This window comes from Dendropsophus ebraccatus, chromosome 3 (assembly GCF_027789765.1).
Source record: "Dendropsophus ebraccatus isolate aDenEbr1 chromosome 3, aDenEbr1.pat, whole genome shotgun sequence".
NCBI lineage: Eukaryota > Metazoa > Chordata > Amphibia > Anura > Hylidae > Dendropsophus > Dendropsophus ebraccatus.
The window spans coordinates 42,101,208-42,244,164 of record NC_091456.1 but is presented as its reverse complement, the minus strand read 5'-3'; the positions used below and the strand labels follow the sequence as shown (position 1 = coordinate 42,244,164).

Below are 142,957 nucleotides of genomic sequence, written 5' to 3'. Positions count from 1 at the left end.
TCCTTTAACCCTTTTGGCACAGTTGTTTCCAGTCTCTTAATGCAAAAGATCTTGTGCTGAAGCAAGACGCTTAAGATTTTTCTCAACATATGTTTACTCCATTAAAATCAATGAATCTGATGGTCGTACGCTGTGGTACATACCTTTTGGCTGGTTTGCTGAAATATACATAGGCATAGTGCCAAGTTAGATGACCATATACCCTTAATGATGCCCCATTTTCTAGGCAATTTTCAACAATTATAGGTATAAAATTTAGCTTTGGCTCTATAATTCCAAATGCATGCAATGGTGGAAACAGTATACTAATTTATTAGATTACATAGTAGTAAAAACTGTGTTTTGTTATGTGAGTAGACTTACTTTTCTTGGTTCTCTTGTATAGTAGGTATAATGATAAGACAACACCAATAAAAACAACACCTCCTGCTATGTAATAAATCCAAGATGGTGTGGTATCTACGTAAGAAAAATTCCATAGAATGAATAATTATATATATATATATATATATATATATATATATATATATATATATATATATATATATAGAGCTACATGCATTATTGTAGAATACATGTCAAGCACCAATATATTACTGTATTATATAAAATTAGAAGAAATGTATGCTGAAAGAAACACTGAAATACATTAGCTGTATAATTAACAATAAAAAGTCAATTTATAAATCATTTCTTATGTCCATAATTCAGATTTTTTTTTTCCATATTCCTACATGGTTCTGACTTAGTTATGTAATGTTCCAAATCCCCTTTACTTTTTTACACTACAGTTGAGTGTTGGCTCTTGCGACAGAACTGTGAAGCACAAAATTTTGGCAAATTGCAACATTTTATAGAAAAAAACACAAACCCACAAACTGCAGATTGCATTTTGACCCCAATAAAGTTGGTGTGTACACAGGGTTTAGCAAAAGCAACATAAAAGTCATTTCTTTCCACAAGTCTTAAAGTGGTCAGAAAAATTCTACGTAATTGTGTAGGTAGGGAAAATTACTGGGGGTTGTCTTGTATTATTATTTTTCAGGAAGTCCCGGACAGTATAGAGAGTCAAAGCTCAATGTGTTCATAAATCAAATGACTGCCTTCTCTTTTACTGTGAGAGCAGATGACCTGGACTTCCTGTGTTTTGTCTCTTTCTGTGTTTTGTCTCTTGTTGTTTTAGATTTTGAAAATGATAAAGACAGTGCCCATTTAAGCTGAAAAACACCATTGGGGAATTTATTAAAACCAGTCTTTTCCTGCTGGTTGTTGGTAAAATCCCATTGCCATTCAATTCAACAGATACCACCAAGCTCTTAATAAAACTGCCTGTGCAGTGGCTGACCTATACACTTCATACTAAAAACTTTGCCAGATTTGAGCGTTCCATTATGCCAGAGCGCTGCATGCAGTAATGTGTAACTTTTTATGGTTGGAAACTTTGATAGATTCCACATCCATATTTTATTTTTTAGTCACTATGTAGACAATCATTAGGAGGGGGAGAGGTACCTAAGGGCAGCTTTCAAATTTATAACAACCAGTTTATTTTTTTATTTTTTTGGATAGCTTTCTGAAATCAAGAGAGCTTTATAAACAAATTAAGACTATTATTATTTTTATTAATAATACTTTTCATTAGCCAGGAACCATACTGACAGTAGCCAGGAACCACAAAATGAACTATGACGAGGATGAGATGGCTATGAGGCAGCTGTGATTTTGTTTTGTGTGAATCAGGGAGAACTCGCTGAATCTTACGTTTGGAGTAATCTGGGAGGTATAAATAGAAGACACAATGATACTCCTGATGGATACACTGTATGAACATAGCCTGGTTCCCTCAAGTGTATCCTCATTCTAAGTGTTCCTGAATATTAGCCATGTTGGGCCAGTACATCTCAGGTGCAACTACCACAACAGGGAGGTACAACCTATCCACGCTGAGGGGGTTATCCTGATTTCTCTGAGCACTGTATTCCTCAGGACATTCAGTCTCAAGCCAGCGGATTAGTGAAGAGCAATTAAACCAGTGTTTCACACTGTAACTCACCAGGTCCTTAGGATTATACAGACGGTTGGCTCACCCTTAACTGGGGCCTGTACTACCGGACTTATCACTTGGTGCCCTTGCCCAGAAATAGACGGATCATCATAGCTGTGGTTGTGCCTTCAAGTGTATTGCAACTGACTTCAAAGTGGTTAGCACCCCTATAGTTATTGCATTAATTGGATAGGGCCCCCTTAAGGTAGTCTGTCTGTTCTCATAAGTCACCTAGTCTCTTAAACTAGTCTTCAGTAACTGTAAAGCCACAGGAAGTCCCATCCAGTGTTTCTATAGTCTACCTGCTAAAAATAGTGATTCAAGTATTAACAGGAATGGTAACAAGCAAACTGCTTAAGTTACTATATTAAATCTTGTGTTTAAAGGCGTTTTGTATTCACTGTACTGCACCTTTAAGGAAATGTCAGTAAAAGTTTTACCCTGGTTCAGTTTATTATGGACTCTGTGCCTTCTACCTGCACCACTACACAACAAGGGACACAGGGACTAACCTATTTATGGATGTCTGCTTGGTACTAGGGAGGGCTTCTAGCAGTCCAAGTCCTGTGCCAGATGCTACAGCGGTCCAGTACCATCTGCCCTTGCAAATACCACCTGGTACCCCTGTGTTACAACAGGTACTGTCACTTATATACTGCCCAGCGAGAAGCTGCATCTCTCTTCACCCAATGTCAGGTCAGGCAGGACAGTCCGGTCAACCATATACTGCCCAGCCAGCAGCTGCATCTCTACACACCCGATATGAGGGCAGCAGGACAGCACTGTCACCTACATAACATGATTTAAGAGACAGGTATCACACCATAATAACAGTGACTTACTATTGACGTCTTCTCTGATCGGAGGCATTTTCTTTCCCTTGTCTTCTTTTTCGGACCCTGGAGATTTTTCCCTAATGTGACTTGTCCCTGCATAGCATGATAACTTATTAGTGTACAATATGACAAAAATGTATTCACAAATAATGCCATAACTGTGCCTCCCACTCATTATTAATGTCCCTGCTGTGCCCCATATAGTAATAATGTCTCCTGCTGTGCCCCATATAGTAATCATCTCCCCCTGTTCCCTCCATATAGTAATAACGTCCCTGCTGTGCTCCCATATAGTAATAATGCCTCCTGCTGATCCCTCCATAAAGGAATAATGCCCCCTGCTGTGCTCCTATATAATAATAATGCTCCTAGCTGTTACCCGCACCCCCAAATAGTTATACTGCCCCTGCTGCCCCACCCACATATAGTATTATTGCCCACTGCTGTGCACTCTTTTTTCTTGATTTTTTAACATTCTGTTAACCCTTATCAATTGTGTAGTGCTCTGAAATCAAGGGCACTTTATAGATAAATATAATAATAATCATAATAATGATAAGTACTTAACCCCTTCACGTCAGCCATCTGTATATATACGTTCCTATTGCACATGCCCCGTGCAGTAGGAATGTACATATACGTTCCGGCTTTGACGGGGCTTTGTGATGAGAACGGGATCACTGCAGGGACAGCGATCCCGCTCTCATCAGTGTACAGCACCGGAGATAATGAGAATCAGCTGCGATCCCGCAGCTGACCCCCATTAACCCCTTAGTGACCGCCGAAAAAGCGGTCACTAAAGGGCCGGTGCCGCTGCTGTATTTCATCTCCCCCCACCGTGAATCCACGGTGGGGGGAGATGAAATAAGTAAAAATCAGACCCCAGATCAGCCCCCTAGTGCCCCAGTCACTAACCCCCCCTCCCGCGGCGGCCATCGGATCCAAGATGGCCGCCGCGATCACTGTGAACAGACTAATGTCTGTTCACAGTGATCAAAAAAGAAAAATGAATGAAAGCCCCATGCTCTCCGCCACGGGAGGTAGCGGAGAGCATGGGGCAGTCATCGGGACCCCCCCTGTGGGGTCCCGGTACAAGTGATCAGCGGTATATACTATATACCGCTGATCGCTTGTGCCATGTGCTCCAGGCACTTTTTATCCCCTGTCACCATGAATGATTGGTGACAGGGGATAAAAAGTGATGTCCCCCCACCCCCCCTGTCACCCCCGTCCCCCAGTCACCCCCCCTTCCCCATATACTCACCGGATCCACGGAGCTCCTTCCTCTTCGGTGTCCTGGCTGGTTATGAAGTGCGCATGCGCTCCACAACCAGCCAAGCTCTGAAAATTTAAAGTGACAGAGACCAATTTGGTGTCTGTCACTGAACTATGATTACTGTGATAGAAAATATCACAGTAATCATAGTAATACAGTGAACATGAATGTATAAAGTACAAAAAGTGACAAACATACAAAAAAATAAAACACACACTTTTTATTATAGTAATAATTACAGTTTACTCCCAAATTACCCCTAACCCCCCCCCCCCCCCAGATTACCCATAACCACGGCACGTTGCCCGTAACCACCCCAGGTTGTCCGTAATCACGTCAGATTGCACGTAACCCCCCCAGATTACCCGTAACCACCACACGTTGCCCATAACCACCGCACGTTGCCCGTAACCACCGCACGTTGCCCGTAACCACCACACGTTGCCAGTGACCCCCTCCAGATTGTCCGTAATCACCCCAGATTGCCTGTAACCACCCCAAATTACATGTAACCACCCCAGTCTAGCTATAAGCACTTCACTCTATCCGTAACAATTCTAGATTGTCTGTAACCCCTCCAGGTTGCCCCTAACCACCGCAGGTTGGGCATAACCACCCCAGATTGCCCGTAATCATGCCAGATTACATGTAACCCCCCAGATTGCACGCAACCACCGCAGGTTGCCTCTGACCACCGCACCTTGCCTCTGACCACCGCACGTCGCCTCTGACCACCGCACGTCGCCTCTGACCACCGCACGTCGCCTCTGACCACCGCACGTCGCCTATGACCACCGCACGTCGCCTATGACCACCGCACCTAGCATCTGACCACCGCACCTTGCCTCTGAACACTGCACCTTGCCTCTAACCACCCCAAATTGCCAGTGACCCCCTCCAGATTGCCCGTAACCACGCCAGATTACAGGTACCCACCTCAGATTACCTATTAGCACTTCAGTTTATCCGTAACCACAGCAGGTTGCCTGTAACCACCCCAGATTGTCCGCAACCACCCCAGATTGTCCGTAACCACAGCAGGTTGCCTGTAACCATACCAGATTGTCTGTAACCACAGCAGGTTGTCCGTATTCACCCCACGTTGCCCATTACCACCCCAGGTTGCCTCTAACCACCCTAAGGTTGCCTCTAACCACACCAGGTTGCCTGTAACCACCCCAGGTTGCCGTAACCACAGCAGGTTGCCTGTGACCACCCCATGTTGACCGTATCCACCCCAGATTATCCGTAACCACCCCAGATTACCCGTAACCACCCCAGACTGCCCGTAACCACCTCAGACTGCCCGTAACCACCTCTAGATTACCCGGAACCACCCCAGACTGTCCGTAACCACCCCACATTACCTGTAATCTAATTTTTTTTATTGTATTTTAGTAACTGCGCTATTCTAATAACTGTTACTAGCTGCGGTTTTGCTCCAGCAAATTGGCGCTCCTTCCCTTCTGAGCCCTGCTGTGTGCCCATACAGGGGTTTATGCCCACATATGGGGAACCGTTGTACTCAGGAGAACCTGCATTACAGATTTTGGGGTACATTTTTTATTCTGTTCCTTGTGAAATTTAGAAATTTCAAACTAAACCAACATATTATTGGAAAAATTCAAGTTTTTCATTTTTACTGGCCAATTTTGAATACTTTCCTCTAATACCTGTGGGGCCAAAATGCTCATCCTACCCCAAGATGAATTCTTTGAGGGGTGTACTTTCCGAAATGGGGTGACTTTTGGGGGGATTCTATTCTGTAGACACTACAGGGGCACTACAAATGCACCTGGTGCTCAGAAACTTCTTCAGAAAAATCTGCAGAGAAAATGCTAATTGGCGCTCCTTCCCTTCTGAGCCCGGCTGTGTGCCCATACAGTGGTTTATACCCACATATGCAGTACCGTTGTACTCAGGAGAACCTGCGTTACAGATTTTGGGGTAAATTTTCTCTCCTGTTCCTCGTGAAATTGAGAAATTTCCAACTAAAGGAACATATTATTGGAAAAATTCGAGTTTTTCATTTTTACTGTCTACTTTTGAATACTTTCCTCTAATACCTGTGGGGTCAAAATGCTCACCACACACCAAGATGAATTCTTTGAGGGGTGCACTTTCCAAAATGGGGTGACTTATGGCGAGATTTTACTCCGCTGGCACTACAGGGGCACTGAAAACCCACCTGGCGCTCAGAAACTTCTTCAGCAAAATCTGCATTGAAAAAGCTAATTGGCGCTCCTTCCCTTCTGAGCCCTGATGTGTGCCCATACAGTGGTTTATACCGACATTTGAGGTACCTTTTTACTCAGGAGAACCTGCGTTACAAATTTTGGGGTACTTTTTTTATCTTGTTCCTCGTGAAATTGAGAAATTTCAAACTAAACGAACATATTATTGGGAAAATTTGAGTTTTTAATTTTTACTGTCTACTTTTGAATACTTTCCTCTAATACCTGTGGGGTCAAAATGCTCACCACACCCCAAAATGAATTCTTTGAGGGGTGCACTTTCCAAAATGGGGTGACTTATGGGTTTTTTTTCTCTCTGCTGACACTACAGGGGCTCTGCAAATGCACCTGGCGCTCGGAAACTTCTTCAGCAAAATCTGCAATGGAAAAGCTAATTGGTGCTCCTTCCCTTCTGAGCCCCGCTGTGTGCCCATGCAGTGGTTTACGCCCACATATGGGGTACCTTAGTACTCAAGAGAACATGTGTTACAAATTTTGGGGTGCTTTTTCTCTCATGTTCCTTTTGAAAATGAGAAACTTTAATCTAAATGTTTATATTATTGGAAAATTTTAATTTTTCATTTTTTTACAGCCAGATGGTGAATACTTTCCTCCAGCCCCTGTAGGGTTAAAATGCTCATTATACCCCTAGATTAATTCTTTAAGGTGTCTAGTTTCCAAAATGGGGTCTTCCAGTATACAAACCTCCTAAATCAACTTAAAATAAGAACTGGTCCCTAAAAAAATCAGTTTTGGAAACTTTCACGAAAATGTGGTAATTTGCTGATACATTTCTAACCCCCGTAACACCCTAAAAAAGTAAAATATGTTTATGAAATGAAGCCAGAATAAAGAGGACATATTGGTAATGTGACTTAGTAACTAATTTATGTAATACAACTTTCTTTTTTTAGAAGCAGAGAATTTCAAAGTTCATAAAATGCTAATTTTTTCAATTTTTCATGATATTTTGATGTTTTTCACAAAAAACACACAAAGTAGTGACCAAATTTTGCCACTAATATAAAGTGCCATATGTGACGAAAAAACAATCTCAGAATCGCTAGCATACGTTAAAGCATCACTGAGCTATAAGCGCATAAAGTGAGACAGGTCAGATTTTGAAAAATGAGCCTGGTCTTTTAGGTGCAAATAGGCTTGGTCTTGAAGGGGTTAAATTATAACATGATATAATAAAAATAAAATTATCATATAATAAAATTATAATATATAAAATTATGATATAATGATAAAATTATGATTTAATATTATAAATATATAATATAATAAAACAATACTGAACAGTGGCCAGGGACCACAATAGAAACTTCGAATAGTATGAGACAATGTAGTTACAGCACTATGTTGTCTTTTCCTCTCGCTGAATTAATGGAAAAGCTGTGGGGGTCGGAAGGAGATAAAAACAGACATTCACTGCTCACAGCTGCAACATGAGATCCAGACACTGCTTCTCAACGTTTGGTGAAGAGGCTGTGATTTTAACTACAATTTTGTTTGAATCAGAAAGAACTGGCTGCATCTTACCCCTGGAGTAACCTGAGAGTTATAAATAACAATGATACTCCTCATGGATCCATCTTATAAAAAAATAATAATACATTTCACCATGAGGCTATGTTCATAAACTGTAAAATAAGTAAAATACAAATGTAATCTTGAGATAAAAATGACTGTATTTTCAATAAAATATATGGGAAATTGGACGGCAGCACTCACATTGTATAGAATAACCACTATGTATGAAAACGACCAAATAATGAATATACAGTATGTACAACCTGATTTTTTAACATACACATATTTTTTTACCTGTTCACGCATTGCTTTTTTTAACTCAAAATTGTAACCGTAATTTGATATACTGTGTATATATATATAATATATATATTTTTTTTTACTCTGTGTGAACATAGCCTTATAGTGTGCATGCATGTTCCATGATGTGATGTCATAGGATTAAGAAAAATGGAGTATCTTTTCACATTGGGTCCAAAAGCTTCAAGCTATGGCAAAGTGTAAAATGAAACCAGAGAAGTGTATTATTTTTATACAGTAGTGTTTCTAAGAAGACATCTTATATGCAGAGTAAAGTAAAAGAAATACATAAACTCTTACCTCTTATTACGATATTTAGTCCATTACTGGGATATGATATGTTATTTTTCACCCAGTAGTCACACCTATAAAAACCTTCATCCTCTTTTGTTAATATTTTTGTGTAAAGATTAATTTCCTTATTTTTATCATAATTTATTTCTGTGTTGTTCTTGAAATAGCGGATTCCTTCCACGTCAATGTTGTTTGGAGGGGAGCACATCATAGTGATTGTTTGTCCAATGTCATATATAGGTTGGGATGGAGTCACAGTGAGAGAGGGTAATGGAAGGTAATCTAAAAATAAATGATTAATATTACGTGCTTATGATTAGATAGAAATAAACATAACATACTGAATGTGGTGGATAATGGTCAGGCAGAGGGAACATAAGTTAAATTCTTTGTCAACTATTGTGGGCAGAGATGATCCCGAGACATTAGCATGATCACAATGACATGTGTGTGCTCACTTAAAGGAGTAATTCCAGCTCCAATGAAAAAAATTTTACATTTTAAAAACTGAGAGAAGGAGTTGGACAGTAATCTAAAAATGTATTATTATTATTATTATTATTATTATTATTATTATTATTATTATTTACATATTTATGGTTACATAGGAATAAAATACAAGATATTGCATGTGGTCACTGATGGTCTGGTAGAAGAAAGTAAGTTTGATGTTGATTTTGGATGAGGCAGTATAGTACTGCCATCTAAAGGTCATGACCACAAAACATGGACAGTCGTTTTTTAGCGCCCAAATAACGGGCGCTATTTCAAAACAGAAGGCCACAAATAACAATAAAGGTAATTGTTTCGAAATAAAAGACTTTTTTTGGGAGCGAAATGATGGTCATTCTAAAAAATGGTCATCAAGTGGCCAAAAAAAAAAGACGTGTGGTTGTGGCCATATACTGCCCAGCGGGTAGCTGCATCTCTCTGCGGTGGAGGTAGCCATTTGGGCAGCTCCTCGACCGTCACTAGTTACAGCTCTCTGCCTGTCAGCATGCTCGGAGGGGATAATCGACAGGCAGAGAGGTCAGTTACTGGCCTCTCGGATTGTCAATCACTCTGCCGAGCACGCTGACAGACAGAGAGTGGTGACTAGACACGGGCGGGGAGCCGCGCAGATGACTACCTCCCCACCTCTGCCTGTCACACGTTCAGGAATTAAACTCATTTTCCTCCGATATAAAGCTTCTGCAGCAGCCACGGCTGGTATGTTCCCCTGGCTGCTGCAGGAGCTTTATACAACGCTCAAGGGAACCATATCAGCCCATTTGGACTGATTGGTTCCCTTTAACTTTGTGCCCTCACCCAGAAATTGACAGATCGGAGTACAGTTTGTGTCTTCAAGTGTAGTGCCACAGACTTGTTAGTGGCTACCGGGGCCCGCCGCCTCAGGAGGGCCAGTGGCCCAATCCTGTAATGGCCTGGGCCCCCTGAGCTTCCATCACTTGCAGCCCCGGATACATAACCATGTATCAATAAGTTTAGGACTACACTTGATGACTTAGTCAGGTTGGGGGGTTGCGAATGGGGGCCCAATCAAAAGTTTGCTATGGGGCGCAGCCATTTCTAGTTACATCACTGGCCTTCTAGCAGAGTATTGCACTAATTGGGTAGGACCCCCTTAAGGTAGTCTGTCTGTTCTCAAGTCACTAAGTCTTCACTAACTTAACTGTAAGTGCTTAAACCCTTACAGTCTGAGCCACTTTTCATTTTTGCGCTTTCATTTTTCCTTTCTTGTGTTTAACCCCTTCCCATCAGTAATCCGTATATATATGTTCCTACTGCACATACCCCGTGCAGTGGAAATGTATATATACTGTACATTCCTGACTGAGGGGCTTACTGATGTGTGCGGGACCGCTGCAGTGAGAGCAGTCCTGCACGCATCAGTGTCCGGGGCCGGAAGTAATGAGAGGCAGCTGCGATCCTGCGTCTCATTAACCCCTTAAACGCCGCAATCTTTAGCGATCGCGGTTTTTAAGGTACTCAGTGACAGAACAAGCTTCTGTCACTGAGTGATCGGGACAACATTTCGCATGTACCGATGGACGGGGGTAAGCCTCTTACCTCCGTCCTGTCGGTTCGCCGATCTGTGCATAGAGTCTGCTGTAAGGCAGGCTCTATATATAGATCACTGATAACACTGATTTATGCTACGCTATGGCATAGCATAGATTAGTACATGCAATTTAATGATTGCATGTTTTACAGTGAAAAAAAGTGTTTAAAGTATTAAAAAAAAACATTATAAACCCACCTCCCAATAAAAGTTTAAACTACCCCCTTTGCCCATCATAAAATTAAAAAAATATACATATATATATATATATATATATATATATATATGAAAAAAATAAACATATTACATATCGTAGCGTGCAGAATTGTCTGATCTATTAAAATATAACATTATTGTTCCTGCATGGTGAGCGGCATTAACGGAAAAAAAAAAAACACCAGAATTGCTCATTTTATTAAATTATATATCGGAAAAAATTTATAAAAAGCTATCCAAATTTTTCTGCTACACCAATATGATATTCATAAAAACTAGAGATCATGGTGCAAAAAAAATGACACCCCAACCAGCCCTCTTGATGGAAAAATAAAAGCACTATGGCTCTTAGAAGGTGAGGAGGAACATTGCATTAATTTGACTCGGACATCCGGGCATCAAAGGGCTCAGTCTTGAAGGGGTTAAAAGGCCATAGCGCTTTTTTTCACCTACAGACCCACATGAGCCCTTAATTATATGCACCACTAATTGTACTTTGCAATGAAAGGCTTCATTTTTGCATATTTTTTGTGAAAGCAGAAAAAAAAAGTGTGGTGAAAAAAAAAAAAAAAAATTAATAATATGCTGTTCACCCTATGGTAAAACTGACAGATTATATATGTTCCTTAAGTTGGTGCAATTACAATATTATGCAATTTGCATAACTTTTATTTTATTTGACACCATGATATCAGTGACTTACAGGTGACATTTTCTCTGATCGGAGGCGTTCTTTTTCCTGTTTCTTCTCCTTCAGACTGAGATGGCCATGAAGACTTTTCCCTAATAGGACTTGTTCCTGCATAATATTGCAACCTATTAGTGTACAATACGATAATAGTGTCAACATAAATAATGCCCCTGCATAATAATAATAATAATAATAATAATAATAATCAGGGTTGCCATCAGGATTTTTTGCCCCCCCCACACACACACACTTAGAGCCATATTTCATGGTCCGATGCACAGTGTAAGTGGCTGCCGATCTGCTAGATCAGCGCTCCCTTACAAAGCCTATTATATGGCTCGATTATCATGCAGCTTTTGCTTTTAAAGGGTATTCAGGCATATATAGAAATTAATAATCATGCTGCTTTCCTCTCCATGTTCCCCTTATGTCCTACTGGCTTGTTTCTGCGCCTCCTCTTGACTACATCTGATTCTGTGTGTCTGGTGTCCCATTAGTTATAAATCTTCCTTTTTTTTAACATGTAAATGAGGTGATTTGGTGTATGGGGGTGGGGTGGGGGGGTCCTGTAGCTGTCAGGGCATTGCTCTGTCCACCAGCTACTGCAGCTTGCCTCCTTCTGAATACTCCCAATGCCCTTCTGGCAGAGTGGCATCTCTGCAGGCATGCTGCAGGAGCTGGCAGGTGGTGCAGTACTCTGAGAGCTATAGCAACGCCCCCCCAAGTGCACCGAATCACCCCATTTAAAGGGGTACTCCAGCGGGGGGGGGGCACTTTTTTGCTGGAACCTGGGAGGAGGTGGCTGAGGGAAAAGACGTCCACTTACCTCCCCGGTTCCATCGTGGCACTCCGGTCCCCAGCCGCTTCCTGGTGTTTGACGCGGGCCCAAGACGATATGTCTCAGATTTGCTCAGCCAGTCAGTGACAGAGGCGGGATATGAGCGGACTTGAAACGGATCCCGCCTCCTTTACTGACTGACTGAGCGGACCTGAGACGTCATGTCTCGGGCCCGCGTCAGCCACCAGGAAGCGGCCGGGAACCAGGCACCGGAGCACCGTGATGCGGGACCAGCCTCTGGAACCGGTGCCAGCAAAAAAGTGCCCCCCCTGCTGGAGTACCCCTTTAAGTGTTCAGAAAAAGGAACATTTATCAATAATGGGGCAGTGTACCTTCTATATAAAGAAAGGGCTGCACTCCCCATCTTCTGCTCTATTAGAATCTAGTAGCATGTTAGAATTGCTGATTTTTTTTAAACATAAGACATCAAAAATACAATGGAATACATATTTATCAAAAGTCACTAAAGCAATAAAAACAACAAATCACAGCACACAAAAAGATCCATCAAACAAGATGGTGGAAGAAAAATAAAAAAAATATAAAGGTCAGAATATGATGATTTTTATACATTGTTTTTAAAGGTTTCCATTCAACATAATGCATATCACATTTTTAGGCTATGTTCACACTACGTAAGAGACCGGCCGTTCGGTGACCCAAGCCGGGTCACGGAACAGCCGGTCTCTGCCAGTCTCTGGCCGGATCTCTGCCAGTACTTAAGTGCCAGCCGGATGATCTGTCCGGCCGCAGAGCTCTGATGGGGGCGCATCAGCGCGCGCCCGCATCAGTGCTTCCCATAGTGCAAAATCTTCAAGCTGTGGCAAAGTGTAAAATGAAACCAGACAGATGTTATTATCTTTATACAGTAATGTTCTTATATGCAGAGTAAAGTAAAAAAAAAAATACATAAAGACTCTTACCTTTTATCATGATATTAACTTCCTTACTGGGATATGACAATTTTTCTGTTCCGTTACCATTCGCTGAGTAGTCACACATATAGGAACCTTCATCCTCTTTCCTTAATTTGGATTTTGTGTAATAAGGATTTGTTTCCTTATTTTTATGAAAATGTACTTCTGTACGGTTCTTGAAATAGCGGATTCCTTCCACGTCAATGTTGTTTGGAGGGGAGCACATCATAGTGATTGTTTCTCCAATGTTATATGAAGGTTGTGATGGAGTCACAGTGAGAGAGGGCAATGGAAGGTAATCTAAAAATAAATGATTATTTATTTTGTGTTTACAGTTAGATAGGAATAAAATATAACCTACTGCATTTGGTCGCTGATCTGGCAGAGGAAAAAAAGTTATATTGTCTGTCAACTATATTTATAATGATGTGTGCTTGCACTGATATATTCACCTAAAGGGGTATTCCAGCTCCATTAAACAATGTAATAAATATATAGTGCCCTACCCCACCATCCCTGAAGAAGCCATGGTGATATGTGTGGGAATCTAGCTGGACCTGTTTCCCACTGGCCATAGTATACTATAGCTGATACACTTTATACAGTGTTTTCCTAGACTGTTATTTGCTTCACTGCACTACTGGAGTTTTAGTGCATCTTATGGTTAAGTTCATACATAGTATTTGGCGCCTTATACTGGGCCTCAGGGTGGCTTCATACTCAGCTTTTGTGTGGCATTTTTCTGGTCTCAAAAAAAAAAAAAAAAAAAAAAAGGGCAGAAGAAATTCTAAAGAATTTAGACTTTAGGGTGTGAATGGCTTTTTTTTTTCCCTTTTTTTTTTTCCCTTTGCGTCTGGTGTTTTTAAACAAACAGAAGAAATTCAATTGCCGTCAGCCTCCGTGTCATAATGACACTCTATGGGAGGCGCGTGCGCTGCATTTCTTGGGGCTGAAGAATGAACATGTTCATTCTTCAGCGCGGAGAGACGCTGAGCGATGCGGCGTGCGCGCCTCCCATAGAGTGTCATTATGACACGGAGGCTGGCAGCATTCCGCGGCGGACAATTCCTTGCTCTGTGTGAACGGGGCCTACGGGAGAAAATCTCCACAGTTTGCAGAAAAAAAAAAAACACAAGGAAAGGAGAGAAACCCCTCCAACCAAAAAAAAAAAAAAAAAGAAGTATGTATGACTTAGGGCCTTCCACACTACGGATTTGGTGCGGAGATGGGGGACGGGGGTTCAGAGCGGAATCTCCGCACCGAATCTGTAGTGTGATCGGGCCCTTACAGCTAACATCTGGTCACGGGAGTACTTGTTTAAGTAAACACCATGAAATTATAAACACTATGGTGTTTTTTGCCTTTTTTGCAAAAACTTTGCCAAAACCCTGTGTGAAACCAGACTCATTTTGCTAAGCATTTTTATATAAAAAAAACATGTTTGGGACCAAAACAAATAATAGTTTTTCTCTGTGTTGGTTTTACTCCTCGTTTTTATGAACATCTAGAAAAGTGGTAATTACAATTTTTGGATGACCTGACTCTAGGAGACTGCATATATTGGGTCGGTCCCTTGTGGGTTGAGCATGTTTTAAATGTTTGCAAGTGGGTATTTATTTTTAATCACATATTAGGCTGGGTTCACACTACATATATTTCAGTCAGTATTGTTGTCCTCATATTGCAACCAAAACCAGGAGTGGATTAAAAACACAGAAAGGCTCTGTTCATACAATGTTGAAATTGAGTGGATGTCCGCCATATAACAGTAAATAACGGCCATTATTTCAATATAACAGCCGTTGTTTTAAAATAGCAGCAAATATTTGCCATGAAATGGCGGCCATCCACTCAATTTCAACATTGTGTGAACAGATCCTTTCTGTGTTTTTAATCCACTCCTGGTTTTGGTTGCAATATGAGGACCACAATACTGACTGAAATATACGTAGTGTGAACCCAGCCCTATACTGTATCTTATTTGACTTTTTTGATATTTAGTCAGGACAGGGATTCCATGTCCGTACTGTGATTCAGAGAGCGAGCAAAGATAGTGTGAATGCGGCCCCATCCTATGTTTCCTGACCTGTTTGCTTTTTCTCCTGACTATGTCCCCAGACCATGATTCTGTACCACACTGCTGTATGTGTATGACCCCCGCATTTTTATAGGATGTGTCTTTGGTTCTGATTTAGTCTCTGAGGTACTCTTGAGTTTTACCGCTGGCTTGTTTCTTGATTGTTCTGGTTTGCGCTTTTGGTTTATCTGTTCCTGGCTGGTTTTGCGACCTGGACTCTTAACCATTCTATCCCTGACACCCACGGCAACTAGTTAGTGTAGGGAACATCGCCTAGTCGGGGATTGCCGCCTAGGGCAGGTCGTCCAAGTAGGCAGGGACAGTGGGCTGGGTTCTATTCAGCGCTCACTGTACCCCTCCGGATGTTATAGTAGGAAAAAGTTACTCAGTTGTTATTAAGAGTCTATTGACATTAAGGGTAGAAACACAAACCAGATCCGCGTGCTGCGAAATCCGCTCCGGCTTGCTTCGGGGTTTCCCAGCGTCTGGATGTCCCACTCAGCCAATCAGTGGCTGTGTCGGGGAATTGCACTCATTGGCTGAGCGTGACGTCCAGCTGGGAAACCCCGAAGAAAGCCAGAGCATGGAGCAGGTAATGTATTAAAGGGGTATTCCACTAAAAAAATTCTTTGCAATATTTAATAGTACCTAAAAAGTTAAATATATATGCAATTGGATGTTATTACGGCCTCTGCATTATTTTTGATCTTTTTTAGGTGTCTCCCATGTCAGCACAAAAATGCTGATACACTGAGACAAGGCAAGGTCACATGTCCTCTGTCTCTGTTTTGGTCTGGGTTGTGTAAGTATTTACTGCTGCTAACCCAGCCCACTGCAGAGACACAGGGCAGTATAGGCATGTCTCCTGAGTGAGGGGTGACAGGAGATACATTTCCCCAGCACAGATGGATGAGGGAGAGAGAGACGTGAATGCAGGGAGGAAACAGCAATACATGAGGGAGGGAGAGAGACGTGAACGCAGGGGAGGAAACAGCAATGGATCAGGGAGAGAGGGAGAAATTATGACAGGATGGAGGAGGAGGAGGGAGACATAGGAGGTGTGGTGCATGCTGGGAGTTGGAGTTTCCTGGCCAGCGCCATGAAAAGCATGACAGAATTTTAAAAACTTTCATATGGAGAACAGAAGCATGCAGAAATGGAAGAATTGTGTCAAAACGCTCAGGGAGACACCGTGAGTACAACAGGGCTGCTTTTGAAATTCTTTTTTTAAACTGCATTGGGTGGAATACCCCTTTAAGGGGGCCGGCATTTACATACAGCAAGATGACAATACTGTTGCGAGTATGGATTCTCAGTAGATCTCAGGGGTATTCAGTGGATTTCGCTGCAAATTTGCAGTGTGAAATCCACTGTGGATCCAGTATGTGTGTTTCTACCCTAATATTTCATTTATTTGAGTAGAAATATAGAGATGATGTCAGTACAATACTCTGAGCTGGGCAATCATCACTGGAGACCCTCACTCCTGTGGAATAAATTATCCCAAGGATTAGATTTAGGATAGACAAATTATAATTCTTACAGCAATACTTACTTGCAGAAATTTCACATTTGCAGATTCTACCTGAACAACAACAAAAAAATGTTTTTAAAAACTCATAATAAAATAGCAGTAGTAAGTTTAATGGTAAATACTAAGCTCTGGTACTGTATATGCAGAATTACACAGTACTGTGGTATCTTGGTGTACGAACACTCACAAGTTTGAAATGTTTGGTATTCGAATGAAAATTCACCCAGAGTTTACGTTCAGAACTTGAACTTTGTTTGTTATCTGAATGCTGCAAGGTGCTGGTGTCTAAAGCTATTGATGAGCTGACCCCTGGCTCCATTCAAAATCCAGGTAAAGGAGCCTGGGGGTGACCTGGAAATTACTGGGGGGCAAAGAGGTTGGCCCACCCATGATCTCCTAGTTGTCCGCTTTTCTAAAAGTTGTATATGTTTTTACTAGTGATCTGCCATGCTGGACTTACTATTTGCTTATTTAGGCCAAGTTCACACTACATGAAACACCGGATGTTCTGTGACACAGACTGCAGTGTCGGCTGATTGAACTTCATTAGTGCTGAATTGGAATGCATGCACATTCCGTGTGCACCCGCATGCCATTTCACCATAGCCGACAATGGAGAGTGCGGCCAGAGTTGCACTTCATTGTTTGAGCTGTCAGTGTTGTGCCGCCGCACAAAACTGACATGTCAGTCTTTTCTGTGGCCTACTAGGGATCCCGGCTGAAGTATATACTATGGGGGAGATTTATCAAACATGGTGTAAGGGTAGCTTCACACGTACGGTATCGCTGCGTATTTAACAATGCGTTTTTATTGCTGCGTTTTTGGTGCGATTTTTACATGTGAGTTTTGATTTTCACATGAAAATCAAAACTTGCATGTAAAAATTGCACCAAAAACGCAGCGATAAAAACGCAGGTACGGTACGTGTGAAGCTACCCTAAAGTGAAACTGGCTCAGTTGCCCCTAGCAACCAATCAGATTCCACCTTTCATTTTCCAAAGAGTCAGTGAGGAATGAAAAGTGGAAACTGATTGGTTGCTAGGGGTTTCAGTTTCAGTGCAACGTAACTTTTGTATTAATCACGGCCGTTGTCGGCAACAATGGCCATGATTAATATAAAGTTGCGTTGTGTGAACATAGTCTTATTGGTCATGTCTGTTCTAGGGAACTGTCACACACTGCAGATTTTCCACAGTCAACAGCCGTGGCATTTTCACAGCAGTTGTGCAGCAGCCAATCCACACCAAAACATACAAATTTTGGTGCAGATTTCTTGAGGATCTTGGGAAAAAATATGATAGTTAAAAAGTCCATGTTTTTTAAACCACAATAGTGACTTTTGCAGCAACGCAGCAGCATATCGCCTACAAAACTGGCAACGCCTGTTGATTATTGTGGATTTCAAATTTCCTTTGAGGGTATAAACCCACACACCGTATACGCAGCAAAAACGCAGCAAATACGCAGCAGATGTGATGGTGAAGATTTGATGCTGTGTTCAGTTATTTAGATCTAATCTGCTGCGTATTTGCTGCGTGTTTGCTGCGTATTTGCTGCGTATCGCAGCAGTAAATATGCTGCATATACCGTGTGTGGGTTTATACCCTAAGGGTACAAACACACACGGCATATACGCTGCGTATTTACTGCTGCGATACGCCGCAAATACGCAGCAGATACACAGCAGATTAGATCTAAATAACTGAACACAGCATCAAATCTGCTGCGTATCTGCTGCGTATACGCTGTGTGTGTTTGTACCCTTAAAGTCAATGGGAAAAATCTGCAACTGATCTAAAGCTACTAAGGGGTCCATTTACACAGAAAGATTATCTGACAGATTATCTGCCAAAGATTTAAAGCCAAAGCCAGGAATGGATTTAAAAAGAGGAGAAATCTCAGGCTTTCCTTTATGATCTGTTCTATGTTTATAGTCTGTTTCTGGCTTTGGCTTCAAATCTTTGGCAGATAATCTGTCAGATAATCGTCCTTTGTAAATGGATACTTAGGATGAGCAAATTTACAGTACTTGTGAACTGAAGTGCTTTGGTTGGCTTGGTGGTTGGCTTGTCAGCCCGCTGCCTTTGAACTCCAGGCAGTTTTGCTCCAGGCGCCTAGAAAAGCTGGATCCACTTCTAAGAAACTGGGAGAAGTTTCCCAGGACTGGATTGAACTTGAAAAACAGTACTCTACAAGTTGTTTTAGAACTATGCTGTCAGCAATATATATTTTTTGTGACACTAAAAACCCTTATGTCCAGTTTAATGTACTCTACATAGTCCTCTATATGCTGTTTCCTACACGCTGTGAGTATTTTCACAGGACTATCAGCTTTTCACAAGAATGAAATGTCACACGCAGACGTTTCCATCCGTTTGGGGTGACCACACTCGACATTCACTTCCTTTTCTATTTTATTATGAACATTTAGTCTGAACATTTCATCATGCTTACAAGCCACATTTCTTCTGTAGATTGGTGAGCTCACATATTCCCAGCCTCATCACATCCGGAGACATTTTACTGAAGTCCCTAGAATGTGTAGCTTTCTCTGTATACTTTGTATATTTACAAATAAAAAGACGTGATAGAAAAATCATTGGCTATGATGTAGAGAACTGATACTATATATAGTCCAGAGCTACATTTACCCTACTGCAGGGTGTATTGGGGTATTCTTCCCCAAGGGGCAAATGCAGTCAGGGCATTCTCAAGCAATATGTGAGTTAGGTTATATGAGGCCCATACTCTTTAAGGTACATATTAATGGGGCGCATATACTGTGGATTTTCTGTTTCAGGGAGTATTTTCTGGTGTATAGAGGATATTTGCCTAAATGAAAGAATTAAGAGCAGGGAACTAAACAAAAGAGTCGGGTTCCCATATCAAAAATCTAACCAGACCCCCATTATAGTACAAGTTCTTGTCTTCCAGAACAGAAAAGCCTTTTTATTGTTTCCCTATCTACCCCTTGTATGACCCTTGTGCCAGTATTCCATCCCCTTGTTTGCAGGAGAGAGGGGTCCTCACATAGGGAGAACCAGGGCTCGGACACTTCTTATTAAAAATTTTCCAAAACAGCCGCCCCACTAGCAGCTATCGTTTATACACTATGCCGTGCGTTACACTTTACAACACTACTAAATGCAGTGAAGTTGCTGGAGAATGTGATACAGAAGCTTCTGTATTATAACAACAGGTCAGGATAACAATGATCTATAATATAACTAAAGCAATTTGCTGTATTTACTGTATTTACAAAGTTGTGGATCATATCTGCTAATAAATTGTAAAATAGTACTGGAGATGTAAAGATTAATGTCCTTACAATAAAAGAATTTACTCACCAATGATTCCTGCCATGTAGAACAGCACTCTGGAAATGTGCATTCTGACTGAACATGTAAAAGAACAATAGTACTTAAAATAATACATGTAAAAATATATCTCCAGTATGTATAATACAATACAATATATAATATATATGTATAGCAAATCATTCCTAGTGCATAGTTTCATATTAAATGCACCAATGTTATGCTGAAAACACAATTAAAATATAAAAATGTTTCAAAATCATATGCATAGTCTAAACAAATATGGACAAGGGGTGTCCAAGTGGTGTATCGCTAAGTGTTTTCTGTTTTCGTTTTTTTTTACTATTCTGAGTTTGTAATCTTTGTTTCAGAGCTCTTTGTGGAGCGCTATTGTTTCTGGTAAAATGATGATCAATAGGGTTGACTGTCAACCACATCTGTCCATCATTTAATGTATTGGACATTACCATTAAATTTGGGTTTTCAGCTCCTTTGATGGACATGGTGTGAAGATGAGTGGTCACCCCTCCTAATTCTTTAGTTCAAGTGTTTCAGCCACACTGGTTGTAAACAGATGCATAAAATAAAGCACACAACCATGCAATCTCATAGTACTGAGGATAGTACTGGACAGTCATAGTCTGACAAATTTCTGATCTGCCTTGGTTGACTATAAATATTATAATTGTAAATGGAGTGTAAAGGTCTAGGAGTAATAGAAAGTTATCTATGAAATAGAGAAGTATAGTACCAGTTTCAGGAACTGGACAGCAGGGACAAGACAAGACAGTGAGCCCTGACGCTGAACCCACCAACTGTCCCTACCTACTTGCCTTTAAAGGCCCTAGGCAGCCGTGGACAACCACTAAGACATTCCCTATACTAGTATAGGTGCACACAGAACAAGACAGACAAACAAACACAAAGAATAGTCAACAGTCCATGTCACAACAATCAGGCAGAAAAAGTACAAAATCAGGATCCAATAGGCGAAGTCAAAGTCCAGGCAATATGGTCAGAGGCAGGTGGCAAGCAAGGGAGGTCAGAGATACAAGGCAAAGTTTAGGAGATGCAAATAACAGAAGACACTAGCAGGCAGAGACAAAGTCAATAACCAGCAATGAGAACACAGACTGGGGTTAGTTATATAGGAGGCCAGGGTTCTATTCCAGAACATAATTGGACCATCCTCCTGATCTCCAAGCACAGACACCTGACAACAAAACAGATCCACTGTCAGTCATAGCAGGACCAAAACAAAGATAACCATGACATGGCCAGACAGAATTCAGCAGGTGAAGTCGGGTGTGTCCACCAAACAAAGTGAGCAGATAAACCAGTGTTCAGACACTGCAAAACAAAACACAGAAACAGAATACGGGAAATTCAGCTCTTTCTTGGCCGCACAGCACGAGCCGAGGGGCGCATACCATCCTGACAACCAGTACTTATCAATAGCTATAGCTGGGGCCACTGTGACACAGAAACACGATGAGACTGTGTTCACACAGTAAAATAAAAGCATAATACTGCTGTAATTTTGTGCTCTAAGGCTATGTTTCCACTCAGTATTTTGCAACCAAAACCAGAAGTGGATTGAAAACACAGAAAGGCTATGCTCACACATGGTTGAAATTTAGTGGATGGCCGCCATATAATGACAAATAACGGACGTTACAAACAGAATATTAAGCTTTTATATTTTGCATAACTATGCAGTTAATGTTAGCTACACATCACCATACTAGAAGGGTCGCCATCTCAGAGCAGATAAAACATTGTTCTCAATATGAAGATCTGCAAAAAGCAACTCAAGTGATATAAAATGACATAACACATGCCAGTTTCTTTTTTCCATCCTTACCTCTTAGTGCTGGTGTCTTGTTGTGTTGGTGTTCTGTACTGCAGTTACACATATAGTACTTTCTCAGCACTTACTTCCTGGTGTATTTTAGCTACTATATTTGTTAGCTGATGCATCTTATATCATGTATTTTCTGATGCTCAATATTCACAAGTTTGTACTGGGTTTATCACCAGACTTAATGGGAACCTGTCACATGGGAGACTGGGGCAGAACCCAACCTACCGCTTAAAGCGACTCTGTACCCACAATCTGACCCCCCAAACCACTTCGGTTAGCTGCTTTTAAACCAAGATCTGTCCTGGGGTCCGTTCGGCAGGTGATGCAGTTATTGTCTTAAAAAATACTTTTAAACTTGAAGCCCGTGCCAAACGGGAGTATCTGTGCCCTAACTTTGCACCACCCTTCCGTCCCTCCTCCCCACCCTCTTCATCATTAGGAATGCCACTGAAACATTTTCTCCATGGTGAACATTGCACAGGTCCTTAACGATCCAGCACATGTGCCGGGCTGCCACAGGTGGGGAATAGGAGACAACCTGCCTGGAGCATCCCTAATGATGAGGAGGGTGGGGAGGAGGGACAGAGAGGTTGTGCAAAGTTAGGGCACAGATACTCCCGTTTGGCACGGGCTTCAGGTTTAAAAGTATTTTTTTAGGACACTAACTGCATCACCTGCCAAACGGACCCCAGGACAGATCTTGGATTAAAATCAGTTATCCGAAGGTACAAGTGGTTTTGGGGGGGGGGGGGCTGTGGGTACAGAGTCGCTTTAATAAATCTTTGGATGCTTACTCTCTCCTCCTGGTGACACTCCACATTTCCTATGGCTGTCGGACTTATCTCCACTCATTAGCACAATGAGCACAAAGACAAACGGCGGAGATTTCTCGGCATCAGGGCGTCTGGAAAGTCACCAGGAGAAAAGGTTAAGTATCCAAAGCTTTGTGAAAGGAGAATTCTGGTCTGGGGTGATTTTTGGCAGAGTGCTGGATAGGGGGAGGATGAGAGAAGTAACATGCTCTTATCCCCCCCCCTTCAGTGTTGATGCCGGTATCCCGCAACTCTGGTCTCCCAGAAGCTCCCTGGTAAGTGAGGTTACCTGGGATGTAATGTGCCAGGCCTGCTCAGCTGCCGTAGTAAGGTCTTGTCTTGGCCGCTGACTGGCTAAGCGGGCCTGACATGTTATGTCCCAGGTCCTCACTCAGACCCAAAAGTGTCCGGGACTGGGGTACGGGCATGGGCATTGAAGCGGGGGAGGTGAGAGCTCACTTCCCTCATCCCCATTGCGCAGATCCAGCCCACCTGCTCCCTTGATTATTAGAAGGAGTGGCACAACTCAGCATGATGGGGGTGGGGCAGTGTTACTAACGGTGCTCCCAGCCGTGGATGTAACTACTAACTGCACGGGAATGGCGCAGAGGAGGAAGGTAGGAGACATACTTTCCTCTTTGGCGCCCTGTGTGCATTCGGGGGCTATCAGCAGGTTAGATTAGTCGCACTCCACTCCTACTGTGTTCTAAAAATTCACTTTCATTAGTGAACTGATGAGCGGAAAAAAACTCTATTCACTGTGTAGTGCGGCGCCAACTGGCTGCTCAGAGCAGTTACCGGGATGTACAGTATACCCCCAAATATATGGTCTGAATGTGATGTAAATGGGACCTAACAAATACACACCAAGCAGTCATAATTATTCAACACCCATTACAGATTTATTACAGAAGTTTATTTGCACAATTTACAAACTTCTAGTTCTTTGTGAAAAAAGCAATTTAAATAGCTCAACACAACTAACATAAGGCTAGGTTCACAATGGGGGAGATTTATCAAACATGGTGTAAAGTGAAACTGGCTCAGTTGCCCCTAGCAACCAATCAGATTCCACCTTTCATTTTCCAAAAAGTCTGTGAGGAATGAAAAGTGGAAACTGGTTGCTAGGGGCAACTGAGACAGTTTCACTTTACACCATGTTTGATAAATCTCCCTAAATGTGTTTTTCCCTCTGCTTCACTTTCCATTTCAGTATGTTAAATTATAGACATAGGTTAAACAGACATGAAAAAAATTACATGTAATGAGATAAAGCCCATGCAATACCTGGGCAGGCTAGAACTTAACTGTTACATTTGATGCCATGTTAGACATGAAGTCAAGAGACTGGCCCAAAAAATTAGGAGATTACTGCTTTGCACAAATAAGGAAAATGATACAAAATGGTAGCAAACAATAAAAAAAAGTTGGAGAGCGAACTTTACATCAGTTGAAATCATGAATAAGTATCATTAAAGAAGGGAGTGTGGAAGTTACACTCAGGAGGGGAGTTTTGGAACTCATTTGGGAGCATGAGTAACATCCATGCTCCCTCTTTAATGATACTTATTCATGATTTCATCTGATGTAAAGTTCGCTCTCCAACTTTTTTTTTTATTGTTTGGTATTTTGGAGACCAGGGAACTGGGGGTTCACACCAGGAGTCATGCATACTTATCTTTGGGCGCAGGGGCGTAATTACCATTGTAGCAGCCATAGCTGCTATGGAGCCCACCACATCACGGGCCCCAGTGCCCACTCCTGCAATACACTGAGCTCCCTGAGATGTCATCATTTAGAGCACCAGGTGGCCAAGTGGCCTCCGTGGTTCTGCAAATGTCCCTTTAACTGCAAACACTACCGACGAGCGCTTGCAGTTATGACTAGACTTGACAGCTTAGTGGTCAGTCGGGAAGAGGGAGGGCCCCAATCACAAGTTTGCTATGGGGTCCAGCCATTTCTAGTTACCCCCGTTTAGGCATGTTGTTTAAATCATCACCACTCACCAAGTATAAGTTTACCATTTCTAAGGACTAGTTCACACAAAAAAACGTTACTGCTCCCAAAGTTTTTTTTTTTCTTTCATTTCTATTTTAAGGGTAGCGGATCTGCAGCGAAATCCGCTGTGGATCCTTTAGTGTGAAGCTGAATGGGTCCCATACACGCAGCAGATCCGCTGCCTGTATGGGACCCGACCCCTTTAACCCCCCCGCCGCCAGCCGCCCGCAGCCCCAGCCACTTTACACCCCCCCCCCTGCCACCAGCCACCCGCCCGCAGCCCCGGCTCCTTTAACCCCCCGCCCGACTGCAGCCGGTACGTGTGAAGCTACCCTAAATTTGTAGAGTTGAAGAAACTCTGACTTGGATGTGGTAGAAATTACACTGGCTGCCACCAGCTTCTTGAGGAGGTCAAAAAACCTTTAGTGGTTGCAAAAGACCTGCAGCAAGATTTGGTGGCAACCAGCACGAAGGTTTCCATTTGCACAATAAGGCGCATACTAAACGCTGAAGGTCTTCATGCTCGAACTTAATATCTACTGACCAAAAAGCAGAAGAAAAGTCAGCTCAAAACAACAGAAATAAGCCACAAAGGATTCGGAATGCTATTCTATGGAATAATGAAACAAAAGTGAAACTTTTTGGGCCTATGGAGCAGTATGTTGCACACTGGAAAGAGTAGTCTGCATATTGTAAAGCATGACAATGGCTGCTCTATAGCTGCATTGAGTATATCTGTAACCATACCGACTTGCAAAGTAATGGTAGTGCAGTGGTTCAGTTTTATCAAACGGTAAATGGTATATACCCCCCCCCCCAAGCTGCAAGTTTTTTTCCCCTTCATTTTTTCATTTTTATCGTTATTTCAGATTTTTTTTTTTTTTTTACTCCTAAAGGAAACAACCCTTTATATGAATCTGTGGTGTAAAAATTTAGAATTATGACTCATAGACAGCAAGAAAGCTGGGCCCTTAAGGAGGTATATGAAGATTAAAACACTTAATTTTTTATATCAGTTATGATCCTAAATTACAAGTAAAGGTCTTATGGGCAAGTTTTGTTAATGGTTGTGATTTGATTTTCTCATGAATGTTTTGGGTGTACTGCACTGAAGAAATGTACACATTATTAAAAACTGCTCAAAGGCAACCTGTCACCCCGGCACCCGTGACAGAACCCACCCAACCTCACGATAGAGCCCCCGATACCTACCCCCTCCTGCTGCCAACACAAAGAAATGACCACCCACTCGGTTGCGTGCTCAATATTCAAATGAGAAGAAATTAGTCTGATGACCATAAGAAATCAATGCCCCAGTGATTTCCTATGGACATCAGACACATCTCTTCTCATTTGCATATTGAGCTTGGAGACAAGTGTGCAGTGATTTCTCCATGGCGGGACCAGGATTGGGAGCGGCAGGAGGGGATAAGTATCAGGGGCTCTATCGGGGGGTTGGGTGGGTTCTGTCCCGGGTGCCAGGATGACAGGTTGTCTTTAAATATGGTATGGAAGTTATTATTTTGGTGTCATTTTAGCTGCATAAATGATTACACAATAAACTGGGTCAATCTGGTCCATCAGAGTTTCTTTCTCCAGTTTTTACACAATGCTGAACCCTAAACATCAAGGAGAAGTAAACTACATGTAAAGCTGAATCGGCAGCCGTCACTAGCTGCGAGGGACAATGGTTACACAAATGGTTACATAAAACTCCTATAAAATCTATAAATGATATGGCCAGTGTGCACAATTATAGCAAGATAATTCACATTTACAATTGGTCATCCTTGGTAAAATAAAGGTAGCTTTGTATGGTAGACCTAGGGCATGCTAGCTTGACAATAATGTTGGTTTTGATTCTCTAGTGTAACATATACAGGAGTGATGGGAGCAATTTCTTGCACATTATCATAGACCACTGGGCCTGGGTCTACACAATGAACAAAAGATTCCTGATTATTTGAAGGCTTTGGTGATGATAGAGGGTTCATGAAGGTTGTACATGGATCGGGTTGCTCATATATGTTTTTTTCTTCTGTCTGATTCAAAGTCATTGGTAATTGAAATAATGATGATGTTTTCCTAGATTTCCTACGGCTGCTATGGTTCATCCACTAAAAACAACAAAAGAAAGGTTAAGTGGTAATAAACTATGATAATAATGTAAACTATAATAAGACTGCAAGAAAGCAAACATTCATCACAATCATAAAAATTATAAGGAAACATAAACCCCGATTATGCAGTATTATATTAGGCCGTATAATATAGTGACAGACATCCTGGGAAAGATTTATCAAAGGGGGTAAAATTTAGACTGGTGCAAACTGCCCACAGCAACCAATCACAGCTCAGCTTTCCTTACAGCACTGCCTAAAGCTGAGCTGTGATTGGTTGCTGTGAATAGTTTGCACCAGTCTAAATTTTACACCCTTTGATAAATCTCCCCTCCTGTCTTTAGTGGTCTCTCGTTTGTCCTTGAAGTGTCTTGGTCTTTTGGCCCAAGGTAACATTTTGCACAAAGGTGAGAGGGTTGAATTCCCAGTTGTTATCTATGCAGGAATTAGGATTCATTATGTACCCCCAAAAGGTAGCAATTAACGGTCCTTAAACAATCTATGACCGTCCGCGGCCAGAAAAGAGTGACGATCTGTGTGATTGGTGCTTGTTTGCAGTGCCTCTACAAGGTACGACTAACCACGTGTCCGGGCTGCCCAAAGAATCACTGCTTTTTTGTGTGCTCATTTAAATATATTGCTATAAGCTACACATCCAGTTTACATAGAGAGATGTGCAGCCAATAACGATAATTTTAGCTCCCACACAAAAGATGTGATCAGCCGAGGAGCAGGCGCTGATCGCTGTCCCTTTTACCTGAGCCAATTGCAGCAACAATTGTTGCTGATTGGCATGTGTAAAATATAGCTCATTACCCAAAAATATGCTCTCACGCAGCTGCATAGATGGAAAAATAATGTTATAGGGGTCAAAATATGGTAATGCAAAGCATTTAATGTATTTTATTTTTCTTCGGGTCATAAAACAAAACACAAACTATATAGATTTGGTATTGTAACTCTACTATCATTTTACTGCAAGATAAACACGTCATAAAAAATAGCTTATGCTCACAAAAGTGCCAAGATACCTTTAGGATACGTTTGACACATTGCGGGGGCTTGCTTTGTTATATGTTGGCATCCCCTTCTCTCAGTTAACTGATGTATAACACAACATTTGCTTTGTGACACTGTGAACTCATTCATACTCAATAAAAAGGATTTATCACTATTATTTCCAAACACTAAAATGCTCAATTGTTTGTTACTCGAGTTGAGCATTTTTCGAATAACGGGCCTCATTGACATCAATGGGAGACTTGAGCATTTAAAGGGGTTATCCAGTGCTACAAAAACATGGCCACTCACTTTCAGAGACAACACGACTCTTGTCTCCAGTTCAGGTGCGGTTTGCAATTAAGCTCCATTCACTTCAATGGAACTGAGCAGCAACACCCCGCCCAAGCTGGAGACAAGAGTGGTGCTGTCTCTGGAAGAAAGTGGCCATGTTTTTGTAGCGCTGGATAACCCCTTTAACCAGATGCCCTCTGCTCAGTAGTGCGGAGGGTGCTTGGTTAACCTATTGCATTTTTTTATTCTAATCTTTGTATATTTCGTCCCTATAAGAGAGGTTTCTGTAAGACACATTAGAATTCAGGTGGTATGACTGCATACCACCAAAGTACCACCATGTGTCTTGCAGAAACCTATTGCATTTTTTTTTCCATTTTAATTTTGTTTATTTCATTTAAATGTCCCTTCAAGGGACAAAATAGACAAGAATGTGAACAATAAAATGCAATAGTTTTCTGGAAGACATATTAGAACTCTAGCAGTATACAGTGCATTGCCGGCGCACCACCGGAGATCTAATGTGTCTTGCAGAAACTTGCAGATGCTGTGCAGCTGCTATAGTAAAAAAAAAATGAAGCAGCCGTACATACCTGTCCCTGTTCCTCCCGATTCACTCCAGCGCCGACTCTGGTTCCCTGTTCAGTGACAGCTTGCTCAGCCAATCACTGAGCCAGTGATTGGCTGAGGACCAGAAGCTGCGCTGGATGGCATTGGTAGGAAGGTAGACAGGTACTTTATTGTTTTTCATTGTGAAGGTACCCTTAAGCAGTTTTTGAACTTGTGGCATCATAACGAATGACGCCGGGAGCTCCAAAACTGTTTAAATATTTGTGCTACTGTACTGTGTCATTACAGTAGCATGAATATTTAAAAAACACCCCTAGAATATTAAGGTGCGCTGTCACTCTTCGAGCTTTATCCAGCACCCCAATAATCGATCAAGCACTTTGCTTGGCCAAACATGCTCACTCAACACTATTTGCTGTGTTACAAATAATAGAAATGTAGCCCAGTTGGTAAAGTGGAATTTTTAGTGTTTTTTTCCCTATCAACAGCTGGATACAAACTGCAATGTTTCAATGGTCTTACACTGCCATTCTCGAGACCATTTACATGTTGCAATAACATTTCCAGGCTGCTTGCAATCATGCATTACATTTGGATGTGCTGTCCATCCATCCATCCATCCCTATAGGGCTGCGCATTTTTTCTAATTCTAGAATACACTTGAATTTACGGCACTTGAATTTATACACTTGCCAGTAATTCCCTGATTTTAAGCCTCAAACAATGTTCACACAACTTTGAAATGACGGCTGTTTTTTTTGGACGACCGTCATTTAACACCATAACGTGGCCACAAATAATGAGCATGAACATTATTTGCAACCGTCATTATCAAAAGACGGCTGTCCAAAAAAAAAGGCTGTCATTTCGACACTGTATGAACATAGCCAGAAATAGCTTCAACTCATTGTTTTTTCGAGAAAATAAAATATATCTAATGCACATATTTTTATGAATATACAAAGAAACCGGTCACTTACAAATGATGTTTTCTGAGTTCTGTTCTTTTTCTCTATTAAAGAAAAACATAATCAGAATAAAGTAATAATGTATTGTAAAAGATACAAACTAAAGATGTCAGTAGACGTATAGAAATAAATAATATTAAAGGGGAAATCCATGCACAAAAAACATATAAGTGTACTCACTGATCCTCCAACGATTGTTTGACACCTTTCCCTCTTGTCTATGCTGCTTCGAGCCCCAGATTTAAACTTTTCCATTTGATCTCAGTTTTAGATCATGGCACCCGGCCAGAAAACTTCATCTCCCAGCATGCATTGCACCTCAGAACCAACTGCCAGTGACCCACTTATGTCTCCTGTCTACCTGCTTTTGTCTCCTGTAGTATCTGCCCACCATTGGCTCCATCTGCTTCTGCTTTTCACAGTAAACACAGTATCTATATATCTTTCTCTCTATCTATTAGAACGGATAGAACGAAGAGAGATGAAACTACAGTGTTTCCTTTCCCCCTATACTACTCTGGAGAGGCTATTGTTTACCTGCCCTTGGATAGGTAATCACTGTGTGATGTCAGTGGTGGGTAGGGTTACAGATGAGGCATTACAGCTTTCCTGGCAACAGAAGAGACAGATCATGGAATCTCTGTCTCAGAAGGGAGGGGGAAGACAATGGAGCTGAGAAAGAGTGGAGCAGAAAGTGAGGTATTTCAGCAGCTTTAGGATGTGATGCAGACATATGAACCAATGTATGTAACAGAAACCTATTACAAACATGTTTAAATTATGGGTGGGGATTGAAGAGGGAGTTACCCTTTAACCAGAAGTGAGAGACAAAGTGAACGATTAATAGAAATATTTAATTTGTAGAGATGAGCGAACCGGGTTAAGGTTCGAGTCGATCCAATATCCAGGATCCCCCTACACAAAAAAACAATGGAGCTCCGCAATCCCTCATAAATCAATATAGTAAATAAACTAACAATAAGTAGAGATGAGCGAACCGGGTTCGGGTTCGAGTCGATCCGAACCCAAACGTTCGGTATTTGATTAGCGGGGGCTGCTGAACTTGGATAAAGCTCTAAGGTTGTCTGGAAAACATGGATACAGCCAATGACTATATCCATGTTTTCCACATAGCCTTAGGGCTTTATCTTAAGTTCAGCAGCCACCGCTAATCAAATGCCGAAAGTTCGAGTTTGGATCGACTCGAGCATGCTCCAGGTTCGCTCATCTCTATTAATTTGTAATTAATCTCTTTCGGTTTATTCACACTGTTGACTGTGGATAGATCACAAAAACACACAAAAAAAATGCAAGAACTTACTGCTAATGGCAAGACACAGGCAGACACAGACAATACAGATAAGAAAGTCACTAAAAGCAGCCCCTCCTAACTGTCCAAAAAATCTCCATAAAAATAATTATTTTTATGGAGCCTCTTTGGGTAGGTAAGCTGGTTTATTACTTATAGACTTCTATTTCAGAAAAAAAAAAAATTAATATATAACTCACGCTTCATGGGTAAGCAAAATCTGCATAAGAGGAAAATGAGCAGAACTATCACTAATGCACAGAGCAGGCTGCCAGTGGAGTAATATATCTTTGTTAGTATGGTATCTGAAAAAGATATATAACTAGGAGTCAGGTGAAGAGGAAATTAATAACACTTATGATCAATTCTGACGCATGTCTATTGTCTAAAATTATAGGGAGTAGGGAGTGGTTCCACTGGTTTGGTCTGTCCCTTTTAATATTGTATAACTCGGAAAGGTTGAAGTGTCTTTTGCTAGAAGAATAAAATACAACACAACTAAATGAATTCAATTAATTCAAAGAAATACCACATAATACAAATTTAAAGGAAAAGTCTGGTGATTTCTAAAATGTGGCAGCAGGCAGGAGCAGGGGGGAAATTGATTACAAGTAGGAACTTACCTCTCCCCATGTCCACGTTGAGTGGTGGGACTGGCCTAGGGACCCCTGCCAGGCTCCGGTATCTCTGGGGTGTCCACATCACGACCGGGCTAATGGACTGGCTGCTCAGCCAGTTAGTAAATGAGGCGGGATGCTGCTTCAGTCACTAATTGGCTGAGCAACCAATCATCACTTGGGGACAATGCCTACCATCAGGGATCCCAAGGCAAGTCTTGTCGCTCACCGTGGCCACCGTGGGAGAGGTAAGTTCCTATTTGTAATCAATTTCCCCCCTGCCAGCTGACACATTTTAGAAATCGCGGGACACCTTCCGGAAGAAGAACATTCCATGCCAAAAGACTAAAGGCAGAAGTTTCGTAAGTTGAAAGAAGTCTTTTGAGCATCAAGCAACTATGATTCCTGTCCTGCATGGAATTTGGAATCATTGGAACCAAGTTTGAAGAGCCTATAAATATGAACTGAAAAGAGACGACATATTGAGAACTGATAAGTCACTATTAACCAAGATCATTTGAACTCCAGGACTTCACATATTGTAATTTATTTTATATTATCTGTTTATAAACTTCCATCGGGAAGCAGCTTAATGCTTTTAGCCTCCTACAAGAGATGTCCAAGAGGTTTCATGTACAGACAATGATATAGGTACATGAAGATGGCCAGGGCATGATGGCTAATAGCTGATCTCCTATGGTATGTATACAATCCTTTTTATATTTTAGTTTTGATTTACAAATGAGATAAAGGATAGAAAGATTATTTTTCTGTATCTACAATTTATCCAGAGGCCTATAAAAGCAGTAAAAGTTCCTTACACTCAGATTTATGTATTCACTTCAGCATGTTAGACTATGGGGGACATTTATTAAGTCTGGCGTTTTCTGCGCCGGGCTTAAAAATGTCCCTGCAGCTCCAACAGTATGGAGATTTATGTAGAGGTGCACTGCCTCTACATAAATCCCCCCGGACCAGTGTGTGCGCCAGGAAACCTACGTCAGCTCAGAGCTGGCGTAGGTTTCCTTATAATTTTTCGACGAGAAAAATGATAAATAAAGCAGACCCAGAGTCTGCGCCCCCTGTTCCGCCCCCTCCACACCCCTCCCCGCCCCCTGGCGAAGCTGACGTAAAATGGCCAGATGCAAATATTTATTCACAAAACGTCTGTGGAAACGTTTGTGGATACATTTATTGGAATCTGGCCATTTTTTTACGCTGAAAAATACAACTTTTTCCTTTGATAAATGTCCCCTTATGTGCCTACCTTCAAGCAGATGCTCAGTTTCTGTAGTCATTTGTGAGACTGAAGACAAAGATGAATATTCTGCAATAGAAATACACAAGGCAACTATAGTAACTGTTACACAGTCTAGAAGAGACTGCTTACTTATAATATACAAAAGTTACAATATTCCCAGTATATAATGGTCTCTGTGACATTGTAACAATGGTACAGAGATTGCAAATCTGTAGCACATGTTATTTGCCGGAAGATCAAACGAATTGGCATGAGCATTTTATTGGTAAAATATCTGTATTACTCATTGATTACTCATTGTTCATGTCTGCGTCAGAGCCTCCATCACAGGAGTCCATTTACTAGGGCACTGGGGGGGGCGTTCCGTCGCTCAGACAGTTCCCCGTCACATATACCAGGTTAGCTGCTGTTAAATCAATGTGACTGATTGAACACAGCATCAAATTCACAGGATCAGATCCGCAGCGAACATGGTATGTGTGAATTTACCCAAACTGACCAGCCAATGTATGGTTTCAAAGTGTTTTGAATGTAATTAGCGATATTGAAAGGGAAGAAGAATTTTAAGTGTAGATAGAATGACCCCTCATGCTAAAACAACACCCCTGAAGAAGTCTCTGCCCAGAGATGCAACATATAGGGTCCAGTTTCTCTCTACATCACTTTATTGCACTGCATTTGCGTCACGATAAGTGGAAGGAGTGAGCCCTGATCTCACCCACAACCTCTGTCCCTGCCTACTTGCCAATCGTGCTCTAGGCAACCAGCGACAACTGGGCGACATTGGACAAGTGCACAGCAAAGATGAAGGATGAACAACATTGACGACAAACAAGACAGCAATCAGGTAGAACTAGCAGGGTCAAACCACGAGGGTGGCAAGGTACCTGATGATTCTCCGGAAGTAAACGCTGCGGAACCCATTGGCACTATACAAATAAATATTATTAATATTGTTATTATTATAAGTACAAACAAAAAAAGAAAAACAGAGCGACAATATACAGAAGCAACACTAGCAAGTCACAGTATGACAATCACAATCACAGCAGATACAAGTAGGTTTATAAGGAGTGCCCAGACGCTGCCCCCACAGCAGATACTGGTGCGGGCTTCTGCCACTTTTGGAGTGACATCTGTAGAAGAACTACTGTAGTACAAATTTCTGACATCATTTATGGTGGCTTTGAAGTCAGAGGAAGGTGTCAGAGCACACAATGCAGCAAATGCTTGCTACTTATAGGACTGTATAGCAACAGACCCATGCAGACCCCTGTCCACCATTGATAGTGCTTACAGTGGACATGTGATCATTAAAAATAGACCATGGCACATTGTAGTCTAGTCTGATGAATCAAGATTACTTTTTCATCATGGGCAGGTTTGCATGCATTGCTTATTTGGGGGAAGAGATGACACCATGAAGGAAGGCAAACTAGAGGACGCAATGTGATGCTGGTATTTATTTTTTATTTTACTTTGCCATATGCAACCTGCCTATCTATTTGGTATTTCCTAAAGGTATGGTATTTCCTAAATGCTGTAGCCTCTCTCAGCAGGATAATGTACACTGTCACATTGCAAAAATTGTTCACAAAAGGTTTGGGAAACATGGCAAAGAGTTTAAAGGGGTTATCTAGGAGTAGACTATGGCTGATGCCTTCTGCTCCCTGTCATTCACTTCATCTCTTCCCACGTCTTGGCAACATGCCTTGTAAAAGTTGCACCATATGAACATGTTCGGGATATACACCTACCCCCTCACGTCTTTGAAGGTATACCTTCCCTATATAAGAGGGGAACTAAACGCCAGGGAGAAGAAGAAATTAGCTGTATTCTGCTATATGGACAAGCCCTTGAAAATTTCCTAGTGCTCTTTGAGATCAGCTGGATAAAAAAATTGCAATCCACAGAAACCACAGCTCACAACATACAGGATTTAAAGGGATCAGCTGCTAACGTGTTGGTTCCAGATACCATGCCTAATAGCTATGCCACACTCAACATATGGTTATAGCTTATACTTGTTTTTTTTTTACCTGTTAAGATATAACTTGGTGTCTCTGTGATAATTTCTTGGTCTGTTTGATAAGTTGGTGTCCTTGAAACTGTGGATCCGCTTTCTGTTGTTAAGTCTGCTTTAACAAGAGAACAGATAACTTGCAGTAACGTAATGTAACACCTTAAGGACAGTGGACTATGACCTTGTGCCATGATCTGTAGTTTTTTTTTAATTCCATTTCAGTGTAGATTGCTCTTTATTTTTCTTTCTGATATATACATGGGAAAAATATCTTTGTTTACGTTGTTTACTGTGCAGGTTAAGTCTTGTTATATTTCAATGCACTCTATGATACCAAATAAGTAAAAAAAAAAAAAAATTAAATTGGAAAAGGAGGGTGGGGGAGAATTATTAGTTTAGCTAATTAGAACTCTGCTATGTCAATACCTCAACTCCACTGTGTCACTACCACATCTTAACTATATCTTTTGGATATCAGCTCTGCTACATCATGGACCAATCAGGCATAAGCATTGCATGATGGGAGATGTAGTTTTCTGGCCAGCGCCATGTTGCATAAAGATTGGCTTTAAAAAACAACAACTTGTAACTATGGAACGGAAGCAGCTAGAAAGACGGGAGACGGCTCAAAATACTCAGGGGGACTTGGTGAGTAAGACCAGCTAGGTCAGGGAGCATTTTATTGTTTTAGCTCTTGGGTGAATAACCCATTTAAGGGTGGACATTAGCTAATGTTGGTCATTAACAATGGCATCATAGTACTCATCGTCTATAAAGTGAGCTCAGCTTCTTACTGTGTGGCATGTATCTCCAAGGGTTAAGATTATTTCTAATTTTAAGTAGACACACACCACACTATAATATTTGGTTTTAGCTGCGGTATAAGTGATGATTATGAATATTATTATTATTAATATTATTATTATTATTATTGTTAATGATAAAAAAATCACTTTAATTTATATATATGTTTTATATATTTATTAAACAGCACTTTACTTAGCTTGTCATCACTCGCATCTGTCCTTCCTTATTGGTATGTTTTTTAATTTCCTCAGATGGTTAATAAATTGGAGTAATTGTGGGTCTGCTTTTTATAAGAAAACACCAGCAAGTAGCAACCAATCAGAGCTCAGCTTTCATTTTATCTGAGCTCATAAAGAATTGAAAGCTGAGCTGTGACCGGTCACTGTGGGCAAAGAAGACCCAGAAAATGTAAATTTATTCGCCAATATTTGGAGTGATATTACTGATTGAAATGTATTTCCCCAGATCTGGATATGCTACAATACAGGGACTTACCTAAGAGGCTCACATGTACATTTTCACTTGGCTGTGATTTTATCAACCTTCCATACTTCTGTACTTGATATACACATGAATATACCCCAGGAATACTTGGGATAGAGATGCTGATTTCATTGATGGACATTTTTGGAAAGGATGTTGCCATAAAGATTTCTGTTCCGTTGCCATAAAATGTAATGTGTTTCCATTCAGAAATGCTGGAAGGAGAACACATCACAGTGACAGGCCTCCCTGGTACACTTGGTGGCTGTGATGAAATCAGTGGTGGGGGTAATGGATCTATAATATACAGAATTAAGATCAGTGTAAAAAAACACTTTAAAATGTATTTAAACTGTAACGTATAATAAGCAACATAATGCCTTTGTAGGAGCAAGGTCAAACAGAAAAAACAGGCTTGTTTTTTAAATTAAGAAACATATATATTTTGTCTGAAAAATGCAATTTCGGTGGGAAATTCAACTTTAATTAATTTCAATAGAGATTGGCATTGGAGGCCTGAGTAGCAGGGGGGCAGCAGCGGAGCAGGCCGGATAATAATAAGCAGGACAATCTTGAAAGTAAAGAGGGGGAGATTTATCGAACATGGTGTAAAGAAGAACTGGCTCAGTGGCCCCTAGCAACCAATCAGATCCCACATTACTCACAGATTCTTTGAAAAATGGAATCTGATTGGTTGCTAGGGGCAACTAAGACAATTCTACTTTACAACAGTTTGATAAATCTCCCCTATAGTTTTTATTTTGTTGGGACAACTCATTGTGAGGTCCAAGACCTCTTTCTCAAGTTACAGAGACGTTCTGCTACTTATAATCTGATCAGCGCCACTGCTTCCCCCTCCAACATCGATCTCTATTTCTATGCCCTGGATCCACTGGCTCGGTTCAATAAGGGCCCTAATACACAGAGTGATAATGGGCCGCATCAGCCTGATTTGGCCGATTATCGCTCCGTGTAATAGAGACAATGATCAGCCGATGATCGCGTCATCGTCTGATCGTGTCTTTAGGTCCGGACCTAAAATCAATGGCCACTAACGCCGATAATCGAGCCATGTAATAGGCTCAATAAATGAGCGTTAGGGGCCTATTCCACGGAGCGATAATCGTGCGAATCGGCCCAATTCGGACAATTATCACTCTGTGAAATAGGGAGAACGATCAGCTGATGATCGTGTCATTGGCTGATCGTTCATTTAGGTTCAAATCTTAAATCATCGGTCGCCACCTGCGCATCGCTATGTGGAATAGTGGGCGCGGCGGGAGACCGACGATTTAAAAACATCATGCTTTACCTGTCCAGGCTGCAGGTCTTCTCCTTCTCCCGATCCCATGCCGCAGCAGCTTCAGAGCGGCCTGTCTGAGCTGACAGACAGCACAGCCAATCACTGGCCAGGACCGCTGCGGCCAGTGATTGGCTGAGCGGTCTGTCAGTTCAGACAGGCCGCTCTGAAGCTGCTGCAGCACGGCACCGGGAGAAGCAGAAGACCTGCAGCTTCGACAGGTAAAGTATGAAACAAGGGCTGCAAGGACATCGGTAACAATATCCCTGCACCCCTCGCTAAACGATTGTCGGGCCGTGGAATAGGCCCAGTAAACGAGCGCCGATCTAGCAGATCGACGCTCGTTTACATCGTTGATTGGGCCCTGGTCGGCCCGTGGAATACCACCCTTAATCTAGCAGATCAGCGCTCCCTTACATTACTAACAGGGCCGTCTAATAGGACCTCAAAGGGGTTATCCAGTGACATTTTTTTCTTTCAAATCAACTGGTTTGAGAAAGTTATATAGATTTGTAATTTACTTCTATTTAAAAAATCTTAAGTCTTTCCACACTTATTAGCTGCTGTATGTCCTGCAGGAAGTGGAGTTTTCTGTTCAGTCTGAAACTGTGCTCTCTGCTGCCACCTCTGTCCGAGACAGGAACTGTCCAAAGCAGTAGCAAATTACCATAGAAAACCTCTCCTGTTCTGGACAGTTCCTGTCACCAACAGAGATGGCAGCAGAGAGCACTGTGTCAGACTGAAAAGAAAACACAATTTCCTGCAGGACATACATCAACTGATAACTATGGGAAGACTGGAGATTTTTAAATAGAAGTAAATTACAAATCTATATAACTTTCTGACATCAATTGATTTGAAAGTAAAAAAAAAAATCGCTGGAAAACCCCTTTAACCGATGCTGAGGGCAAGGCTGCTCTGGATCACATGGTGACATGCTACTGTAGATGTTCGGCTTAGAGCACAGCATCAAAAGGATCAAAAATTCTTCGCTCAGCTACTTTTCTTTTGGTCTTGTAACATATACCCCAAGGTACGTCTCTGTCTTTCTCTCTAGCCATTATATAACTAATTTTAAAGGAACCTTGTGAGAATGCAGGTAAAAAAAATATCTCCCTGCTATGTTACCTCTTTCATTAGGATTTTATACATGTGATACATGTGAACATGCCTCAACCACAGTCACAAAGTCACAGAGGTAAATGATAGAAGAAAAAAAAAAATAGCGATGTGCTGCCATTAAGGCAAATTTTGGAGCTTGCTGCATACACATTTATTATAGGTAAAAACTATATGTAAAACTATTGGTAGCAAGCTCCCCCTAGTGGCTGCTTAGGCATTTACAATTTAATTGTTTCATAAAGGACTTTTTTTTACATATACGGTAAAATGCCTTTTCATAATGACGCACATCTTTAATGATCACGATGATTATTGATGTCTGTCATCATCAAAAGACGGATGTTTTTCCTGTAAAAAAGACGTTGTAAGAGCATAGCCTAAGGGGGTATTTTAGGGAAAGAGAGATGTTTCCTATTAATGCAGTAGGCTTTCAGTAGTTGAGTACTTTATCAATATATTCTATTAATTTATAATGTATATAAAGCATACACTCTACTTGACCTCCCCAGGAAATTCCCTACTTTCTGTATGAATATTAACCCTTCAGTTCAGCAGAGTTGGCTCACTCCCCCTCCTATTGGTTATGCATGCAGGATCATCCTCCTTTGTCTAGGGCTTTGGTTTCATGATGTCTAGTACCGACCCCCCCCCCCCCCATAGTCATATCTAGCTGTCACCAGGGAATGGTTTGTATGGTGGTAATGATCGAAATGATCAAAATATGTCCGTATTTTCACCTCAAAAGGGCAGCAGTCCTAAAATACAGCTAAAAAAACCCCCAGTGTGAACATATTCTGAAGCTACATAAGTTTGCCCTTGCTTCTCGTATTAGTAAGTAAAAAAAAAGCATAAATGCTAATAATATCATATTACCATACACAAGGACTGCTTTCTCATGACTTCTTCTACCACTGATTATACACACATATATCCCCTCATGCGACCTGTCCAGCTTTGACACTACATATTCTAAATGATTTAGCGAGATGATTGAAGAGTCCTTATAAAACACAAACGATTCATTTCTTCTTTCTTTGGGGTCCTGGCATATGAGTGATACAGCTTCCCCAGTCACATACACATGGTAGTCAGGGGATGCTACCAGCTTCGGGGATGTTGTAGAATCTGAAAGAGAACATTTTGACATAAATGATATAATGATATAAAGCTTTGAATTTATTTACATGAGGTTCCAGATATTGTACGAGCCCCACAAAATAACATCATATGTCATAGAAGTAGTAATCTAATAAATAACAGTAAGATAAGATAAGATAGTCCCACTATGGGGAAATTCAGTATTCTAATAGGCTATAGTCACTGTGAGTCCCACTATAGATGCTGTCAGTAAAGAGCCAGTACATAGTATATATTTTAGGATACTGTATAATATAGCTGAGGAACAAGGAGTGGGGGCAGTAACAAGAAACTAAAGATACTCTTGGAATCTGGGCACCAAAGGCTACTAAGGGATACAATTTATTATTATTTTTTTTTTGGATTGACCACAGGTCCTCTGTAGCGAATACGATTCGAAAATTTGAAAGCCCTCCCATCACAGTTGGCGCTTTTTTTAATCCAATCACCATGCAGAAAAGTTGTGAGGGACCATGGGAGTACGCACGCAGCGGCGTCTACCCTCATTGGATGGATGAACCACATGACCTTGAATATTTAAGACTTGACTTTCGCCTCTCGACCACAGATGCGCTTTCAACCTAGTCAGGGAGAGTTCTTCGAGCAGGGAGAGGTAGGTTTTAATAGCGTTTTGGTTAGGCAGGATTACTACAGAACCCAAAAGTCCTTTTCAGGGCTAAGATCAAGCGAAAAAGTCATCTCTGGAGTCTGCATCCAAAGCACTTCTCAGTGCTAAGAAATAGATGATGTAACAACAGCATCAGCATCAGCAGGTGTATTCATTACAGTACCCTGTGTGTACAAGTGACTTATAGTGTCCCTGGTTTAGCCTACTAAGGGCACATAAACCTTATACCTATTGTGCCAGTAGCCCAGTAAAAGGCACGTGATACATATTGTGCCAGTAGCCCACAAAAAGGCTCGTGATACATACTGTTCCAGTAACATTCGTACAGCATGATGCGTGATACGTGCGAATAACATGACGCTGTACAGACGCACATTGGAATCATGTGTGTAACGCTGTGCAAGAAAACCGTTCGCAAATATTTTTCCTTCGCAACTGTGAAGAGTTGCATTATACTGCGATTTTGGGGTGTTGGGTGCAACCCAGGCATGCTCCCCCTAATGTCCCAGTGTCATTACGGAGGTGTTGGCATCATTTAGGGAGGTTTCATGGGGGACTTGGTGACCTCCAAGTGGTCGAATTTTGATTTCCAAGTGCCGAGAATTTTTTTCCCATAGACTATAATGGGATCAAATATTCGTTCGAATAATAGTCGAATCTCGGTGCTTATTCGATTCGAATTCTCGAAAGTCGAATATTTCACTACTCGCTCATCTCTAGTCCTCTGTAATGGAGCTGTGCATAATGCATCCCTCCTCTCCCCCAGAATGATATAAGAGACTGATAAAGCCATACAGATTATGTACTTCATTTCCCCTTTGCATAATCAGCAAAACTTACCCTGTAGGTGACAAAGGCATCCATGGCATAACATAACTGAAAGACAAAGGATGGAGATAACATCCGTTTATTATACAAATCCACAATACAATAGACTTGTCGATTTCAACTTTGCATGAATACTGTATATATAGTAACAGTTCAGTAAGAACAATATATGTAATGCCTGAAATAATCCTCCAATCTTCAGTCTCTGACCACTAAATTTCATTTGTCTCCGTATGTGTGCCAGTGTTCATCCTTGGTGTTCATCCTTTGCTTATTGGGTGTTTAGTAGTGTGTAATTTGGAATCATTCTGCCCTTGATGCAATAGAAATATCAGGGCAATGTTCACAAAATGTATTAATTTTAAAAAGAACTGTCACTGTTGTCATTGAAAATAGTGGCCGTTCTTTCCAACCGGTGCGGCACTGCATTGAAATGCAAGCCGGTCCGTTCCATGCAGATACAAAAGAATGATCATCGATAGCGCTTTGATTTTCTTACCTACAGGGTTGGTTGGGGAGTCATCTCTAGTTTTTATTATTATTTTACTTTTTTAAAATTTTTATTATTTTTCTGATAAATTTGACAAAAAATCTTCAATACTGCTGCTTTTTTCCTCTTTTTGTTTACAGGAGCATTGAGAACGTTATGATATATGTTTATTTATTTGTTTATTTATATAAAATGGTACAGGGAGGGTGATTTAAACTTTCATTGGGGGATGGGGCTGGGTCATATTGTTAAAAAAAAACTTCCCCCCCCCCCTTCATTTTTTAACCTCTTTGCATTGTATTGAAGTGCAAATACACCGAGGTACATGACCAGAAATGCAGAACTTGGGGTGATTTATCTGACAACCATAAAGCAACAAGAAAAAGACGCAAACAGACTGCAGACACATTTGAAATGTATTGGTTTGATTTGGTTTTCACAAATTTAGCAAAATATATCTTTCATTGTTTACTCACCCATCAAGACGGAAAATCTGAGTATCATACTTTCAGTTATTCAATGCAAGTGAAACAGCTGAGCGCTAGAACACTGCAAACATATGAAAAATAAAATACAGTAATAAATCGCAATGATTCCGTTTCTGGTGGGGTATTATGGATATTATACTTTTAACTGCATGAGAAGCTGGGCTATTGTCATAACATTAAAGGGGTACTCCGGGTAGAGGTAAATCCCAGTTTTGAAACTAGCAGAAATCCATTTGTTTGGGGGGGGGGGGGGTTGTTCTGTTTTGTGTTTCTGTCCTTCCTGGTTCAGCAGTTCCCAGAATGCATTGCTTTCCCTCAGCTGACCATCACAATCCCCCACCCATGCCAATCAGTAAAATGATGCTGCACCTGCTTCTAGCCGGACAGGGATGGTGAATCAGTCAGTGGATTAGCGGATCCAGCCAAGCCTCCTGTGAGATCACGCCCTGCCCCCTGTCTGCATCATCAGCAAACACACACAATGTGATACAGAGGCATGGAAGATTTATCTCCTGGGGGGGAGAGCAGAAGAAGCAGGAGACAATGGGGAATTAGCACAGGGGCCATTTTTTTCACTTCCTGGATTTCTATCAGCTACCAGTGTGGCAGAACTGTACAGATACGGTATAACATTGTATAGACACATCTATAGCACTTTTAATGTCCATTAGAATCAATGGAGCTGCGTCATAGAGGGGAGGGGGATCCCTCCCACTGGGGGCGGGCAAGCCCGCCTCCTTTGCTTCATCCCCGGCCCGATGCCGTGGATAGAATGGCGCCGTACACGGGAACCCGGGGCGCGGTTCAAAAAACGTACCGCTGCATCGGCTTTCCCGTGACAGCGCTGTTCTATCCCTGGGTCAGATTAAAGAGGATGTACCTGATGGTACATCCTCTTTAAAGGAGTTTTCCGGGTAAAATGTACTGATAATCTGTCCACAGGATAGCTCATCAGTTACTGTTTGGTGGGGTGCCAACACACAGCTGGTGGTTATATTTTATGGCTAATTATTGTATATATGTAGAGATAGGGAGAGAGAGAGACTGTTTAGTGGAGTAGTTTCAAGAGAAGTTCAGCCATAGTAGCTCCCATGGTCTGTGTCTATTGCTGCAGAATAATGTAGACTCGGGAGCTCTTTCACAGCATTTTTTAAAATACTACCTGTGGCTTTTAACCTCAGGATGTGGTTCTCTTTTTGTCATGCTAAATAAAAGTGCAAATTATAGTCATAGAACGATTATAGTAAAGCCAGTAAATGTCTGAAATATGTAAAAGTAGAGTTAGGAAAGTGGTGATATGATAGTTTGCAAACAATCTTTCCAGCACTATATTAAACATTATAATTTTTTTTCTCTTAGGCCCCATTCACACGTCCGTGTCAGTTTTTACTGTCAGGAAATCCTGATCAGGAGGCCTTAAATGTCATCAGGAAAGTATCAGGATTTCCTGACAGTAATCCGTTTTCACCATCAGGAAAAACCTTCAGGATTTCCTGATGAGAAAAAAGGGGTTCTCAATATGGTCTAGTACGCCAACATACATCACACGTACCCACATTGCCTCTAGTGTACCTGGATGGCCACAGGCTGCAGAACTACAACTCCCATCATGGCCTGGCAGCAGGGGAATGATGGGAGCAGTGGTTCTGCAACCTGGATGGTCACAGGCTGCAGAACTACAACTCCCATCATGGCCTGGCAGCAGGGGCATGATGGGAGTAGTAGTTCTGCAACCTGGATGGCCACAGGCTGCAGAACTTCAAGTCCGATCATGGCCTGCATGGTGGGAGTTTTAGTTCTGGTGTGGTGTGGGCGCGGGAGGGATGTTTTATCTCACCTGTCGACGGTGGTTCGGGGTGGCGTGCGGCAGGGTTACCAGGCGGCTGATGTGCGGTCCGGGGGGCAGAGGAGAGTGGTGAGTTCCCCGGGGGGGGGGTTCGGGGTGCCGCGCGGCAGGGTGATCGGGCGGCAGGTGGCTGATGTCCGGTCCCGGGGGCAGAGAACAGTGATGAGTTCAGGGGGGGGGGGGTCGCAGTTCAAGGTGCCGCGCGGCAGGGTGATCGGGCGCCGAATAGACTTCTATGGGGGCGTCCGGGACGGAATTCCGGACAAAAATAGGACATGTCCTATTTTTTCCGGATCATTTTTCCGGAACGGACACCCTTCGTGCCTAATTAAAGTGTACGGGTCCGGAAAACCGTCCGGATTTCCTGATAGGAAATCCGGGTGGTTTATCCGGACGTGTGAAGGGGGCCTTAGAGTGCGTTCAAATGCACAGGATCTGTGGCAGATTTGATGAAGCAGATTTGAAGCTGCAGATTCAAACCAAATCAATTCTGGGCCATCAAATCTGCTACAGATCCTGTACGTGTGAACGCACCCTTAAAGAAATACTGTAATTTAAATGAACATCTAACATGGCACTGAATGGGGGTGACACCTTTGCCTCCAGCCATTAGACTTTCACAGAGGGAGAGCGGTGAAGGACCTGAGTCACATGACTCAGAGGTTCTAAAACTTCCATTGTGGAGCAATCAGCCTAACAGCTGATAGGAAGAGGGGAAGACTGAGAGCTGTAAGTGCTGTATCTGTGTGGGTGTGTATAGATATACAGTATGTCTGTGTCAGTGGTTGTGTCTGTGTCAGGGGTGTGAGTTTGTGTATGTTAGGGTCCTATTACACGGATTTTTATCGCTTAACGACTAATGATAAACGATCGCAAACTAGATTGTTGATCGTTAACCTGAAATTGTTCACCATATTACACAGAACGATGGTCGTCAGTTAGGATCAGTACTACGATCGTAATTGCGATTGTCACTATGAACGTTTAAATCATTAAACCCTTATCTGATAAAAAATACAATATAAAAAAGAAAAGCTTTACAAAAAATAAATAAAAAATACTCATGCCAATCACTGGCCGAGACAGGTAAAAGCCAATGAAGAGCCAAACTGGCAGTTCCAAATGAGTCGACACATCACAGGTGCCAGGAAGCACCACAGAGGAAAGGACAGGTGAGTATGTTTTTTTTTGTTTTTTTTACCAACCTGACCTTTGAGTGACAATTGGATAGTGAGCACTATTGTGGACATTGAACGCTGATAGTGAATACATTCTCATACTGTTTTATAGAATATGTTTGCTTTACAGCATATTGTATGATTAACCCCTTAAGGACCGGGCCTAAAATGGCCTTAAGGACCGGAGCAAATTTTATGAATATGACCTGTGTCACTTTATTCATTAATAATTTCGGGATGCTTTTACCTATCCGGCTGATTCTGAGATTGTTTTCTCGTGACATATTGTACTTCACATTTCTTGAAAATTGATACTTATCGATACTTGTAACGAATCTTTATGAAAAAAAACAAAATAACGTGAAAAATTGTAAAAAAATGCATTTTTCCAACTTTAAACCTTTTCTGCTTATACAGAAAATGGTTATGCCACATAAATTATATATTAAATAGCATTAGCAACATGTCTACTTTATGTTGGCAGCATTTATTAAACTATATTTAATTTTTTTTAGACAATAGTAAGCGTAAAACATTAGCAGCAAATTTCCAAATTTTCAGTAAAATTTCAAAATCAGATATTTTTAGGAACCTGTTCAGGTATAAAGTGTATTTGAGGGGCCTGTATGTTAGAAAGCCCCACAAAGCACCCCATTTCAGAAACTGCACCCCCCAAACTCTGCAAAAGCAGATCCAGAAAGTTTTTTAACCCTTTAGGGGAGTCACAGAAATAAAAGCTAAGTGTGTAAGAAATTTGAAAATTTTAATTTTCTGTGCAGAGATTTTATTGTAATCCAATATTTTTCATAATTATAAACTTATTACCAGAGAAATGCACCCCAATATTTATTGCCCCGTTTCTGCAGTTTATAGAAATACCCTATATGTGACCCTATTGCGCTATTTGACGCAACCACAAGCCTCAGATATAAGGGAGCGCCTAGTGCATTTCAATGGCTCCGTTATATTTGGTCATTTCTGACTGTATCACTTCAGCTTGGCAGAGGCTCTGGGGTGCCAAAACCTAAAAAACACCACTAAAGGGACACCATTCAGAAAACTACACCCCTCAAGGAATGTAACTAGGGGTGCGGTGAGCATCTGGACCCCACAGGTGCTTCACAGAGTTTCCCAACAATATGGCGTGAAAAAAGACAAAAGTATTTTTTACACTAAAACGTTGTTCTAGAATTCAATTTTTCATTTTCACAAAGGGATAAAAGGAAAAAAAAAACACAAAACATGTAGCGCAGTTTCTTCCGAGTACGGAAATACCCCACATGTGGACATAAAGTGCCAAGCGGGCGCAGGACGAGCCTCCAAAGGGAAGGAGCGCCAATTGGCTTTTGGAAGCTGGATTTCACTGGAATGGGTTTCAAGGGCCACGTCGCATTTACAGAGCCCTCGTGCTGCCAAAACACTGGAAACCCCCCACAAGTGACCCCATTCTGGAAACTACACCCCTCAAGGAATCTAACAAGGGGTGCAGTGAGCATATGGACCCCACTGGTGACGGGCACAAATGTGGAACAATGTGACGTGAAAGTGAAAAATTTCATTTTTTCACTTTCACGGCACAAATGTGCCCGTCATCAAGGGGTCCATATCCTCATTGCACCCCTTGTTAGATTCCTTGAGGGGTGTAGTTTCCAGAATGGGGTCACTTGTGGGGGGTTTCCACTGTCTTGGCAGCACAAGGGCTCTATAAATGCGACATGGCGTTCATCATCCATTCTAGCCAAATCCAACCTCCAAAATCCAAATGGCGCTCCTTCCCTTCGGAGGCTTGCCCTGCACCCACATGGCGCTTTATGTCCACATGTGGGGTATTTACGGACTCGGGGGAAATTGTTCTAAACATTTTGTGTGTTTTTTTCTCTTTTAACCCCTTGTGAAAATGATAAATTCAAGGCTAGACCAACATTATAGTGTAAAAAATGTAATATTTCATTTTCACGCCACATTGTTCCATATTTGTGCCCGTCACCAGTGGGGTCCATATGCTCACTACACCCCTTGTTACATTCCCTGAGGGGTGTTGTTTCCATAATGGGGTCACTTGTGGGGGGTTTCAACTGTCTTGGCAACACAGGGGCCTTTTAAATGCAACATGGCCCCTCGAAATTCATTCCAGCCAAATCCAGCCTCAAAAAACCAAATGGCGCTCTTTCCCTTTGGAGGCTTACCCTGCACCCGCATGGCGCTTTATGTCCACATGTGGGGTATTTCCGTACTCAGGGGAAATTGCTCTACAAATTTTGTGTTTTTTTTATTTTTTAGCCCCTTGTGAAAATGAAAAAATCAAGACAAGATTAATGATTTAGTGTAAAAATTTTAAACAAATTACACCAAATGTTGGTCTAGCCTTGATTTTTTTCCATTTCCACAAGGGGTTAAAAAAGAAAATAAACGCAAAGCGTGTAGGTTAATTTCCCCTGAGTACGAAAATACCCCACATGTGGACATAATGTGCCATATGGGCACAGGGCAAGCCACCAAAGGGAGAGAGCGCCATTTAGAGGCTGGAATGGAGGATGGAGGCCATGTCGCAATTACAAAGCTCCTGTGCTGCCAGGACAGTAGAAACCCCCCACAAGTGACCCCATTCTGGAAACTACACCCCATAAGGAATCTAACAAGGGGTGCAGTGAGCATATGGACCCCACTGGTAACAGGCACATATGTAGAACATGTGCCGTGAAAATAAAAAATACAATTTTTTTCATTTTCACGTCCCAAATGTGGCCGTCACCAGGGGGCCATATCCCCGCTGCCCCCCTTGTTAGATTCCTTATGGGGTGTAGTTTCCAGAATGGGGTCACTTGTCGGGGGTTTCTACTGTCCTGGCCGCACAGAGGCTTTGTAATTGCATCATGGCATCCTCTAATGGGAATGGCGGCCATACCTATTTAGCTGGGGAAAAAGGGACAATTCTAATTTATTTGGGGGTATTAGGCCAATTATTAGTTTATAAGGTTGAAAATGACAGGTGTCCATCAAATTCAACCTGTGTTGATCCAGAGGAAGGCAAAAAACCCTCGTAAGGCAGACGACAGTAGATGCGATACGGGGTCCCACATATCCAGAAGCGCTGGGTCCGCTCCATGGCTGCTAAATATTAGGGCTCTATTACTGCTTCTGATATGTTCGGATCATGCCGCAAACTACAGGGCAGCGAGGGACCGGAAGAGGGGGTGCTGGTATAAAAGTTATCCCTGTACAGGTGGTAACCTTTATCCAGCAGTGGGAAGATCAGTTCCCGATCTCCCGTTCCACGATCTCCCCACTAACTCCGAGGATGGGGGGGGGGGGGCATGGGGGGGCTGGATTTGGGTGTCCCTTCCTTCATACACTCTAAGTGCACGTGCACACTGCGGAATGGCGAAGGATAACCCTTTGTGCATTCCGCAGTTGGCACCCACCGGCAGACTGATGCGGGCGCACGTCTCCATCCGTGTCATAGACTTCATTCTATGCACGGGCGGATTCCGCTCTCCGTCAAATGTGTTCATTCTTTGGACGGACGATGGAATCCGCCCAAGCATAACATGGAGTCTATGACACGGGTGGAGACGCGCGCCTGCATCAGTCCGCCGGCGGGTGCCAGCTGCGGAATGCACAAAGGGTTATCCTTCGCCATTCCGCAGTGTGCACGTACCCTATTAACCCTTAGGGGACACAGCCAGTTTTCATTTTTGCGTTTTCGTTTTTCCCTCCTCGTGTATATAAGGCCATAGCGCCTGCATTTTTCCACCTAGAGACCCAAGTGAGCCCTTATTTTTTGCGCAACTAATTGTACTTTGCTATGGCAGATGTAATTTTTGCCTAAAATGTGCCGGGAAACCAGAAAAAAATTCAAAGTGTGGTGAAATTGAAAAAAAAAAACGCATTTCTTTTATTTGGGGGAAATGTGTTTTTACGCCATTCACCCTGGGGTAAAACTGACTTGTTATGCATGTTCCTCAAGTTGTTACGATTAAAACGATATGTAACATGTATAACTTATATTGTATCTGATGGCCTGTAAAAAATTCAAACCGTTGTTAACAAATATACGTCACTTAAAATGGCTCCATTCCCAGGCTTATAGCGCTTTTATCCTTTGGTCTATGGGTCTGTGTGAGGTGTCATTTTTTGCGCCATGATGTGATCTTTCTATCGGTACCTTGATTGCGCATATATGACTTTTTGATCGCTTTTTATTACAATTATTCTGGATTTGATGCGACAGAAATTGCGCAATTTTGCACTTTGGGATTTTTTTCGCTGACGCCGTTTACCGTGTGAGATCAGGAATGTGATTAATTAATAGTTTGGGCGATTACGTACGCGGCGATAGCAAACATGTTTGTTTATTAATTAATTAATTTATTTTTATTTATAAAATGGGGAAAGGGGGGTGATTCAGACTTTTATTAGGGGAGGGGATTTTGTGTTATTAAAAATACATTTTTCTTTTACTTTACACATATACTAGAAGCCCCCCTGGGGGACTTCTAGTATATGTACTCTGATCTCTCATAGAGATCCATGCAGTATAGTTATACTGCATGAATCCATGAGATCGGTGTTCTATTACTTTTGGCTGCTGCAGCCAAAAGCAATAGAATGCCGAGCCGGGATCAGCGCCATTACGGAGCAGACCCCGGCCCGGGATGGATGCAGGGATCGCCCCCCCGCAATCGCGCCGCAGGGGGGCGATCCCCCCACTAGACCACCAGGTATGAATAAAAGCAAGTATTTAGAAGCAGCTGTCAACTTTGACAGCTGCTTCTAAGTACTTAATTAGCGGGCACGGCGATCGGACCGTGCCCGCTAACAGCCGCGAGCCCGGGCTACACGCGGCACCCGGGATCGCGGCAGTTCAGAGGGGGGTCGCCGCGCGACCCCCCTCTGAACTCCCATAGCGGCACGAGGACGTTCAATAACGTCCTGGTGCAGCTATGGGTTAATCTGTAAGTGTACCCTGAGGTACTCTCACAGAGTTTGTAGAATTTCACGCCATACCGTGATCTCTTATTGGGACGGTACTGGCGGAAAAGACGTGTCTGGGGGGCAGCGTACGCTACGCTACCCCCAGATACGTCATTGGATGATGAGGATGAGGATGAATGGAGGAACAAAGGACCCCCCATTTATCCTCACTGGCTGTTTCGGTGTCGGAGGCAATAATAGCGTATGCGTCCAACACCGAAAACACCCTGGGGGCCATCTTTATACGGGGATTGGTATATGGGGTTATAGTGGTGTAGTGTAAAACTTTATTCCGTGTAGTGTAATGGTGTTTTTTACATGTTTTTTTAACATTAAGTATAAAAAAAAAAACTACGCCAAGAAAGGAGTTGCTGATAAATGCCGCACTTATGTGCGGCACTTATAAGCAGACCTTGGCTGTAGGATATAGGAAAAAAACACTCTACGCCAAAAAGGAGGAGTTGCTGATCAGCGGCGCACTTACGTGCGATGCTGATCAGCACTCAGCGGCGATAGGGTGCGGAAAATAGAAAAAAAAAAATTGGGGAAAAAAAAATAAAAATCTTTCTTCAACCCTATAGCTACTGATATGTGTATTATATACACTTATCAGCCGCTAGGGGGCAGTAGAACGCCAATTCCGGAAAAAGCCGAAGTTTGACGACGCTGGAGCCGATGATTACCGATGGGGACCGCCGGAAAAAGACGAAGACGCCGACGAAGACGATGACGCGTTCGGAACCCGGAAGACGCGTTCGGAACCCGGAAGACGCGATCGGGACGCTGGATCCGGTGAGTATGGGTCAATACCTGCTCTGGACACCTCAGCTACCTAGCTGAGGTGTCCACAGCAGGTATTTAACCCTTTCATGGGGCACTTATATTGCCGTGATTGGCCGTCCGCTCCTGGCCGGTCCCGGCGATCGGGACGTGGCACCGTGGCCACCGTTACTTTTAACAGTAATGGCGGTCGGTGTCGTCCTCTGACAGCACCGACCGCCATTGCTTTCCGGGCCATCGGGTCACCGATGACCCGGAAAGCTGCAGATCGCCGCCATATGCTGATCTGAATTGATCAGCCAATAGCGGCGATCGTCAGCACGGGAGGGGTTAATCACCCCCCGTGCCGACAAGCAGGGATGGCCTGCTATACATTATATATGTAAATGTACGCCCGTTTGCGTTAAGGCACGGGTTTTGGGGGCGTACACTTACGCCCGCAGTCGTTAAGGGGTTAACTGGAACTGAAGAAACACAATTCTATATCATCATCCTTCATTGTACCCCAGCCTCCAGCCTTCAACAAAAAGAGAAGCTAAAGGAGCTCTACCACCTAAGACATTTACACCCTGTTTACAGGATAGGGGACTAGCATCTGATAGCAGTGGGAATACCTATGATTATAAGAATCTGCATCTTGTATGGGACTCTGAATGGATTGGCAGTGCACAAACTTGACTATCGCTCCATTGATTGTCTTGGGCAGGGCTTAAGATAGCCAAGTGCTGTATTCTGCTATCTTACACTCTCCCATAGACAATGATCTTCAGTTGAATCTGCCCTCTGTTAATTCTATCACCATTCAGGAGGCTCTTTTTAAAGATTGTGGGGGTCCCAGCGAAAAATGGCCCGACAATAAGATACCTATTCCCTATCCTGTAGACAAGGGATAAATGCCTATGGTGGTAGAACCCCTTTAAACTTATGAATCTGTAGTAATTGCATAACACATATTATACAAGGATTAATGTATAATGTTATTATAAATACTACAATACATAGATATTGAACAACATGTAATAAACACACAGTAATAATTCCTATGGGAGAGACCACACCAAGACTATAATTTTGAGTGCTTAACCATTATGTAAACTACTATATTCAAAAATGTATAGTAAGCATAACGCACTTACTTGATGCATTAAGTATATTTAATCATATATCATCCTTAATAATGATGTAAAATGGTAGTACTATATGAAATTTCATACTCACTATGATGGACTAAATGATGCCAGTAATTGTTTCTTGCAGGAACTTGAGAAATGGCGTTTGGGTCTCACCTTGCAAACTTCAGCATGTTCAGTAGATAACTTGTATCCAATGTGACTATTTTTACTCTTCCACCAGTTTTACTTCCTTGCCTCGCTCATACAGTGGTGACCTCAACGTGCAGACACATTCTTGTAACCTCTCACTTTGTATATACTGTATTGTGGTCCCAACTGTGAGTCCACAAAGAGATTAGAACATTGACCTTTTATATATTATAAGGCTATGTTCACACTACGTAAAACTACGTCCGTAGTTCTTGCCGCAGAACTACGGCCGTAGTTTTGCGGTGTATGACATAGCCTTATGTGCAATGGGATCCCGGCTGGAGCGTACACACATCGTATACGCTCCGGCCGGGATCCCATGAGGCGCTGGAACAAACTGACAGGTCAGTTTTCTGCGGCCGGAATTCAGTGAATTCCGGCCTCAGAAAGACCTGTCAGTGCACACAGTGCAGCGAGCGGCTCCGGCCGCTTGCTTCACTGTGGGCTATGGGAAGCTCTGATGTGGGCGCGCTGATGCGACGAAGCGATGTAGCTGAATCGATGATCCGGGCACAGACCGGCCGTTGCGTGACCCGGCCGGGGTCACGGAACGGCCGGTCTGATACGCCGTGTGAACATAGCCTTATAATGTAAAGATGAAAAAGTACATAGGAACATAGGCCTGTTTTTCATAAAAATATAAGTGCTCCTTCATGCACCACTTGGTAGGGAGATGCTAGCATGAGGGGGCAGGTTAACTATCATGTACACCAGAAATAGGCATAGTCAATGGTGAAAATCCATGGCACCTGATGGCACACAGATAGCCACAGATGGGCCAAACTTCTTACATACTAGGCCAGCCCACATAGATGTTGGGTTATTCACACGTTCCCTTTTTATATATTTAGTCCACGATGCATAAAAATGCATTCGTAATGCGTCTGTATCATCTGCATTTTTTGGAGTAATCTACTGCTACTACTACAAGAATGTGATCCACAACTTTTAGATACACTGCTGTAATATCATAAGGGACTTTCAGTTTGGTAAGTTGCTCTGACATCACATTACCTTGCACTTTTTCAACAAGACTAGGCAAGGGGCATAGCTAAAATTCATGGTGCCCCATAGCTAAAAAAAACTGTCCGGTGTGTGTGAAGGCACTCTTAACCAAACCTTATTACTTTAAAATCGGTAAACCCCCAATTCCTGTGCACTGCATATCCATGTATGCATAACCATGCTGGCCAGGAAAGAGGTGGAGGGTGGGCTTAGGGGGTGCTCTGTTGGGCCGAGAAACACCCCAGTGCTCCTAACAAGCACATTTGCATATTTTATCTTAACCTGAACAAATACGGCAGGACCAACCGAGACAAGAAGCATCAGGTACAGAGCTGTAGGGGGATATCAGCAGGTTCATTTGCACAAATCTACTGCTAAAGTGCCTTTTACATACTTAAAGGGGTTATTCAGCACTACAAAAACATGGCCACTTTTGCCCTACTCTTGGTTTGCAATTAAGCTCCATTTACTTCAATGGAACTGAGTTTTAAACCCCACCCAATCTGAAGACAAGAGTGGTGCAAAAGTGGCCAGGTTTTTGTAGCACTGGATAACCATTTTAAAGGTTTCTATCATTTCCCTTCCTTTCCTTCTTTCTTCCAGACTATACAGATTTAGATTCTTAAGTCTTTCCTGGTGTTGTCAACAAACAGACAAAACTTACCAACCAAACCTTCTCCCATGTCAGTTATAAATATTTTAAAAGGTACAGGACCTAGAACAGACCCTTTTGGAACACCACTTATAACCAGTCTCTGCTCGGAATACACACCAGTAAGAATGACCCTCTGGTGTCTATCCTTTACCCTCTGGTGTCTATCCTTTACCCTACTCCAAATCCACTGAACCATCCGGCCGCTTGCTTCATTGTGTGAACTGACAGGTCTTTCTGCAGCCACAATTCACTGAATTGCGGCCGCAGAAAACTGACACGTCAGTTGTTTGCGGCGCTGCATGGGATCCCCGCCGGAGCGTATACTATGTGTATACGCTCCGGCTGGGATCCCATAGCAGATAAGGCAGTGTTCCATACCGTACAAAGTACGACCTTTGTTGCCTATGGCAACAACGCCCGTACTTTTACGTAGTGTGAACATAGCCTTAAAATGTTACTCTGACATCATGTAAAAGAAATAAACATGCCGCAACAGCATATAGCATTGCCTATATGTGTGTCCAGTTTAGAAGTCAACCATAATATAATTATTTTAGGGATGTTAGTTCTGGATTTTTTTAGTTGTACTTGTACCTGGTTGAGCAGTTGTTGAATACTGAAATTCCCAGAATGCACTGCTTTCCCTTACTTGTCCAACACAATCCTTCCACCCTACCAGCTCCCCTCCCACAGCCCTCCTGCCAGTTCCTCACTGCATGTCGACCACATTTTTGAGTACGCTAAAAAACTGATGCGTTTTGATCCATTTCTTGATCCTTTTTTAGAATATAAGCCTAAATATATATTAAGGTTGGGTTCACACTACGTATATTACCGGCCGTTGTGCGAACCGCTAATATACGCCCGTAGTTTTGAGGTTGATGCGTACGCTTGGAAGAATACGATTTACGGCCGCACAGTGCACACTACGTATGAGCCTACGGCCGGATCGTATACAGCGCCGTGAAGAATGAACAAGACCATTGTTTGCGGACGGAACTGTTCCAACTCACGGCCATGGATTTACATGCGGTCACGTACAAAGTACTTATTTCAGCCAAATTGAACTTGATTTTTAGATCCAAAAGGTTCAGTGTATTACTGGGCTGGGCGAAGATTTCCAAGTAAATGACCTGTTTCAGATTGCATCGAAACAAGCTAGGGAAGCATAACTGTACTACTGGCGTATGTTCGCGGTTCGCCCGCATGTTTGCAATCCGGCCGCATGTCTATTTTTCCCACGGCCGTAGTTTCAGCCGCACATGTCCGGCCGCGTACGAACTACGACCGGACATATACGTAGTGTGAACATAGCCTAAAAATACTTTAAGATAATACTGTTACGAAGCCAAAGGCTACGTTTACACACAGTATCCTGGTCAGTACCTGCACCTCTGTCTTGGTCAGCATCTGCAGCCAAAATCAGGAGTGGAACCAACAGAGAAAAAACACAATGAAACATTCTGAATTTTCCAGGTTATACCTTTGGGTTAGAATTAAAATCACGCTGTATGCTTGTATTATTTGGATGTGTTCACACATCCTTCACAACAACACCCTTTTATGACCATGAAATGAGACACGTAACATGTACAGTATTACTATGCATCAATATGGATGGGAAAAAAAGAAGTGACTCTCTTTACGAGGAACATGTTTATTGAAAATTTCACTTCTACTATTTTGTTTTAGCTTCTGTATATCAATCAAATTCTCAGTGTATTTATTTAAGGCTATTTCCTGTTTTCAAACAGGAAAACAGTTTTTGGATTCATAAGGGCATTATAGAGGTACACCGGCTATTTGAGGATGGGAGGTTAATAAGTTTTGAGACACTCATGCGAACATTTAGGTTGGAAGAACATCACGTTTTTTATTATTGGCAACTACAACACGCCGTTACACACACGGTAGACCCAACCATATTTAAAATTCAGACAAATGAGGTGATTAGCTGTGTATCTAATATACATGGCAATAAGAAAGAAGAACTGGGCACATTATATAAAGCTAATTAATAATATTAGTATAGGGAAGACACACACACTCATTAAACAGAAATGGGACCAAGAAATAGGTACAATTACTATGGAGGAGTGGGAGAACATTTTACGCACTATGGGACTAAGTACAATTAACAATAGTAACAGGTTGGTCCAATTTAAAATTATTAAAAGGGTATATTATTCACCTTATATATTTTTTAAAATGGGGATAAGAGCAGATGCTAAGTGTCCAAAATGTGAGGAGGCCAAGAATTTACATATGCTCTGGGAATTTTGAAAGAAAGTAACACATAACATAGAAGATTGCCTTAAAATATTGATTCCATATAATCCACTATGTATAATTTTGGGATTTACTATTTAAATATCTGAATATCAAATACTAATTGCTAAGTTACTACTTATTGCAAGGGTGATATTGATGAGGTACTGGATTAAACTGGAAGCACTTCCAGTCCAAGAATGGCTTAATTTAGTGAATAAGATTGCTAGAATGGAAAAAATCTCTTATGTGCGGAATATTAGAGGGAAGAAAAGATATGGGAAAATATGGAGGAAATGGCTTGACGCAATATAGTAACAGCCCTTATACCTATCTTACAATTTGTAATAATTTAAAGTTGTGCCTTTCCTCTCCCTCTCCCTCTTTTTTTTTTTTTTTTTTTTTCCTTTGCCCTTCACCGCATGGTCTCATGGAGGAAGGATGGGTTGGGGAGGGTAAGGGGATTAAGTAATATTTCACCCTATGAAAGAACAACATAACAGCAAATATGTTTATGGTTCACAGAATCTGTTGAAATGGCTTTCCTGAATCTGTTAATATGTTACATTGTATAAAAGGGTTCATTGTATTTGTATGTATGCATGTACCATTGTAATTGGCTCTGTTCATTTTTTTTTTTTTTATGTGGGGAGGGGACTTTTTCTAATAAAGAATGATATTATTATTATTTTTTTTTTTTAAAGGGCTATTTCCTTGTATTGATCCATTGTGTGGTATATCACATCTCCATGCCATAACAATATTTCTCTGAATTGCTTTGTCTTTGTAATGGATACTGTCCTGCTGTAGTTACTCCTTGTCCTCAGTGTGGGTTGAGGTTATCTGTTGGCTAGTCCTCCCTTGAAGGGTTTAACAGCACATCACACAGCTTGTTTGATGCTTCAAGAAAGAGGTTCGTAAGCGCTGACTGTTCTGCGTCCTACCCATGCGGGGTACTGACTAAGACTTGCGAATGTAGAGGGGACCTGGCAGAGGGCAGGGGCCTAGGTAGAACTACAGTGGAGAGCTATCTGAGCTGCGTCCTTTCTCCACCAGCTAAGACTCCTCCTTCACCCAAGGGACTAACTTCCTAACCAGCGAGTAAGGTGCGCTGTGGTTGGGTGGAAAGAATACAACAGAAGAGGGGAAAGAAAAGAGGTGATAGGACAGAAGAAAGGAAAGATCCTACTGGCTAACAGAACCTGGTACATACACACACAAATAACCCTTTAGATACTACAGCCTTGCAGCTTCCATACTGTAGTTACACAATACAGCGACATCTAGTGGGCATCTACAATAATACTGTAGCTACAATAAGACCACACAAAAGTACAGACTTTTGTTGGGGTGTAAATAGAAGCAACACCCGCAGTGGGACATATATAATCTTATCTCTTCATATATAAACACCTTCTGTGAACCAGATTGGAGACCGCCATACTGCAGCTGTGCATAGGGGAAAAGTGATACACCTAGTGGCTGGAGTGGGGAATTACAGCTCCTGGCTCTTGGTTTGGCACCTGACAGTGGTACTTTCACAAAGGTGGTTAAAGAGCTTAGTGAACCACCTGTACTGGGACACTACAGTTGGATTCCCAAATAGTTTTAGGCCCTTTCTGTGCCACAGTATAGTAGTTAGAGTTTTTCTCTGTCCCTATATAGTATATATGTCCCCTTCGTGCCCCCATATATTATATAGGTCCTACAGTATGTGCCCTCCGTGCAAAGAAAAAACACTTCTTTGACTCTTACGTCTTAAATAAAAGCATTTTTTTTATGGAAGCAAAAACATGCAGACACTTTTGTAAGGTATGAGATGAAATCTTTTTGTTAATGCAGTTCAGATCCTCCTAATCACTTGAACCGGACATGAGCTGCAGTTACGCATCACCAGTTAGCTGTGAGGTAGTGGTACAGCAAGGTGTGCTAGGGTACACTTGCGCACTTGTCACGGTGGCCAGGAGTGGTGTTAGAACCCACCCCCCGGACACACAGGCACTGTGCTTGATAAAGGGTAACCCAATTATTAGGTGCAGGTGCGATGACACAAAAATAGGACAGAGTCCAGCACTTAACCAGGTTAACCTCTTTACTGGAGAATACTTCAGTGCAATACAATTAGTAGCAAATGACTTTGAGTGCAGGTGTAGGTGACAGAAATGAGAATAAAAGTGTATTAGAAGTTGAAGTAGCTTTAAGAAGTATGGAGACCATCTTGGGGGGCCTTGTCCTGGTAGCAATGTACTCTGCCGAGAGGAGTTTAGTGGAGCTGTTAAAGAGGGTGAAGAATATTCATACTCAATTTTAGTTAAGGTGCTATCTGACCACCTTCTGCCCAACCAGTGAGTGCCAGGTTGGGTAGTATGAACCCCAGGCCTTTACAACTGGGCATAGCAGACTTTCCAGAATAGCCATGCGCTGTCAGCAGGATACATCAGCTTCTCACTATTTGTCCTACTGGGGGTCATTTCTGTGCTGTGGTAACTGCCCTGAGAATACAAGAGACAGGTCCCAGGCGTGGACAAGGTTTTCCTCTGAGGATTGTTACCTCTCCTTTGGGTTTAGCACTGCATACTGGAGCAAATCTCTCAGTATCAGTATCTTTCTCTAGGTTGTGTCTTAGACCCTCCACACCACTAACTGACCTCCCTTTTATAGGGGAAACTAAGCTTTGCTTTGATTGGTAGGACTGTGTGTGGATAGAAGAGAGAAGAAGTGTAATAGGTGGAAAAGTGAGTGACAGACACCTGTACCTGTGATAGGACAATACAGTAACACATGACAAATAAACTGTTAACCCAATACCTTTCTTCAGCTGTGTTCAGATAAGTAAAGACAGAGTAATACAAGAGAGGGTGCCACCTAGTGGGGAAATAGAAATAGGCACCTTCATACCCTGTAATACCTGACAGAGGCACTTTACCCAGGTGGATTCAGACTTATTGGACCACCTGTACCAGGACACTACAAAAGAACAGAGACAAACTCCCTTTGTAGTGTGGTGCCAAACAGCTGAGCACTCCATCAATCAGTTACTGATGAGCTATCCTAGGATTAAGGATTGAGCCAGTGGCATCAAATTTGTCACAAATGCGTAAATGGTTTGTCTCTTTGGGTCTTGAGTACCAAATGTTTCATTCCAATTTATTAACGGTTTCAGCATTTTAAGATTTCTAATACTCTTTTAAAATCCATTTTCTTTTATCTGTATTTAAATTATTTGCCATTATGGTTTATCTGAATTATCTTAAAAAAAAAAAGGTTTGGGGGAGATTTATCTGTGAAACTGTCTCAATTGCCTATAGTAACCAATCAGATTCCACCTTTCATTTTCCAAAGAGTCTGTGAGGAATGAAAGGTGGAATCTGATTGGTTGCTAGGGGCAACTGAGAAAGTTTCACTTTACACCATGTTTTATAAATTTCCCCCTTCATAACCCTATTACGCGTACTGTCCACCTACCTTTGGACCACCACATAATTGTATGTATAAATCAAAATAAATGTTATTATTCTCTGGCCACCTACTTTTGGAGCACCCTATACCCTATGCGTAGACATCAAGTGCTTAGTGGCAAATACAGCCCTAGCTGAAGATGTTTTATTATAGTCTGTGGAAGAAGTCATCATATTGGTGTAAGTCGGATAGCTAACTAAAGGGTATAGAACATGTCTCAGTTCTTTTTAACACCCAGACTGTTTAAATAATGTTGACTTGTTTTTTAATAAAAAAGCTTTTCTAGTTTTTTTTTTTTTTTTTTATGTCACTGTTGTTATGAATTTCAAAATCTAAATGAACAGTAGATGTGATATAAAGCAAGCTTGCAATTTACATTCATAATTTTTTTTTCTTAGTTATCATGGAAAACACGGCACTTCCTGTTTTTTGACTGTTTTTTTTTTTCTCTCATAAAACAGGAAACAGCCAGAAAACCGGAAGTCCGGTGTATCCCAGGCCATCTGAGCGGTCACAGAGAGAAGGCAGTCATGTGGACACATTGAGCCGTGACCAGGGGCGTAGCTAAAGGCTGATGGGCCCTGGTGCAAAATTTTAGCTTGGGGCCCCCCCTATGCCATCTGATGAGGCACAGTCAGGCAGTGAAGTTTGTTGGTTTGGCTCACATAGTAACATAAGGCTTTATCAGCAATGTGGCTGACTATGTATCTATCTATGCTCATTATCATCATATTGTTAGGGCCTGTTCACACAGAGCAAAAGATGCAGAATTTCAAGCGGAGTCCCCACAGGAGACGCTGCTTGAAATTTCGACTGTCCCATTGTCCTCTCAAAGAATTGACAATCAGGCATATATATATATATGTGTGTGTGTGTGTGTACAGAGTATATGTACTGTATATGTGTGTCTCTATGTGACTATGTCTTACACATACAGTCACATAAGTACATATGGTCAGGCACGTATATACCCATTTAGAGACGCATATGCTATACACACAAGCACATACATATTACAGTCACATATATACCAATACACATACATGCTGTACACAAAGGTACGTGCATACAATCCCATATACACTTACGGACAAAGATATACATAGAGACACATACAATTACATATACACAGGCACATATAGTCAAGCACATATATAAGCATATAGAGACACACAGACGCTGTATAACAGGCACTTACATACAGTCTTATGTACACATACAGTCAGGCATACCCATACAGGGGGGGGCATGCATGCATACATACTGTACACAGAGGCACATACAGTCTTATGTACACATACAGTCAGCTTCATAAATACTCATACAGGGACAGAGAGAGAGACACACACAGCCACATTATATATATATATATATATGTATATATATATATATATATATATATATATATATATATATATATATACTCATACAGACACACACACACACAGCCACATATATATATATATATATATATATATATATATATATATATTATATATTATATATATACTCATACAGACACACACACAGCCACATATATATACTCATACAGACACACACACAGCCACATATATATACTCATACAGACACACACAGACACACACAGCCACATATATATATATATATATATATATATATATATACTCATACAGACACACACACACAGCCACACACATATATATATATATATATATATATATATATATATATATATATATATACTCATACAGACACACACACAGCCGCATATATATATATATATATACTCATACAGACACACACAGCCACATATATATACTCATACAGACACACACACAGCCACATATATATACTCATACAGACACACACAGCCACATATATATATATATATATATACTCATACAGACACACACACAGCCACATATATATATACTCATACAGACACACACACACACAGTCACATATATATATACTCATACACATACACAGCCACACATATATATATATATATATATATATACTCATACAGACACACACACAGCCACATATATATATATATATATATATATATATATATATATATACTCATACAGACACACACACACAGCCACATATATATATATATACTCATACAGACACACACACAGCCACATATATATACTCATACAGACACACACACAGCCACATATATATATATATATATATATATATATATATATATACTCATACAGACACACACACACACAGCCATATATATATATATATATATATATATATTATGTATATACTCATACAGACACACACACAGCCACATATATATATATATATATATATATACTCATACAGACACACACACACAGCCACATATATATATACTCATACAGACACACACACAGCCACATATATACACTCATACAGACACACACACAGCCACATATATATACTCATACAGACACACACAGACACACACAGCCACATATATATATGTATATATATATATATATATATATATATATATACTCATACAGACACACACACACACACACACACACACACACACAGCCACATATATATATATATATATACTCATACAGACACACACACAGCCACATATATATATATATATATACTCATACAGACACACACAGCCACATATATATACTCATACAGACACACACACAGCCACATATATATACTCATACAGACACACACACAGCCACATATATATATATATATATATATATATATATATATACTCATACAGACACACACACACACAGCCACATATATATATATACTCATACAGACACACACACAGCCACATATATATACTCATACAGACACACACACAGCCACATATATATACTCATACAGACACACACAGACACACACAGCCACATATATATATATATATACTCATACAGACACACACACACAGCCACATATATATATATATATATATATATATATACTCATACAGACACACACACACAGCCACATATATATATATATATATATATATATATATATATATATATATATATACTCATACAGACACACACAGCCACATATATATACTCATACAGACACACACACAGCCACATATATATACTCATACAGACACACACACAGCCACATATATATATATACTCATACAGACACACACACAGCCACATATATATTTATATACTCATACAGACACACACACAGCCACATATATATACTCATACAGACACACACACACAACCACATATATATATATATATATATACTCATACACACACACAGCCACATATATATATATATATATATATATACTCATACAGACACACACAGCCACATATATATATATATATATATATATATACTCATACAGACACACACACACACAGCCACATATATATATATATATACTCATACAGACACACACACAGTCACATATATAAACTCATACAGACACACACACAGCCACATATATATATATATATATACTCATACACACACACACAGCCACATATATATATATACTCATACACACACACACAGCCACATATATATACTCAAACAGACACACACACACACACAGCCACATATATATATACTCATACAGACACACACACACACAGCCACATATATATATATATACTCATACAGACACACACACACACAGCCACATATATATATATATATATATATATATATATATACTCATACAGACACACACACACACACACACACACACACAGCCACATATATATATATATATATATATATATATATATATATATACTCATACAGACACACACTCAGCCACACATATATATATATATATATATATATATATACTCATACAGACACACACACAGCCACATATATATACTCATACAGACACACACACAGCCACATATAAAAATATATATATATATATATATATATACTCATACACACACAGCCACATATATATATATACTCATACACACACACACACAGCCACATATATATACTCATACAGACACACACACACAGCCACATTTATATATATACTCATACAGACACACACACAGCCACATATATATACTCATACAGACACACACATACAGCCACATATATATATACTCATACAGACACACACACACAGCCACATATATATACTCATACAGACACACACACACACAGCCACATATATATATATATATATATATATATATATATATATATATATACTCATACAGACACACACACAGCCACATATATATACTCATACAGACACACACACACACAGCCACATATATATATACTCATACAGACACACACAGCCACATATATATATATACTCATACAGACACACACAGTTCTTTACACTGAAGCACTTACATAGTCCTCCTCTCCTGTATTTTCTAGGTACTGTGTGGGAGGAGCTTCTTCTGCAGGGGACAGGACTGCTCTGTAACCCCCTGTATGCTGTATCCTGTCCTCTCCCCACCGATCAGCATGAGATATGCAGCAGCAGATCGTTCCTGTTCCTCCTCCTGGAGCATGTAACAGGGTCGGCCGGGGCCTCCTGCTGCTGCACAGTCAGTGGAAGAGTCTGTCAGGGCCCTCAGCATCTGCTTTAGGCTCCGTTCCCACTGAGCAAAGGTAGCGGAATTCCGCGACGGAATTGTCCGCCGCGGAATGCCGTTAGCCTCCCGCTCATAATGGGACTCTATGGGAGGCGCGCGCTCCTGCCCTGTCCGTGCTGAAGAATGAACATGTTCATTCTTCAGCGCGTACAGAGCAGCAGCGCGCGCCTCCCATAGACTCCCATTATGAGCGGGAGGCTAACGGCATTCCGCGGCGGACAATTCCGTCGCGGAATTCTGCTAGCTTTGCTCAGTGGGAACGGGGCCTTAGAAAGCAGGGGGCCTGGGAGGGAGGGTGTCCGCTGCACTGCCTGTGAGTTTTTTAATATGCAGCCTGATTAATGCTGTTCTCAAAACCCGCCTGTTATTATCGCAGCTGATTGGGGAGAACTGTGAGTGACAGGGGGTGGGGAGGGGGAGTCGGCGGGCCCCCACCGGCGTCGGGCCAGGTCGCCATGGCGACCCTGGCGACCACTATAGCTACGCCACTGGCCGTGACTCTCTGTACTGGCCGGAATTCCTGTGTTTAGTCTGTTTTTCTTAGACCAGCACAAGTCAGAAAATCTGCCTTCTGGAGACTGGACCTGGATTTCTGGTAAGTTCAGTTTTGTTTAACAGCATGATAACTACAACAACAAAAAAATGAATGTATGTGACAAACTTGCTTTATTTCACATCTACTGTTGATTTAGGTTTTGAAGGTTATAACGACAGTGACACTTTAAATCATTTGTTGCTGACAGCAACCAATCAGGTCTCAGTTTTATTTCTCTAGTGCAAATTTCAAAAGTAATCTGCAAGCCTGATGTTCTCTAGTTTTCCTTTTGAAAAGTTTTCAAAAGTGAGTAGCAATGTGTTAGTGACCAGATGACTCATGTGATACATCCTGTCACACAGTTAAGATGGAAAATAGGAAACACATTAATATTTTATTTGCAATATTTATATGCTTTAGAATTTTGAAATGATTTAGCATTTTTTCTTTGGAAGAATAAATATTTAAAAGCTTACATTAAAATAACACAATATGTTAAAACTGAGCAACGGTAAATAACAGACAGTAATTATAGAGAAAACAAATCCACTGGACCTTAATCACCTTTATTATAGGGGTACTCCAGTGGGGGGGCACTTTTTTACTGGGACCAGCGGCGGGTCCCGCATTGTGACGCTCCGGTGCCCGGTTCCCGGACGCTTCCGGGTGTCTGACGCGGGCCCGAGGCGTGACGTCTCAGGTCCGCTCAGCCACTTAGTGAAGGAGGCGGGATCCGTTTCAAGTCCGCTCAGATTCCGCCTCCTTCACTGAGTGGCTGAGCGGACCTGAGACGTCACGTCTCGGGCCCGCGTCAGACACCCAGAAGCGTCCGGAACCGGGCACCGGAGCGCCGCAAAGTGGGACTCGCCGCTGGAACCGGGACGGACGTCTTTTTCCTCTGCCACCTTCTCCCCGGTCGCAGTAAAAAAGTGCCCCCCCCCCACTGTAGTACCCCTTTAACTGTAGTGTTGCTAGCTAATGAATAGAGATGAGTGAATAGAAATGAGTGAGCCTTCCAAAACTTGGACCAGGTAAATCCATAGTGTATGGAGTTAAGTGGTGAGACATAGGTTTTTGCCTTTTTAAATTTTTTTTGACAAACATATATCTGAAAGTACAACAACATTTACTGTGCAGTCCAATGGACCAAGTAGATGGTAATGGATGCACGCAGGAAACCCATAGTCCCTGGTGTGGGTAACATTCTTTTTAAAAAAATTTTTATTAAATGTTTCAAATAAGAATAACAATACAACAGGTGCCGGGTAGGCGCGGATCACAGTTCACATAACCTAACGTGTAAGCAACACAACTAATGGTAAATATGCACGCATTATATTTCATAAGTATAGCAAATAACAAAAAAGGGTGAGGAAACAACACAAAACTCCCCTGAATGTCAGTGATTTGGTAAAATAAAATGTAGGGCGCGGGATAACACCTGAAACAACATGAAACCGGGGGAAGAGGAAGAAGAGGGAAAGAGGGGAGAAGAGAAAGAACAGGAGGAAAAAGAGCAAGAAAAAGAGAGATAGAGAAAAAAAAGTCACCCACCAGGAAGGGAAGGAAAGGGAGGTTAGAGGGGGTCTTCCATCTCACTTAGATGACATGAGAAGAGATTTGTATTTGCTTGTGTTGTTAAATTGGTCCCAGTTGGACCAGATGCGGAAGAAGTGAGAGGAGCGGTCATGCAATTGTGCCATGAGGTCTTTCATTCGCTTGATATCCTCAACCTTGCATATCCACATAGAGATACTGGGAGGCTCCGGGTTTCACCACAATGCCGATATACATGATCATGCGGCGTTAATCAGGTGTATTCTGTGCACAAGATGCAATAAATTTGCCATTCGGACACTATTCATGGATGCTGTAGGAGCTTCTTTTGCTACATAGTAAGTTGACACATATCTCATCACTGCTTCTTTTATATGTTATACAAAGCATGGGCTCCTTTTAAAATAATAGGAGCCCCTGCTTCTCTACTTACAGTTCACTGAGAACACTTGCTAGGCTGGGAGCAGATTACTCGATCTAGAGAGTGTAGGTGTGTAAGGTAAATTACCTCTTTCGGGCTTAGACCCGCCTTCCTCTTGATGATATCATTGTCACAAAATGGCTGCCACAGAGCAGCCTGGGGTCAACAGTCATTAGGTAAGAATGAGTTTACTTCACTTCCTGGTGGGGAGGTTGAGGGAGGAAATGATAGGGAAGAGGGGCAGATAGGTGATTGAAGCATATTATAAAGTTATATAATGTAATGTGTTTCAATTACTGGGAAAAAGCTTTTCGCTGGAGTACATCTTTAAGAGAGTGGTAAAACTTCTTCAAGACAATTCCCCATAAGTTTGGATTTACCACTACTGGATGCAGATACACCGAGACTTTACAAAGATTTCCTACTTTCTTGCAGGGGTTGTCAAGTTTGTCTGATAAACAGAAGGCAAAGGATCAATAGCTTTTGCTGTGGAATATAAAGTTACAATAGGTGGAGTTCCCTTTACGATAGGTAATGTAATTTCTGAGTAGTAATGTTCTGTTTCCATTTCTTGAAATTCCGTAGGATATAAAGATGGTTTTACTGGATTCTTCAGATTGTGACCTGAATGCAAGTCAGACTCAGCCGCCTTCAGGAGGAAAAACAGAACATGTTAAATGGATGTTGCATAGTCCACAGAAACCCGAATGTCAAGGCACTCACCACAGCTTCTTAATCAAGTTCGCTTGCTTTATTCACATATAACACGGATACATAGATGCAGACAGGTGAACGGGCGACAGCCTGTTTCACGTGCTTAACTCGCACGCTTCCTCTCGGCCCTGACGTCACTACGTTACACAGTCCTTTTAAAGACATACTAATTACTACATAATACACACATCTAAAAAATGCACATAACTTGTTTAAAAGAACATAGAACGTTACATAATTTACAGCAATGTTACCAATAAGTAATAACCATGTAGATCGGAGCGATCATTCAGACCCAATGGTCCGAGTGCTTCCGTCTTTAAGATCAGCTCAGTTTCCTTTTTAATCAGCCTATTGTCCCTACCGCCCCCTGCTGGAGAGTTCTTAACCTGCAGTAAACCCATAAAGCGCAGTTCAGACGGATTACGGTGGTAATCTGGTCTGAACTGCGCTTTATGGGTTTACTGCAGGTTAAGAACTCTTCAGCAGGGGGGCGGTAGGGACAATAGGCTGATTAAAAAGGAAACTGAGCTGATCTTAAAGACGGAAGCACTCGGACCATTGGGTCTGAATGATCGCTCCGATCTACATGGTTATTACTAATTGGTAACATTGCTGTAAATTATGTAACGTTTTATGTTCTTTTAAACAAGTTATGTGCATTTTTTAGATGTGTGTATTATGTAGTAATTAGTATGTCTTTAAAAGGACTGTGTAACGTAGTGACGTCAGGGCCGAGAGGAAGCGTGCGAGTTAAGCACGTGAAACAGGCTGTCGCCCGTTCACCTGTCTGCATCTATGTATCCGTGTTATATGTGAATAAAGCAAGCAAACTTGATTAAGAAGCTGTGGTGAGTGCCTTGACATTCGGGTTTCTGTGGACTATGCTATATGAAGAGTGTTGGGTCAATTGAGCACCACCAGCTGAACCGGGTCTGAGTACGTGGCCACATAGTGCGGTTGTTCCCTCCAACAGGTAGTGCCGTATGTCTATCTTACATTGAATTTAAATGGATGTTAGTGTAAGATAGATTTTTTTTTTGCAGTATGTTGTATGTTTACGTTATTCCTTTGTTCTTCTGGGTAATGCTTGTATGTTATGTCTTGGCAGTAGCCAGGTGCATTAAAGGGGAACGCTGGCAAAACATTTTTTCTTTCAAATCAACTGGCATCAGAAAGTTGTATAGATTTGTAATTTACCTCCATTTAAAAAAAGAAAACCTCCAGTCTTCCAGTACTTATCATCTGCTGTATGTCCTACAGGAAGTGGAGTTTTCTTTCCAGTCTGACACAGTGCTCTCTGCTGTCATCTCTCTCCATGACAGGAACGTTCTAGAGCAGGAGAGGTTTTCTATGGGGATTTGCTGCTGCTCTGGACAGTTCCTGTCATGGACAGAAGTAGCAGCAGAGAGCACTTTGTCAGACTGGAAAGAATACACCACTTCCTGCAGGACATACAGCAGCTGATAAGTTCTGGAAGACTTGAGATTTTTAAATAGAAGTAAATTACCTGTCTAGATAACTTTCTGAAACCAGTTGATTTGAAATTTAAAAAAAAATCACCAGAGTTCCCTTTTACTAGATAGACAGCAGGTATCTCAATACGTTATCGGCAAGACAGAATACAGATAAAACCTGTCTACTTTTTCAAGTGTGCACATCACAAGTGTGAATTGTACTGAAACAAATTTGGCACACAAGTTACTTGTGCATGCATTTTGGCTTCAAGTTTGTAAATTGTGGTTTCCCTTACGTCCCATTGGCATCACAACATATGGGGTAAATTCGCCCCTGCGAGCCCCTGGGACGAAGGAATATTTAATGAAAAAATAACAATTAAATTTTAATCCCCTCCTCCATGAGGTATAAATAGGCTCCACCTCCCCCTAGACCTCAGTCTTTTTTTACTTCGTTGCTGTTAGCCCTAGGGGACTTTGTCCCTCCTCCGTTTTTATGCTTTGTTAACCTGTTGCATTCAGGTTTTCTCTCCAGGTAATGATTGCTGGGATGCCGCTGGAGCCGGTGTCCAGGTAGTATCCTGATATTTGCTTCTGCAGGTCTTAGCTTTTAAGTTTTTCTTACCTGGTGCGTCTTGGAACGCACTCTGCGTGTCACCCGAGCCGCTGGCTTTTCTTCCATTTGCGTTCGACTGTGGAACGCATCGGCGCTGCGTGCGTCTCAGCACTGCGGCATCAGCGCCATGTCACTTCCAGGGGCCGGCAGCGGCGCGCGCTCTCTGCATGCTGGATTAGCTGTGTGTTCAAGGCAGAAGGTAAGCTGTTGCTACCTCTAGGTCTGGCTGTCTTCCTCTGGAAGGATTTTCTGTGGCTCATTTGGATCTAATAGAAAACATCTGAGTGCAAAGTGCTGTGATCTCTCTTCTATATACTTAAAAGTAAGTGTTGCTGCCACCTAGTGTCTCTTTCCGATATCACTCTAGCCAGGCTAGTGGTTTATATGTATTGTAATACATTGATTATTTGCAGATGTCTGAAATGGAGACCAGTCCTGCTGCTGGCAAAAGACCTTCTAAGGAAGCACTTCATGTGCCGAGTGTGAGACTTCACTACCTGACGGCTATGGATACCGTAGGAGGATCATTTTTTCCAGATAAGATTCATCCTTTCTTTCATAAAAATATTTATGAATGCCTAAAAATATTTATAATGCCTAAGTACGCTGTCCTTCATGCAGACCTAAACCTATGAGGAGCCTGATGTTCAGGAGGTAGTTGTATGGGTCAAGGACTATGTGCAAAAGACTTTAGCGGCTAATGAGAATCGCCGCCCGTGTCCTAAGTTAAAGACCAAATGGAGCATTTCTCTCTCTACTCCCAGCCTTTGAGTATATTACTTTATGGCTGTAGGATTATGGTCATTTTCAGTTTTACTGTGATTGATGAAGTTAGGTCATCATCTTCTTCTGAAACCTCTTCTACTTCTGAAGATGAGAAAGAATTATTCAAGGGGTATTTCACAGCTGATAGAATTCACAAGCTCTGCTAAGCTGTGCAAGCTGAAATACACCCTGAGGAAATAGAAGAGGATAGGATTGGTCCTCCTCAAAAAAGCCTAGGGCTTTTTCTGTGGGAGAGACTTCATTGTCTATGTTACAGGCGGAATGGAAGGAACCGGAAGAGGCTCCGGGTTTGAGCAAGAGGTTTAAGACCTTATATGTTCTCAAGGAAGAACAATGTAAGGACTGGATTGAGCCTCCAAAGGTGGACCCGGCCATAGCCAAACGGTCAAAATGTACTGTGCTGCCTGCGGAGGACGGATCCAATCTTAAGGATCCGATGGATAGAAGGGTGGAGGTAGCCCTCAAGAGATCATATACGGCAGCGGCAGCCCAAGGGGCAGTCTCCATTTCTTCTTTGAGGTTTCTAGAAGCCTAAGAAGATGGCTGACCAAGGTCCAGGAAAATTTGGAAGGTAGAGCTAACAGGGACAAGGTCCTTCGCTCCTTAAAAAAGGTCATTATGGCCATTGACTTCCTCTGCGATGATGCATCTCAGGGAACCAGGTTAGCGTAAAAAAACTAGTACGCTCTCAACCGCTGCCGAAGGGCGCTATGGTTAAAACCCTGGGTTGGAGATGCTAACTCCAAAATTCAGCTCTGTAATATGGAGTTCCAGCCAGGTAGGCTGTTTGGCTGTAAGCTGGATAAATTAATGGAGGAATTGTCTGACAAGGAGGGGAAGTCCCTACCATTGTCCTATAAGAGCGGTGATTCCTTACGCAGAGCAAAATCTCCTCAGCGAGGCAAAGGGAGATACCAGTACAGAGGTCGAGGAAGAAACTATTCCAGAAGAGGTTCCGGGAAGCAGCAGAATAAGGACACCAACAAGAAACCAGACTTCTGACGCAGAAGCTGTCCAGTGGGAACACGTCTGAGTTTGTTTCTCCCTGCCTGGGAAGAATTAAGAAAACTCACTGGGTGTTAAATATTATTCAAAATGGTTATGTCCTTCATTTATCATCTCTTCCTCCTCCAAGATTTCTTTTGTCAAGAAATCTTAAGCCAGAAAGACACTTAGTCCTAGAGACGGAAATTCTTTACCTCCTTTCCATTGAGGCTCTAGAGGATGTTCCTCTATCCGAGATCGGTCAGGGAGTTTACTCCCCAGTGTTACTAGTGCTGAAGCCATCCGGAAATTGGAGGCTTATTATAGATTTGCGATATCTAAACAGGTGCATCGTAAAGAAGACGTTCCACATGGAGAACATAAGATCGGTAAAATCTATCCTCCAGGAGGGAGATTTTATGGTCACCATAGATCTACCGGATGCATATCTTCATGTACCGATTCTGAAGGCTCACAGGAGAGCCTTCGCCATCCAAATCCAGGGGAGGTAAGACACTTACAATTCAAAGTCCTTCCATCTGGAAAACCTCCGCACCCTTTGTTTTCACTAAGGTAGTGTCACCATGATGGTTCGCTTCCGTTTACAGGGGATAAAGTTATCCCTTACCTGGACGATTGGTTGATTATGACTCAGACTCAGGATCTTCTGAGAGTTCAGTTGAACTATGTCCAGGACATACTTCAACAATTAGGTTGGCTTATCAACATAGAGAAATCAGACTTAATTCCTAATTCCTTCTCGTCAGGTATCCATAAGAACATAAATGCGCTTTCTAGGGCTCCTTACCTCAGCTGCGGACGCGGTGCCATGGGCGTTATGGCACATGAGATTTCTTCAGAGAGAAGCACTAACAGTATGGAACCGAGGACTGAAGGACTTGGATGCGATGATGTTCTATCGACTCAAACAAGACATTCTCTAATGTGGTGGAGACAAGTCAAACATGGAGTTTTATTTTCAGAACCACACTGGATAACCATCACGACAGATGCTTCAGGAACAGGTTGGGGAGCTCATCTGACAGTCATCACGACTGCAGGATCTTGGAGTCAACAGGAATCCGCTCTGCCCTCCAACGTGAGGGAGCTCAGAGCGATTTACCTAGCTCTTCTTCATTTTTCTCCTCCTATTTTACAGAGAGCAGTCAGAATCCGGATGAACGACATGACCTGTGTGGCGTACCTAAACAGGGAGGTACCAGATCCCCTTCTCTCCTCAGGGAAGTAGAGAAGATTTTTCTGTTAGGCAGAAACCAGAATAACCAGACTCTCTGCGATTCATATCAGGGTTGTCGACAATATATTGGCGGATTGAGTCGAGGCCTGACATTACCGGGGGAATGGTCTCTCTCAAGGAGAGTGTTCATTCAGTTAACCCAGAGGTGGGGGCTTCTTCAGAGAGACCTCATGGCATCAGCAAGCAATGCCAAACTGAGGAATTTCTGTTCCCTTTACAGGGCAGACAATCCCACGGTATTGGACTCAATGACAATACCATGGACATACCAGCTGGCGTATATCTTTCCTCCCATAGCCATGATTCCCAGAGTTTGACTAAGATCAGTCTAGATCAGTCGTCAGTAATAATAATAACTCCCTTCTGGCCGAAGGGGTCATGGTTCACCCTGCCCATGAATATGAGCAGAGGGGAATTTTGGAGATTACCTCTGCATCCGGATCTAATATTCCAGGGTCAACATCTGTGCAGAAATCTTTCCAGCCTCAGCTTGACAGCTTGGAGACTGAGAGGACCGTATTGGACTCTAGTTTTTCTGAGAAGGTATAGTATACTCTTTCTCACGCTCGTAGTAGCACTACAAATAAATCTTATGCACGTATTTGGAAGATTTTCAAGATTGGTGTGCAAGCAGGAGTATTGATGGACTTAAACCTTCTACTCCACAGTCATTGGAGTTTTTACAGGAAGGCTTCTATAAAGGATTAAAACCTAGTTCCATCAAGGTGCAGATAGCAGCTCTCTCTGCACACCTAAACTCACGTTTCTTTCAGATCTTGGAGGTAAAGAATTTTGTTAAGGCTAGACTAGGCCTAACCTGGTAAAGCAGGTAGACCCATGGGACTTATCATTTCTGTTGAGACGCCTGTGTCTTCCTCCCTTTAAGCCTTGGGAGGAAGTAAACTTCAAGTTAACATTGAAAGTTTCTCTTTTACTAGCCATTACCTCTGCTAAGAGAGTTGGAGAACTTCAAGCCCTTGGCTCCGCACCTCCATACGTGATTTTTTCCCAAGACAAAGTTATCCTTAGGTTCCTTCCAGGATTCCTGCCTATGGTGGCTTCATTTGCCAACATCAACCAGCCAATAGTATTGCCTGTATTTTCTCCTACTGGATCATCTAAAGAAGACTTGGATCTTTCTTTATTAGACGTATCCAGAGCTATCAAGATCTATCTACATAGAGTAGGTGATTTTCGTAAAGACGAGAATTTCTTTATCCCTTTCGCAGGAAAGAACAAGGGGAGAAAGGCTTCAAAACCTTCAATATTCAGATGGATCTGTGACTCCATTGCCTTATGTTACTCCTCTGCTGATCTGGATCCACCAGAATTTACCAGGGCTCACTCTACTAGAGCTGTGGCCTCCACTTGGGCAGAGCGTGCCGCTGTGCCACTTGAGGACATATGCCAGGCAGCTACCTGGTCGTCTTTGACTACCTTTGTGAGATATTTCAGGCTGGATACTTCTTTTCTTGTCAAGAACAACCTTTGCAAGATCTGTTCTTAATGCGGACGTAATAAATAACCCGCCCATTGGGGATAATGCTTGCTAATTCCCCATATGTTGTGATGCCAATGGGACGTAAGGGAAGCTAAAATTATTATGTTAATTTGTTTTCCCTAAGACCCATTGGCATCACAAGACTCCCTCCCTGTGTTTTATGTTTCTTTATAATTAGACTGAGGTCTAGGGGGAGGTGGAGCCTATTTATACCTCATGGAGGAGGGGATTAAAATTTAATTGTTATTTTTTCATTAAATATTCCTTCGTCCCAGGGGCTCGCAGGGGCGAATTTACCCCATATGTTGTGATGCCAATGGGTCTTAGGGAAAACAAATTAACATAATAATTTTAGCATCTTCCTGTATTATTATTTAGGAAGTTTTGGTCATTCCTTAGCACAGGTAGTCTCAACAAAACTACAATTAAAGGAGCTAGATCACTACTTGTATTACAAACAAATCTGGGCATGAACTGTGTAAAACTTAACACAACTCAAACCTATTATACAAATAACCTCAATCTATGCCATATCTCTATAACTATATCTATATTTACATAGCTGGGCTTTTGGGTCCTGAGGGAACACCCCCTGGTCTTTTGAAGTTAATTTTCATAAAAATAAAAGACAATTATCTCAGTGCTTGAGGGCTCAATCTGTAAGAGCAATATGTATCTAAAATCAGACTGAGAGGCCCTTTGCAACCGTGCACTTAAATTTAACCACCTAAAACCCTGTGACAGGTCCGCTTTAATACCTGTGACAGATGTACCTGCTGAACACTTGTTCCAGAAGCATCTGCAAATCTTTGTTTTGTTTTAATCATATCACCACATAAATAACATTTTATATTAAAAGGTGTACTTTGGAGAAAAAAAATAATGTTTTTAACTGCTAATGGAAAGTTACACAGATTTGTAAATTACTTCTATTTAAAAATCTCAAATCTTTCACGACTTATCAGCTGCTATATATCCTACAAAAAAAGGGGTGTATTCTATCCAGGCTGACAGGGTTCTCTCTGCTGCCACATCTGTTTCCTCATAAAAAACAGCTTTCGAATTGGACAGTTCCTGTCATGGACAGAGGTGGCAGCAGAGAACACCCTTTCAGATCAGAATGGAAATTGGAAAATTTTCTCTGGCATACCCCTTTAACTACACAAGTTGTTTTGATTGTGGAGATGTCATATAATTTTTTTCTGTTTAACTTTTTTGTTTTAAATTAACCTTTGACTGCTTCTATAATAACAACAGTACTCCTTCATGCACTTACAGGAAGCTCAACCACCGATCCTTCTTTTTTCCCTAGATAATTAAAGGAAAAGATAGTTAAAAAAACGAAATACAATTCCATTGAACTTCTTGTAGATTCCACTGTGGAAAATAGGGGGATATTTATCAAGATGCGTCCCTCAAGATGTCTGAGCCAGACGCAGGGCCAGCCGGCTTTACTAAGAGGTTTACCATTTCGCGTGACGTAAATTCGGAAGAAAATGTGTACGAGTACAAAGACTATTATCAGGATTAAGCCTCCACCAAAAATATATGTCAGACTCTGAGCCTTCGAGTGACCTAAAGAAAGATAAACTCAAGTCACTTTAAAGTAGAACTGTCATTTTAAACAATTGCAGAAATTAATTGTTCAAACGATTATAAGAAACTCTGTATTAGATGTTTTTAGGCAAAAGAGCTTCCTTCTGTACTAACAAGATTGCCCCCAGGGGAAAGCCACTGACAACAGAGTGAGCATGGGCATACACTGACCATTCAAGACTATGGTAGGAGGATGGGCTGATGGGGATGATTGAGCAGGAAGTGCTGATAAGCCTGCAAAAAGGATGCAGACTTTCTGGCCAGGGAAAACGCAGGATTCACAAGTCAGACTACCCAGCACTTATATGGGAACTTCTGAAGCTTTTCTATAATAAGGTAGGATTGCAGGATGTTGTTTTTAGTGTGTATACAGTTCAGAGAAGAAGGCACAGAGGCTAGTCTACATCCACACTGCAGCTGAGCCTAGGGACAGCAGACACAGAGGTGTAGTTTTTTAGGGTGGTAACCGAGGGGGGTGGTATACAGTAGCATACCTCTCAACTTAGGTTAGAGCAAAGAGAAGATTCACATCAACCTGCCATGCCTTCATAACCCCCCACCCCCCCTCCGCATGCACACACATAGCCACCCTCCCATAGCCATGCCCAAACACTTCTCCCACCGCTGTTTACACAGTCATAGGGAAGCACCACAAGCTGATTTTTTTTGCAGCAGATGTAGCAAAAGCCAGAAGTTAACATTCTTTCTGAGTCTGCAACTGGTTTTGGCTCATTTCCTCTGCCGAAAATCTCTTTAATTTCTGCAACATGTGTTATAGACATAAGTCACCAACAAATGAGAAAATGTATGAATATCAGATATTATAGAATCATATCCCTTTTGTTTCCTTTTCTTAACTTGATTGACTATGTCTTTGTTAACCCCTTCCTAATGTCTTTTTCAGCTGTACTATGTAAGGGTATGTGTACACTATGTGGATCACCCGCAGCGGATTTCGCAGCTTGTCTACACTCACAGCCGTGTGCATTTCCGCCCATGCTATAGACTCCATTCTATGGTCGGGAGGATTCCACCGTCCGTCCAAACAATAAACAGGTGGAGTCGAGCTGCGGAATCCACCGTGGGTGATCCATGCGGATTTCCTAGTGTGCCCATACCCTAACTAGGTAACATTAGCTTCTGCATCTGATCACAGGTCAATCCTATCTTCTCTCAGTTATTTTATCCCACAGACAGATATTTAAAACGAGAAAAAACAAACAATTGTCCACATTACAGAAAATCTGTCAGCTGAAATTAATCTTCCAAGCTGATGACATTTTACCTCCATTCTAGTGACTGGCGGAGGGCTTTACAGTTGGACCTTCACCAATCACCTAGTTATCCTCTATCCTGTGTAATTGTAACAATACCACTTTAACAGCAATAATTTTGTCAGCCTGTCACCTGAAGTTAGGAGGATGTCCTATATTCAAGGGACATGCTGACAACAAGTGGTTATGTGGTGCACTAGCTTTTGATCCCCGGTGATGTTGTGTCAGAGGATCAGACGGTCACTTACTAGATGGTAGTGTGTGATGCCACTCTGGTGGCGGTTGGCCAAGATACAGCCGGACCTTAGGGAGTTACTTTGTGACGCCAGTGCCAGGGAGGCACACAGATTTGGTGGCACACCTGCTTTTAGTTTAGGAGGCTGGCTGTACCCTTTTACCCTGTGGACAGTGTCCTGTCGGGCTTCTATGGGGTTGCTGGGGATAGTGTAATCACGGATGGCCAGAGTGGTGTAGTGACCCTCTCGGACTATCGGAACTGCCACCCACAGAAAGTGGAAATGTCCCAAGACTGTAGTGTATACTGTGTCGGTGTGGGGTGAAGAATCACGGAGGCTCTTTAGCATAAATAAGCTAGGTTTTACTTGAAAGGTACTTGTGTGCAGCAAGACATACAGCTGTGCATTGACAAGATAAGTTACCCTTGACAGTTCCCTTGATAAAGCACTAAATAATACACTTGATAATACAATAACCAGTTCTGCAACAGGAATAAAGTGAGGAATACAGTTGTGCAGAATGAGTAGCGTGTTGATGGTACAAAGAAGCAGAGTAGCAGAGAGGAGGATGTTGTGAGAGTCTCAACCCAAGTAGTACTGTGCTCTGCTGGGATGCTGGAGGAAGAAGAAGAGAATACTTGTGCCCGTGTATTGACTTTTGAGTCCTCACACCACCTTATGCCCACTAAATTTGGGAGAGCATTTTACATGCAATTTAACCTGAAGCAAAACTGTGTACACCTTAGATATTTTCTTTCTAAGATTATTAGGTTGCTACCCCGCACTCAGTACACTCTAAAGCATTGATGGTACACAGTGGTGAACAGTCCAGGATGGTAGGGACAGTGTGCTGCCAAACAAGATCTGTGCACACAGTAATGCCATGCCATAAACAGTATATGAAAAAGATGGAAAAAAACAATGCTAATGCAGAGTACAGGAACATATGTGCCACTGCTGAGTGTCTGTACTGTCAGTAGGTACTCAGGTAATATTTTATCTATATTTTCCATGTAAACTTTTCCAGGCTGTTATACTCACTTTTGGCCACAAGATGCCGCCACTGAGTATTATTGTAAAATAAGGAAACATTGGCTTCTATGTAATGGAGTTTTTTTTTTTTTGGCCTTTTTTTCAGCTGTGTTTTTTTCAGCTCAAAAGTTAGGATTGTACAAAAAGTCTAATTAGGACTGAACTAGCTTTCAATCCACTGATTTTTCACAGTAACTAGTGTGGTCCCACTTCTATTTTTATGTAATATATCTTTGTTACCTTGAAGGGGGCAAGATATCAGCTGTGAGAGAGCTAATATCTATCTATCTATCTATCTATCTATCTATCTATCTATCTATCTATCTATCTATATATATATATATCTCTTTCTCTGTCGGTGCTTTTACCTCATAACAAAACAGGATCCCTCTCCTCTGCTCTCCTTTCCCTCACAGCACACACACTGACTGGGCTCTCCACACTACATCTTTCTATGCCCTTCCTCTCTTTCCCAGCATACACAGCACACATCTGCCTGTTAACTCCTTCACTACTGGACAACTACCAATGTTGTTTGCTGGCACCACTGGCACTCTCCAACTGCCAGACAGAGGTCATTAATTAACCCTTCACAGTAACAGCCAAACTTACCCTGGGCCACATAGACTACAAAGAAGGAACAGCTCCACATTACTAAGGAAGAATTATATATAGTTTAGGGGAAATTTATTAAGACTGGTGTACCCATAAAGCGGTCTTACATAAAGCCTTGCCCCCATGCCCCACGCTGGATTTTAAAATTTTTATCTCTAGAGTAAATTCAAAATTAATGTAATTATTTAAGTACTTAATTAAATTAATATTTTAGAGCACGTTCACACTATGCAATCTGCGCAGATAACTTCCGTTGGATTCCGTGCACGCTCCCACTTGAACATGTGCCCATAGTCTTCATTCTGTGTTCAGGCAGATTGCGCCATCCGCCCAAAGAATTGACAGGTTTTTTTGGGGGGGAGCGCAGGGGGTGATCGCACTGAATCCGCCGGATTTTGTAGTCTGAATGTGCCCTTACTCTGGAGTTAGAGGCACATACTTCTCAGTAAATTTGGCGGATCTGGGGCTGTCATGTGGCCTGCCTTCTAACAGGTATAAATCTTTATAAATCCTCCCCACATTGCCAGTGTGTAAACCAGAAATTTGTGTCTTTTTGCTGATATACGCCAGGCATACTGTTGATAATCCCCCCTTGGGTAAATCCTGCTCAAGCCTAAGCAAAGGCAGCCTGGACCTCTGTTTTAGAAATCAACCTCCATCTTGGTATCATCAGTGAACTTCAGTAGAGAGTCAATGCTGTTACAACGTATCACTCTGCACCTGGTTCTTATTGCAAAATACCACAAAGTGCACCCAAACACCCCCAGCCAGGACATGCACATAGGGAGGGCCTTACAGATATTACAGTAAATATAGAAATAGTATAGTCTACTCACTTGCTGAACGGGTGACTTTATTGTTCTGTGTAGGAGAGAATGTCTCTGTACTGCTTGTCTTGCTTGTCTTGTCAGGTGCCAATGTCTCTTGAATTATTGTGGTGACTGTAGCTTGTGATGTTAAAACTGAAAAAAAAGAAAAAAGAGAAAAGTTTTCATTTCCCGCACACGCCTAATAGTAATAAAAAAAATAATAATAATAATCTTTATCATTATCTTTATTTCTATAGCACCAACATATTCTGCAGCACTTTACACATGTATCCATTTGTTTAAAGAGACCTATCTCAGGGTAGCATAAACTAGTGACAGAGAAGCTAAACAGAATGATGTATCACTTACATTGTTCTGTGCAGCTGATTCGGAGATTTCCTCCTGAACAACATGGACAATAAGTAGTCTTCTCCATGATGTGCATGAGCCCAGTAGTCCTCGATATTCATGAGAAGCAGAAAACTCTGCCAGTTATCTATCCATGCTGTGTATAGTCAGTCAATTGTTAATCAGCAGCTGGAGGGCGGCGGAGGGGTGTGGTAAGAATCATATTCTTCTGCATATTAGGAGAACGGCTGAACAAAAAAATACAAGTAATACACCGATCTGTTTCTGTCATTTCTGTCACTAGTTTATGCTGCCCGTGAAATAAACCTAGTGACATGTTACCTTTAAGGTTTACAAATTTTTGATAGGACAACCGTTACAGCAATATTCCTAATTTTTTGTGTCCAAAAGATTAATAAGGAGTTATAGTTTGTTAGGGCTCATACACAATATAACTGATTTGTGTTTTGTAGGGATCCATTATACTGTATACTGCTAGTAGAATGCAATAGGCATATACCGTGCATCAGTTTTTATTGTGGAGACACAGTTTTTCTTTCTCAAAGTTTTTCACAGTTTCTCAAGCATATTTACAAACCATTTTATGTAGATATTCCCACCAAGAAATAACTGATCTGCAGGGAATAGAAGATAGTAAGGACAGTATGCACGCAATGCACTGATTAGCTGTCAGTGACCCGGGAGCTGAAGAAGCAAGCTGGAGCGTGGGCAGGTAATGTATTAGCGTCTTCAAGCGCCTGACTTGCGGCAGACAATAAGTTAATAAGGCAACGGGATTGCATGGATTGAAAATTCGCTGTGAGAATTCAGAGACCCTAGAGAATAACTGTCAGAGCTGTTCCTAGGGCCGGACAAGCCGGGCCACCACACGAGGCGCCCACAACTAGGGGGTGCCCGACAGTGCCCGGCTCCAGATCCCCTGTCTAGAGCGACCTTTAGCTGTGCCTATGCCTTTAAGACACAGCTAAAGGGAACAGCACGCAGGGGCAGAGACTTAGGTGCTTCCTGTGCAGGCAGCCTCTGTATGTAAGGCTGGCTGTCTACACCAGAAGCTAAAAGAGAATGGACTCAGCCAGGGGAGGAGCTGTATGGAGCAGGGTGAGAGGTGAGTAGCTGATTGCTTGTTTTATTATTTCTTACTTTGGGGGCTAATGAAGAGGGGGGTGGGGGGAATCCTGCACAGCAGAGAGGGAGCCAACAGCACCGGGTATGTCCCGGTAAGACCCGCCTTGTGATGAAAAGCCCCGCCCCCGATGCCGAAGTTCACAGGTCACCCACTTTCCCAGCATCTGGTATGTCAGTGTAGTGGAGGTCACCCAGCTTTTCCAGCATCCTGTATGTCAGTATAATGGAGGTCACCCTGCTTTCCCAGTATCCTGTAGTCAGTGTAATGAAGGTCACCCAGCTTTCCCAGCATCTTATTCTCAGTATGATGGGGGCCACTCAGCTTTCCAGCAATGTTCTAGTAAGTATAATGAAGGTCACCCAGCTTTCCCAGCATCCTGTATGTCATTGTAATGGGGGTCACGGTGGTGAAATACTGGCTCACGTCTTGTGCACCACATCTCTTTTTCTGCTATGTACAACAAATGGAGCATGGGTAAAAGGTGACATGGTATAGTGACTTTTTACATGTATTTATTATGTGCGACTGTGGATTCCCTATGCAAAATCCATACATTATCTCAAATATGGTCACTGGCATTCCACATCTCATCTTATTAGAAGACAAATATTGTAACAATACCAAGAGGCAGGACATGAAGTGACACACAATGTAGGTGAATAGGAGTGCTAATCCCTACAGCAATTTTAAAATAGCATCTGCCACATCTGTATGTCACCATACTACCTGTATTACCACATATGTTCCATACACATTTTAGTAGGTGAATGATGGTTAAACACTTACCTGATACATTCACAGTTATATATCCACTAGCTGGTGAAGGGATCAATTTTCCATGTACATCTAGGCAGTAATTACAAGAATATCCCCCAGCAATCTCTTTCTCAGACGTAGAGATGACATATGTATTTTCTTCTCCCTCCTTTAAAGGTTGAATATTTCCCTTCTTGTAAAACGCAATTCTCCTTACCCCCCTGTTCTTGGGATGAGAACATACTAGGGTGACTGACTCGCCCATGCTGTACACAGAACGGGAAGGCTCCAGATGAATAGCTGGAGACGGTAATTTGTCTGCAAAAAATATTAGCACTTATGAGTAAAAAACATAAACCATGAATCCATAGTCTAGGGACGTACATATATGTTGTATGCACTCATAAATTTACTTTTTAACCCCTTAATGACCCAGTAGATTTTGGCCTAAGTGACCAGGGCTATTTTCATTTTTTGCACTTTCCTCCACGCTTTTAAAAACTGTGAAGCTCTTTCTCTTCAATTTTTCCATCTACATGGCCATGTAAGGGATACTTTTTTTTATTTTTTTAGAAACAAGTGTACTTTGTAAAGGCGCCTTTTGATCTATCATAACATGTATGACGGAACCCCCAAAATATTATTTTATTTATTATTTATTATTAAAATTGCAAAGAAAAAGTAATTTCTTAACTTGGTGGGGGGGGGGGGGGATGTTTCCTGTGTCTACATAATGCACTTTACAGTAAAACTGACATGGTATCTTAATTCTACACGTCAGTCCAAACACATCAACATGCATGTTTAAAGGGAACTGATCAGCTGATACAGTTCTCTCCAGCACTGAACAGAGCTGCTGTGCAGCTCACGACACGTAACAGCAACGGCTGCAGCAGTAGCTTAAATATGCAGAAAAATAAGTTTTAGTCTGCCAAGCAAGGCATGGAGAGGTGCGGCAACTAGTTATCTTGGCGGAGAGCCAGTGACTAGTCCGTTAGTGACCAGATGGAGCTTCATCTACTATGAGCTGCAGGTGGCCGCCAGTGAGCTGTGGGGGGTGTGGCGGAAGTCAGGGGGAGCTGTGGGCGGCCACCGGTGAGCTCTGAGGGGGCGGCAGTCAGGGGGAGCTGCGGGGGAGGGAGGTGGGTCAGTCAGAGGAGCACCTTAGAGGGGGCCACACAGTGATCAGTGGGGGGGCTGCTGGCTGAGTGGGAGACAGAGCGTGCCATACAGTGATCATTAGTGGCCTCCTTCACCTGTCCTCAGTAACTTCAGTGGGCAGGGTTAGAAGCCATAACCCAACCCATTGAAGAGACGGAGGACACGTGATCCTGACATGGAGGGTGGGGTCCAGGAGCAGGGAGTGGTGTTGGGTTTGACTGAGTTTTGATGATTTTATGTGATCAGAGGTGGTGAGTGTGCCTAGATAACAGCAAAACTGTGCAGAATCCATAATGATTTTTTATTTTTTTTTTGTTTACCCCTTTAAATGTATGCAATGCCGAATAAAAAAACATAAAATTATATTTTAACATATAAAAAAATAGTTTTTTTCTCCTTTGTTATGTTTTGAATTAAAATAAATCCTCACCAGAAAAGAACAATGAAACTTCATTACTTCTAGGAGATGAATGATGACCAGTCCAGTAATCACAGGCATAGATCCCTATATCAGAATATTCCATGCCGTAGATCTTATACATGTTTGTGTTGTCGTTTTCTATATATTTAGAGTTCTTATAGAAGGAAAAGTGAAAACGTCTGTATTTTCCCTGGGTCTCACAAGTCAGGGTCACTGTTTCTCCTTCATAGTAGACTGGATAATCAGGGGATTGTCTGAGGATTGGAGGGGGAACGTCTTCTGAAAGAGAGATTAATTGGTTTGTCTTAAGGAATTGACCAAACATGAGAATTTAATCTCTATCTATCTATCTATCTATCTATCTATCTATCTATCTATCTATCTATATCAGTTAAACAGCCCTAAAATTATGATTGGTTTACATGTAGCACCTGGGACACTGACCAAGACTAGGAACCGAATTGTGTAACACCTATAATTTCCAGGACCAGCTTCACTGCATCACCACAGTTATTAGGTCCCCAAATACCCACTATTAACAATCAATACAACTACAGCTGTATTCAGTACCCCAAAAATGTATAAATAAATATATGACCAAATATAGAGGAATAACATCTGCATTTAAGCAATATATACAATATCCCGACAATATGGTCTCCCACCTCCCAGGTCTTGTTTTTAATCTTGTTTTGTCTTGTGATGAATTAAAATAAAGATTTGTTATTCTTCTATATTTGGTCATACATTTATTTATACTTTTTGGGGTACTGAATATCGCTGTAGGTGTATAGGAACAGAATTATCTCTGGAGTCTCAGCTAACAGTCCTTCATTAATGTTAACAACCTATGAATGCATCAATATTCAGTAACATATGAAAGCTCAATAGATCATACTGTACATTATATTTTCCCAGATTTCCTAAATAAAGGAAGAAGTTTATACATATACAAGTACATCAAAATTTCACAAATGTAATACTTATACAATAATAAAAGCCTCACTAGGATAGGGATCATAGCAGCAATATAGCTTTGACTCCCATCAAAGTACTTAATGCAATTCTTGAGGAAGGCGAAGTTTTGGGAATTGTTATTTCCCTTGCATTCCATTGGCATCACAACAATACGGGTATTATCGCCCCTGTGAGCCCCTGGGACGAAGGAATATTTAATGAAAACATAAGAAACTTTAATAATTTTTCAATAAACCCTCCCACAGGAAGTATAAATAGTCCCTCCTCCCCACCATCATCAGGATAAAATTAATAAAGGACCCTTGGGTCATCAGCATTATCCAGTATGTTTACGTGCTTCCTTTATCGACGTTTCCTCCCCCAAGATTTCTTCTCTCCCGTCTTCTAGGTTCAGCAAGACAGCCAATTTTAGAAGAAGAAGTCCTTCACCTCCTGGACATCAAGGCTCTGGAGGAGGTTCCTCTCTCAGAAATCGGACTAGGAATCTATTCTCTGATTTTTCTCGTACCCAAGCCATCAGGAAAGTGGAGGACTATTATGGATCTGCGATACTTAAACAGGTTCATGGTAAAGAAACAGTTCCGGATGGATAATATAAGATCCGTAAAGAACATCCTCCAGGAGGAAGACTTTATGATTTCGATAGACCTGCAGGACGCCTACTTTCACATTCCCATTCTGCTTGCACACAGAAAATTTTTGGGGATTGCCGTTCACCTACAAGGAAGGGTAAGACACCTTCAGTTCAGAGTTCTTCCATTCGGCATAACATCAGCCCCCTTTGTATCCACAAAGGTGGTCTCGTCTATGATGGTCCTGTTTAGACTTCAGGGAATAAAGATTATTCCCTATCTAGACGACTGGTTGATTATGGCCCAGACTCAGACTCTTCTGAGTTCTCAACTGAATTATGTCTTGGACATTCTTCAGCAGTTGGGTTGGATAATCAATCTAGAGAAGTCGGATCTGACACCATCCATAGATTTATCACAGATGAAGCTGTTCCTCTCACCTCCCAGGTTAATACGCATACAGAGGGGCGCTCAATTTCTGATTCCTCCGCGCCAAGTTTCGATTCGGACCCTGATGAGATATCTAGGGCTTCTATCATCGGCCGCAGACCCAGTCCCGTGGGCATTGTGGCACATGCGATACCTTCAGAAGGAAGTTCTGACAGTCTGGAATCGAGAGATAGAACATCTAGAGACACTTCATGTACTGTCCAGAAGAACCCGCCAATCTCTAACCTGGTGGAGACAGGTCAAACATGGGGCCGACATAGTGGAACCACAATGGATAATGATCACCACGGATGCGTCAGGCTCAGGTTGGGGAGCGCATCTGGAAGAGATGACTGTATCAGGCACTTGGAACAACCAAGAAGCAGCTCTCCCATCCAATGTACGGGAACTAAGAGCTATATATCTAGCCCTTCTTCATTTTTCTCAGAAATCACTACAGATGGCTGTCAGAATCCGAACGGACAACATTGCCTGTGTTGCATATATCAACAAGCAGAGAGGTACGAAATCTCCCCTACTTCTCAGAGAAGTAGAACATATCTTCAATTGGGCAGAACCCAGAATAACGAAACTGACCGCACTTCATATAAGAGGCGTCCACAACACATTGGCAGACCGTCTGAGCCGAGGAATGAGGATTCCAGGGAAATGGTCGCTTTCAAGGAAAGTGTTTATCCAGTTAACCCAAAGGTGGGGACATCCTCAGATAGATCTTATGGCAAACAATGCCAAACTACTCGGCAAACAATCCGACGGTGGTGGATGCGATGTCAATCCAGTGGAAATTCCAGCTGGCCTACATCTTTCCGCCGATCTCAATGATTCCCAGGGTTCTGCTGAAGATCAGGCAGGATCAAGCGTCAGTCATCATGATCACGCCCTTTTGGCCGAAAAGGTCGTGGTTTGCCCTGCTCATGATATTGAGCAGAGGCGAATTCTGGAAGCTCCCACTACTACCAGATTTGATATCCCAGGGTCATCATCTTTGCCAGGACCTTCCCAGCCTCAACCTCACGGCCTGGAGGTTGAAGGGTCTTTATTAGGACCAGAAAAATTTTCTGACAGGGTCCTGCAAACTTTATCTCATGCTCGTAGTCATTCAACCAATCTATCTTATGCTCGTATATGGAGAATTTTCCAATCCTGGTGTGATTCTAAAGGTTTGAATGCAGCTAAACCTTCTTCTCCTCAACTCCTGGAATTTTTCCAGGAAGGATTTTACAAGGGCTTAACACCCGGCTCTATCAAGGTTCAAATTGTGGCCTTATCAGCTCATCTAAAGTGCAGACTTTTCCAGATATCTGAAGTGAAGAGCTTTGTTAAAGCTATCACGAGATTGAGACCAAGAGTGAACAGGCATATTGACTCCTGGGATCTGTCATTTGTTCTGCAGCAGTTATGTCTTCCTCCATTTGAACCACTAGAGATAGTGGACTTGAAATTTCTCACTTTGAAGTGCACTCTTCTTCTAGCAGTAACTTTGGCCAAACGGGTAGGAGAGCTTCAAGCTCTTGGATCAACCTCTCCATACATTGTATTCGCGGAAGACAAGGTCACTCTTAGATTTTTTGCCGGGATTTATCCCAAAAGTGGCTTCATTCGTTAACATCAATGAGCCGATCGTCCTTCCAGTATACTCACCATCAGATCCATCCCAACAAGAGATAGATCTTTCCCTACTGGACGTGCCTAGAACTCTAAAGATTTATTTAGACAGAATGGGTGCTTTGAGAAAGGAAGAAAACCTACTGATTCTGTTTACAGGGAAAAACAAAGGAAAGAAGGCTTCCAAACCATCCATTTCCAGGTGGATTTGTGAAGCCATTGAGTTATGCTACTCCTCAGCTGGTAAATCTCCACCATCTTTTACCAGAGCCCAATCTACCAGGGCTGTCGCCTCTAGTTGGGCAGAAAGATCGTTGGTCTGTCAAGCTGCCTCATGGTCATCTACTTCTACATTTGTTAAGCATTACAGGCTGGATGCTAACCTTTCTACCAGAACAGCATTTGCCAAATCAGTGCTTAATGCCGCTGTTCTGAATGTCCCGCCCTTAGGGTATGGTACTTGCTAATTCCCCTATCGTTGTGATGCCAATGGGACGCAAGGGAAGCAAAAATTATAATGTTAATTTGTTTTCCCTAAGGCCCATTGACATCACAAGTCTCCCTATCCTTGTTTTTTCTTGTTTATTGACTGATGATGGTGGGGAGGAGGGACTGTTTATACTTCCTGTGGGAGGGGTTTATTGAAAAATTATTAAAGTTTCTTATGTTTTCATTAAATATTCCTTCGTTCCAGGGGCTCGCAGGGGCAATAATACCCCTATCGTTGTGATGCCAATGGGACTTAGGGAAAACAAATTAACATAATTTTTGCATATCATTCATATGAATTAACCAACAATTTGCATCCAAACCACAGTAATTTTTTCTTTCACGTCTATAAATGGCCTGAGAGGTTTTCGTTCTGTATTACATTTTCTATTATTGGTGTTATGGGAACTTCTCTGTAATTCTGATACCAGCTACCAGCATTAAAGGGGATGGCCACTTTATAGTAAAATAGGTCTGTACAAAGTATTAGTAAGTGTACTCACTGTATATACTGACAGCAGCTCCCTGTGTACCTCATAGAGCTAATATCAGACTCCTCCTCCTCCAGGCTGGGCTTCCCTGCTCTGTTTTGTTTCAGTCCATAAAATGGCCGACATGGAGGAGCATGTGACCAGGCCCTGTTCCCTGTGTCCTCTATAGACATATACAGGCTCAGTGGTGGACACTGGGGGCGGGGCCTGGTCACATGCTCCTCCATGTCAGCAATCTTATGGACCAAAACACCACAGAGCAGGGCAGCACAGCCTGGAGGAAGAGACACAGGGAGCTGCTGTCAGTATATACAGTGAGTACACAGGGAGCTGCTGTCAGTATATACAGTACACCTATTAATACTGTACACTGAGCAATTTTACTAAAAAGTGGCCAACCCCTTTAACTTCCTAAAAGTGATTTTCAGGCAGATGAATAACTATATTTTTTTTCATTCCAAGCATTACACATATTATGATTTTATCTTTTATATTTAATATGAAATTGCCTACCACTGCTGCTCACGAGGACACCCATTAGAAGTCCAGCTGAAACAGAGAGATTATTTTATTTATACACAATCTGGGCTACTATATTTCTACACACAGGATAGGGGATAAGTATCTCTAGAATGGGACCCAACTCTATAAACACCCCACGCCATCCATTCACTCTCATATAAAGTGACTGGCTTCCTTTATGCTGCATTTACACGGAGCGATAATTCGCCCGATCATACAAATAACGATTTCCATGTAACGATTTTTTAAAATAATGATTAGCGTTTAGACGGAACGATATATCGTACAGAAAAATCGTTTTGCGATCGCTTAAGCCTATCTCGCACATAGGTTAAATCGGTGAATGACTGTTTACACGGAACGATCTGCAAATTTTTTGCGAGCGACAAACGACGATTTAAGAACACGTTTAAAGATCAAAATTAACGATTTCTCGCTCGTCGTTTGATTGTTTGCTGCGTTTACACGTATGATTATCATTCGAATTCGATCGTTATTGTGCAAATTCAAACGATAATCGTTCCGTGTAAACGCAGCATAAGGAGCCCCTATAGAGAATGAATAAAGAAGCGGTATGAATGTACAACACGCAACTACATTTAAAACAAAGATTCAGGACCCCATTCTTGAAATTGTGGAGGTCCCAGCAGTCAAACCCCTCACGATCTGACACTTATCCCATATCCTGTTAATAGTGGATGTGGAATTTTAACTCTGAATTCCCCTTTACTCTAATTCAACCATCACCATAACCATTACTGTAAAACGAGAATGTTACTTACCCAAGAGAATGTGTATCTTCATTGCACTGTGATAACCTGAGATGGGAGGTAGAAAAAGATTTAGGTTATCAAGTTTCTGAATGTCGATAAAATTATGTTTATATTCTGTAGACAATCTGTGGTGCTATGCATTTAATTTAAGGACCCCCCCCCCCCCTTTTTTTTCCTGATCACCTTTTTACCTGCACTCAGAGGACAACTAATGTGCTTATAGGCAGAGCTAGGACTGGATTCAGCACCCAACAGAATCAGGCCAATGGTAGGCCCATTAAAAGAGCAACGAGATACTGCTGCTCTGTTCCCTACATTAATTGCTGTAATGGTGGGTTTACACAGGCAGATTTATCTGACAGATTTTTGAAGCCAAAGCCAGGAACAGACCATAAACAGGGAATGGGTCATAAAGGAAAGACTGAGATTTCTCCTCTTTTCAAATCCATTCCTGGCTTTGGCTTCCAAAATCTGTCAGATAAATCTGCCTGTGTAAACTCCCCATAAGACTGGACTGCAGGGGAATCAATACGGGTCACCAATGCATTCTTACCTCTTGTGTCAATCCTCCAGCAGTGTTGAGGGGATGCCTCTTCCCTGTAAACCTTGTCTATGGTAGGCAGACTTCGTATGGTAGAGTTCCGTGCCATTCAGAAAAAGATATGAAGGTGGATCACAGGAAGTGGGGTGGGGTTTAGCTTGTGCTAGGTACAGAAGGCTATAAACCTACAGAAAAATATAAGCTGAAACCCAAAAATATAATCAAATCACTCCTTATTAATCATAGATAGGAGTACCATATACAGTGGTGCCTTGGATTATGAGCATAATTTGTTTTGGGACCGTGCTTGTAATTCAAATCACTCTTAAACCAAAACAAATTTTCCCATAAGAAAATTGGTTCCCCGTCCCCAAAATAATGATTTATTTTTCTGAATCACATGACAGCAATGTGGAAGGGGTGTGTGTTCAACATGGACCAATCAGGAAGTGAGAATCACAGAGCTGTGCAGGAGGACAGTGACAGAAACTTTTCTATACAGCAGTGTGATTGGCTGAGTGTAAGTGCAGGCACAATATAGCAGCAGTGTGTACAGTTGAGGGTGAGTGCAGGCACATTATAGCAGCAGTGTGTATAGCTGAGTGTAAGTGCAGGCACATTATAGCAGGAATGGAGAGGATGGGAAACACAAGGGCTGACAGACTGCAGAGAGCATGAAAGAATTAGCAGGGTATATGTGGGCACATAAATACAGCACTCTCTGCCTGGCGAGAGAAGGGTTACAGCTATAAAAAGATTACCTCCACAGTCCTGTCCCCTGATGCGAGCCCCAACCTGAAGTGGATCTGCTATGATTTGGAAGGTGAGGGAGACTTCCTGGGTCAGAGTGTAGAGCTGTAGACCCCGCTGTGCAGACCTTGCCCCTCCACCACTCCCCCTGCCACCCAGTACAGGGAGCTCTTAAACCAAAGCAGTGCTCCTAAACCAAGTTAAAATTTTAAAAAAACGTGAGATCTTATTGCAAAATACTCTCAATCCAAGTTACTCTTAAACCAAGGTACCACTGTAATAAAAAATAGATCAATCAGAACTGCTAATGGCATAACACATGGGCAACCAGGTACAGTATATAGTTTCCACAGAAACAAACAGTAAATCACTCCTCCACACAGGGGCGTAGCTAATGTCCCTTGGACCCTGGTGCAAGAGTTCAACTTGGGCCCCCCCCCCCTTGTTTCTCGACCAAGCGATGCGATACATAGATAATAGCTAGAGGCAGATATTACCAATAATACCAGTATATAGGAAATATTATCACCATACATATTACCGCCATACTGTTACTAACCAAATCCTGTATACTGAGACCAATATTGCCAATAATACCAGTATACAAGGGGGAAATATTACCACCACAACCACTACCATCACCACCATATTGTTACTGACCAAATCTAGTATACTAAGACCAATAAAACACAGTACCAGATTACAAGTAACAAATACCACCACATACTGACTAACAACACCACATACTGACTAACACCACCGCATACTGACTAACATCCACTGTACACAGATCACCATCACCTCATCCAGTTATACAGAGGCAGACCCATCTCTACACAGGTTCTGTACACCATATACATTACAGTGCAGTTATATCAGGTGAGTCACAGGAGACGTCTTCTCTAATTGGAGTTCTTTCCTTTTCATCTTCTCCTCCATCCGTCCTGGGCCGTCATGAGAACTTCTCCGAGCCACGAATCCACAGAATCTGACAGAGAAACATATTAGACTCCTCACTCTGCCACCATCCTCATCTCTATACAAACTGCACATCTGTATTGGCCCCTTTACACCCTCATTAAAGTGACTGTACCACCAGGCCCAGGCTGAAGCACTGGAGGCGGCCGACCCACCCTTAGTGGGAGGAAACCCCCGCACCTCTATGATAGGGATCCATTGATTCTAATGGAGACACGTCATAGAGGGGCTAGGGTTTCTTCCCACTGGGGGTGGGTCGGCCTGCCTCCAGTGCTTCAGCCTGGGCCTGGTGGTACAGTCACTTTAAGTGGGTAGGCTGACTATGTGATCCCCATGATAGTATATGCCCCCCTCTGTGCAGATGGTCCCTAGCTCAGTCTTCCATATAAATGGCCCCTTGTGCATCTCCTTGACAACCCCTCTCTGTGTAGTCCCCCTATAGTAGATTCCCCCTCGTTTAGTCCCCCTTATAGATGGCTCCTTTGAAGTCCCCCTTATAGATGGTCCCCTCTGTATCCCCTATAGTATACACCCCCCCTCTGTGAAGTCACCCTTATAGATGTCCCCCTCTGTGTAGTGTCCCTTACAGATTGACCATTTCTGTGTATTCCCCCTTAAAGATGCCCCCTGTGTTGTCCCCCTCTGCCCCCATTTTAGATGGCCCCCTGTGATGTCCCCCTTATAGATGCCCTCCTTACAAGGCCTCCCCTTATAGATGGCCCCCTTATGTTGCCCCCCCTATAGATGCCTTCCTGTGTTGTTCCCCTTATGTTGCCCCCCCTTGTAGATAGACCACTTATGTTGCCCCCTCCCTTTTAGATAGCCCCCTGTGTTGCCCCCCCCTTACAGATGGCTCCTCTATGTTGTCCTCCTTATGTTGCCCCCTTATAGCTGGCCCCTCTGTGTTGCCCCCTTATACATGCCCCCCTTTTGTTGTTCCCCATATTGATGCCCCCCCTTATAGATGGCCCCTCTCTGTTGCCCCCCTTATACTGTCCCCCATGCAGATGCCCCCACTGTGTTGTTCCCCTATACATGCCCTCCTTTTGTTGCCACCCCCCTTGTAGATTGCCTGTGTTGTCCTTTTATATTTGTCACCTGAAAAGCAGATAAAAACAAAGAAAAAAAACTCACCTAACACCTCGCTTCCCCATCGCAGCTCCCTTCTCTTCTATTCTTCTGAGGTGTTGGACGGGCCCCCGGTGATGCTCAGCTTCCCAGTAGTGTCCCCGGCATTCCCGGGCAGCATATGCACAAGAGGGCTCAGTGTGCGCCGCCGGGGCTGTTACTTCCGGGTCAGGGAGCGCCGCGCTCCCTGACCCGGAAGTAACAACTCCGGTGCACACAGCTCCCTGGTGCCTATGCTGCCCGGGAATCCCGTGGACACCACTGGGAAGCTGAGCATCGCCGGGGGCCCGTCCGACACTGACTCTTATGACCGCAAGCGAAAGAATGCTTGCGGTCACAAGAGTGATCAGTGCGACGGGAACCCGCGGCGGAGGACGGCCGGGGGCAGGGGATAGATTGTTGGGCGCGGGGCCCCCTCGATGCCGGGCCAGGTCGCAGCGGCGACCCCTGCGACCACGGTGGCTACGCCACTGCCTCCACGTAAGGTTATAGCTATTGCATACCCTAAGTGCTGGGGCTACACAGTACTATACAGAAGAATGTCAATGCCAATACATAGAAAAGTATATAAATATAAATAACAATTGTACAAAGTGCAGTATAGCTAAGGTGTTGGTTTACAAAGGAGCCCAGTGTGAAGCGCCTCGTGGTACGTTTCGGCTGAACGTCTTTATCATTGATGGAGGATTGATCTACTATTTGTGTCTGTGGAAACTATATACCTGGTTGACCATGTGTTATGTGTCATCTATTCATATGGTACTCCTATCTATGATTAATAAAGAGAGCTTTTATTATATTTTTGGGTTTCAGCTTATGTTTTTCTGTAGGTTTATTGTAATTTTTGCTGAGTTTAACCCCCTATCGCCACCCCAGTAAAATATATATGCACTAGCTTATTATTTAAAGTGGGGAATTATGTCCAACTATTGTATATAAGTTGTGTAGGTACAGAGGGAAGGCTAGGCTGTGTACATGCAATCTCAACTTTTCTACCTCTTCCTAAAAGTCCACAAACCATATAAAACCTATAATTAAATTTGCTGGCAAACGAAAACAACAGCGCTAAGAAGCATTGGTCATTGTCACCGTAGCCAAATGCCCCTTTTTCCACAAATATGATAGACACAACCATTATACAGATAGATATACTACCCTCTGGATGATTGAAAATATGGAAACAATCTTTTCTTTGTGAACTATATGAACTTTGTACTTTACACATTGCTACACATTTAGCTAGAGTAACCAATTATTTATAAAGAGGTATTCTGGACAGTAATAATTAGAGATGAGCGAGTACTAAAATGCTCGGGTGCTCGATACTCGAGACGAATATTTCCCAATGCTCGGGTGCTCGTTTCGAGTAATGAACCCCATTGAAGTCAGTGGGAAACTCGAGCATTTTTGCAGGGGACCAAAGCTCTGCACAGGGAAGAATGCGTGAAAACCTGGAAACCTCAGAAAATGGTGGAAGCAACATGGCAATGGACAGGAAACAACAGGGGCAGCAAGTATGGATGCTTCTGAGGCTGCCTAATGGCAACATTACGCCAAATTATGGGCAACAGCCAGGTGGTGGCCCTCAATACAATTTTACCTGCCCAGACCAAGATGGGCAAGGCACATGTGCTGGCACATGTTAGGAAAGCACCCAACTAGGTGCAACTGGGAGGACTTTTGGTGTAGTCTATGGAGTCTATGTGTACCAGATACCTGGTGCTGTATATTTTAGAGCACCCGTTACACTGCACACTGCACAGCCAGGATAAGTGTAGCTGCACTAAAGATCCCAGCAAGCCAAGGTACAGCAGCAGCAAAAATTAGCACTGAGAGGACTTTGGGCAATTCATTTGGGGTCTATGCGGACAAAGTGCAGCCAAGATGGCGGTAGCTGCACTACAAGTCCCAGCCAGCAGCCAAGAGGAGGCCCAAAAAAATGTAGTTGTAGCCCTTAGAAGGACTGTTGGGTTCTTTGTGGATGATTCCTGCCTAACCTCACACTAATCCCCTCCCTAACACTCTCCCTGACAGACAGCAGCTCCCTCCCCAAGCTCATCCAGCCTGCGAACATTGCGAACTCCCAAAGACTCCTGCATGATGATTGGCTGAAAAAAAAAAAAAGCCAAACATGCAGGAAGAGGAAGATGTCATTGTCTCGAGTATCACGAGATGCTCGTCCGAGCAACGGGCACCATCGAGTACCGTAATACTTGAACGAATAACAAGCTTGCTCATCTCTAGTAATAATGCATTAAATCTGCAGCCTCACATCTGATGCAGATCCTGTACCTGTAAATTGACCCTAAATGTGGAAATTTGTAATGCTGCGATTTTGAAGCAATGATTTGGTTTTTATAACGATCTGCGTGTAGACAAATAAATCGTTAGAAAATTCGTAAGTAAAATTGTTATTGCGATGGTTTTTAAGATCGCTTAAGCCTATCTTTTACACAGGGAAAATCGGTGAAAGACTATTTACACTAAGCAATCTGCGAATTTTCAGCGAACGACAAACGACGATTTAAGAACACGTTGAAAGATCAAAATGAATGATTTCTCACTCGTCGCTTGATCGTTTGCTGTGTTTACATGGTGCGATTATCGCTCAACTGCTATCATTTATGCGAAAATTCAAACGATAATCGTTACGTGTAAAAACGCAGCATAAGGAAAAGTAATTTGAGAAAAAAGTAAGCAAACATAGAGCTGCTAGAAAATGCTTTTTAAAAAAATATATAAAAGTAATCTTTATTCTTTGTACCCTTTTAAAGCCGGTATTCAAATTTAGCAGCTTTTAAACATAAAGGGGCTCTGTAACCCCCAACCCACCCCCCTTCACTGCTAAACTAAAGTCGTCTACAAATAGGATGTAAGATGCTGATTCCAAATCTGTAATATTTAGCTTTTGGCTCTTTGGCATTTACTTGCTGTGAGCCTACAAACTGGGCATGTCGATGCATAAAGAGGACTACTGTACATAGCTCAAGAAAACCGTGTAATGGAGAGGACTACTTAGACTTCTTAGTTTGTCGGTGTATGGCAAAGGAATGCAAGCACGTAGAAAGATTTTTTTTTAAATTGCAGATTCAGAATCATCGCTGTTTAATTTATCTACTAAAAACTTAAGTTTAGGGGGTATTTTGGAATCCCTTTAAAATGCTCAGAACCAGAACCAGTGCTGAACATAGTGCAGACAAATAAAAGGATTTCTTCTTTGCCACATGCCGTTTAACTTAGTTCTAAAAATAATTGTAATTAAAATAATTAATAATCATAAAAATAATAAGTGTAAGAAGAAGAAGAAAAAGAAGAAGAAACATTATTACTAAATGGGGATTGTTATTTAAGATAGAACAGATGTAAATGATTTACCAATTTACCTCCACACATGGGCCAAATACTTAAAATATGCAAATACCCGCTAAAATCAAACAATCGAAGATAACGATGAATGAAAACTTGTCAAACACATAAAAGCAATTATCCAATGCAGATAACTAAACATATATGTTGCCAAAGAAAATGATCCCAGGACAATTAAAATGTTTTAAATTACCTGTATGCTAAATATAAATTATAGCTAGTGAATTATTTTACAAAACATATCGTGTATCTATAAAGCCTGTTGTATTGGTGTTCATGTTAGCAAAATGAATAAACAGAACTGAAAAAAACTTAATTACACTTGATAAACAACAACACATTCAAATAATTAATTGAAATAATTTAAACAGCAGATACTAAAACTACCCCCATTATTAACATATCATAACATACTGTATGTATAGCAATATTAAAAGAAGTTTGTATATTCAAAAGTGCTGAGAAAACTAACCTTTAATCCCTGTTTTCTGGAGCACAAAATAAGAAAAAGAGGCTGTAAGTATATCACACTTTATAAACAGTCTATAGTATGTTTCACTTCCCTCCTTGTTTCTAGCCACAAGCTAGTCCACAGTTCAGCATGTTATTCATCATATGACACCTTAACTTCTCAGTTGGTAAAACCTTAATAGGTAAAACCACACTTTTTGAGATCATAAACCCGAAAAAAGTGAGTCATTTGTTCAATTGTACCAAATTTTATGTTTTCTTCGTCTATGGTGTTTGGATGAAAATATTAGGACTGAAATGTGTAGTAAAGCAATCAAATAAATAGATTGTAGTCCGTCCCTCAGAATCATCAATAGGTTTGAAAAAAACAGGAACAGGAATGAGAGAGACACACACACAGACACACACAGAGACACACACAGACACACACAGACACACACAGAGACACTGCTGCTCAGGGGTGTAGGTAAAGGCTGATGGGCCCTGGTGCAAAATTTTAGCTTGCCCTCCCCCCCATGCCACCCAATCAGGCACAGTCAGAGGCCAAAAAAAGTTCTATCCAATGACTCTAAGGAGATGCCCCCTAATGTACCTCTGTGTCCAAGTAAACTGTCACTGTCCCCCTCATGTACTGTGCTGCTGTGACCTCTCATGTACTGTACTGTGTCATTCTCTAATAATTGTTTCCCAAGCGCCTCCCGGTGCAGTAGCTTTTAAGACAGCAAGTTATAGGTAAAGTGCAATAGAAAAGCACTGAATAGGTTGTGCGATATGATATGGTGCACAACTCTATGAATCGGGTAGGGTGGTTGACACAACAGCTGTTCCTGGGGGCACCACCGAGGTGGTCAGAAGAATGAAGACAAAAGATCCACATGGGATCAATGAGATGGTTGCTTGAGAAAGGTTCGTTCAGATGTCATGAGCCAAAACGTGTTTCACTAAATAAACACCAAGTTGGAATCATCCATGTGTGTGGTTTAACGCTCCCTGTGAATGGTGTTGATGCGGTTTTACCACTTTTAACTTATCGTTACACCTGCGCTGATCCGAATGAAGGAGGACGCTTGGTCCATTGACCCCGTATGGATCTTTTGTCTGTCTGCCTTTATATTTATTTACTTGGTGGAGACAGTATTTGCTAGTTACAGGTCTATGCCCGTTTTTTGCCCTGTTCTGCTTAAGGGACATCTATGTTATGGATCTTTTTGCAGGTTTTTAGCCCTGGTCACAATGTTTAATGAAATATTCCCTTGTTATGTGAGTTCTGTTTATCTTGTCCAGTCTATTTGGTGCAGTCAGTGTTTAGCATTGGTAACTTTCTTTGGTTTATTTCTGCGTTTTGCCTATTGTTGTTGTTTTTTTTTTATTGGCTCTCCTCTTGTCAGTTTATTTCTGTTTGACTTTGTTGCTTTGTTATGTGTGACCTTCTGCTCTTGTTGTTGGCACATTATCATGCAAGACTACTACAATCTTACTACAATCTATCTTTTGGTTTGGTTTTTTACATTTTGATATGTGCATGTATTGATTTCTTGCACAATTGCTGACTAGTCTGTTCTTCCCTTCCATTAATCTTCATTTACAGATGTAACCATGGTTAACATGATCCCTGATGCAACAGTTGTGCATTCAAGTCAATGAGAACATCGGGTTAAATGTGCCATCGTGATGAAGTTAACACATCTGTATGTAAGTACTGCAATCTAGCAGTACAGAAGTGGGCATAGTATGAGGGCCTAATTACAGACTGGGGCACAATGTGGGGCCTAACTACAGAAGGGGGAACTGTTTGGGAGTATAATTACTATTTGGGGAAAAAGTGTGAATGTATGTGGGGGCCTAACTATATATCTATGGTATCTATCACTATATGGTTACCGTATGTGGGGAATATTGGACTGTGTGTGCTGACCGAGGAATGGCAATTAGTGTTATATTGTGCAGGACTTTCTGGGTTCAGTAGTGCTCTGTGTGTGTCACAGGCCATTGTTGGTAGCCGAATGATAAATGACATCTGACAATAGGATTTCATTAACTGAAGTCTTACTTAAAGGGGTATTCCACTGAAACATAACTTTTAAAAATGTTTCTGCCCATTGTGAGACTAACAATTCAATCCATACTTATTATCTATTTAGTCTACTTCCCCCAGTTCTCATCTGCTGCTTTCTAATGAAAACACAAAAATCTGTGCTTAAGCCTTTCTCTCTGTCTCCCCCTCCTCGCCCCTCCCAGCTGAGACAGCTGATGTAAACAAGCTCCTGGCAGGCTTTATCTGTAACATTGTAGGTTCTTTGTACAGCTGGGAGGGTTAATCACTGTGAGTTGATTAGCAACTTTACCTCTGAATAACCCTCCCAGCATTACAAAAAAACTACAATGTTGCAGATAAAGCTAGCCAGGGACTTGTTTACATCAGCCGTCTCAGAAAGGAGGGAGGAGGAGAGGGAGACAGAGAAAAAGGCTTACACACAGATTTTTGTGTCTTCAGCAGAATGCAGCAGCTGAGAACTGGGAGAAGGAGACTGAATAGATAGTAGCAAGTATGGGAGGAATTGTTAGTCTCACCATGGGCAGCAACATATAAAAAGTTATGTTTGAGTATAAAACCCTTTTAATAGTTCAGAATAGTGCAAAAATCCATCAATTATACAGTCTCTTATGGTGCAAGGAAAATACAGCTTTTATACTTGAACGTAAGAGTTGGTGGACACTTTAAACTTGGGGCTTTACTTTGTCAAGAACAAACAAACCCAACGATAAGCCACACGTGTTTTGTAGCAAATGCTATCAACAGCTGTACAGCAATTCCTGATGTTAGAGCCGGCAGCAGATACATGCTACAGCTGGAGCTTCACAAGCTGATAGAGCTACATTTCCTGTACTGTACTATATTTTGCTAGACAATTGAAGTTCACTTAATACAGGAAACAGACCAGCAGCAGACTGTAGGAGTAAAGATACATGACACAATGCATAGGAATTAAAGGGGTTTTCCAACTTTAAAAGAAAACTCCTATGCAAAAGGTTTACATGAAGTAAGATCTATTATTATCTATAATTGGCTGTAGCTGACATGTCACACCATTGGAACAGGAATCTGTGTAAGCTTTTCTCAAGAAGTAACATAGTGACTTCCAGAGATTGTTGTTCCCATTTCTTCCAGAATTCATGATATTTTGTAGCGCCATTCTTTTTACAGGAGTACCAAACTAGCTCATAAAGCTTAATCTTGTTGACTGTATGTATCCACTCCTGTACTGAAGGAGGAGTCCGGGAAATCCAATTTCTAAGAGTAACCAGCCTCGCATAAAAAGTAACCCTGAGTATAAGATTTTTATGATTCCCTAGCCCACGAGTATCCCCCAGCAATAGCATCAGTGGATCTCTGGGGATAGGGATATTCAATCTGTTTTCAAGAGTGTTACATATTTCTTCCCAATATCCGCTAATCTTACCACATAGCCAAAACATATGAAACAGATCAGCATCCGCTTGTCCGCATTTCGATCTCTTTTTTTTTCTTCTCTCGGGGGGCGCCTTCCTGTCCAGGCGGGTTGGGTTGGGTGGGGTGGTGTAATTATGAATTAGCATAAGATGGATTGTATTATTGATGCATTCTAATTTGTTACTGATTGTAACTCTGTTACATGTATTCGTTATTTACATTTTTTGTTTTTCTTTTATATATGAAAACAAATAAAAATTAAATAAAAAACAAAGCAAAAACATAGTGACTTCCATGCAGGGTATAGATAAATAACCAGAGATCAAAGTCCATTAATCAGTAACATACCAGCGTCAATCTATGGAGACAAAAATACATCACTTAAAGGGATACTCCTGTAAAAAAATTTTCTTTTAAATCAACTGGTTCATAAAGTTATATAGATTTGTAATTTACTTTTATTTAAAAATCTCAAATCTTCCCTTACTTATCAGCCGCTATAGGAACTGTCCAGAGCAGTAGCAAATCCTCATAGAAAACCTATCCTGCTCTCGACAGTTCCTTTCACGGATAGAGGTGGCAGCATAGAGCACTCTGTTGGCTATGGAGATAAGAGCCCTGCTCTTATGGAGGTCGCACCCCCCCCCCCCCACACACACACACAATTTCTTACTTGGGGGACAAGCTTCATATCTTAAGCTTTATGTTGGAACATGGTCACATGGTCACTATCACTATAATTCTCAAACCAGAAGAAACATTTTGCTCATCTCTGGTAGCACACTAAGTACGGTCCTGTCCTTCCTGGCTCTCTGTACTATATGTATTCATTAGGAAGGACACTGTTGGTACAATGGCATATAAAAAGTCCATGCTACAGTATACAAGTGTGTCTTTCCGCATTGCTCCTGTTATTATCAGGTTTCCTCTTCTGCGCTTCCCTTCCTGTTTTGGTTCACCGGTCGAAGCTGCCAGCAGGAGATTCCTTTGTAACAATTCGGCTTCTCCTGAATTTCTCTTGATCCTGGCTGTAGTCCCAGATGTGTAAATAGGGAAGGGGCCGTGACCAACACCCCAAAGAAGTAGCACAACTACCTAGAATAACTGTTGGTGGGATATAAAGCGCAGAGGTAACGTCCTAAATAAATCTATTTTTTTGGAGAAGGTTGTTATATAGGAAATCGATGGACGGTTAACTATGATAGTGCACATATAGATATATAGAGCACACTTTGGTTTTTATTTTTCTCTAACTTGTCATTTTGTCCACCTACAGGGCTTCAATGAAGGACTGAATATTCAATGCAATCCTAAGGATGTTTTGACTAGTATGGACTCTGCCTTATCCTTACGCCATGTATAACGTGCTCCCAGCATGCTTCTATTTATGGCTTTATCTTCTTGTGGAGCTCAGTTTGCATGAAGGTTAGTGGATGAAATACACATCACTTTGCCTTTTATTTCTCTTCAAATAACGTGCAGGAGCCCCAGTGCGTTCATAGAAGTTTTGTGATCCAGCAACAGTCTAGATATTGGGTCCTATGTTTTAAATCTACATATGTTCCTAAAATTGAAGACCTAAGATTTGTTTGGATCATTCTTCTTTGACTCTTAAAGTCAGTCATACAATTTTTGGAGCTATTAAAAAGAAATAAGAATGTTATTGCTTTATTTTTTTTTATGGACATTAAGGGAACCTCTCACCAAGATAATGCTATCTAATCTATAGACATCATGTTAAAAAGCGGGAAGAACTGAGCAGACTGATATTATCTTTGTGGGAAAAAATTCAATTTACTGTAACTTATAAGATGTTGATTGAAATCCCTGATTACTCTGTGTTTAGGAGTCCAGTGGGCGGTGTCACTCTTAACTCTGGACTCCTTAACATGGAAAAATTAGAGCTTTCAATTTATAAGCTATACTAATATTTAACCATACAGACATATATATATATATATATATATATATATATATATATATATATATATAGCAATCTGCTCAGCTTTTTCTGCTCTATAATATGATGCTGATAGCATAGATTCGATTAAAAGCTCCTTCAAAGCGGCAATATTATAGTAATCATAACTGGTAAAGAAGAAAATTCCAATAGTTTCTTAGTAAGAAAAAATGCAACATAAAAAATCTTCATGTATATCCGTTAATATTTTTAAAATAGTATTGATGCATACAACAAACAAAAATGAATATGTTCTCCAGGGTTTAGCAGTTACCCATGCATCTTCTTAAACCTTTGTAGAATAGTTTTAGTTTCCTTAGTCTTCCTTACCTATGTAACAAGTGTACCAACTGACAGTATATTTCCAACACAGAATGCTAGCCTATGTATGCCAAGCCTTTTTTTTTTTGCAGAAATCAATAGTACAGGCGATTTAAAGAAACTTTGTATTTGGGTTTGTTAAGCAAATATGCCATTATCTGCATTCAAAAAGACTTTTCCCAGGTCCCCCCTCCCTCCTCTCTTATTCACTGCTCATTATCAGGAAATCTCGACTCTTTTACATCAGTCAAGCTCTGTGTTACCTATGGAGAGGGGAGGGGGGAGGAGGGAGATTATTCACCAGCAGAGAGCAGAGAACAAAGGATTACACAGTGGGACCTGTGTGAAAGCCGGTATTCAGAGGTCCGAGAGGTCAGTGCTGACTTCAGAGGAGATAGCCTGGTGATGTAACTGTAAATTAACTCTTTTTTGTCCTGTTTTGGTGCCTCTTATCCCTCCACCCCTCTCCATTAGAGAACCATGAAAACAGTGGGGAGAGCTTCAAACTGCTTTTTCATGATAAAAATGCATTTTTCGGCTAATAAACCCAATTACAAAGTTTCTTAATATCGCCTGTACTATTGGTTTCTGCAAAAATAAATAAATAAATAAATAAACGACAGTGACTCTCTAACCCTTAGGCGACCCTGGACGTACCCTTATGTCCAGGGCCGCCTCTCCGCGTTCAGAGCGGGGCCGCGCGGCGGCCGCGCTCTGAACCGCCGCAATCCCGGGTGCCTCATGTAGCCCGGGATCGCGGCTGTTAGCGGGCACGGTCCGATCGCCGTGCCCGCTAATCAGGTAATCGGAGGCAGCTGTCAAAGATGACAGCTGCCTCTGATTACCGGCTGCATTTGATCGGTGGTGGTATAGTGGGGAGATCGCTCCTCCGGGACGTTGTCCCGGAGAAGCGATCTCCGATACTGAAGCCGGCCGGGGACCGCTCCAAGATGGCGCCGTCCCCGGCTCGGCACTCGTTTGTTTCCGGCTACAGCAGCCGAAAGCAAACGAGTGCTGATCTAATGGATCTCTGCAGCATATCTATGCTGCAGAGATCTCAATGAGAGATCACAGTGTATATACTAGAAGTCCCCCAGGGGGGCTTCTAGTATATGTGTAAAAAAAAAAAAAAGTGTTGTTAATAGTAAAAAGCCCCCTCCCCTAATAAAAGTCTGAATCACCCCCCTTTTCCCAGGTTTTAAATAAAAGTAAACAAATAAATAAATAAACAAACATGTTTGCTATCGCCGCGTGCGTAATCGCCCGAACTATTAATTAATCACATTCCCGATCTCGCACGGTAAACGGCGTCAGCGCAAAAAAATCCCAAAGTGTAAAATTGCGCATTTTTGGTCGCATCAAATCCAGAAAAATTGTAATAAAAAGCGATCAAAAAGTCGTACATGTGCAATCATGGTACCAATAGAAAGAACACATCATGGCGCACACCACACCTTGAATTTTTTTCTGGTTTTGCAGTGTACTTTATGCAAAAATTCAGCCTGTCATTGCAAAGTACAATTAGTGACGGAAAAAATAAGGGCTCATGGGGTTTCTAGGTGGAAAAATGCAAGTGCTATGGCCTTTTAAACACAAGGAGGAAAAAACGAAAATGCAAAAATTGAAATTGGCCGGGTCCTCTAAGGGTTAACGATTAAAAAAAGGAGTTTCCAAATTTTTTTTTTTTACATTTTCCAGCTGTTCTTCAGAGGCCACAAATCTTCTTCTCGGCCAGTTATGCCACATACCTAACTGGAGAAGCCGTGTCTCTAGAATGTCAAGCCAACGTTGACTTCACAATACAAGGATACAAGTTCTTCAAAAATAATCAAGAAGTTAATGGGATAGGAGCAGCCTCGGCAAACAAGTATAAGATAAGACCAGCAAAAAGAAATGATGCCGGATCATACACCTGTCTCTATTTGACATTCGATAAAATTAGAGGAAGACAAGAGTCAGAAGTCAGCTTTCCTGTGTCTCTGTCTATAATAGGTAAGAACCATTGATGTCAGACACTGCAGCGTATTGTGAGCGAGGCATAAAGTAACAAAAGGAATAGTTCTATATGGACTAAAATGTGCTGAACAGTTTTAAAATAATCTATTGCTGGCAATACCAAAACCAGAGGTGGAACTAACAGGGCAAAATTATACTGAAAAGATTTGCCCAGTTTGTGTTTTCAACCCACTCCTGGTTTTGGTTGAAAAAATACTGATCAAAAGACTGATGGAAATACTAAGTGTGAACATAGCCTATAAAAAATAAAGTCTAAGGAAAAATGCACACATTGTAAAAGAAAACATTTTGTATAGTGTGTGCACAGACAGCTTTCCATAGACTTTAATCTAACTTATTGTTAGATTATATTTTGCTTTTCTTTTACTGTGCATGAACCTCACTTTAGACTTTTTTAATCCTCTAAAAGTTTGTTTTAAAAAGTACATAAAAAACTGTATCTACACTGTATGCAGTTTTGTTGCTCTTATAAAGTCTGCCACTGGGACACACTGACAGCAGAGACGTCACTTCAGCCACGAAGCCTAGCAGAGGCATCTGGCTGCCATGTTGGCTAATTGACCCCCTTCAATTATATTGCTAATGCTAATCGGACCCCTGACGTAGGTACAAACTGTTTGGTTGCTATAGTTGCTATGGGTTGCAGCATCTAAACAGTTACATAAATGGCATCTTTAGTGTCATTCATTACTGATGAGTGATGTCTCACCCGGCACCTGTTGAGAATGATGCAGGCCCAGTACCTGGGGTCACATAAGTCTTGTCATACATATATGTCAATGGTCGGGAATCGGGTTAAAAGAGGGTAGAAGCAGTATTCGTTCTTTATGTTATCTAATTTATTATGATCAATGCCTGGCTTTGGTTTTAAAGGGGTACTCCAGCAGGGGGGCACTTTTTTGCTCGGAGCGGGGAGGAGGTGGGCGAGGGAAAAGACGTCCACTCACCTCCCTGGTTCCAGTGGCGGGTTCTGCATCGCTGCGCTCTGGTGCCCGGTTCCCGGCCGCTTCGGGGTGTCTGACACGGGCCCGAGGCGTGACGTCCGCTCAGCCATTCAGTAAAGGAGGCGGGATCTGAGTGGACTTGAAACGGATCCCGCCCCGTCACGTCTCCGGCCCGCGTCAGACACCCGGAGGCGGCCGGGAACCGGGCACCGGAGCGCCGCGATGCAGGACCCGCCGCTGGAACCGGGGAGGTGAGTGGACGTCTTTTCCCTCGGCCACCTCCTCCCCGGTCCCAGCAAAAAAGTGCCCCCCTGCTGGAGTACCCCTTTAAGGCCACGACCACACAAAGTCTTTTTTTGTTGACCGGTTTTTGGACATCCGTCAAATAACGCCCATCAGACCGTCAAAAAAAAAAAAAGACTTTGTGTGGTTGTGGTCTAAAGCTGCAACATAACTGCAGTGTGTAAGGGTGCCCTTAACCCCTCAGTGGATTTTTGCATTACAGAGACGATTTTTTTTTTTTTTAATTTTCCTTCTAAGAGCCATAACTCTCATTTTTCCACATAAGGGGCCATTTAGCTTGTTTTTTTCAGAAGCAACTGTATTTGTAATGAAATCTACCACAAAATGTATGATGAAACCCCAAGAATATTATTTGTAATGAAATGTAATGATGCAACTTTTGTGGGTGTAGGGGGGTTCTTATTTTACACAATGCATTTTGCGGTAAATCTGAACTGTTGTCTTTATTATGTAGATCGATACAGTAGCTTTTCTAATACTGTTTTGAAATACATACAGGATTCCGAGCAGGACAACTTTAAGAAAAACTACTAGTTTGTAGTTTGTTATAATCACATTGACCTTACAAATCAAGATAACATGTGAACAGAGTAAAAAAGGACCCCCAACACACACACATTTTTCTTTTTTTTTTTGGAGTTAGAATATTTTTGTCATTATAAAGTACAGTTGGTCCCACATTAGATGGCTGTGTAATAGAAAAATGTAAGAATTATGGCTTCTAGAAGACAAGATAGAAAAAATGTAATCAGCACTTGTTTCTGTGCCCGTCAGCCAGTGTAAAAGGACCTTTAGGCTATGTCCCCACACCATCTTTTTTTGTTTGTTGCTGTTTGTCACCAAATATTGTCCATTGTTTCATAATTGTGCAAAAGACGGCCATCATTATAAAATAACGTCTGTTATTTGGTGCCAAACAGCAAAAAAAAGACTATGTGTGATCACAGTATTTTTAGTCAGCATATTAAAAGGGTTTTCTGAGAGCTTTGACCTTGTTATCCAGGGCCCTCCCCCCTCTACTCACTCTTGGTCCAGTACTTAGGCACCACTGTGGCTAGTGATTGGCTATAGCATCCCATACTGAGTGTACAGCAAAGTCAATGAAACCGCTTCCACCGAGCACTCCTGACCAGCGGTGAGACTAAGCAATATGTGTTCTAATTTAAAGGGGTACTCTGGGGATTTTTTTTTAAATCAACTGGTGCCAGAAAGTTATACAGAATTGTTATTTACTTCTATTTAAAAAACTCAAGTCTTCCAGTACTTATCAGCTTCTGTATGTCCTTTATGAAGTGCGTTAGAATAACCATGTGTGGACACAGCGGGCGGCATTGCATTGACTTCAATAAAATGCCGCCTCTGCAGTAAAGAACGGACACTGAGGCCATTGCAATCAGCGTCCGTTCTTTACCAATAAAAGACGATGTGTGAACCTAGCCATACACTGTATTCTTGTTCACTTAGATGGAGCTCAGCTGCAATACTATATACAGTGCCTTATGGTGTGTTTACACAGGCAGATTTATCTGACAAATTTTGGAAGCCAAAACCAGGAATGGACCCGTTCCCTGTTTATGGTCTGTTCCTGGCTTTGGCTTCAAAAATCTGTCAGATAAATCTCTCTGTGTAAACACACCATTCGAGCTGGGCTGCCTAAGGAAAAGAAAAATCAGACGGGAAGCTAATTGTTCATTTAGTATTCTGAAGTGTGTGATGGGATGTCTAGTTCTTCTTTTCTTCATTTTAGATCAGCCATCTACGCCCTCTCTCTTAGTCATGCCCGAACAATCCTTGTACTTTGAAGGCGAAGCTGTGACTTTGGAATGTCAACATCCAGGAGTAAATTCTCAGATTAGTTACCATTTTTATAAAGATACAAGGAACATACTGAGTTACCAAGACACATCAAAGTCTGAGCACCACATTTCCAGCTTGAATACCAAGGATTCTGGAGCCTATCACTGTGAATACCTAATATTAGGACACCAAAGAACAATCCCGTCTGGTAAAAGCATGCAAAAAATGATTACTGTTACAGGTATGATACTGGAAGGAGATGCCATTGTACTAGAGCAGTGCTTCTCAATTTCAGCCCTCAGGCCTCACCAACAGGTCATGTTTTGAGGATTTCCTTAGTATTTCACAGGTGATCTAATTATATTCAGTGCATCAGGTATTTTCACAGGTGTTCTTTGTATGGGATATCCTCAAAACATGACCTGTTGGTGAGGCCTGAGGACTGGAATTGAGAAGCACTGGTCTAGATAACTATAGAAATAAAAAGTCACCAATTTAATGGGAATCTGAATGAACATTTATGAAACACAATGGGCCACATGTATCATCCGGCGAACGGATGATTTTCGGCGGAAAGTGCCGATTTGCGTATTTTTTATACGCAAATGGCCGATTTGCGAATAAAATATTCGCAAATCAGCACTTTCCGCCGAGTACGCCAGGGGGCGGAGAGGGGGCGGAAAAGGGGCGGAAAGTGGGCGGAACGGAGGGCGCGGACTCGGAGTCCGCGCGATTTACCGTCCGTTCCGCCAAAATGTACGCCGAAAACCTACTCCAGTCCTCAGCTGGCGTAGGTTTTCGGCGGTGCGCAACGGCGCGCACAGGATTTATGTAGAGGCAGTCCGCCTCTACATAAATCTCCGTAGCGCCGGAGCTGCGGGGGCATTTTTACGTCCGGCGTAAAAAACGCTGGACTTAATAAATGCCTCCCAATATGATTATTTGTAACAATCCTTGGCAGTAGGTGGCAGCAGAGAGTGATATGACTACAGAGGATCGTTCATATGGAGGCATGCCCATGACCCACCCTAGTGCACTGAACTGACTCATTTACATATTAAGAAAAAAAATCATTTATCATAGAATTCAATGTACCAGCTGATTCTAACGGTGCCATTTTTACAGTTCCAGACATATCCTCCTCTTGTTGATTATGCAGATAGGCTAGTCTAGGGAACTGGAGACCAGTGCACTGATTTCTCCTCCCATTGCCTCCATAACTCTTTATTATGAAAGTCTGTTTCCAGTACACTGGGGAGCCTATTTTTATATTTAACGAAAGGAGGATATCTCAGAGACTTGTCGTTGGTATGACTAAAGAATGGCACTGCTACAATGAGCGTCATAGCGTCAGTAGGTTAGATCTGTCTAATGTGCTGCTAGATTCACTTTAAGATATTGTATAGCCAAGGTCCCTAGGGGGGAACAAAATTAGTAATAAAAGCAATAAAAACTATGGAGGAGATTTATCAAACATGGTGTAAAGTAGAATTGTTTTAGCAACCAATCAGATTCCACCTTTCATTTACCAAATGAAAAGTGGAAGCTGATTGGTTGCTAGGGGCAACTGAGCCAGTTCTTTTTTACACCAGTTTGATAAATCTCCCCCTAATTTCTTAAACATATTTTAAAAGTCCTATATAATAAACATTTTAATCACACCCCCTCTCCAATCTTTCAAATAAAAAAGGCAAAAAACAAAACAAACAAACCTACTGTAAGTGGTTTCACCACATGTTGAAGTCTAAAGTATTTAAATATAATAATATTGATATTGATAAATACATTGGAGGATATTTATTAAACTGGTGTAAAGTAAAATTGTCTAAGTTGCCCCTAGCAACCAATCAGATTCCGCCTTTCATTTTCCAGAGTCTGTGAGGAATGAAAAGTGTAATCTGGTTGCTAGGGGCGATGATGATGGTGGTGGACGATGTTGGATATGATGATGATGATGATGATGATGATGATGATATAATATTTTGTTATCCATTCAAAATAGCAATACAAAAATCTGTGGTGGTGGTTAAAAAAGACATTAGACATACTGGGGGAGATTTATCAAAGGGTCTAAAATTTAGACTGGTGCAAACTGCCCACAGCAACCAATCACAGCTCAGCTTTAGGCAGTGCTGTAAGGAAAGCTGAGCTGTGATTGGTTGCTGTGGGCAGTTTGCACCAGTCTAAATTTTAGACCCTTTGATAAATCTCCCCCACTGACTTATCCACTGAAATAATTTTCTAATGCTGCCCACATTTCCCATGAAGCCTTTGGCTTTGAAGAGAGAGGGGGGGTGGAGTCTCATTACTGCAATTCTGAATGAGATCACCTGGTGAACTAATGAACTGGCTGATGATACTCATAAGTAGGTTGTGTTGAATCACGTCACATGCAGTTTTAAAGGGGTACTACTCCAGCGGGGGGGGGGGGGGGGGGCACTTTTTTGCTGGGACCTTTTTTGTGGCGGGTCCTGCATCATGGCGCTCTGGTGCCCGGTTTCCGGCCACTGCCGGGTGTCTGATGCGGGCCCGAGACGTGAAGTCTCAGGTCCGCTCAGCCACTCAGTGAAGGAGGCGGGATCCGTTTCAAGTCCGCTCAGATCCCACCTCTGTCACTGAGTGGCTGAGCGAACCTGAGACGTATCGGCTGGAACCGGGGAGGTGAGTGGACGTTTATTCCCTCGGCCACCTCCTCCCCGGTCTCAGCAAAAAAGTACCCCCCCCCCCCCGCTGGAGTACCCCTTTAATATGGTTTCCCTTGCAAAGTGCATTTTTACAGAAATATTGCCATAAGAATAAAGTGTTAAGTGAAGATTTGAAGTCTTCAGGCTGTGTTCGCATATTGTATACATGTATATACGTATACAGCATTATGGCTATGTTTTTTGCTGTGTTTTTTTTTTTTTTTTTTACCACAATTTTGCACCATCACAGTAAAAGAGCTCCATTTTGCTGCAATTTTGAGAAAATCACCAAAAACATGCCTTGATGCCATAGAGATAACAATAGCAGCCTCTACACATACAGGAAGCTGTCTACTTCCTTTGGCAGCTGCAATTCACATTCTAAATAGCTAACACTGTTAGATAGCTGTTAGGTCATAGAGACTTTCATATATCTTTCATATATCCAGCTATTTATAGACCAATGCTTTTATTCTCCCATGCAAGTGTCAAATTGCTACAAGCTAGAATGACTCCTCTCTCCCCCTCTCATCCATATCCTTACTTGGGCATCAGCTGACCCACAATCAAGCAAGGAAAGGATAGGAGGAGAGCGAGGCAGCACTACAGCCCTCAGCTCTTCAAGGAAAGCCTCTTGGACACTTTGCACTGGAGAATAAAAGCATTTTCTATGTTCTGGAAGCACAGTTGGATATATAAAAGGTACCATGTGCTTCTTGACCTAATAGATATCTAACAGTGTCAGCAGTTTCGAACTTGAATTGCAGCTGACAGATTCCCTTTAAACACAGTTTTTCTGTGGATTAGTGATCACTTTAATCAGTTACAGTAGCGATATACAAGGACGCTGCTGTGCAGATGGAATTCTAGGACGAGTTGTAGTGGGAATGCATTATATGGGAAAAAAAAGGCTGAACAATGTCATTTTTTTTACAATTGTTCTATTATTTTTAAATTAAGTATGAAATCATTTTTCAGCTTTATCTTCCTCCCCACTTTTGAAGTTCCTGCCTCCTTATACAACATTTATAAATGGAGAAAATGTGACCATGGAATGTGAAGCACCTTCACCTGTTTATGTTACACTATATCGCTTCTACAAGGAGGGAGAAGAATTGAAAGGGCCATCATCACACACAGGAATGTATGCATTGTACAACCTCACAAAAGAGAATCAAGCAGAATATACGTGTATGTACTGGAGTCCAAAGATTAACAGAGAGATCCCATCCACCCAGAGTATTACAAAAGAGATTTATGTAATAGGTAAGATGCTTGCTATGCTGCACGTTATAATTTTTGTCATCCATAGCTTATAGGGGTTATCCAAGGTTAGAAAAACATGGCCACTTTCTTCTAGAGACAAGACGACTCTTGTCTCCAGTCCAGGTGCGGTTTGCAATTAAGCTCCATTCACTTAAATGAAAATGAGTAGCAAAACCCTACCCAAACTGGAGACAAGAGCCCTGCTGTCTCAGGAAGAAAGTAACCAATTTTTTTTTTACTTAAAGAGGACCCGTCACCCCCCGTGCCTGGGTGACAGGCTCCCGACCCCAAGTTAGATCCCCTTATACGTACCTCATCCCGCCAAGTCCCGCTGCCGGAGCCGGTCCTGGAACAGAGATATCCCGGCCAGAAGCCGGGGCGCGCGCATGGCTCCATTCATTCTGTATGGACGCAGGACCTCTCTCCAGATCACGTGCGTCGGCTTCTGACCCGGATATCTCTGTCCCGGGATCAGGTCCGGCAGCGGGACTCAGCAGGATGAGGTATGTATAAGGGGATCTAACTGGAGGTCGGGAGACTGTCACCTCTGGGGAACCTACCTGTCCACACTGCGAGGTCCATATAAATCTCAAGTCTGTAACACTGCTTGTTTTCGTTACCCACCACACATGCGTTGTTCGATTTCCAGTTTCACACCTCGCCGCCGTCTCATGGCCACCTCTCTGCTGTGTTTTAATCCTGGGGCTGCACCAGCTGGTGGGCTCTGGTGTTGCGAGGCAACTTGTCACGGTGGCCAAGAGTGGTAATACCCACCCCCGGACACATGGGCACCAGTAGGTAGGACTAGTGTGAGGTGCAGATGTAAGTGCAGGTGCGATGACAGAGTCTCGACTTAACCAGACGTTAACTTTACTTGAATCAACAGGGCACTACAAAAATGTAAGATCAATACTGCTCACAAGTGCTAGTGCAAAAATATATAACACAATACTTCTTAGACAGACTTTGGTAGCAGGAGGTAAAAGTAGATGAAAGTTGTTTGTCAGAGTAGTGTAAGAGCCGAAGAGGCGCCCTTGTCTAATTAGTGCAGGACTCTGCCGGTATGTGTGTAAAGTGTAACTTGAAGAAATCCTCATATTCACTTTAAGATAGCTTTGTAATCCGACCGCCTTCTGCCTGCACAATCTCTGAGACTGTCCTGTGAGGTAGTAGGAGTCCCAGGCCTCTGTCTCTGGGTAGAGTATTGTCAGTAGAGGGCGGCTTACTTGCATCTGAGCTCTACTGCAGAACAGTCCCTTTTCCTTTCTTTCCTGTGACTGTCCTGAAGTTAGGATCCTTGGCGTAGGCAAGGGTGCTTCCTATTTCTCTGGTAGGTCTAGGTGTAGCAGTGCATCACCGCGAAAGTCTCTCTCTCTCTCTGGAACTAGATTGCACTGCTCCTGACAGGACTGAGCCAGAACTCAAAACTCCTCAAATTACAGAAAGACTTATAGTCGTATAGTATAAAGAGTTTTGGCACAGTTAGGCAAACATAGAAAATGTAGCTAGACCTTTATACATAAACTGCAGCTGTGTTCATGGGGAGTGAGACACCTAGTGGCTGAAGTAGGGCACAGCAACTAACTTCACTAGCTGTGGCAACTGAGTGAACTAGTCTTACCTGGGTGTGTAAGGACAGAAGAACCGCTCATAGTGGGACATTACACTTGTCTTTGTATAGCAAGCAGATAAAATTGAATATCCAGCACTCACCATATATCTTCACAATCTTTAGTCATATCAAACAAACCTCAGCGCATTACATGGCAGGTGTGGGTGTGCTCCACTAAAGTGACAGCCATTTCGCGCGCAAGCACATCAACGGGCCTAGAGAAGTTGCCAAAGTATACCCCTGCTGTCACCATGTCCTGTTTCTGGTTACTAGCCAAGGACAGCTCTTGCTGACTTCCATTGCCATTGCCTGTACTCCTGCATGCGCCCCACAGGTGTGACTGCAGTTAAGCCAAGGCTGTAAAAGGCCTCATCAGCAGAGTCTGATACTTAATTACTTACAGAGTCTGATACTTACTTACTATGTATTCTTAAAGGATAAAGGACAATTCCAGTGCAAATGTTTTTGATGTTGAATGAGACACATTACAAAGTTTACATAACCTTCTGTCACCGTTCTGTCCCCCTTCCCTATGTTTCCCCCCTTCAAAATCCCCCCCCCTCCTGCAAGTGTAATAAAGTCATACTTACCCGATACCCGAGCTGGCCTAACTGACATCCCTTAGTTAGCCCAGCCCTCTTTTATTACATTGTCAGATGACTCATAGCTTGCTCAGCTCTGATTGGCTGAACAATCTGTCAGGCAACAGACACTTTTCAGCCCCCTGTACGACGTTGTCAGATGACTCACAGCTTGCTCAGCACCGATTGGCTGATCATGCTGTCAGTCCTCTGACACTTCTAGCCAAAGAACCAAGAAAAAAAGAAGATGTCGACCGGAGCTCCGAGGACCCATGAACGGAGGGAAATTCAAACAAAGATGGACCCAGGAGTGAGGGTAAGTATGGAAACTGTTTTTTTTTTTCTAGCACTGAAGTTCTTTAAGTAGTCGCCCACAACTCTGCTCAAGTCTTTTAACCAGTATTCAAGTCTTTTTTTCAAATTCTCCAGTTTTGCAACTGCAACATGCAGTGTCCCAGAACACGCTGTCTGTTTCTCACTGTCAGTTTATTTTTGCTATTACAACCATGCCTGTTCTGGAAACTATTTGCACTGCAACTGTGACTATATAGTCCCTATTATTCTCAGGTTCATGTATATTGTATATGTGTTTAACTCTGTGCAGTGGTATGCAAAGGCTGAGGGTCACGTGACCAAGCCCTGTAACCATGGTTCCTCCAATGGCCGTCGAGCTTTGGCCAGGAGTACCATGTGACTTTCCCTTGCTAGTTAGTTCCGGCCCCTGCTCCCAAGCAAGGAGGTCGTGTGTTTGTGTCTCTCTTCACCTTCAGAAGAGAGGCTGGTGCTCTGCTGTAACAGATCCTGGCTGTCCGTCTGCTCAAGTGCCTGGAGTATCTCCTCATCTGGGTGACGTTCCTGTTATTCCTCTTCTCAACAAGTCAAGATATTCACAGCAAGTATTCTAAACCACCCAGCATCTCTATTCTTCTCTCACTACTACTCCCATCATCCGGCATGTTTCACCTCAGCCTATGCAGCACCACCTTAGCTCTGTCTATATAAGTCTGCTATATACCCAGTTGCATCCGGAAGAGACTGTTGCTACCAGTTACCTCAGTTACAATTAATGTGTAACCACTGCTGTTACTGAACCCTGGCATTGGTGTCCGTTTACTGGTGCCCTGACTAGGAACAGCGAAGAATCGCATGCCCAGTAGCAAGCATACCGCAGTATCTGCAGACCGGTCCCTCAGCTGTGCCATCCTCAGGCCCTGTACTGTGACAATCCTATACCCTGCAGCTGCCCCGGTTCCTGCCCGCTCACAACATCTGCACTGCGAAGTGACCCTCACGGGTCAGGGCATCGCAAACACCCTATTAGCCAGCACTACACCATCATCTGCAGACCTCCCCGGGTCACCACACTATAACTTATTTTTATATCTACAGAGCTGTTTGCGGATTCTTTTTTTTGCCATGATGTGTACTTTCTATCTTTACTATTTTGATATAGATTAAACTTTTTGATCATGCTTAATTCAATTTGTAAAAAAAAAAAAGCAAAATTTTGCATTTTTTTGTTCACAACATTCACCATGTGGGATCAATAACATTATATGTAAATTGTTCAGATGACTCTTCATGTGGTCATACCAAATATGTTTTTTTTTAATTATTACATTATATATATTATTCTAATTATGCTTTTTTGTTGACAGATCCTTTGCGCCCCCCCTTGTTCTTTGTAGACCCTCCTAGTGGTAGGATCTGGGATGGAGGCAATGTGACACTATACTGTTCAGTCCCTGAAGAGTATGAAAGAACTATATTCCACTTTCTCAATAATACAGATGGGATAATAAGTGTATCCACCGACAGCAAACAAACAACAGCAGAAATAACCATCAACATGAAGAAATCCAATAGCACAGTATCTACTAAATACTACTGTCAATACACAGCAGAGATTAAGGGACGTTCTTTGCTTTCACCAAAGAGTCCTCAAATTGAGATCACTGTGGTACCGGGTAAGTTAACTTCATAAAGCTATTGGTAATTTTGAATGTTATTCCTATGAACAAACTTGTCAAACCACTGGCTGGAGAAGTTGGATGCAACCCTAGGGAATCCTGGAAAACATGGATACAGTTATAGGCCATATTCCCACTGTGTAAGGTCACGGTGTCAGAGAAGATCATCATGGCCGGTACTGCAGTACCGGCAGGATGATCTTCACTGCAGTTGAATTCAGATGTGGGCGCATCTGTGTGCGCCCACATCCGAATTCACCTCTGCGCTCTCCAGTCGCACGCTCTATTGTGTGCACTGACAGGTTTTCTGCAGCCGCTATTCATTGAATAGCGGCCACAGAAAATTGACATGTTAGTTTTTTGTGGCGGCGCTAAGAATCCCGGCCGCAGTGTATCCTTTGTGTATACACTCAGGCTGGGATTCCCTTAGCTGCAGCACTGGGTAAGTACCGTAGTAATCACGGCCATTTTTGCAAATCCGCAACAACTGCAGTGATTATTTCAGTACTTATGTGGTGTGAACATAGCCTTAGGCTCTGACCACGATTTCTTGGCAGCCCTAGGGCTTCATCCTACGTTCGGCAAGTTCGCTCATCATCATTCATATGATACCTAGGTAGAAAAACTTTTAGGAGAAGATTTATCAAACTGGTGTAAAGTAGAATTGGCTTAGTTGCCCCTAGTAACCAATCAGATTCCACCTTTCACTTTTTAAAGAATCTGTGAGGAATGAAAGGTGGAATCTGATTGGTTGCTAGGGGCAACTAAGCCAATTCTACTTTACACCAGTTTGATAAATCTCCCTTTTAATTTTCTACTTAACCCTGACTTCTCTTTGTAATCCTCAGCAGGATCTCTACTGTGGTTGATAGCTATTGGAGTTGGTGCTGGGATCGCTGTATTGCTTGTAATTGTTGGTTTAATCTACTGGGCTCTGTTGCCCAAGAAAGGTAAGATTTACTCTTTAAACTACGAGTCATGAAATATTAAAAAAAGAATTTAAATGGGAAAATGTTAAATTTGGCACATGCCAAGTCCGCGCCCCCCCCCCATCTTGTCCCCTCTGGCCCAACTGGCATAAAGGGGCCCAATGCAAAAAATGTATTTGCATAACAAGCGTGTGCGAATACATCTATTCACATCTGGTCCAACTACGCCTGAATTTTCACTATACGCCAGTAAGAAATATCCCCATATCACAAATATCCCCATACACATATCAATCCACAAGAATACACACCATCCACATACACATATCAAATATCCCCATATCACAAATATCCCCATACACATATCAATCCACAAGAATACACACCATCCACATACACATATCAAATATCCCCTTATCACAAATATCCCCATATCACAAATATCCCCATATCACAAATATCCCCATACACATGAAGGAAACTAATGCTTGCCTAAAGGGATTATCCAGATTTTAACTTTTTTTAAAGGGGCCCCTAATGTTAAAATAAAACAACAAACCAATCTTTACTCACTCCTTCAGTGATCCCCTGTACAAGCTCTGGTTGGTGTCCTGGTCTTCCTTATGATAACACATGACTACTGCAGTCAATCAGAGGTCTCCACAGTCATGTGGTGTACCCCTGGCATCAAGGCCATTGTCTATAACCACTGGGTCATGTGTCATGTTCTTGTCGAGAAAGGCCCAGATGCTGACCACAGCTTGAAGATCCTTGTGGGATCAGACAGGTGAGTAATGAGGTTTCCTTGTTTCTTTGTTTTATATTCTTAAGAGCCCTTTTTATTTTTATTTTTTACATGATAACCCCTTGGGCTCATCTGAGATAATGCATTTGTTTTTGTTTTGTTTATTTTTTTCCTTTTACAGAGGAAAAGAAAGACGCTGAAGAGTCAGAACCAATTCATGAAGTAAGCTGATTAATTTTTATAAATCTAAAGGGAACGTCATCATAAAGAGATCTATTGGTTAAATAAAGTTTTTATGTTTTAAGAAGTTATGGGGATGTTTCTTTTAAAGTTGCTCTCTATTTAAAAAATAATACTGAAATTTTACTGTTTTAGTTAGGCCACAAAGCTTAAAGTGAATGTACCATCAGGTAAATTTGCTTTAAGGGTAGCTTCACATGTACATGTACATGTTCACAGCGGATTTCACTGCAAACTCGCAGTGTGTAATCCAATGCGAATCTGGTACGTGTGAAGCTACCCTAAGTATTACCCATGTATAGAATGGCGACGCAGGGGGAAGCCGGTGCTGCTGTCCTTTTTTTGAACTGTGGCCCGGTTCCCGTGTACAGCCGTTCTTTTCACGGGTACCAGGCTGGTTCAAAAAAGGACTGCGGCACCGGCTTCCCCGCACTGGCGCTGTTCTATATGTGGGTGATGCTTAAAGCGAATGTCTCTGATGGTACATTCACTTTAATATTAGGCTGACCCTCTTCGTTTTGAGCATGCGTTTTCAATAAGAAGAGGGAGGCAAGCCACTGGTGGTGGTTTGTCTCCTCAGAGAAAAAAAAGAATAGGGCATGTTAACATCCAACTGCATAATCCCCGACATCATCTGTTAGGAGACTATTATACACAATAAATTAGTCAGCTTTTCCCACTGAAATGTGTGGGTTCAGCAGACAATAATCTAATGTGGCTTACTATGTTATGTTAAAGAGGTACTCGGGTGAAAAAAAGAATTCTTTCAGATCAACTGGTGTCAGAAAGTTATACAGATTTGTAATTTACTTCTATTTAAAAATCCAGTGCTTCCAGCTGCTGTATGTCCTGCGGGAAGTGGTGTATTGTTTCCAGTCTGACACAGTTCTCTCTGCTGTCACCTCTGTCCGTGACAGGAACTGTCCAGATGTGGAAAGATTTTCTGTGGAAATTTGCTACTGATCCGGACAGTTCCTGTCATGGACAGATGTATAAAATGCACCTGTATTATGCTAGCGAGAAACCAGCCTTAACTGTATTTTAGACTCAAATATTCATTTTCTCTTCTGATAGGGTGGATGCAAAGTCACCTCATTGTAACCCTGAGAAAAAGCTACTTATGTCATCACACAGCAGAGTTCATACTCCAGCTAACCAATACTGAGATAGAACTATTGTGGCTGTGGGTTCCTTTCTCAATGTTAGCACGCAACATCTTGGACCTTGGACTCACACGTAAAACCTCTCTACCTCTAAGGACAAGCAAACCACCAAAGTCATTACTGTATTTTTAAGAAACTTTGGACCAAGCTGAACTGTTCAACTGCATCTAAAACAAGTCATGCTTCTTCTCTCTTCTATTATAGTATTTAAAGGGGTAGTGCGGCGTTTAAAAATTATTCACTAAATAACACACGTCATAAAGTGATACAACTTTGTAATGTGTGTTATGTAAGTGAATGGCCCCCTTCCCCGTGTCCCCCCACCCCCCGGAGGTGTGGTGCATTATACTCACCAGAGGAATCAGAGTAATCTGGTGAGTATACTGCACCACATTTCCGGGGTGGGGGGCCATTCACTTACATAACACAAATTACAAAGTTGTATAACTTTATAATGTGTGTTATTTAGTGAATAATTAAACTCCGCACCACCCGTTTAATTTCAAATCCTGGATTTATCTGGAATTAAAGAGGTTGTCCTAGAAAAATGTACTACCGCTATCCACAGGATAGAGTACAAGGGGGGGGGGGGGGGTCAAACCTCTGTATCCCCCGACGACCTCCCTATTTTGCCCCAGCTTCTCTGTTATAAATAGAGCTGCAGGTACGGCACGTGACCCATGGCTCTATTTATTCCTATGGAGCCGCTGGAAAGAGCCAAAAAAGCCGGAAGAGCGCTTATTTGACTCTTTCTAGCGGCTCCATAGGAATAAATAGAGCTATCGGAAAGAGCCGAGTGAGCTGGAAAAGTGCTTACTCGGCTCTTTCCGGCGGCACAAAAGGAACAAATAGAGCCGCAGGTCATGTTCCGTACACACAGCTCTATTCATAACAGAGAAGCTGGGACCAAATATGGAGATCGGCAGGGAGTACTGAGGTAATTTTTCTTTGACAAGCTCTTTAATTTAGTCACTTGAAATATATTATCATGTTTATGTTGTACACTCAGCCAGGGCCGTATTTACCACTAGGCACCCGTGGTCCGGAGCCTAGGGCAGCACCTTGCAGGGGGGCAGCACCAGGGAGCAGGGGGGCAGGAAAAACTAATTTCTTTGTTTTTATTTTTTTTGTTTCCCTCCTCCTGTTCAGACTTGCCAGTAAATCTGGTGTCTTTTCCAGGGGGGTGGGGGGTATGGTGGTATTGGTCAGGTCTGGTATCGCCAATAGGTGCATGTAGATGGGGCGTCTCCAGGTTTAGTGCCTAGGGCAGCAGCAGCTGTTAATACGGCCCTGCACTCAGCCCATACAGTTAGGCAGCTGAGGTAAAAGGGGTTGATATGCAATAATGTTTTTCTCTTATTTGGATTTTGTGCTGTGTACATGTTCATAACTATTATTCCCATAGTTTAAGGGATACTTATCTGAAATGCTATTTATGCCTAAAACACTAAGAACTAAAGATCAGCGAAGCAGCCGGAAATTCGTTCTACGAGGTTTGCAAATTTTGGGTCAAACTCGTTAAGATTTGTGGATTGAGAGATCTATGTCTCTTCTCTGGATGTGAATCCTGTTTGGACAAGTCTTCTAAAGCTGATTGGATGAGAGGCAATAAAGCTCTGCCAAGAAGAATTTTGTTTATATGCGCTCTTCAAGGCAAGCTGAATGATGTTTATGTTGTAGTGAGATGAGTAACTGTGCGAGTGTTTAGTAGAGATATTACTAATATGCTGTATATAATATTCAAAATTGGCTTATATTAGAAAATCACTTAGTTGACAGCTCCAACAAAAAAATCACCCACAATCAGCCCGCCTATTCTCTCTGTCCCTATATCTCTCTGTTAGTCTCTCCCTGCTCTGCTCTCACTGTCTGCTTCCACCTCCACTACACACTCAGCTGACTGGCCACCTCCAGAAATAAACCACCTTATATAGCGGGTGAGGGGAACATACTGACATGACAGAGGGGCAAATTTACTTAAAGGGGTTGTCCAGGATTATTCAATAAACTGGCATTGCATTGACTTCTGTGGCTCCTGTATATTTTACATACACTTCTATTTTTAATTTACAGCGCTTATTGTGTTCTCAGGCTCAGTCACATGACCACTCTTCCTGTGTTTTCTTTACGTCCTGTGATGTCACTTTCCCTTTCTGTTTTCTGTTCCTGCCAGTGAGGGAACAATGAGTCAATTATTTAGCCCCACCCCTATAGGAGAAGCTAACATCTGAGCCATGTAGTTACTGCAGCAGTAAGGGAAGCATGAAATGAAGGGGAGCAGGAGCTGATCACTATGTGGGGGGGGGGGGGGGGGGGGCACAGAGGTTAGCCATGTTGTTTTGTAGTTTTGGGATCCTGGGATCAGCTGCATGTATATTCCCCAATGTCTGCATGGATTTTTATCACACTCTCCAAAACATTGTGAGCTCTATTAGAGAAAGTGACCAAGATGAGTGACTGTACAGCACTGCAGAATTGGAGCTATATAAATAAGGGAACTGTGTGGTTGATTCATGAAACTTGTGCAGAGGAACAGGGAAACCGTTGCCCATAGCAACCTGTCAGATTTTAGGTTTCATTTTTAGAGGTCTTTTTAAAAATGAAAGAATCAATCTGATTGGTTGCTATGAGCAACTGCTCCCCTGCACAGGCTTTGATAAATCTCCCCCTATATTGTTACTATTGTACTATAAGGCTATGTTCACACGGCGTGAGAGACCGGCCGTTCCCTGACCCGGTCGGGTCACGGAACGGCTGGTCTCTGCAAAGGGTGCTGGGGTTTGTAGTTCTACTACAGATAAAAAATGTAAAAACTAGTTTATTTCATAATATAAGTAATTGTCAGACACTGAGCCACCATGCTGCTCAAAAGACACTTGTAGTAACATAGTTGCCAACAGTCCTGTTTTCGCCGGGACTGTCCCGGATTTGACAGGCCAGTCCCTGCTAAGTAATGTCGCTGGTTTGTACCTGTAAGCTCCGCCCCCTGTGATGTCATGCCCCACCCCCGTGATGGCCCCCAATGCATTGAAGCCTAAGCATAGGCTTTTTGGCTGGAGGCTGTATATTCTGCCTCTAGCCACCAGAGGCCGCTCTCTCCTCCCAGCTACAGGACTGACAGTGAGGTCACTCACTCCTGCCTCTGGGATAGAAGAGCCTTAAGGAACAAGATGGCCGTGTGCAGCAGGGAGCCAGGTAATAAGGTGACCACATGAGGGGGATAATGCTGAAGGACTGGTATACAGTGTATACCAGTGACTGTTATACACTGTATACCAGTCACAACTCTGATTACCAGTCTTCCAGTATACTAGCCTCTCACACCAATGTATAGTTTATAATCCCCCTCATGAGGGCTCCTCATAATAACACCAGTATTATACAGTGCTGTGAGACTGGTGGTATACTGAGTAGCCCACATGAGGGGGATTATGCTGAAGGAGATAAAGCTATTACATTGGTATGAGAGGCTAGTATACTGGAAGACTAGTAATCAGAGCTGTGACTGATATATAGTTTCCCAGCCTCTCACACCAATGTATATATCTTTAACTCCTTCAGCATCATCCCGTCATGTGGGCACCTCATTATACCACCAGTCTCACACCTCACTGTATTATACCGGTGGTATACTGAGGGCCCCACATGGGGTGATGATGATGGAGGAGGAAAAGCTATGTACAGTACACTGGTGTGAGAGGCTCAGTGATCAGAGCTGTGACTTGTATACACTGTATACACAGCTCTGATTACCAGTTTTCCAGCCTCTCATACCAATGTATATAGCTTTACCTCCTCCAGCACCATTAGTCTCACACCACTGTATTATACTGGTGATATAATGAGGGGCCCACATGGGAGGGATGATGCTGAAGTCTTCCCCAGTCACCCCCCCCAGTCTGCCTCAGCTACCCCAAGTAGCCCCCAGTTTGCCCCAGTCACCTCCAAGTCTGCCTCAGCTACCCCAAGTAGCCCCCAGTCTGCCCCAGCTACACCCAGTCTGCCCTAGCTACCCCAAGTAACCCCCAGTCTGCCCAAGTCACTCCCCAGTCTGCTTAAGCTACCCACAGTCACCACCCAGGCTCCAGTCACCCCCAGTCTGTCCCAGCCTCCCCCAGTCTGCCCCAGTCACCCCCAGTCTGCCCCAGTCACCCCAGTCTGCTACAGTCACCACCAGTCACCCTCAGTCTGCCCAGCTACCCCCAGTCACCCTCAGTCTACTCCAGCCACCCCCAGTCTCCCCCAGTCACCCTCAGTCTGCCCCAGCTACCCCCAGTCTGCCCCAGCTACCCCCAGTCTGCCCCTGTCACCCCCCAGTCTGCTCCAGTCACCCTCAGTCTGCCCAAGCTACCCCAGTCTCCACCAGTCACCCCCCCAGTCTGCTCCAGCCACCCCCCAGTCTCCCCCAGTCACCCACAGTCTGCCCCAGCTGCCCACAGTCTGCCCCAGTCACCCACAGTCTGCCCCAGCCACCCTCCAGTCTTCCCCAGTCACCCTCAGTCTGCCCCAGCTGCCCACAGTCTGCCCCAGAAACCCCCAGTCTGCCCCAGTCACCCCCAGTCTGCTCCAGGTACCAAGGTTTCATAGGGCCCCATGACACCTAGCTGCACCCCTGCCTCTGTTTCTGTACTACTACACCTTTCATCTATTCCTGTACTACTACCACACCCCTCATACTTTTGTGTTGTTCTGACTGTAAAGTTCTAACTGGAAAAAAACAAACAAAAACTGATGACAAGCCACACCACGTAAACCACACCCACAATAGGCCACACCCACCGCGACCACACCTACTATAAGCCACACCCCTCGTGGACAACGCTAAAGTGTCCCTGGAAAAATATTTTAAATGTTGGCAACTATGTAGTAATGCAGACATTTCCCTGTCTGTGGGTAGAGTGGGTGGAGCTAGATTCAGAGAGGAAGGGGTGGAGCTATATAGACTTGCAGAGCTGTGATGTCACTGCTGACCCCTGTGACCTGGAAGTACTTTATGTAAACAAACAAACACAAATCCAAAAAGCAGCAACAGAGGAGGAGGCCCGGAGCCACAGAGGAGGAGGCCGGGGACACAGAGGAGGAGGCCCAGGGGCACAGAGGAGGAGGCCCAGGGACACAGAGGAGGAGGCCTAGGGACAGAGAGGAGGAGGCCCAGGGACACAGAGGAGGAGGCCCAGGGGCACAGAGGAGGAGGCCCAGGGGCACAGAGGAGGAGGCCCAGGGGCACAGAGGAGGAGGCCCGGAGACACAGAGGAGGCGGCCCGGGGACACAGAGGCGAACAAAGGTTCGAGAAAGGGAAAGGGACAGATTACAAATTATTCCATTTTCCGACAGGAAAAAAATGTTGGACAACCTCTTTAATGAATCTGCGTGAATTCGCTTTGCAGAGCCAGCGTGATGGTGGCTGGAATGTTCTCCACTACATCCCCCATACTCCTAGGACTGTCACTGATGATGAGGCTGCAATAAGGATAATAGTAGTTCCCCTGTGTAGAGCCGTCTGGCTGATAGAAGGTGTAGTGTGCTTGGTGTTAAAGTGCAAAACGAAAAGCAGAGTAACAAATGACACAAGTTTTTATACTTGGCAGCAAGTATCAGTGACAGTGGTCTTTTATAGACATCATTTCCCTTATTTCAGGAGAGCACCTAATCCTTTCTACTATGCCATTACATAATGCTCGAGAATGCTAATAGCCAGCATCATCTCTATTGCTGGCTATTTTATTTTTTTAAATTCTGCCGATACTGACAGCGGCTTTAAAAAGGGTACTCCAGCGCAATGTTATTTCTTTCAAATCAACTGGAGTCCGAATGTTATATAGATTTGTAATTTACTTCTATTTAAAAATCTCAAGTTTTCCCATACTTATTAGCTGCTGTATATCCAGCACCTCCCACCCTAGCATCAGTCCCCTCTCCTACACTAACAGTGACCGCGCCACCATAGAGAATGAATGGCGCCACTCGGCTCTTTCCAATGTTTTTTTCCATGGCTGTATTCAAAACAAAGGAGCCACAGGCCAATACAGAGATCACTGGGGAATATGGAGGTTGGAGCCCCGCAATCTCTTACTTGCCCCCTATCCTGTGGATAAGGGACAAGTGGGTGCCAGCGATAGGGCTTCACGTTATTCCTGGGTCCCAGCCTGATAATACTAAGTTAATCATTTTGTGCAAAAATTGTGACTTTTCATACTTGCTTACAGGGGTGTAACTAATGTGCGGTGCCAGTGTCCTCTCTAAGGTACTGAACCACTATCCTATAAAGGGGTAGTGCGGCGTTTTAAAATTATTCACTAAATAACAAACACTACAAAGTTATACAACTTTGTAATGTATGTTATGTTAGTGAATGGCCCCCTTCCCCGTGCTCCCCCCACCCACGCTAGACCCGGAAGTCTGATGCACTATACTCACCTGATTCGTGTCGACCCCCGTCCGCTATCTTGGGACAATGATGTCATCTTCGAGAGGCCGGCCGAACCGCTCCAGCCGTCCCTCATGCCGGCCGCCCTATGCCGCGTCATTAGCTGCTTAGCCGCGATTGGCTGAGCATAACTGTGCTCAGCCAATCGCAGCTGAGCAGCTGATGAGGCAGCAGAGGGGGGCCGGCATGAGGGATGCCTAGAGCAGTTCGGCCGGCCTCCCAAGATGGCGGACGGGGGTCAACACGAATCAGTTGAGTATAATGCATCACACTTCCGGGTCTAGCGTGGGTGGGGGGGAACATGGGGAAGGGGGCCATTCACATACATAACATACATTACAAAGTTGTATAACTTTGTAATGTGTGTTATTTAGTGAATAATTTTGAAACGCTGCACTAACCCTTTAATGTACTGTGCCACTGTCCCCTCTAATGTACTGATCGCTAGATCGTCTGGGCAGCCCATAGAAGATAGCGTCAGTCTGCTGCCACTGCTCCTATTCCATGGAGTGATGGCAGCAGATCGTTGCTATATTAGTCGTTTGTCTTTCAACAGGTTAAAAGACAAACAACAGAAACAATCAGCCAACATCGTTCATGTTGACTGATGGTTGTCTTCTATTACACAAGACGAATACTGGCCAAATAAGGCCGATAATCGTTTCGTGTAATAGGGCCTTTACTCTTGTCAACAATCGGCTCTTCAATTGTATCAGCTTTTGCTTAGTAATGCTAAAAGTTATTACAGTTATTGTTTCGTACTACATACACACTATGCCTATTTACACTGTATTAACAGAAGATAATGGAAAAATATGTCAATTTTATAAATATTAATTATTTTAATTTATAGATAAAAAAAAACAATGAAGGAAGCATAACATTTTTAATTTTAAGCATCACACCTAACTGACTTTAACAAATGCTTAAAGCCACTAATAACTGCTTGGTTTCTCAGGGTATAGATTAATGGATGTAATAGAGGACCTAAAATACTATTGAAGATAGCCACAGTTTTCTCATGACCGGTAGAGACATTTCCTGCCTGATGAACGTATATAAAGATACAACATCCATAAGCAATTGACACAACAATGAAGTGTGAGGAGCAGGTAGAGAACATTTTCTGTCTCCCAGTAGATGATGAGATGCGTAAGACACATGAAATAATAAAGCAATAGGAAAATAATGTGGCAATTAAGGAACCTAAAATAGTGATAGATGCAAAGCTGAAAAATAGCTTCTCAACCACATCAGTGTTAGAGCAGGTTAAACGTAACAATGTAAAACCATCACAGAAGAAATGGTCAATAACAACATTGTTACTGCACCAGTCTAGCTGGGAAATAAGAAAAACCACAGGTGTGAACTCTACAAACCCCAATACCCATGCACAACTAACAAGTTTCCTGCAACATTGGATGGGCAAGATGGTATTATATCGGAGAGGGTAATAGATGGCAATGTACCGGTCAAATGACAGGAGTACCAGAGTATAGAAACCCGTGCTCCCAATAGAAATATAGACATATAGCTGGAGAATGCAGCCGCTAAAGGATATGGTTTCATCTCCACTCACAGAGATGACCAGCAGCTTGGGCACAGTACAAGAGGAAAAACACATGTCTAAGATTGCCAGGTTTCTTAAAAAAAAGTACATTGGAGTTTGAAGATGTCGATATGAAGTTATGATTGTTATGGTCAACATATTACCCAAAAGGGAGAATATATAAACAAGGAGCAGACCTGAAAAAGCACATAACTGTAGAGGGGCAGAGACTCTAAAACCGACAAGACTAAAGCAGGTCTGGTTGTAAGAAGCCATCTGCAGAATCCGATATCATTTCAAAACTGAAAAAAATTATGAGCCATAAGATAATGTAATAAAGAAAGGACATTGAGGAAAGAAGGCAAATAGTGACGCAGTATATAGCATATATATTTCCACATCAAATGTTATCTGCATTTTCTGCAAGTCTAATATTTATTGCTTATAAACCTGTTTTCCCTGTGGAGAAGACAGCTTGTATGCAGTTGTCAAACTCCTTAAGGGCTTGTAATTAAAGTTTTATTGCTGATTTTCTTTCTTTAATTTAACTTTTTAAATGGTAAAAGCATTAACCAGGTTTAGGGCTGTATTTGCCATTAGGCATTTATGGTCTTGTGCCTAGGGCTGCAATGTGCTAATGTACTGTGCCATTGTTCCCTCAAGTGCACTATACCACTGCCCCCTCTAATGTACTGTACCACTGCCCCTTCTAATGTACTGTACCACTGTCCTCTCTAATATACTGTACCACTGCCCCTTCTAATGTACTGTACCACTTCCCCCTCTAATGTACTGTGCCACTGTCTTCTCTAAAGTACGGTGTCACTGTTCCCTCTTATGTACTGTACCACTTTCCCTTCTAATGTACTGTACCACTTTCCCTTGTAATGTACTGTGCCACTGTCCCCTCTAATGTACTGTACAACTGTCCTCTCTGATGTACTGTGTCACTGTCTCCTCCATAGTCCTGTGCCACTGTCCCCTCTAATGTACTGTACCACTGTCCCCTCTAATGTGCTGTGTCAGTGTTTCCTCTAAAGTCTGTTGCCACTGTTCCTTCATCATTGTTTCCCCAGTCCATGGCTCTCCAGCCCATGCAAAAATATGTCTCCCTTCATGAACTGTCAGAAATACATGATGGCGGTTGTAGTTGTACCTACTGTGTTTGGAAACATAGCGACAGTTAAGTATTATCCCCCGGTAATACTCAATTGTTCCTGTCCTGGCTCCTGCGCTGCTCTGGTCTTGATGCTATCTAATGCAGGTAGAGCTGATTGTACTGACCAAATAAAAAACAGCTCCAAGAAGTGGAACAAGGAGCAGGGTGCTTCCTTACTTTTGCCAGCAATCAACTATTCAATTGTATTAGCATTATAAAGAAAGCTGATAGACTTGACTGGAGGGTGAAAAATTGAGGCCTGGGAGTGCCAAATATATTAGTATTCAACTAGGCCCCAGGGCTGCCACAACACGACTATTGATACAACCTGACTACAGCCGGATGTAAAAATAGAGCAACAATCTAATGAATCAATGCATTACATATGTACTACATTGATCTGTATGAGCAATTGAAGGATTGTTCATGGAAGTGCCCTATGTGAATTTAAAAAACTGTCTAAATAATATTCAAAAAATGTTTTAGGGTACCTTCACATGTACCGGATTCACAGCAGATTACAGGCTGCGAGTTTGCAGCGAAATCCGCTGGGAATCCATGTAGTGTGAAGGTCTATGGGGTTACATATCTGCAGCCGAATTTTCATTTCACTGCGGATATGTAACCCAGATCCTTTAACCCCCCTCCGCCCTCCTCCCGCAGCCCCCAGTCCGGAGCATACATTACCTGCTCGGTGCTGCGGCTGCATGTGAGGCTCCTGGCTCCCGTCGGTCACCATCCGCCAATTAGTGCGTGGAAGGGATTTAAGGGATTAATGACTGCATGTAATAATCTGCTATGTTTTAAAATATGACATAACCCCTCCCCCCCAAAAAGTTAAAATCACCCCCCTTTCCAATTATACAAATAAAACATGTAAAAATAAATAAACAAACATAAATATTGTAGCGTGTGCAATTGTCCTATCTATTAAAATAGAACAATATTGTTTCTTCATGGTGAACATCGTGAATGAAGAGGCAAAAATATGACAGGATTGCTGATTTTTTTTTGTTTGTTTCATTATACTTTAAAGCAAACAAACAAAAAAAAAGTAATTAATGATCCGATGTACACAAATCACGAATATGTTAGTTATAAAAACTATAAAAATGACATCCCATACAGCCGAACTGTTATAATTGTCACAATAGGGAGATTTATATTATAATTATTTGCCCCCAAAAAGTTTTTATTGTAAAAAAAAAAATAGTAAAACATCAGAAAAGCAATGAAAACATGCATATCGTGTTCAGACTGATGTATATAATAAAGATATCATGTCAGTTTTACCGTGAAGTGCATTACGTAGCTATGGGAACCCCTCAGAAGTTACAATAATAAACTTTTTGGGGTTCCTTTATACATGTTATGATAAATTGAAAGGAACTATTAAATACACTTGTTCTTGAAAAAAAAAAGCAAGCCCATACACGGTACTACAGATGGAGAAATCAAAGCGCTCAAAACAGAAATTCAAATATGAAAATTGGCGCGGTCATTAGACCATTTTCGGCCAGGTCATGAAGTGGTTAAATGATCCCATCCCTGATTCTACATGGTAAACGGCATAAGTTGACAAAGATACCAGTCTGAAATTGCTGAATTTTGGTAAGATAAAATAAGATAATCCTTTAAAAGTACCATCATGGGGAAATTCAGTGTCTTACAGCAGCATAGATATTACACATACAAAAAAATAAAAGATAAGGTAAAGGCATTACGATTAAAGTAGACAAAGAGAAGAAAAGGTAAAAAAGATACAATAAAAACATTAGACTATTTTAGTTCTTTTTCTGGAGTGGTCTCTGCATGGGTCGGTGTTGGTTGTACAGCCTAACCGCTGCAGGAAGGAAGGACTTCCAATATTGTTCCTTTGGGTGAATTAAATGGTCACTTATAGTACTGCCCAGTGCTATCACTGTCTCGTGCATAGGATGGGAGTCATTCTCCAGTATGGAGCTGACCACTGACAAAATCCTTTGCCCCCCCACCACCTGCACCTGTTCCAAGGGGCTTCCAAGGACAGAGCTGGCTTTTCTGATCAGCTTGTCCGGTTTGTTCCTATCGCTGGTTGATATGCCGCTCCACCAGCAGGCCACTCCGAAGACGATGGCTGATGCCACTACAGAGTTAAAGAAGGTCCTAAGAAGTGCCCCCTGGACTCCAAAGGCCCTCAGCCTCCTGAGCAGGTAGAGCCTGCTGTGGCCCTTTCTGTACACTGTATCCATGTGATTAGCCCAGTCCAGCTTATTATTGAGGACCACACCCAGATATTTATAAGTGTTCACTGTCTCAATGTCCGTGCCCTGGATGTCCACTGGACTTGGAGGAAATTTGCGCTTGCGGAAATCCACTACCATCTCCCTGGTCTTTCCAGCATTAATCCTCAGGTGGTTCCGCTGGCACCAATCAACAAAATCCCTGTTCACCTCTCTGTACTCCCTGTCGTCTTCACCTGTGATGAGGCCTACTATTGCGGAGTCACCAGAGTACTTTTGTAAGTAGCAGGTAGGTGAGTTGTACCTGAAGTCTGGAGTGTACAGTGTGAAGAGGAAGGGAGCAAGAACTATACCCTGAGGTGCCCCCGTATCCCTGGCTCTCACATACTGAGGTCGATTTGAGAGGTAGTCTAGGATCCAGTTTGAGAGATGGAGATCCACTCCAACAAAGGCCAGCTTGTCTCTCAGTAGCCTCGGCTGTATCGTGTTAAAAGCACTGGAGAAATTGAAGAACATTATTCTTTAATTCACATACCAGTAAAAAATATAAAAAAATGATCAAAATGTCACATATAAGCAAATAAAAAAAACTGCATGTTGTGGCACGAAAATGAAGTCTGGATTAGCTCCTTAGACTGAGAAATTTGTGTCTATGCATTCCCATTTCACCCTGAGAATATTAAATAATTTTGAAGTCTAAAGAGCACAAACATAAAAAAAAAAACCAAACTGTGCCGTGTCATGTATTGTGACTAGATATGATTTCAATTGTAATATTAACTCCTTCAGGACACAGTGGATTTTGGCCTTGAGGACCATGTCTATTTTCATTTTTGTATTTTTATTTTTTCCCTCCTTGCTTTCTAAGAGCCATATCCATTTTATTTTTCAACCTTTTCGTGTAGATTGGACGTTTTGATCACTCTTCATTTTTTTTTCTGATATTTAATTAAAAAAAAATCAGCAATCCTGGCTCCTTTTTTTTTTTTTTTTGTTTACGCCATTCACCGTACCAGAACACTATTGTTATATTTCATTAGATCGGACAATTACTCGCGCTACGATATATAATATGTTTATATATGTGTTTTATATACAAAATGGGAAAGGGGGGGTGATTTTAACTTTTATTGGGGGAGGGTCATATTTTTTTAAAACTTTTATAATTATTATTTTTTTAATTAATGGTTCCTAGAGGACTATTACATGCAATCATTAGGTAACATACACTGGTCAATGCTATGCCATTGCAAAGCATTGATCAGTGTGATCTGCGAGTCTGTCTGTGAAAGACTCTATTAGGCTGGGTTCAAACTGTGTTCTTGCAATCTGTGTTCATCCGTTCATCCGTGTACCCGTATGTCCTGGCGTTGCTAGGGAAGTTTAGAGGGGGGGCGCACGGCGGCCCCGCTCTGAACAGCCGCGATCCCGGGTGCTTTACGCAGCCTGGGACCACGGCTATTAGTGGGCACAGTCAGATCGCTGTGCCTGCTAATTAGCTTTCTAAGTGCAGCTGTCAAAGTTGACAGCTGCATTTAAAAAGCAGCTTTTGCCCATCCCTGGTGTCTAGTGGGGGGGATCGCGGAGGAGCGATCCTCGCATCTCATACCTGCAGGGGTCTGATCCTGGCTCGGCATTCTATTGTTTTCGGCTGCAGCTGCTATTACTATACAGCATAGATCTTAATGAGAGATCAGTGTAGTAATACTTAAAGTCCCCCAGGGGTACTTCTAGTATAGGTGTAAAAAAAAATATATATATATATTTTTTTAATAATAAACAACCCCCTCCACTAATAAAAGTTTGAATCACCCCCCTTTTCCCATGTTATAAAAATAAATAAATAAATAAACATGTTTGGTATCGCCGCATGCGTAATCGCCCAAACTATTAATTTATTTAATTCCTGATTTCACTTGGTAAACGGCTTAAGCGCAAAACAATTCCATAGTGCAAAATTGCGCATTTTTGGTTGCATCAAATCCAGAAAAATTTTATAAAAAGCGATCAGAAAGTTGCATATGCGCAATCAAGGTACCGATAGAAAGTACAGATCATGGCGCAAAAAATGACACCTCAGACAGCCCCATAGACCAAAGGATAAAATATAATGGGATATAATCATGGGAATGGAGCGATTTTAGGGAACATACATTTCTTAAAAATGGTTTACATTTTTTAAAAAACATCAAATAAAATAAAAGCTATACATGTAACATATCGTTGTAATCGTAACAACTTGAGGAACATATATAACAAGACAATTTTACCCCAGGGCGAACGGCGTAAAAATAACCCCCCCCCCCCAATAAAAAAATGAGGTGTTTTTTTTCAGTGTCACCACACATTAAATTTTTTCCTGCTTTTGCAGTGTACTTTATGCAAAAATTCAGCCTGTCATTGCAAAGTACAATTAGTGACGCAAAAAATAAGGGCTCATGTGGGTTTCTAGATGAAAAAATGAATTTAAATTGGCCCGGTCCTCTGAGGGTTAAAAGGTTAACATTATGTTTACACAACAGTAAAATAACAGCTGTCTTTTTGAACAGTGGCCATTTAACGGCAAAAGACATCAATCTTTGGCAAATGAGCATGAACATTATTTGCGGCTGTCAGTATTAAAAGACGTCCTTCTTTTGCCGTTAAATGACAGTCATCCAGAAAAAAACGCCATCATTTTGACGGTGTGTGAGCATAGCCTAAACGTTATGTGTTAGGTGCTTGACATTTTTGATCAGTGGGTTGAAAATACAGAAACTGCGCAAATATTTCCATTTTAATTTTGCCCTGCCGCTTTCATTCCTGGTTTTGGTTTAAAAAAACACTGACCAAAAGACTGACGGAAATACTATGTGGGATCATAGCCAATAAGTTTAAAAAAAAAAGTTGTTAGTAGTTGTGTATACAACTAGAGATTGAGCAGCTTGTGGGTTAAGGAGGGGAATTTTGAAAACTTTGTTTCAAAATTCTCAAAATATAAATGTGGTGGTCCCACCATGGGTGTTCCTAGTCTGGATACCTGTCGCAAAAATCTTGTACTCTGAAGTAAAGTGGTGATAAAGTTGTGTATGAGTTTCACCTTAAAATGCCACTATGTATAATTTTCTATATGTTGCACAGCTGTAGTCACTATAGGGTTACTATCTTGTTATGTAATTCTGTGAGCCAATGAGAGATGAGCCAATGAGCTCTTTTCCTTCTGCCTCTCTCTTTCCTCTCTATCTCTTTCCTCTTTTCTTTGCACTCTCTCTTCTTCACCACTCCCAGGGACTTTTACTTACCCTGTAGGAAGTAGTCACATGGGAAGAGGAAGTGTAGAATCATTTTAGTTTGTTCCCCTCTGATTCTCTGAGGAGTAAGGCACACACAGACCAGACATGCTTGCTGTACTTAGCCAGGGCCTGGCTCTGCCAGGTTCCCTTTCTGGGTGAAAAATAGCAAAATTAGAAGAAAATAGGCTGTATTAAGTAACTATATAGCAAAAGAACTGGCTGTAATGCATTAGATGGGATCCTCCTTATGTTAATACCACCAGTTGTTTCACTATATAGTTACTTACTACAGCGTATTTTCGTTCTAATTTTGCTATTTTCCGTTTACAATAGCAAAACTGAAACAAAAATATTTATAGGGAAAATATGAATGTTCTTTATTTATTGTTTAAAAAAATATAAAAAGACATACACTCTTACAGGCACCAACACTGGGGTCTGTGTGATTTCACATGGAAAGAATTCATTACAAAATGGACACTTATGACCACACAAATGCAAAAAATGGGATACCAAGACACCCCCAAATGAATATATCTAGTGTAGTGATGTTGCCATCATAAAATGTTCCCCCATACACATGGAATTAAAGTCAATAATTATATATACAGTTAGGCTATGTTCACAAAACGTATATTTTTGTAAAATCACGGCAGTTGTACAACGGCCTTGATTATTACAAAAATATACGTTACCTCTCAGTCTATGGGGTCTCGGCCGGAGCATAGACACATGATATACACTCCGGCCGGGATCCCTAGCGGCGCCACAAACAACTGACATGTCAGTATTCTGCGGCCACTATTCAGTGAATAGCGGCCGCAGAAAAACCCTGTCTGCGCACACTGTGGAGCGAGCAGCTCCGGCCGCAAGCTCCATAGTGTGCAGTGGAGTGTTCTGATGCGGGTGAGGCTGAAAAGATCATCCGGCCGGTACTGCAGTACCGGCAGGGATGATCTTTCCATACATAGTGTGCACATAGCCTTAAAGTTCAAGTGCTTAAACCATGTAACAGGGATCAAATGGTTAATACAACCAATAGTCAGTAACTTGAGGGGGCAAAAATACACATAAGGGGTGAGCTTTATCATACATGGTGTAAAGTGAAACTGTCCCAGTTGCCGCTAGCAACCAATCAGATTCCACCTTTCATTTTTCAAAGAGTATGGGAGGAATGAAAGGTAGAATCTGATTGGTTGCTGGTGGCAACTGAGCCAGTTTCACTTTACACCATGTTTGATAAATCTCCCCCAAGGTATGCAACATCACAAGGAAAGGGGGTTGACAGTAAGGCACCAGTAAGCCTATTACACATCCCCTGCCGCAAACCTGTGAACCAGCAATGGAGGGTCCTGGGTGCAAAACCCGACACACGTTTCGCTACAATAGCTTCTTCCGGGGTTGTAGCGAAATGTGCGTTGGGTTGTGGAGCCGAGACCCTCCATTGCTGGTTCACAGGTTTGTGAACCTGACTTTTATTCCATGTGTAGGGGGGAACATTGTATGATGGCAACATCACTATACTAGATATATTTATTTGGGGGTGTCTTGTATCCCATATTTTGCATTTGTGTGATCACAAGTGTCCGTTTTGTAATGAATTCTTTCAATGTGGTGACATCACACAGACCCCAGTGTTGGTGCCTGTAGGAGTGTGTGTGTTTTTTTTATATCTTTTTAAACAATAAATAAAGAACATTCATATTTTCCCTATAAACGCTTTTCCTTTTGTTTGTATATATTGATTATGCGTTGGGATTTCTTTTAATTGTGTTGGGGATTTTTTTCTTTGTTAATGAAACAAACATATGTTACAAATATATAAATATACGATTTCAGTCATACATTTATGGGCAAAACTAAATAGCTGGTAAATCTATGAACGAAATGCCTATGTACAAATCAATTAGTATGTGTAACCTGAGCAATTATTCATGTATGAATAAAATACTATGGGGGAGATTTATCAAAGGGTGTAAAGTTTAGACTGGTGCAAACTGCCCACAGCAACCAATCACAGCTCAGCTTTAAGCTCTGGTGAAAGGAAAGCTGAGCTGTGATTGGTTGCTGTGGGCAGTTTGCACCAGTCTAAATTTGACACCCTTTGATAAACCTCCCCCTATGTTTACTACTCTATTTAGAGTAAACTGACTGTCATTAGTATATAGTAATAGTAGTATATCTGCGCACTCTGTTGTCATTAGTATATAAGTACAAGTGTAAACGGCTACTTGAATCAATGACAACCTCCGGATAGCAGAGTTATTGTATTACATTTGTAATATTTCAGTGTCCGATGTGTAAAGGTACAATGTACAAAATGTATCCTTGATATAATGTTCTTTTGTACAATATGAATGTTCATTTCCAGGGGCCAACACTTAGATAGTAACAGCTGCAACTTCAGTAGCAGAGTTGGTACGCCTCCACACCAAACTGTTCGGTATATGTACCGTATTTTCCGGTGTATAAGACGACTAGGCGTATAAGACGACCCCCAACCTTTCCAGTTAAAATAGAGAGTTTGAAATATACTCGCAGTATAAGGCTACCCCTCTCCCAACACACGCCAAATTGATTTAAAAAATGCGACGGCAGCGAGATCTGAGAGGCAGAGAAGGAGGTACAGTAATACCGGTAGGGTACAAGGGCTGGCCAGACAGGTGGAAGAGGTGTGTTTTTCTGAGCACAGCGCCACTCTACTGTATCTCTTTTTTCCCTACCCCAGACACTTGCAGTTTGTTCTGCCCTTCATACGGTTGCCGCATACAGTGGGGATGCGGCTGTTTTCGAGCTCCCCCCACCGTATCCGGGGACTGCAGAATCTCCAGTCTGGTTCCAAAGTTTTTCAGCAACCTCCCTATGAGACGACACCCAGTGTATAAGACTACCCCTGAGTTTTGAGAAAATTTTTAGAAAATACAGAAAAATACTGTATGTTGTAGCTCCATAAAAGATGTAATGTTTTACAATCTTAATAGCCATGTCAATGCTCGTCTCCCAATACTGATGAATGTCCTCAGATCGGTGTGTCCCCATTCCTGCTCGTGTGTTCTCAGGTCTTTCCATCGCTAGCGGTACTCTAACTGCGTCCAGCAGGAACGAGGCTGTATACAAAATCAACATCAAGGAAAGAGATAGAAAAAGAAATGAGATGAAAAAATGGACGATGCTAAAAGGTAGGGAATTCAATCAGGAGGGAGGCTTCATTTATTTTTGCAGTAGCTCCCAACAAATAAGAGGGGATATTTCTATATTTGAACTGGATCCATCTAGTCCAAATTTCAATAAAGCCATCATTTTTTTAAAGCATCATAAATGTATGACTAATATGTTCAGGTAACATGAAGCAAAAGTGGATTCCCTGCAGTGAGGAATGACAGCTCTGAATGTTGCTAAAAAGTATCTAAAAAGACCCTTTATCAGACAGCACAGGTACAGGAACAATAAGGAGATAAATGGATGATGGAGAAGCTATGGAGGTAAGATCAGTTAGATTATAAATGTAAAAATTGTTTCCTAGCCTTTTCATGACCAAGGTTATTGGTGCACGGATGTCCGGGTCACATTAATGCAATGTTCCTCCCCGCCTTCTTAGAGCCATAGCGCTTTTATTTTTTTACCTACAGGGCTGGTTGGGGTGTCATGATCTCTAGTTTTTATTGGTATCATATCAGTTTTTGTTGTTTTTTTATTAAAAAATTTCGAATATATAATTTAAAAAAATCTTAATTTCTGATGTTTTTTTTCCCCCTGCTTTTCATTTACACTGTTCACTGTGCAGAAACAATATTATTATATTTTAAAAGATGAGATATTTTAAAAGATCAGCCTGAAAGCAGACTCTATCTACAGATCGAAAAACCATCAGGATGGAGGTAAGTGGCTTACCCCAGTCTTCTGGTATAATTGATCGGTGCAAAGGAAGAAAATGCTTCAGCTGCACTTCACCATAAAATTTCACCTTTATTAGATCCAACACATGCTTCACAGGACACTGAGAGGAAGCTCCCTCTCCACCCAGGTGCCGCTGAAACATTTTCTTCCTTTGCATGGATCAAGTTGTACCACTGTAAAGCTGAGCACCACCTACACTGATACGGGAGGGAGAAGAGTCCTTCATAAACCTCCAGGCTGGGACCTGTAGTGCCGGTGATTCCTCTGAACTGTGTATAATTGATCGGGACTTACATAAGAAGAATATACTTCAACGGCACTCACCATAAAATTTCACATTTATTGGAAAATATTCATGCTTAACAGGAAAAAAAGAGAAGACGCTCACTCCACACCAGCGTTTCACGCCTGTCTGGCGCTTTCTCAAGGTATCATGGGAGAGAGGCGTACCTCCACCATTACACGTCATTATACTAAATTTACATAAAACCAATTAAAAACCACATCACAATAAACCTTAGATAAAGCTACTATAGTCGTTCCTGACGTTCAGGCCAAGGCGTCCCACCGCATCTGTTGCAATAATATAGCGTGCTCCTATCTGCAGTTGTTTCTCATTCATGACCATACCCCTTTCCATTTTAACTCTTCGGAGTGCTGCAAATGTTAAGACATTCTTATCTGCATTGTGGACTTCTCTCATACAGTATGTGCAATTAACCTAGGACAACCTTTCCCAGTAATTAAAGATTGCATGTGTTCCTTTATCCTTACATGTAATTTGCGTATGGTCTTGCCAATGCAGTAGAATCCACGCGGGCAGAACATCACATATACCACATTCTTAGTTTGGCATGTAATAAAATCTCGTATCATAAATTCATTATTTCCTTATCTCAGGTATGCAGTATCTAACATCTGATTGCAGATCGAGCAATTTCTACACTTATGGTTGCCCTGCGGTACCCCACCATGTAGCAATGTCCCGATCCGATCCTCTTCAAATACTCCTTTCACTATCTCATCCCGCAGATTCCTGCTTCTGCGGAAAGAGATTAGTGGAGGCAATTTAGTCCTATCCTTCAGGTGTTCGTCTTCACATAGTAAGGCCTAGTTCTGGCGGATAGCAGTTTTTATATGATCAGCCATAGGGCTATATTCAAAACAAAACGTAAATCTATTTTCTTTTTTCCTTTCTTTCTTCTTATAGATAAGCTGATTCCTATCTGTTCTAAAAGCTTTTTCAAAAGCCTGTGCAATCACCTGTTCAGGGTAACTTCTCTCCCTAAGGCCCCGTTCCCACTGAGCAAAACTAGCCTAATTCTGCGGAGGAATTGTCCGCGGCGGAATTCCGTTAGCCTCCCGCTCATAATGGGAGTCTATGGGAGGTGCGCGCTCCTGCTCTGTCTGCGCTGAAGAATGAACATGTTCATTCTTCAGCGCGAACAGGGCAGGAACGCGCGCCTCCCATAGACTCCCATTATGAGCAGGAGGATAATGGCATTCCGCTAGTTTTGCTGAGTGGCAACAGGGCCTTAAATGTATGATCAGTTCATTCGATTGCTGCAGGAACGAACAGTAATCACTATTGATCCTGTGCAAGCGGATGAACTGACCGTACGGCACTGATGTCTTCACATGTTGTGGATGGAAACTATTAAAATGAAGTATGGAATTAGTAGCAATATTTTTTCTGTATCCCTTAGTTAGAATTTTATTCTCTCTAATAAATGCTGTGACATCCAAAAAATTCATGGATTCTCCCCCAAATTCTGCGATAAACTACATATTTAAGGTGTTATAATTTAAATACTCAGAGAATACTAAAAATTCCTCACGTGTCCCTTCCCACACTATTAGGGTATCATCCAGATACCTTGCCCAATATTTGATGTTTTTTATATAAGGGTTCGTACAGTCATATTGTATATAGAATCTTTTTCTCATAGGGCTAAAAAAATATTCGCTAATGTGGGGGCCACAGAAGTCCCCATTGCGACTCCTGTGCATTGGACATAGCACTTATTGTTAAAAGTGAAGCTATTATTTTTTAGAATAAATTCCAGAGCTTGACAGATAAGTTCCATGCACTCTCTATCTTTGGGGGTACGGGCTAATATTCTCCTGATCGCTACTATTGCATCATCATGTCTTATATGAGAATATAGATTCACTACATAAATCGATGCTAGAAATACATTATCACCTATATGTAACATGTCCAATTCTTGCAATAACATCTTAGTGTCCCTCAAATATGATGGAATACTAGTCAGTAGGGGGCACAAAAACCAATCTAGGTATTGAGAGAGGGGGAAAAGTCTGCTTATACCTCCATGCTGGGACTTGTAGTGCCGGTGATCCTCTGGAACTGATTATCCCTATGGACTTTCTCTACAATACACCTGAGCACACGGATAATCCCTGAGATGTTGGAGGGGAATGATATGGACATTTTGAATGATACCCCCCCCCCGGCTTTAACCCTAAATGCTATTGATGCGGGAAGAGAGGAGGTGAGCATATTTTTCTCTCTGACATCAGCAAAGCCATGAGCACTAAGACACTTGAACATAGACTTATGTCCTTATCAGAGAGAGAAATCAAGCTCTTCTGGACAAATAAAACTTTAGAGTCTTATGATGAACATGGCCGGGCACCTAAAGGTCTACGCCAATATCAAGAGGCCTCACAATATCTTGGAGATACGGAGTTCATATCTGAATGGAAGGAAGCACACAACTTACATGCACTAAACCTGATGCGTATAGTTCTTAAACAAATCACAAAAGGAATATAAAGAAGTATCTGAGAATTTGGAAAAAAACAAAAGAGGAACTAAAACTAAGACTATCTGACTCACAATATATTCAACTCCTAAACAAAGTGGAAAGTAAGATGATCCCTATCCAGGAAGAAATTAAAGAAAAGAGAAACATTTTTAGAGGGATAAGACTGATTATGAACTGGACCGAGTCTTCACATGGAATAATGCTAAAAGAGGAAAAAGAAATCTAGGAAAGAGACAAAAGAAAAAGATGGACTATTGGACTACTGATTCGGGTTTCCGACTCGAGTACGACTGATGACAAGCCGAGAACTGGACTTTCTAGAGGAGAGGGAACAGGAGGTGGTCAGTCCTCCCAAGTCTCACCCCCTTTAGACCCCGTACGAGACGGGGAAGGAAAAAGAAATTACCCAGCTATGAGGGGAGGGAAAAAATGGAAGAAGGTGTCTTGGAGACCTCTCTAGATACATCTCCCGTGAATCCCACAGGTAACAACAGTGTGATTAATCGTTTCGGGGGTGATATTTTCTGAGGATTGTATTTCTGCCTTATCTAAAGGTCTAAACTATTGCACTACTAATAAGTTTAATGAAGTTCAGTTTGATATGATTTACAAAAAGCGATAAGAAAGATGAATTTACATAAAATGTTTAATGATAAGGTGAAAAATAATACAAATATACATCCTACCTAGACCCAGATACCATTGGCCTGTTAGGTTTTAGTGCAGCAATGCATTTCACTACACAGGAACACGCAGCGTTAACCGATCTGTGTGTACTAATGAGCTTAGAAAATCAAGCAAATGAACAGGAGGGGAGGGTTTTAGAGGTGGTAAACCATCACATTTTTTGCCTCCCTTGTCGGCAGGCTCTGTGCTCCATACTTGCCATATTTACCAGTTCTGAATTTTTGGTTGGTTTTGAATGGTTACAGAATAATAAACAGCTAATATGTAAGCCTGCCGACAAGGGAGGTAATATAGTGGTTATGTCCAAACAATATTACCTAAAAGAATCTATGCGACAGTTAGGGGACACTGCTACGTATAAACCTTTCAGATTGAATCCTACAGAACATTATAATAATAAATTAAGATCTGTGCTGAGAAGCGCTGTTGAGAGAGGTATTCTGAGTGAGAAAGATGCTGAGAAGCTCCTCCCGGAAAAACCGAGCACCCCATAATGGTACTTTCTCCCCAAGGTCCATAAGACCTTGGTGGATCCGCCGGGCCGCCCAATTGTGGCTGGCCGGGGCTCGGTCTCAGAATACCTCTCTCAATACGTAGATTGGTTTTTGGGCCCCCTACTGACTAGTATTCCATGATATTTGAGGGATACTAAGATGTTATTGCAAGAATTGGACACGTTACATATAGGTGATAATGTACTGTATTTCTAGCATCAATTGATGTAGTGAATCTATATTCTCGTATAAGACACAATGATGCAATAGTAGCAATCAGGAGAATATTAGCCCGTACCCCCAAAGATAGAGAGTGCATGGAACTTATCTGTCAAGCTCTGGAATTTATTCTAAAAAATAATAGCTTCACTTTTAACAATAAGTGTTATGTCCAATGCACAGGAGTGGCGATGGGGACTCCTGTGGCCCCCACATTAGCAAATATTTTTTTAGCCCTATGGAAAGAAGATTATATATACAATATTACGAACCCTTATATAAAAGACATCAAATATTGGGCAAGGTATCTGGATGATACGCTAATAGTGTGGGAAGGGACACGTGAGGAATTTTTAGAATTCTCTGAGTATTTAAATTATAACACCTTAAATATGCCGTTTACTGCAGAATTCGGGGGAGAATCCATTAATTTTTTGGATGTCACAGCATTTATTAGAGAGAATAAAATTCTAACTAAGGGATCCAGAAAAAATATTGCTACTAATTCCCTACTTCATTTTAATAGTTTCCATCCACAACATGTGAAGACATCGGGGCCGAAGGGCCAGTTCATCCACTTGCGCAGGATCAACAGTGATTACTGTTCGTTCCTGCAGCAATCGGATGAACTGAACGCGTTTAAGGAAGAGAAGTTACCCTGAACAGGTGATTGCACAGGCTTTTGAAAAAGCTTTTAGAACAGATAGGAATCAGCTTATCTGTAAGAAAAAAGAAAGGAAAAAAGAAAATAGATTTACGTTTTGTTTTGAATATAGCCCTATGGCTGATCATTTAAAAACTGCTATCCGCCAGAACTGGGCCTTACTATGTGAAGACGAACACCTGAAGGATAGGACTAAATTACCTCCACTAATCTCTTTCCGCAGAAGCAGGAATCTGCGGGATGAGATAGTGAAAAGAGTATTTGAAGAAGATCGAATCGGGACATTGCTACATGGTGGGGTACCGCAGGGCAACCATAAGTGTAGAAATTGCTCGATCTGCAATCAGATGTTAGATACTGCATACCTGAGATTAGGGAATAATGAATTTATGATACGAGATTTTATTACATGCCAAACTAAGAATGTGGTATATGTGATGTTCTGCCCATGTGGATTCTACTACATTAGCAAGACCATACGAAAATTACATGTAAGGATAAAAGAACACATGTGATCTTCAATTACTGGGAAAGGCTGTCCTAGGTTAATTACACATATGAGAGACGTCCACAATGCAGATAAGAATGTTTTAACATTTGCAGCACTCCGAAGAGTTAAAATGGAAAGGGGTATGGACATGAATAAGAAACGACTGCAGATAGAAGCACGCTATATTATTGCAACAGACGCGGTGGGACGCCTTGGCCTGAACGTCAGGAACGACTATAGTAGCTTTATCTAAGGTTTATTGTGATGTGTTTTTTAATTGGTTTTATGTAGAGATGAGCGAACCGGGTTCGAGTCGATCCGAACCCGAACGTTCGGTATTTGATTAGCTGGGGCTGCTGAACTTGGATAAAGCTCTAAGGTTGTC

At 42.0% G+C, this 142,957-nt stretch overlaps 4 protein-coding genes across 9 annotated transcripts in view; 1 reads left to right on the top strand and 3 right to left on the bottom strand.

The window, feature by feature from the left end:
* The window catches only part of LOC138787061 (uncharacterized), a 23,428-nt gene extending 3,181 nt beyond the window's left edge, over positions 1 to 20,247 (bottom strand). Inside the window, exons 1-6 of the mRNA XM_069964184.1 lie at positions 20,204 to 20,247; positions 16,877 to 16,906; positions 13,251 to 13,544; positions 11,502 to 11,597; positions 8,527 to 8,802; positions 364 to 459 (exon numbers count right to left, since the gene is read on the bottom strand). Coding sequence (XP_069820285.1) covers positions 364 to 459; positions 8,527 to 8,802; positions 11,502 to 11,597; positions 13,251 to 13,544; positions 16,877 to 16,906; positions 20,204 to 20,246 — 835 coding nt within the window. The 5' untranslated portion in view covers position 20,247. The remainder of the gene's footprint in view (positions 1 to 363; positions 460 to 8,526; positions 8,803 to 11,501; positions 11,598 to 13,250; positions 13,545 to 16,876; positions 16,907 to 20,203) is intronic.
* Positions 20,248 to 26,339: 6,092 nt separating this feature from the next.
* LOC138787059 (uncharacterized) lies at positions 26,340 to 52,340 on the bottom strand. Of its 3 annotated transcripts, XM_069964181.1 has the most exons (11): positions 52,288 to 52,340; positions 42,280 to 42,352; positions 41,326 to 41,361; positions 39,594 to 39,845; positions 36,311 to 36,595; positions 35,025 to 35,120; positions 33,873 to 33,914; positions 32,992 to 33,051; positions 31,308 to 31,412; positions 29,811 to 29,842; positions 26,340 to 26,964 (listed from the first exon to the last, which is right to left on the bottom strand). In XM_069964181.1, the coding sequence occupies exons 2-11, from the start codon at positions 42,305 to 42,307 to the stop codon at positions 26,671 to 26,673; spliced, it is 1,230 nt and encodes a 409-aa protein (XP_069820282.1). In that variant the 5' UTR covers positions 42,308 to 42,352; positions 52,288 to 52,340; the 3' UTR covers positions 26,340 to 26,670. The 3 variants fall into 3 exon arrangements, with proteins under 3 accessions (XP_069820282.1, XP_069820284.1, XP_069820283.1); XM_069964183.1 differs by lacking the exon at positions 31,308 to 31,412; XM_069964182.1 differs by lacking the exon at positions 33,873 to 33,914.
* A 13,838-nt stretch (positions 52,341 to 66,178) lies between these two features.
* Positions 66,179 to 91,736, bottom strand: LOC138787058 (platelet glycoprotein VI-like). 3 transcript variants are annotated; one of them, XM_069964178.1, is made up of 11 exons: positions 91,663 to 91,736; positions 90,786 to 90,964; positions 90,037 to 90,226; positions 89,493 to 89,528; positions 88,702 to 88,737; positions 83,613 to 83,882; positions 82,052 to 82,339; positions 79,798 to 79,923; positions 75,676 to 75,783; positions 75,485 to 75,516; positions 66,179 to 67,541 (listed from the first exon to the last, which is right to left on the bottom strand). In XM_069964178.1, the coding sequence occupies exons 3-11, from the start codon at positions 90,131 to 90,133 to the stop codon at positions 67,314 to 67,316; spliced, it is 1,221 nt and encodes a 406-aa protein (XP_069820279.1). In that variant the 5' UTR covers positions 90,134 to 90,226; positions 90,786 to 90,964; positions 91,663 to 91,736; the 3' UTR covers positions 66,179 to 67,313. The 3 variants fall into 3 exon arrangements, with proteins under 3 accessions (XP_069820279.1, XP_069820281.1, XP_069820280.1); XM_069964180.1 differs by lacking the exon at positions 75,676 to 75,783; XM_069964179.1 differs by lacking the exon at positions 90,786 to 90,964 and having other exon boundaries at positions 91,663 to 91,705.
* A 9,483-nt stretch (positions 91,737 to 101,219) lies between these two features.
* On the top strand, positions 101,220 to 118,962 carry LOC138787057 (Fc receptor-like protein 5). Of its 2 annotated transcripts, none has more exons than XM_069964177.1 (9): positions 101,220 to 101,298; positions 101,445 to 101,593; positions 104,148 to 104,441; positions 107,460 to 107,750; positions 111,172 to 111,459; positions 115,311 to 115,619; positions 116,474 to 116,572; positions 117,478 to 117,518; positions 118,611 to 118,962. In XM_069964177.1, exons 2-9 carry the CDS (start codon positions 101,524 to 101,526, stop codon positions 118,635 to 118,637), a joined length of 1,419 nt encoding a protein of 472 aa, XP_069820278.1. In that variant the 5' UTR covers positions 101,220 to 101,298; positions 101,445 to 101,523; the 3' UTR covers positions 118,638 to 118,962. The 2 variants fall into 2 exon arrangements, with proteins under 2 accessions (XP_069820278.1, XP_069820277.1); XM_069964176.1 differs by having other exon boundaries at positions 116,471 to 116,572.
* Positions 118,963 to 142,957: the final 23,995 nt, after the last annotated feature.

What these genes read in the sequence shown, in the direction of transcription:
- LOC138787058 (XM_069964178.1), bottom strand. Translation starts at nt 90,133, where the DNA reads ATGGCACGGAACTCTACCATACGAAGTCTGCCTACCATAGACAAGGTT. An exon ending in GAAGATACACATTCTCTTGG is followed by an intron (nt 88,738 to 89,492) that starts GTAAGTAACATT and finishes TCTCTGTTTCAG; the next exon opens with CTGGACTTCTAATGGGTGTC. An exon ending in TAAAGTCACCCGTTCAGCAA is followed by an intron (nt 75,784 to 79,797) that starts GTGAGTAGACTA and finishes ATCTTTCTTTAG; the next exon opens with GTCACTCGAAGGCTCAGAGT.
- LOC138787057 (XM_069964176.1), top strand. Translation starts at nt 101,524, where the DNA reads ATGTATAACGTGCTCCCAGCATGCTTCTATTTATGGCTTTATCTTCTT. An exon ending in AAAAGAGATTTATGTAATAG is followed by an intron (nt 111,460 to 115,310) that starts GTAAGATGCTTG and finishes TTTTGTTGACAG; the next exon opens with ATCCTTTGCGCCCCCCCTTG. An exon ending in GGCTCTGTTGCCCAAGAAAG is followed by an intron (nt 116,573 to 117,477) that starts GTAAGATTTACT and finishes TTCCTTTTACAG; the next exon opens with AGGAAAAGAAAGACGCTGAA.
- LOC138787059 (XM_069964181.1), bottom strand. Translation starts at nt 42,307, where the DNA reads ATGATACTCAGATTTTCCGTCTTGATGG. An exon ending in ATGCCTTTGTCACCTACAGG is followed by an intron (nt 39,846 to 41,325) that starts GTAAGTTTTGCT and finishes GTTCTCTTTCAG; the next exon opens with ATTCTACAACATCCCCGAAG. An exon ending in TACTTCCGGAGAATCATCAG is followed by an intron (nt 33,052 to 33,872) that starts GTACCTTGCCAC and finishes TTTCTATTGCAG; the next exon opens with AATATTCATCTTTGTCTTCA.